This window comes from Oryza glaberrima, chromosome 3 (assembly GCF_000147395.1).
Source record: "Oryza glaberrima chromosome 3, OglaRS2, whole genome shotgun sequence".
Lineage (NCBI taxonomy): Eukaryota > Viridiplantae > Streptophyta > Magnoliopsida > Poales > Poaceae > Oryza > Oryza glaberrima.
In genome coordinates this window covers 35,036,384-35,175,709 of record NC_068328.1, presented here as the reverse complement: position 1 = coordinate 35,175,709, position 139,326 = coordinate 35,036,384, and the positions used below count along the sequence as shown (strand labels likewise).

The following is a 139,326-nucleotide window of genomic DNA, read 5'->3' as shown; positions in this document are numbered from 1 at the left end:
AGTTGAAATTAAAAGATGCCTGCAAATTTTGAAACAACATACTTTTAGAGTTTAAAAAAGGCTAAGATGGCTTACACTTGGACTCATAGGGGATCAGTATATATATATTTCAAAAGTTGTTTAATTATGACAAACCAATTGAAATTGTCTAAACAAGAAATATGGAAGCTGCTTGTTAGCTAGTTAATTAGCTTATAAAAAAGGATGGCCATGATTTTGATGCTTTTGCCCAGAGATACAGTACCTGCAGAAATATGAGCAATAAATATTAATAAACTTACATAATATAAAATGAATATAATTAATACCTAGAGGGAACATAATATAACTAAGCAGTAAGCACACAATAGGAATGAACGAAACATATATATCTGATGAGATATCTCTTGATTCCAATAAACTTCGTATAAATTGGATCGGTCATTAAGTATAAAAATATTTATGCAGAAAGTGATTAATTGTTTATCAAGAATGGGAGGAATAGGAATGATTGAAAGATATTTGATGAGATCTTGATGCAAATAAACTTCATGTATGAATCGGGTCATTAGGTACAAGATATATATGAACAGATCGATTAAGTGAGCGCGTGTCAAAAAAAAAAAAAAAGAGGGGAAGAAACAGATGAAAATATGGCCGGTTTACCGTGGATAAGGAGAGCCTTTGATGGGTTTCTGGCCGTACTTCCTCCATGCCCATAGATCAGACGGGATCACCTCTCCTCCACCTCCACGGCTACTCGTCGCTGGCGGCGCCGGGATGCACACCACTTTCTTCACCTCATTCTTCCTGTAGTATATATGCCAAAGGATGCAACCAAGTAATTAATTAATTGCTTGAAAATAAACTAACACTAAATAGTTAAGACTTTTGATTAATTGGAAATCGATTGATGTAAGTATTCCTCGCTCATTAGAGAAACGTGAAAAGCAAATTAGGAGGAACTGAAGTCAAGTATGATTTAGTTCCAAACCTGTCAAAGAGTTATGTGTACATGTACAGTTGCTAGATATGAGCATTAATACTGAAAACGGCCATATGCGAGCAGTAAAACTCTGAGAAGAGTAAGATCGAGTTAATATTAATTTGGCGATATGGGTAGGGGGTGCAAGCATCAAATGCCAATCCATGAAATCCTGCTAGCTTGCTTAAATGTGATGAAGTCAGAATTAATGACGACTCATATATATATAATCTGTCAGTATATGTAATGGATCGAAAGGAATGCTGAAAATGAGAGCCAAAGATATCTGCACACACACACATGCATGAACTAATACAAAGATCAAAGTGACAAAAAGAAGCGGTAACACAAAGCCGGGATCGATCAGAGGGATGCAAATCATCAATTGAAGGAAGGACCAAGATGTGTATACATTAAGGAAGAAGAGGAGTGATCGAAATATGAATCCAATTAATTAGAGAACTAATTAATAATGTTAAGAGCTAGCTAGCATGCCAAACCTTTTCATCATTTGATGATGAGCAGACGGCGTCAGTGGCGAGATCCTGATGGCTTCTTCTCCATCATCGGCAGCGCCTGCGCCTCCGCCGCCCATCACCACGTCGCCGCCGCCACAGAGGGCGTGCTGGGAGATCTGGAGAGCAAGCGACCGCGGCATCCCGTAGCCGGCGTCGCCGGGTGTGAGGTGGTGGTATGAGTCGACGACCGTGGATGGCGGCCCCGCCGTCTCGAACGGCACAGGTGCGTCGGTGTAAGCGATGGTGGTAGGGCGCCGAAGCTCTCCGTGGTGGTGGTGGTGGTAAGGGATGGTGATCTGGGGGGCGGGATAGTATTGGTGAGGCGCCTGAGGCATGGGAGGAGGAGGAAGAGGATGCAGAGGTGAGGGGTGGTGGTGAGGGGTGGAGACGAGGAATGCGCGTGCATTGGCACGGGCCACGACGTCGGCGAGGTCGCCAGCAGCAGCAGCTTGAGCAGTGGCGGCGTTGGCAGCCTCCTCCTCCATCATATCCATAGTGGCGTGCTCGCTCTTTCTAGTTTCTGTCTGATGCTTAATTAGCTGCTGCTGCTGTTGCTGCTGCCTATTCAGTATTCACTAGTAGCTAGTACTGGTACACACACTCCCACTCCCGTCCAGCCTTGCCTGCAGGAGCACTAGTAGTGCACGCACTCACAGTGCTACTGGCCGGCTACTACCAGCTCGATTGATCTCTGAATCTCTCTCTTTTTCTCTCTCTCACATGCATGCATGATAGCATATGAGCATGAGAGAGCAGAGAGTTCGATTGCTCGATCGATGATCGGTATGTATATGAGTGGGATGCATGCAGAGTCAGATCGATCGATACTAGATATCGAGAACGAGGTAGCAAAGGAAAGGAAGATATATAGCTGCTAGGTGGCAAACGCGTCGTGTTTTGAGTCGGTCGTCGCAGAGACCATGGATCGATCAGCTGATAGTATTTATTTGGCCACCACACAAGCTACAAGCTACAGCGCGAAGCAACTGTTCGCCCCACACACCAACTGTAGATGGATGCATCCCCCCCCCCCCCCCCCCCCCAGCCTATTGCAACACAGCAAGTCAGATATATGCGGCAACCAACAAGCTAGCTGCTCTCGCTCGATCGATGATGGCCACACCACCATATGCGCATTCTTCGTCCTCTGCTACTACCTGTAGCCTGTAGCTTCCTTTTATTTTCCCCTCCTCTTCTTCTCTCCTTGCAATATATATTTGCTCCTCCGATCCGTATCCGTATGCATGAGAGAGAGAGAGAGAGAGAGAAAGAGAGAGAGAGAAGCTAGATAGCTTGCTTAGCTAGAGGAAAACGACGAGGGGACAGAGACATGGTGGCACTTATGATAGAGAGAGAAGAGAGGGAGAGGGAGAGTGAGCCGGGCATGCAGAGATGCAGATGCAGTAGGGCATGCAACCTGCCTTTGCCTTCATTTGTTGGCTCCCCTGTTTCTTTCGCTACATGATATCTCACTTTCATCCCCCTTCTTTCAGCACCTTTTGTTTTCCATCATTTCGGTTGCGTCTCTTGCCAATTAACTTAATTAGGACACTGCTTTCCACATTGATGCGTGCATATATATTATTATTATTATTTATATTCTATTCCTATTTTTATACTTAATTATTTATTGACCTGTTACTGTCTAATAATGTGTGCATCGGTAGTGTTGTGGTTTTCTATACTTAGGGCGATTCCATTACAAAATCTATTATATTATTAAAGGAATAGAAAAAGGAGCCTCCACGTTCGTTCTTATGGTCTAGAAATTCTCATATTAATCGGAGAAAAAGAAAAGTCAGAGTCCATATAGAAATACAATTTAGAAATAGTTGAAATTCGGAATTAAAAAAATAAGGAATATTAGAAGAGGAGACTAGAGTCCATATAGAAATACAATTTAGAAATAGATGAAATTCAAAATTAAAAATAAGGAATATTAGAAGAGGAGACTAGAGTCCATATAGAAATACAATTAGGAAATAATAGAAATTCGGAATTAAAAATACTGGATGGCAGTACAGACAGTCCCTTAAAAATAAGGAATATTAGAAGTAGAGTGTATAGAGTCCATATAGGAATTTAAAACTAACTAAAATTTGAAATAAAAAAGTGCCTCCACGTTCACTCTCATGACGTAGAAATTCTCATATTAATCGGAGAAAAATAAAAAGAAGAGTCCATATAGAAATACAATTTAGAAATAGCTGAAATTCGGAATTAAAAAATAAGAAATATTAGAAGAGGAGACTAGAGTCAATATAGAAATACAATTTAGAAATAGTTAAAATTCGAAATTAAAAAATAAAGAATATTAGAAGAGGAGACTAGAGTCCATATAGAAATACAATTAGAAAATAACTGAAATTCGGAATTAAAAATAAGGAATATTAGAAGTAGAGTATAGAGTCCAAATAGAAATACAATTAAGAAAAAATAGAAATTCGGAATTAAAAAATTAGGAATATTAGAATTAGAGTATAGAGTTCATATAGGAATTTAAAACTAACTAAAATTCAGAATTAAAAAGAGCCTCCACGTTCGTTCTCATGACCTAGAAATTCTTACATTAATCGGAAAAAAATAAAAAGCAGAGTCCATATAGAAATACAATTTAGAAATAGCTGAAATTCGGAATTAAAAAATAAGGAATATTAGAAGAGAAGACTAGAGTCCATATAGAAATACAATTTAGAAATAGTTGAAATTCGGAATTAAAAAATAAGGAATATTAGAAGAGGAGACTAGAGTCCATATAGAAATACAATTAGGAAATAACTAAAATTTGGAATTAAAAAATTAGGAATATTAGAAGTAGAGTATAGAGTCCTTATAGAAATACAATTAGGAAATAATAGAAATTCGGAATGAAAAATAAGGAATATTATAAGTAGAGTATAGAAATATAATTAAGAAAAAAAATAGAAATTCGGAATTAAAAAATAAGGAATATTAGAAGTAGAGTATAGAGTCTATATAGGAATTTAAAACTAACTAAAATTCGGAATAAACATAATAAAATGAAAAGTAGTGTTTAGAGTCCATATAAAAATACAATTTACAAATAACTAAAATTAGAAATTAAGAAAAACATGAGAAGAAGAGTTTAAAGTCAATATAGGAATACAATTTAGAAGTAACTGAAATTTGAAATTAAAAATTAAAGATTATTGAAAGATGAGTTTAGAGCCCACATAAAAATATAATTAGAAATAATAAAAATTCAGAATTAAAAAAAAAATATTAAAAGACAAGTCTAGAGTCCATATAGGAATATATATATATATATAATTTAAAAATAACTAAAATTTGATATTAAAAATAATTAATAACTAACACGTATATAAAATACAATATGAATATTACACATTAGTTGTTTCGTAAAGTTATTGCAAAATTTAAAATTATGCTGTCATTGTAATATATTTTAATAATATAATGAGAAAACATATATGCTATTATATGAGAGAAAATATAATGATGCTAACCGCGCAATCTGCGCGGGCCACTATACTAGTTACAATTAATTAAGGTTCTCGACATTTATCAATAGTCGGTTTTTTAGTTTTCAAAAATAATCCATTATATATTTATATATGTGCACCATTAACATGATGGTGCAAACGTGATTGCATGAGTCCACCCACTAAGAATCATATATTGTGTTTGTGTGTTTACATACACACACACACACCTGTCTATCCTTAGTTGGTCAAGAGGCTGGACATATTAATTATAGTACTTCTTTTGAAAAAAAATTATTGCACATGTGTATACGTTTCTTTTTGGACTTCAATTTTAACACAAGAACTCTATTATATACAATATATAAAAGTAATTGATCACTACAGGAAAAATTCACTATTGCCATGAAAATGTTGCAACCACATATGAGTTCTGGCAGTATAGTTTATACTATTACCAATATTTTTTGGTTTTGCCGTAGTGAATGTATCTTATTGCAATGTTTATTTTGTGGCAATATAAATATTTGTTACCATAAAATTAAAATTGTAGCAACAACCTAATTAAAACAACGAGTTATATTACGTACCACAGCTAACAATGATTTTAGAATTGAAGCAATACATATCTATTGCCATGATTTTGGCTCTAATGCACTAATTTTTTCGTGCCAAAAGATCAATTTCCTTGTAGTTGAAAAACCTTGTTTTTTATAATAACCTTAAATAATAAAATACATTAAATACAATAGATATCATTGGGACTAATTAAGAGAATCACTACAAAAGTTTTCCTAAACTTATGTCATGAAAAGTATACTGAATATGCCAGACTATATATACAAGTCCAAATAAGCACTGAACATATATGCACAGAGAAAGGACCGTTCTCAATATATTGATTACTGTAAGTCTCTAGTGTCACTAGCCTAACCAATTAAAGATGAGTATGCACAGGTGCATTTTTGGCTTTAATTTACTAGCATTGTTGTTGTGCCACTTTCTCTTTAGTTTTAGTGAATTTAACATGTAGTACGTGCACTCAATCAGAATTTTACAACATGCTTTAGTCGCGCTAATTAACCTGTACTGACATTCCGTCACAAAAACACTGACTTGCTAGAATAACTATAGGGCATGCATGCATGTGGTTTTTTTTTTATAAAAAATGGTATGCATGATTTACTTGCATTTGTTATTATTAGTGTTGTCCTAGTATATTGTTGGTACAATATGGTCGGACCCATTAACTGGCGAGGGCGTGCGGAAGGTCTCAACCCTGCAGGTTATTAGCATGCATTATTATTGGCATCCAATGATATCTACACCTTCACATATGATCTTTACACGGTTAGAAAATTATTTTTTTTGCACAATTTTTGCTGTCGATTGATTAGATGAGATAAAAAATACACCAGAAAATTACGATCCATTGATGAGCTTACTGAAGCTAAGGATGCATTGTATGTCAAAATTACTGAAGGATATGACTACTTGATTCTACATACCATGGTTTTGATTCTAGTTTTATTTAAAATTAAAACTAATATCTCCTTTGTACTGAATTAAGTAATTTTGGAAGAAAAGCAGAGGAACTCAATCCAAAGGAAAAAAAAAATCCTATGTGCACACGTTTGGTTTGTAGGACTGCATTAAAGTAATTAATACTCTAGATTTTGGAGGAATTTTAGCATGAAGTCTAACTTTAGGTTTGCAAATTCCTTTCGGACTTCCGATGCATTCTCTCTCTTTCTCTCTGCATTATTTCTCTACCAAATCAAAATGTGAACTTAATTAAATATGATGTGTTTTTCTTGTGGTACATTCAAACATTTCGGTAGTATTGTTTTCTATAGGATTTATCATGGTGTGAGTTGTGACATTTTAATTCCGTGTTTTCCTATTCTTGTACTTTAAGAATCTAGTTTGCGTTTCAAATGAGCTCTAAAATAGTTATGTGTATGTTTAGTTGATGCAGACAACATCATGTACTAGTAGCAACGAGCAAGTTTTTTCTTTGTGATTTAGGGAATTAATTAATTACTCCATTTGTTTCATATCGTAAGATTTTCTAGCATTATCCACATTTATATAGATGTTAATGAATCTAGACAGATGGACAATTCTATAAAATCTTACATTGTAAAAACAGATGAAGGAACTAATTAATAGTGCAGTCAACGAGTGGTAAGTTACTATATCAGGCTGGCTCGATCTGGATCGCATGCATGGACACCAAGTCACTGTGACATGATCCATCGAGCTAGCTAGCTGATGTGATGGATCAAGCGACAAAGCAACTTTGGACGGTAGGAGAGGGTACGCACGTACGTTCAATTTGATTAATTTATTAGCCGATAAATATTTTTCTTTGTATTTTTTTATATTTTTCTTTATATATAGGGAGAGAGAGATATATATAGAGATCGATATCTTACCACAATGCATGCATGATACTATCTTATATTATATCTTGATCGATCAGCAGCTAGCTGGTCCATCCATTGGTCCACAACTCCACACACACATATCGATCTCAATATCTTTATCTCTCTCTTTAATTTCTAGTTATTACTGTGCGCTTGGCTGCACACATAGCAGCATGCAGCAGGCAGCTTTTCTTACACTTCCCACAAAAGCAAACAAAATCCCAGAGCATCCTACTGTGCCCATCCCAGGGAAATGTACGTACTGTGCCAGAGCCACACTTCCACATTATTTTCGATCTCTACAATGAAATGCTTCTCAATTTAAAGCCGATCGATTGATTGGAATTTTTTACCTTCTTGAAGCGCTTGTTAGTTTGATTGAATTAATCATTATTCCGAGGAACACGGGTTAGTAACGACGAGAAGCACAGTGGTCCACGTTAGGTGAGCATAATTAATGACTTTTCAAGTCCTTGGGTGTGCTGTCATAACTGCTTTATTAGTAAGGAGTGTTCTTTTTACAGAACACTTGTTCGTGTAGTTGTGCGATTAGCTCTAAGTCCCTATCCTATCTCGATGAGTCTCTAGCTAGTTCACATTATGCGTTGGCATGCTTCCTTAAAGCCTGGTCATAATTTCGATTTCTCACGTGTCTCCCTAAGGTAGAACGAAATTTCTGAACGATATATTAACCCACATAAATTAATAAATAAGGAAACATGTCCTACTAAATAACTCGTTGAAGTAATTTCAAGCATATGCATGCTAGCAAATTAACTCAGGCAAATTGTGTTGCATGGCTGTAGCTAGATTGAGTGAAGTAGCTAGCTATAGCTAGCCTACAACATATATATCGTCTTAGCTTGCTTCGTCTTGGCGGCACCAAGATTCAATTCAACGGCAGCTCAGGAAAATGGGCCAGGCACCAATAGTTCCACTGAAGGATGTGCAGTGTGGACCTAATTACCTAACCTTGCTGTAGTTAAGTTGCAAAAGCACATTCACTGATTGATGAGCTTGGCTCTTTAGCTAAGGTACCTGGAGTTGTGTGTGTTGAGAATATAGAAATATAATGATTTAATATATTCCATAAATAAATCATGACATTACAGATGTATACTAGCATTAACGCATCATTAAATCTACACATGTAAACTAAGCAGTAAAACATGAACAGATCAAATATGTGCAACATGTCGAACACGTACCGAGGTGGCGGAAAGACCGGTTGCTCGGCAGGAACTACTCGCGGTTGTGAGCGTCGACGAAGGCGCGCAGCACGCAAGCGGAGAGGAAGGCGAGCCGTCGTGGACGAACAGGGAGCAGTCGCGCGAAGCGCTTCCCAAAAAACTTATTGCCGCCTTCTCCCGGTGCAGGACGTCGAAGGCAAAGGTTCCTGAGACCTACTCTCCCGATCGCAGGTGCACGCCGGCGAGCGGGATGGAGTAGTCTACGAGCGACGGCGCAGCACAGAGGAGGAGGCAAAGCCTAGATTGATTTCGTGTGTTTTGCGTGAAGGCGGCGGCTCGGTTTATATAGAGATAGGTTGCTTGATCAGCGCGCCCGCATGATCTCCACTCCGCGTAACCAAACCGGATAAGTCGCGCGTAACTTATCCGGACTCCACGCCGTTTTCACGCAGCGGATTTTTCGGAATGTTTCCAAAACAAAACAAATCCGAATTTTCCTGCAGCAAAACAAAACTTCAAAAGGAGGCTGCATCTGTGCAAGGGTGAGGAGCCAATTTTGCGGACCATTCGACGCGTACGTCGTGCACGCGCGCCGCCTGCCCTGCCAAGCCAGGCCAGGCCAGGCGAGGCGAGCGAGCGCGTGTTCCCCCTCTTCTCTCCACCACACATGCTTCAAGTAGCTAGGAGGGCATCCTCCTTTTAAGGAGGTCCCCCTCTCCTAGAATAAGCAAGGTGGTACTAAACTCCACATGCATGCCATCCCATGAGGTGGGCTTTTTTTATTTTCCAAAGAATTAATCTTCGAATGGGCCTTAGCCCATCTATTAATTCCAACAATCCCCCACTAAATCTCAAAATCGCACTGAGATTTGTCTTTTCCAATGTACTTTTATATACTAGCGGTTCGATGGAGACCGATCAAGGTTGAACATCCACCTAGAACTCCAAGCTACACTTACTCACAACTTGAACAATGGACTACGTCTTGAATTACAAGTCTTATGCAAGCAAGTTTCACTCAGAGTCTTATCTGGTACTAGACCGTCTGTAGACTACCCCTCGGGTGCAGCGTATAAGTCATACTCCTAGGTCTTTAATAAGCTTCCTAGAAGATTCACCCAAAATCTTCAAAGACTGCGACCAACAGTCAAGCTTACAAAGGTGAGTTCTTTCAAGAATGCTCTGCAAGACAGCATCTTCGCTAATTAAAGCCAACAGAACTCATTAAGGCATAGCCAACCTGCCTTGCAGCTCATGAGAGTACATACATCTTCACTTAGAGAGGATATAGATTGGTACTCTCCTCTAGTTTACTAATGGTTTGTTCTTCCCAGGTTCTAATTCACGGGATCTCCGATCACATAGACTGGGTTACCACCATAGTATAACTCACATGGGTCTCAAACCCATCTCTTTCGATGCATTATCTATCACATTTCGTGATAGTCCCTTCGTGAAAGGATCTGCCAGGTTTCTAGCTGTTTGGATGTAATCCAACACTATAACTCTAGAGTTTCTCAATTTCCTGACAGACTTCAATCGTCTTTTCACATGTCTAGACGATTTCATATTATCCTTAGAACTATTCACTTTGACAATTACCGTTTGATTGTCACAGTTCATAAGGATAGCCGGCACTGGTTTTTCAACAATAGGCAGATCCATTGATAGATCACGCAGCCATTCTGCCTCAACAGTAGCAGTATCCAGTGCCGTCAGTTCTGCTTCCATGGTTGACCTCGTCAAAATAGTCTGTTTGCAAGACCTCCACGAAACAGCACCACCACCCAGTGTGAAGACATATCCACTAGTGGCTTTGATCTCATCCACATCAGAGATCCAGTTAGAATCACTATATCCCTCCAGTACTGCAGGATACCCAGAATAGTGAAGCCTCAATTCCATAGTACCTTTCAGATAGCGCATTACTCGCTCAAGCCCACGCCAGTGATCATCTCCCGGATTAGAGGTAAACCGGCTCAACTTGCTCACATCAAAGGATATATCAGGCCTAGTTGCACTAGCCAGGTACATCAGCGAGCCAATGATTTGGGAGTATTCCAGTTGATTCCTAATAATTCTCTTGTTCTTGTGAAGCAACAAGCTAGGATCATAAGGTGTTGGAGAAGGCTTACTATCAATGTAGCCAAAGTGATTCAAGATCTTCTCCACATAATGGGACTGCAAGAGTGTAATCCCATTCTCACCTCTAATTAGCTTAATGTCCATTTGATAAACGAGAAGACCATGTGAGGCTGCTAGGGAAAGTAGCACACGAATTGTGGTCAATCTAGCAACAGGTGAGTAAGTGTCAAAGAAATCTTCACCTTCTTTCTGAGTATAGCCCTTAGCAACAAGCCGAGCCTTGTACTTTTCAATAGTACCGTCAGGCCTGAGCTTCTTCTTAAACACCCACTTGCACCCCACAGGTTTATACCCATAGGGTCACTCTGTCACCTCCTAAGTCCCGTTAGCGATAATGGAATCCATTTCACTACGGACAGCCTCCTTCCACTAGTCTGCATCAGGAGATGCTTATGCTTCTGAAATTGACTTAGGAGTGTCATCCACGAGGTACACAGTGAAATCATCACCAAAAAGACTTAGCCGTCCTTTGTCTTTTGCTCCTTCGAGGAGCTTCACTGTCATCCTCCTCAGTAAAATGTTCATGTGTATGTTCAGTTTGTTCTGGTGGTGTAATTGAACTGGGAATTATTTCAGAGGGTTGGCTAGAACTACTATGTGTATCCTTCATTGGGAAAAAGCTCTCAAAGAAGGTAGTATCACGAGACTCCATAATTGTACCAACATGCATGTCAGGTACCTCATATTTAACTATTAAAAATCTATAGGCAATGCTGTGGTGAGCATATCCCAGAAAGACACAGTCCACAGTCTTAGGTCCAAGTTTGCGCTTCTTCGTTATTGGTACATTGACTTTCGCCAAGCACCCCCATGTGCGCAAGTAAGAAAGTGATGGTTTTCTCCCAATCCATATCTCATATGGTGCTTTGTCCTTATTTCTATTAGGAACTCTATTTAACACATGATTCGAGGTCAACAATGCCTCCCCCCACCATGCCTTAGGTAATCCCACGGTGTCCAACATGGCATTCACCAAGTCGGTCAGTGTGCGGTTCTTCCTTTCAGCAATCCCATTAGACTCGGGAGAATAGGGAGGCGTCCTCTCATGTATAATGCCATGTTCCTCACAGAATAAGTCAAACTCGTTTGAGAAAAAACTCTCCACCACGATCAGACCTAAGTCTTTTTATCTTTCTGTCAAGTTGGTTTTTAACTTCTACCTTATAAATTTTAAAATAGTCTAGAGCCTCGTCTTTCATTTTCAACAAGTACACATAGCAAAATCTAGTAGCATCATCAATCAACCTCATGAAATATCGTTTTCTACCCTTCGTCAACACCCCATTCATTTCACAGATCTGAGTGTAGGAGTTCTAGAGGTGCCAAGTTTCTCTCCTCAGCAACCTTGTGAGGCTTGCGAGGTTGCTTTGATTGCTCACAACTATGGCACTTAGAACCTTTGACAATGGAAAACTTAGGAATTAAACACATGCTGGAAAGCCGAGACATCAAGCCAAAATTAATATGACATAAACGTGAGTGCCATACATTAGCCTCATCATCCACACTGCCACAAATATGGTTCACAGACTTATTGTAGAAATCAGAAAGGGAAAAGCGGAACAGTCCTCCGCACTCATAACCTTTACCAATAAAATATCCATGTTTAGACACGACTACTTTATTAGACTCAAAAACCAACTTAAATCCGTCTCTAGTCAGACGGGAGCCACTAACAAGATTCTTGTCGATAGAAGGGACATGCTGCACGTTCTTCAGCTGCACGATCTTTCCCGAAATAAACTTTAGATCTACCGTGCCAACACCATGAACAGAAGCATGTGACCCATCCCCATTAGGACGGTGGAACCCCGTGCGACCTGATAAGAAGAAAACAATGAGATGTCAGCACAAACATGTACATTGGCCCCTATATCAACCCACCAATTAGTAGACTGATTAACTGAAAAAACAGTAGGTAAATTACCATACCCGCTTCCATCTCCAGTGTTGCCAATGGTCACATTAGCAGACTTAGTGGTCTGCCCTGCAGGTGTCTTCATCCCCTTGCGTTGTGGACACTTCCTGGCCAGATGGCCAGGTTGACCACACACAAAGCAAGTCCTCTCATCCTGATTAGGATTGTTGTTGTTCTTCTTCTTCTTAAAGTTGGTGGTCTTCTGAGCTTTGTATTTCCCCTTGCTCTTGTTCTGGGCCTTGTGCACAACTTTGGCAGTGGACTGCCCACCATCGCCCTTAGACGCGGCATCTTTTTCCTAAGCTTTCTCCTCAACATCAAGAGATGCTATCAACCCCTCAACGGAGTATTCCTGTCTCTTGTGTTTGAGTGCAGTACCGAAATCTCTCCAAGATGGAGGTAGTTTCGCAATAATGCACCCGGCCACAAATTTGTCGGGTAAGACACACTTAAGGAGTTCGAGTTCCTTAGCCATGGTTTGTATCTCATGAGCCTGATCGACTACAGAACGGTTGTCAGACATCTTGTAGTCATGAAACTGCTCCATGATATACAGATCATTGCTAGCATCAGTAGCACCGAATTTAGTATTCAGTGCATCCCACAACTCCTTAGCGTCGGTCATATGCATATACACATCGACCAGACGATCGCCAAGCACGCTAAGAATGCATCCCACAAAGAGAGTAGTGGCCTCATTGAATTCTTTCTACTGATCAGCATTAAGAACGCCCATAGGCTTGCCAGTACTCACCCAGAAGCATTTCATAGCTGTCAGCCACAGAGTGACCCTGATCTGCCATCTCTTAAAGTGCACACCGGTAAATTTATCCGGCCTGTGCATCGGCAAAACCAGCCATAGTAAAATCACAGTGCGTATAATAAGGTTTTTGGATTGTTGAGAATATAGACATATAATGATTTAATATATTCCATAAATAAATCATGACATTACAAATGTATACTAGCATTAACGCATCATTAGATCTACACATGTAAACTAAGCAGTAAAACATGAACAGATCAAATATGCACAACATGTCAAACACGTACCGAGGTGGCGGAAAGACCGATTGCTCGGCAGGAACTACTCGCGGTTGCGAGCGTCGACGAAGGCGCGTAGCACGCGAGCGGAGAGGAAGGCGAGTCGTCGCGGACGAACAGGGAGCAGTCGCGCGAAGCGCTTCCCAAAAACCTTATTGCCGCCTTCTCCCGGTGCAGGACGTCGAAGGCAGAGGTTCCGGAGACCTGCTCTCCCGATCGCAGGTGCACGCTGGCGAGCGGGATGGAGTAGTCTACGAGCGATGGCGCAGCACAGAGGAGGAGGCAAAGCCTAGATTGATTTCGTGTGTTTTGCGTGAAGGCAGCGGCTCGGTTTATATAGAGATAGGTCGCTTGATCAGGGCGCCCGCACGATCTCCACTCCGCATAAACGAACCGGATAAGTCGCGCGTAACTTATCCAGACTCCACGCCTGTAACACCCTGAAAATTCGACCGATGAAATCAAAACACTAAAAATATGGATTTTCAAAAAACTTTTTAAATAAATTGCATCATGCCGATTTTGTTCGACTATTTTGTTGGATTCGGATTTCGGAGTTCATAAATCGCAAATAAAGAACAATTGATTAGGAATAAAACCCAAAATTAAATAAGTAAAATAAATGACTAGAATATGATTTAAAATAAGGTCGAGGTGAGATTGGAAACAAATAAAATATTGTCGCGACCATATTAGCAATAATCAAATTTTGGTACGATGAAATAAGAATTAACCCTAATTAAAAATTCAAATAAATTATATAAATGAACTATGGGTGATATTAAATTAGGGTAAATTTTTAATTAGGATAACACAAATATGGAGTAAACTCCAATTATACTAAAATTGGAATTTATAGGGCTATATTTAAATAGAAAATGGGCTAAAATTAGGATAAAATAGAAAAGTCACTGTTCATTGCACTCCAGGTGCTCGACACGGTCCCCCTAGCCCCGCCCCCCTCCCCTGCCGCGCGCGCCACTCGCCGCGTGCCGCCCGCCCGCGCGCCGCTCGCCCGCCGCGCCGCCGTCGCCATCATCGCCGTCGCGTCGCTGTCGGCCTCGCGCCGCGTGCCGCCGCCTCGAGCCCCGTACCGCCGCCTCGCGCCCCGCGCCGCGCGCCCGCCTGCCGCCGCGCACCCATCCCGTCGCCGCGCCGCGCGCTCGTCCCGTCGCCGCGCCATCGTCCTTTCGCCGTCGCCGTCCCGCGCCGCACCACCCTCCCATTGCCATCGCCGCCTTGCGCCCCGCGCCCACGCGTCGCTCGGCCGTCGCGTCGTCGCCTCGCGCCCCGCACCCTGCCGCGCCGCTCGCCCGTCGCATCGCCGCCTCGCGTCCCGCGCCGCGCCGCCCGCCCGTCGCCATCGCCGCCTGCCGCGCCGCACGCCGCCCGTCGCGTCGCCATAAGCCGCCGCCCTCCCCCTCTCCTCCTCCCCTCTCTACAAATACCCCCCTCCCTCTCCATTCTCCCCCACTCCATTCCCTCCTCCTCTCCCTCTTCCCCTCCTCCACACGCCGCCGTCGCCACGCCACCGCGCCGCCGCATTAGGCCGCCGCGCCACCGCTTTGAGCCACCGCGCCGCCTGCGCCGCCGTCGTCCGCGTCGCCGCCGCCGTCGTCATCGTCGCCGCCACTGCCGGTGAGCCGCCTTTCCCCCTTCGCGTCCACCGCCGTCGCCGCTCGGGTAGGGAGAGAGGGAGCCGAGAGAGAGAGAGGTAGGGAGGAGCCGGGAGGAGGAAGAAGAAAAGAAAAGAGAGAAGAGAGAGGAAGAAGGAAGGAAAAGAGAGGAGAAGAGAAAAAGAAAAGAAAAAGAAAGGAAAGAAGAAGAAAAAAAAAGGAGAAAAAGAAAAGGAAATAAATAGGAAATTAGAGGGAGATTAGGGAAGTTTAGAAAATCTAAAATAATTAGAATTTAGTTATAGATTAGTTATAGTCGTAGGATTGTGAAATTTGATATAAAATATGGATTATTCTTGGTAATTTCTATAAGAAATCAATTCGCGGTAGTAATTTAGATGTAATTAATAACTAAGCAAATAGATGAATTTTTATAGACTGTTATAGATTATTTTTGAATAATCTCTAGAACTAATCGACTCACGGTATAAATTCGGATTTAATCACTAGGAATTTCAGTCGTATATTATATTTAATCGTTTAGTCCTAGACTAAAATTAAATCGTATAATATTATAATTTTAGGATTCCGTCCGATATTTAGCTTGCGATAGAAATTTCCAACCTATTCAATGGATATAATGCTCGGGTAGATTAAATTAAAAACTTATGATAACAAAATATTTATACCCGCGAAATAGTTTAGGATATAAAAATCGAAATTGGGTTTGCCTTAGTTCGCGAATAGTAAAGTTAATATAAAAGAATCGACTTACGCGTTCGACTTCCATTTGGATTTATTTGGATTTTTATTTGAATTCTAACCGAATTCAAATCAATTTTCGCACGTAACTATAGAGCCCGAGGGAGTTGCGGATCCAAGTGAAGGCCAAGACCCGCAAGACTTTGAGCAAGGCAAGTCATCACTATCCCTTGAACATATTGATCCCAATTGCGAAATTATTTTGTTTACAAATAAAATTGCATGCAATGATAAACATCCTACTTGTGATTATGCCATGCCTTGATTATTGTTTACCCTTAAAATCCTTGTAACCATGTTTACGTATGAGTCCCTAGTCAATTATGACAATTGCTTAGAAATGCTATTTTAGAATCATGCATACTCATATTTATCAAATGTTATGTGCTTGGGCAATTACCTTTGGGAAGGTAATTGAGATGCGGCATGTGGAGACATGAGCGTTACATTGCCATGATGTTGATGACATGATTTGTGAAAGGAGAAATAAAAACTAAACAACTGTTTTTGACTGGGGCGGCTGGAGGATTTGGGTGGTGTCCGGAAAAGGCTAGTGCTGTCCTTGGTCAGTTAAGGACCGAGCCATGAAGTTAAGCATGAAACGACCCCCGTATAACCACACTTCTTGTATGGGTATAGACCTAGCGGAGTAGATGGCTGAGCGGAGGCAGTATCCATGCGTAGTGGTCTTCTTTTAGGTGTGTGATGCGACAAGCAGTCTGCTGGCGGATGCCCGGTTCGGATGGCTAGGTGGATGGCGGATGCCTGTTCCGGATGGTCAGAGGCTGGCTTGGCAATACTACATGAGGATACCCATAAGAGAACAATCATGATGGACTGGGTTCAACGACAAAAAGCAACGTAGGAGTGTGTGTTTTTCCCTTCCCGGGAACGCCAGAACTCCTCTCACTGCTAGAAACGTATGACGCCTAGAGTGCATGAGGACTAAAGTTCATGGAGCGGGTACTGCCAATGCGAGGTTATCGAAAAGCTTTGCCGTGATGCGTCTCATGTGTTGGGACGAGGCTCATGTGTTGGGCAGTCGCGGAGTGCGGGTAAAGTGTACATCCACTGCAGTGTGAGTAAACCAAATCTATTCGAATAGCCGTGCTCGCGGTTATCGAGCACCGGGACATGTATTACACTTGGCTAGACTCTAAATTCTTAATTGTGTGGGATGGGATATTGCATGATGATTTCTATGCTGATGGAGCCACTTCCTGAGAGGCGGGAATGTGGACGTCCTCAGAAAACCATGACGACTCAATGGCGGGAAGCTATCCTTGGGATCACAATGGATGGTGGACAGAACCGTCATTGTTTAATATGAACACTTGTACTAAAATTTAATCAGTCTGTGCTAGGTCTTAGGCTTGTGAAAAGAATTACAAAACTTGCTTTGCGCAAAAGAACCATAGCCATCCTTTGAATACCCCTGTCATGTGCATTATTGCTGTGGTGGCTTGCTGAGTACGGTTGGTACTCACCCTTGCAAATATAAAATTAATCAGAAGCGGGAGATGAAGCTTCGGAGGATTCCTATGCCTACTACCAGGAGGGAAATGAAGACGATGGCGCTCAGTAGGTCTTAGTTACGGTCGTTGTCTGTGGCAATGGCGTGCCGCTGCCTTAACTCCGCCGCCTTACCTACTTCTGTTTTTGGAATGTATTCCGGACCGCTTGGTCCGATGATTTAAGACTGTGCCTGCGGGCTTATGATGTAATAATTCATATTAGACTCTCGTGTATGTGCACTTGATATTTCAGCCATGAGTTCGTGTGTACCAGACTACTTGATCCAGGGAAATGGTACTGTTTACACGATTGATTCCTGTTATAAAAACGGGGGTCTACAACGCCGTTTTCACGCACCGGATTTTTCGGAGTGTTTCCAAAACAAAACAAATCCGAATTTTCCTGCAGCAAAACAAAACTACAAAAGGAGGCTGCATCTGCGCAAGGGTGAGGAGCCAATTTTGCGGACCATTCGACGCGTACGTCGTGCACGCGCGCCACCTGCCCTGCCAGGCCAGGCGAGGCGAGCGAGCGTGTGTTCCCCCTCTTCTCTCCACCACACATGCTTCAAGTGGCTAGGAGGGCATCATCTCTTTTAAGGAGGTCCCCCTCTCCTAGAATAAGCAAGGTGGTACTAAACTCCATATGCATGCCATCCCATGAGGTGGGCTTTTGTGATTTTCCAAAGAATTAAGCTTCGAATGGGCCTTAGCCCATCTATTAATTCCAACAGTGTGTGTGTGGGTGCGCGCTAGGCCCCCTTTGATTCAAAGGAAATTCATAGAAATTTTAGAGGATTTCATTCCTATAGAAATTTTTCCTATATAGCCCTCTAAATCAAAGGAATAGATCTTATAGAATCCTATGAAATTCCTATGGAGTGACTAATGCCATGCAAGTTTTGGAGGAATTTTAACATGAGGTAGAAACTTATGGAAACTTTCCTTCGAGTCTTTATCTCTCCTCTAATTCCTGTGTTTTTCCTGCGGTCCAATCAAACAACAATTTTATATGTTTTTCCTGTGTTTTGCTATCTCTATTTTACACTTATGTTCCTATTAAAATCCAACGTTTTTCCTATTCCTACGTTTTCTTATTCATGCGATTCAACGGGGCCCTACCGAAGCCCTCCTGCCACTAAGAGAGTGTTTGTGAGTAGGGGAAAAGAAAAGATTGAGAAGATAAGCTAGCGCATAATTAATTGAGTATTAGTTCTTTTAAATTTTAAAAATTAATTGATATGAGTTTTTAAAGCAACTTCTCTAAAGTAATTTTAAAACGTGAGCAGGAAAAATGGGGTAAATCTCAATCTACTAGAACGAACACAACCTAAATATTACTCCCATAATTAATCAATCAAGATTATTTTCATTCTTAATTTACTTAAAAACCTTATACAATTAATAAGTAGGGTTAATTGATGAGTATGTACGTCTTGCTCAGTATTTTTCAAAGAAAGGATATGCTTGATAGAGCTCCAAATAAAAAATGGATATGGAGTTGTGAAGCTAGGAAAAGGTCGTGATTTACTTTTCCATGTATTTTTCCCAGTAGATTCACCTACACCGCTCTTTAAAAACTATTAAAAATTTAATGGTGTTTAGTTTGGCTTTAGCTTCACTAGACAATGATTCAGGGGATGGGTCCTGTTAAATAGCCCGAAAACATCCAAAACAGAAAATAATATTGTCTTAACTACGTAGAAGTAAGGAGTGAAATACATGGCCGGTCCTTAAACTTGTGGGGTGGTGTCACTTAGATCCGTGAACTTGAAAATTGCACGTTTAGTTCCGTGAACTTAGTTTAATGAACCACACCTGATCCAATCATCCTTTGACCACGTTTGACCGCCAACGTGGCATACCACATAGGCAACACTTTTGTGCTCAGCCCCCTCCACATATATCTTCGTACATAACTTTCCCTAACCAGTGCATTTCAACCCAAATCCCCTAAAATATCCCTAAATCGGCTAAGGTTTCGACGGTGAGGTTAGCGGAAGGAGGTCGAGAGGTAGTGGCTGTGGCGGACTCGACGTGAGATTAGCGGCAGGAGGCAGCATGGTGCAGCGGGGTTAGCGATGGCACAGTGCGGTCGGATTAGCGACCGGAGGTAATGCAATGCCGCTTGCACACTAGGCATCCCCATGGATTCTCCAAGCTCGTCCTCGTCTTGAAGTCGTCGGAAGAAGGTGTTGTTGAGCAAGTGCCCGTTGTGTAAGGATAATGTCATTTTGGAGCGCAGAGCAATGGCAATTGATAATCAGGACCACATTTTCTATACATACAAGGAGAAAATTGAGAGGGAAGAACAATTTAAGGATTTTTTTTGGGGGGGGGGATTCTGGTGTCACTGAATAGCTACAAGGAGATATATGCGACGTGTTGTGATGTGGAGGGGGTTGAGAGCAAAAGTGTTGCCTACGTGGTATGCCACGTTGGCGGTCAAACATAGTCAAAGGATGTTTCGACCGGGGTGGTACATTAAACCAAGTTCATGGACCTAAACGTGCAATTTTCAAGTTTACGGATCTAAGTGACACCACCACACAAGTTTAGGGACCGGCCATGTATTTTACTCGAGAAGTAAGTGTAAGTAGTGTTACGATCCCTTTCGGACCCACAAATACCTCATTTCACGACTCAAACGTTTGTCCTAGAATGACATGAATTTTAGGTATGAGGTCTGCATTCGCCCTCTTTGTGTTATCCTCATTTCTCTTCTCTTAGATAGAGTAGATAGAGAATACACCATCACCTACCTCAAACCGTCAGGCGTAAACATCATTAATTAGTTAGAGCTTAGGCATGTCAAAAATCTAGGCGAGCATATCAAAGCACAGGAGAACCATTAATTCTTAATGAAAGGCATATTCGCACATTCGACCCATTCTAATACGCATTAGACTAACTTAAAAAAAATGTTTTAGAACGAAGAAAGTATAGGATCGTATAGGATCGTAAAGGGTTGAGGTGAGGGGCTCCCCCACTTTTCACAACCAATATGGGACTATTCAACAATCTTTCTCTTTACATATTGGTGTCTCTCAACCCTTCACCGTTTTCCTATGGTCCCTCAGGTATACAGGTCCCGCAGGCACATGGTCCATCAGGACTTTACACGTATGTCCCTCGAGCCAGAGATGTTAAACTAGCCAGGCTCTGATACCAATTATAGGATCGTAAATGGCCTTTCTCACCCTAAAAGGTAGTGAGGGGCTCACCCACTTATATATTGTCCCTTAATTTTTCACAACCAATATGAATCTATTCAACATAGAACGAACAGTACTTTGAAAGTATGTAGACGCATATACTAGAAATTCCGATTTTAATAATCGGTCGTCTATTAGCAAGGGCCCCCTGGTTTTCCCCCTCACGAGCACTGCACAATTTCCTGTAGAAACTATAGCAATATTGTTGCAAACATATGTCCAGTAATTCTTTTATCACAATGTATACAGAGCTTTACTATCATTTCCATATATGTCCGTAGCAGCCATCATCCCTAGATTATATATATATATAAATCAAGGAAGATATATATATATAAAGCCATGTTGGTAAAAACAAAACAATGCAAGATGCATACATATATTTATGGTGGGGATCGAGTACATGGCATGGCACTGTTCTACCATCATGTGTATGAGACAACACGAAAGTCTGCAGTGCTAAGTTAATAATGCATGGCCACAATCTACACACCATGCGTACGTGGGGATCCTTTTTGCTAAAAATACACCATGGGGATCGACTACTGTTTCTACAGGATCAGAGGACGTTTTTCATCTTAATTTTTCAAAAATAAAATAAAATGCAAGGATGTACAAGGACAACTTCGTCTCTATGCACACGCAACACGTACTACTATTGAGAAAGTAATTAACACTTAGCGCTGTCGGCTCATTTCATACGCTAGCTAGCTATTTAGTGTTTTTTTAAAAAAAAAATAATGTGAAAGTCCTGCCATATCCGCTGCATCACAAATTTAAAGAATATAATCCCGACATTATTCATATAACAATATATTATTAAAGAAAATCCTGTTATTAAATTTGTATCCATGATTGGCAAAAATTGCATGACCATTATCTCTAAATAACGGCATATATATCTTACATTCTTTGCTAGTTCCCTTCACACCTTTGCAACACGGCCTAGCTAGCTAGAACCGCAAAAGACCAATATGCATGGTCACCTATAAAAAGTACTTGCATATATAATCTAACATAAGATTTATCAAAAACAAATTCATTTCGATTTAACTGCAAACCCCCAACATAATGCAGATGGCACAACTAACAATATTGACTTCAAAGCTTTAATTTACTGATCTCGATCGCACAAGCGTAGTGAGGGCAGTGATATGACGAGTAGCCCCGTACTAATTTCACATTGGATCTGATGACTAATACTCCGATCCGTATTAGTTTAGTTAAGAGAGTGGTGGCTTTTCAGTTTAAGCCTTCAGTCTTTTAAAATTAATTTATTTTTCTAAGAGAAATTTTTATTTAACTTCTCTGCCCACAATTATATAGTACAACAATCTAAAAAGTTTTGGGTGTCAGGCATGCAGCGCGGCCAGCAGCTAGCTGGCAAAGTGGCAGAGTTTGATTTGTTACCACTGATGACTGATCCGCTCATGCATCATGCATGCATGCATATGGAGTATGTTTGTTTGTATATATATCATATCGATCCTGAAGAGATCTACCATATATCTGACAGATCCAAGCAGAGGTATGCAATCATGGATCTCGATCGATCGGTAGATGCATGAACAACGACTTCCATAAGCCAAACAACTTGCGAAGCCGATCGATATATCATTTTGAAGGACTGTCCACTTGACTTCATTCACAATATATGTTGAGCTATCTTGTGTTGATTGGCAGGCAGGGACACAAGCTAGGCAAGCGGATCGACCTAGGATGGGCTGGAATTTCTTTCTTTCTATGAGATGGTCCGGCCCAACAATTAATCCTTCCATCTGCTCTGCATAAGTGGGCTGGCTTACTATAGTATAGTGGGACTGAAAAAGGAAAAAGAAAAACGAAAAAATTCGATCCTTAGCAACGAAACAACCTGGTAAAAAATATACTCGCATTAAGTTTCCTGCTTCAACTAGAAGCATAGACCACCGGTTTTTCTTCGATACGTAACACTTTCATCACATTTTAAGCTAACGGTGTTAGATTAGAGTAAAGAAATTTATCCTCGGATTATTTTACCCTTCGTTTTCCTCTTACATGACTAGGTCATCGACCAAGCTGCTCTGCCTTGCATCCCTTGCTCTGTGCACCGTCGAGCAAGCAGCAGCCGTCGTCACCCCGTTGAGTCTCTCAGCCCTTGTGTTGATAGGTTGCACACGTCAAGCCAGTCTTTTCCGCTAACGACCATTCTGCTCTACCTTTGCAGCCCTCGCTCTGTGCACCGTCGACCAAGCAGTCGCTGTTGTCACCCGCTGAGCCTCTCAGCCCTCGTGCATGTTGATAGGTTGCACACGGTCAAGCTAGTCATTGCCGCTAATGACCAAGCCGTAGCGCCTTGCAGCCCTCGCGCAGTAAGCAACCCATGAGCAGTCGTCGCTGTGCTTTGCTGTCGCGCTCGGTCAAGCTACTTGCAAGTTGGCGCTGCAGTTGTAGCCCCACCGCGCCTCATAAGCAGTAGTCATCGTTGTCAACCAAGCCGTTAGAGATTGATGCCCCGGGAGCGGTGCCAACGGTTTCGAGCACGAAAGCACCACCCAGAGGCGAGAGGGAGGAGCTGAGGTCCATGGGGCTGCAGGTGGAGACCGATGATAGGGGCGAGAGCACCGGTGTTGGTGACGAGGGTCGTAGATCCAGCCGTCTGTGTAGACATAAATGATGGAGAGCAGGTGTTAAGGCTGGCAGGCGGAGATGTAGCTGGCGAGGGCAAAGAGGACTTGATGGCTAATATGGAACTTTTGGCGACGGAGGACGAGGACGATATGTAACACCCTCGTCACATTTACCATTCATACATGTGAGTTGGGATGAAAAGCAAAAGAGACTATTTGCTCTTGCTTCTCTCTATATAGCATCGTAACGAGGGTGTTACATATCGAAGAAAAACTAGTGACACTTGCTGCCTTCTAGCGAAGAGGGGAGGAATTTTTATGCTATTATTTTTTCTTTTTTACCGACTGTTTTGAGAGTGCTAGGGGTGTGAAAAAGAAAAGGAGGCGATAAGGTTGGGAAAGGAGGAGGAAACGGACGCCACGTCACAAGATGAGAGAGAGAGAGAGAGGGGGTCGCATCACATCACATCACATGATGCTACTGGGGCTGCAACTGAAGTCCACGGCCCCCTTGTGCAAGAAAGAGGAAAGAAAATTCCAAAATTGCTTCACGCACCCCCCCCACCCACACACCACGCGTCCTCCACCGTCCGATCTCCACCGCCCACAGCCCACACCACGGTGGGAACGGGAACGCGGCCTCCCCTATTCGGCGCAGTTGCTATACGTACCCCAGCCTCGTACACAACGCCTTCCCCCTCCCCTCCTCTCCTTTCCTCTCGCCCACCGGAATCCTCCTCCTCCGCCCCTAGGCAAGGCAAGGCTAGGATTGCCGCCCGCCGGAATATCTCCCCCACCGCCGCCGCCCTCCCGCCGGCCCACGGGATTGGATTCGCCTCTTTACAAGGCCTATCCTGCCCTCTCTACTACCACCCTTATCGATCTCTATCTGGTTTCCTTTACCTTTCGATTTGATTCAACCACATCGAAATCGATTCTATCTCTACCCGCGACGCGATGACCACCTCCTACCGGTACTGCTTGCTAATCCCGATCCCACCTTCCTCTCTCTCTTGTGCGCTCCATCTCTTGTTATTTTACTACTATCATCTTCAGGGCTTGGCTTCGATTCGTTCTAGGTTTTTCTTTTCTTTTCTTTTCTTTTCTTTTCTTTATATATACTCTTGGTGTTGTTCTTGTATGGTCCGAAATGATCCATGTTGATTGGGGCTCTAGACTGCACAGGCATATGCATCCAATATCTTCTTCTAGGCACAATTAATTTAATTTCTTGTGTGACTCTAGGATCTAACCTCGATTGGTGGATGTTAACTGCTAGTTCCCTGTGTTGCTAGTATGTTCTCTTCATCCTTCACTCATTACATGTCATCTAAAAGGTACATGTTTCATGTTTCGGCGGTTTAGGGAGCGATCTTATACTAAAAATCATCATACATGCCCTAATAAAAATTATATCTCCCCCCCCCCCCCCCATATTACTGCAACTATTGTACTGCTGGTGCCATAAATAAACCAAATCCGCATTCATCACTTGCTAAACAAACCATTGCAAACTGAGTTTGATTTACTCAATGTTATGGATGGTGCTTATCTAATTGGCATAACAAGCTTTGTGCGTCAGGGTTCATCGGTCATCATCCAGCTACTATATTCACAACTCGTGTGATGGATGTGCTTACGTGCCTTCCAGTGCCATGGGATCGTATTGTGGCCTTCATCTTGGTTTCTCCACCAATGTCCGTGGGGAGGAACCATGGCCAACAATGGAATTATGTTCTTCTTGTTGCTGGAGCACCGTTATCTTCTCCTATTATTTTCTGTTGCCGCCTTCTTCTGTGCCCACCAGCCACACCAGCAGAAGTTGTGCTTCGACTGATGGTGGCGGGAAGCACAATTAATTGTGCCCTTCATTTCAGAGCATGCCGAAAAATCTCATTCCCCTCTTCAGATTTATACTTACTGCCAACAATGATGAGTACCATACATGCTAGTCGTATAGCTCCTTTAATAGCGAGTTACTAACAAAGGAGTTTAATTTTATGCCCTCCATGGGGGCTTATTTTTAAACGAATTGATTTTATAGTTAACGTTCGCATCACTCAACCAGGATGTATGCTTTAAGAAATATAACATGATTGCCATGTAAAACGCCTGATGCACTATTATCATATTTCTTGATGAGTTGGTCCTGAAGAAACATTTTTTTCAGTTAAAATAGCCATCCATCAAACTTTTTTTTTTGTTAAAGAAAATAAACTATGGCTGACAAGATTTCCATGTTCTCAATTGCTTTCAGTCTGGAGTGCTTTCTGATCTCTAAGACTAGCGTTCTCGTAGGCTAGGTGGTCACAGTAGTTTAACATGATGTCCATCTAGTATAACAGGACTCGTATTTTTTTTCTATAATTGATGCTAAGATTTATATATCTTCTCTTATCTTTTGTTTTAGTTAGTCAACATTTTAGCCTTACAAGCATAGTTTGTCGTATCCTTTTTGGAAAATAAACGGCCTATACTTTTCTGTTGATATCTGAGGAGGTGTATGGCCTGCCACCTGTGGTACAAAGGTTTTAGCTAGAATCTCGTGGGTTGGCTATGAATGATATGTGCAAGAATATATAATTGTTCCAGACATAAATTAAATATTGTCTGTCTCTTGTACTCTTTATATATACATCTTTATGCCATCTTTATTCCTTTTTTTTCCTCTTGGTCTCAGGTGTATTTCACTTACTCTTTTGGATAGCATGGCTTATATCGGAACTACCTCTATGCTAACATTGTCTAGGTCTCATTAGCTAGATTAACTTAACTGTTTTCACTTAGTGGTGTTAGTCTGTAAAGAAAATGAATACCCAGTCTTAGTTGAGTCTTTTGTAAAAAAAAAAATGGAACCAAAGAATGCAATTGCACTGGATGAACATGTGCTGGATTCTACTATCCGCAAGAGGAAGCGTGTGGGTGCTACTCAATGTGCTGAGGCCAATGACGCCCCCAACCTCTCTCAGAATGGTCCAAAACAGAATCTCGCTTTATTTCCTGATTCGACTGGACATAAGAAGTCCAAGATGATGTGCTCTGCCGATGACATTCTGGAGAGGTACAATAACTTCAAGATAAGCGGGATGCCTGTTCGTGTGATGTCTCACCAACATGGTGGATGGAGAGACTTCCCAGAGGATGTTGTCAATTCGGTACAGCAGAGCTTCCAGTTGAAGAGGCCAATTACTAGTGCAGTATTCCAGAACAGGCACATCCTGTTGGACTTCATGCAGATGGTTTGTTTAGATTCTGTGATGGCCATAAGCAAGCCAATTGCTTGGATCGATGATCATGGTAAATGCTTCTCTCCGGATTCATGTGCTGGAGTAATACCATCTGAACCTCTGCAGCATGGAAAAAATGAGTTCTTGAAAAGTTCTCATGATCTAAGCAGTAGTTATGAAGCTCATGAACATGATGGGATGTCTGCAGCTGAAAGCTCAAGTTCAGCGTCTTTTGATGCAGTGCTTTCTGATGTTCAGGAGGTCAATAATGTAGTGGAGGACAAACAGAAGGTACTCAATGAAAGTGGTGAAGTTTCTGGGGAAAATAAAAAGGGCCATTTAAGCCGTATGAATGAAACTGCTGATGGGGCCATGCAAGCTCCTCGTAATAATCAAAGTGGCCAGCGTGCTGATTCAGCTGTTCGGAATTTGTTGTTTCAAGGATCAGGCCATCTATTTACTGAAAAAGACATCATCGGTATTTATAGAACCCCAATGCTAGATCAACTTGGGAGGTCCCGTTATAGTCTTTTCCAGAAGGAGGTACAAGTCACAAAAAATCAACGGGGAAATGCAAATGAGCGTTATGCATGGCTTGCTTGCACTAAGGGTACTATGGAGGAGATGATGATGAATGGTGCTTTGGAAATAGCAAAACCTCAGCAGGGTCCAATGTATGGTGTTGGGGCTCATCTTGCTCCAGCAAACTCCTCCAATATCTGGTAAATACCTTTTGTTTCTGATTTATTTGTTCTATGTGCTCTTACGCCTCTGGTGTTACTGCTTTTGTTTTGGATGTGTAGTAGCCTATGTCTTACTTGAAGTTTGTCCACAGTGTTGGTTTATCTGATATTGACGAAAATGGAATCATAAGGATGATGTTGTGCCGTGTTATAATGGGGAATGTTGAGGTGGTTTTCCCTGGATCAAATCAATGCCAGCCAACCAGTGAAAGTTTTGACAGTGGTGTGGATGATCTCCAAAGGCCAAAGCATTACATCATATGGGATGCTAATGTGCATAAGCACATTTATGCTGAATATGCTGTTATTATCAAAGTACCTTACATGAACAATGGTACTATACCATGTTTTTTCCCCTCTCTTTTTTACCTTCTGTGTCGTTATTTTCCATTTGCCCTAGATAACTTATTTTATATTACTGTATGCTATTTGGTTACAGGAGATACTGCATCCAATATCTCTGAGATAAGAAATTCTGGTGCACTAGACAATCCAACCAAGGTATGCATATTATGGTTTAGCTGGTGTGCTGTTGTTCACTGAAGCATAATTCAGTTCTGTCATGTAGTACGTTTTGCGGGAAAATTGAATTTGTCTCACCTAGGCTTAATGATCTATTATGTAGTGTAGTGGAAAGGGTGAATGGATGCTTAGACTTGAAGGCGTGTTTTGTGCTTCTCGTTATGGGATTTGCTCACTTTATTAGCGAAATTTCCAGTTGGCGTTTAAATAGGTTCCCATTTATTACTGTTTCCGCAGTTAGTGTTCTTTAACCCGAAAAACATAAAGATGACAATTACTATATCTCTTTATATTTTGGTTATGGCCTATGGCAGATCCTTATTGAATTCCACTCTTGTATTTCTTGACTTGATGGTGATGGAATTTCATATTTTTCTTCATTTTTGTTGTTGATTAGTACCTTTTAATGTCTGATCATATATGGTAGTGGTGTAGGATGGGGGCGGGAAGATCAAAGAACTTTGCTTAGTTATGTGTTTCCTTCTTGCTGATGCTCTTTGGATGTAAATGAAATTTACTGAAATGGATTCAGGTTCTGTTGGCCCAATTCCTCTGCTTTTCATAATTTGCAGAAACTAATCCGGTTGATTTTTCTAAAAGAAAAACTGGTTCACAATTGAATGATTGATAATTGGCACTTAATGGGCGAGCTTAGTTGACCTTGATTTTGATGACAGTTTTAGGAAAAATTTCATCTTGTTAATTTGTTGCTTGCTTGTTGTGAGCAGGATGACAGTCTACAGACCATTGCGTCTTCAGGTGATGAACAACAAGCATGTATGCTTGGGCGTGCTCCAAGTCCAAGGTCTCCTAGTTCACCTTGGATGCCCTTTTCAATGCTTTTTGCTGCTATTTCCGCTAAAGTACCCCGTTCGGACATGGATCTGGTGCATAAATATTATGAAGAATTCAAGGTTATTTGTCCTTCCTTTGGAGATTTTCAGCTACATGCAATATTTGTTTGCTGGCATGCTAATTATGGTATGGTTTTTGATGTTAAAATAGAGGAGAAAGATAAGCAGGCCTGACCTAGTGAAGCAGCTGAGACAGATTGTTGGTGACAAGCTTTTGGTTTCTACAGTAGTGAGACTTCAGCAGAAGGTACTTCTTTTTTACTGTGCTAACTCTTTGTATACAGTTCACTTGGGATTTGAAGTCCTCCATCCTCACTCAATGTGAAGCCTGCTGTGTATATTTGAGGAAGCGTGGTACATGGAATTATGCAATCAGCTAATTGATTTTTTTCCCCAAAGGACCACATATCATGCTTAGTATGCAGCATGCAATCCGTAGCATTGTTTCATACCGTCTAATGTTTGAGTTTACCATTTACTAATTTCCACTATATTATTCAAACATATGTTTTTACTTACTATTGATACCTGCCGCAGTTGCCACCCATGGCAGCAACTGAACAAGCGCCAAGAGCACCTGGAAGGGGAGGAGGTGCTAGTCCGTAATTAAAAATGACAGTTTGCCGACATAACAAGCTGTGGAGGAGTCGGGTTGAGCAAAGAGAGCTCAAGGAAATGTGTGTAAAATGTTTGTGCCGTAATGCACAGACTTTAGCTCTTGACAAACAAAACTAGTCTAAACTTCCTTGTTGACAACATGTTGTTTGGTTGTATAACCATGCATGGTATTCTCGACTACCGGCTGTAGTGTTGTTCTTTTTCGCCGTCAAATGTAGCTGCGGCTTGAATTCATCAATATCTCCTGTGGATATTTCGTTCCCGTTTCTTGCAGCTTGTGTACACCATTGCCTTCATTCTGATCCTGGGGTGGCCTCGCTGGAACTTAGTAATGCTAGGTAGTAGTTGCAGCATGTTCCATGAAATGGAAGCAACAACTTGAGCCTTGATCTAGGTTTTTAAAACCGCTTGGTTATCGTGGTTATTATATGCGGTGAGCTTTTTAGTTTTTGAAACCACGATATACCTCATGGTAATCGTTACCACGCTGTTGTCATGGTAACCGTGAGGTGAGGTAATCTTGTTTGGTTAACCCTAGCCAGCCTTGATCATGTACCTACCACAGCCTTGATCATGCACCTACCAGGCAAGCAGAAATCTTTGACAAAAACTTGTATGGGCTGATCTGACGCTACCCACATCCATTGTTTGCGTTTTGGCTTATTAGCTGCAACTAGAATTTAAATTTTAAAACTTGATTTTAAGTTAATTTAAGGTTTTCTTTAACGCAGTTTATATTCTATTAGTATTAGGCTTTTTAGATTATATACTTAGACTATTGAAACAGATTATTTACTATACCATTCGAAAAATACATATTCTTATTTTTTTTTACTATTTGTTTTGAGTTATTTGTTAAGTTTATGTATTAAAATATTTAATTTATCTATACAATTTAGTAGATAATTTACAACTACAATCTGATGAATAATCTGTTTTAAACCGAGTCAAATCACTAAGGATATTATATAAGAGTTTTATGTATAAATTATTTTTAGTTGCTTCGTTTATTTTTTCTTTGACTTTGTCAGCTGTAAAACAAACGTTCCAGAAGACGGAAAATTAGTTGGAACTATGAACTTAGTTTGGGTTCATATATATATATATATATATATATATATATATATATATATATATATATATATATATATATATATATATATATATATATATATATATATATATATAATTCAAGGCCGTTTTATATACTCCCTGTGTTTCAAAATAAGTGTAGTTTTGCACTATTCATATTCAACATTACCGTTCGTTTTATTTAAAAAAATTATAATTAGTATTTTTATTGTTATTAGATGATAAAACATGAATAATATTGGTTTCAATAGGACTCCTTACGAGCGTTCTTTCTATCTACTATTATCTAAAAATAGTCAAGTTATTAATGACTGGACGAAACCAAAAAATAACCCCTTATGTACGAAATTATAGAAGATCCCCTTTAAGATCAAACAATTCCATCGAATTGAGTATGACTGTATGTGTGATAGCATCTACTATACCAGGAATATCAATGAACCCCATTCTTGCAATTGCTCAGGATACCCTCTTTTAGCTGCTAGGTCTATTTCTTAGTTCAAGATCCCTCTTACTAACTGAAATAAAAGAATTAGTAGATCTGTTCCGCCCAAAATGGGAATGGGCGCTAGGGTTATAAACTTATAATCATGGAATCGATTCGATCATCAGATTATAAGTTCATTCCATACCGGACCAGACCGTGCACATTCTTATTATAAGAAGGGGTCATTCGAGCCTATGGAAATAGGATACTCTGTTTACATAGAAATCCCCACGTCCTTACATTCTATTTAGGATTAGGAATAGGTGTAATCAGACCTGCTTTTGACATATCTATCCTATCCTTATTTGGGTACCATATGCACCTCTTTGGGCTTCTATTGAATCGAGAAATTGGATTGTATATCTTTTTGATTTTGATACATATAAGGTGTCCTACGGATAATGCAAATCGAAGCTATTTGATGTCTGACTCAGGCCTATATGACCGATCGAAATACTCCAAGACTCCACCTTTGTCATATATTCCATATATCACATTAGATAGATATCATATTCATGGAATACGATTCACTTTCAAGATATCACATTAGATAGATATCACATTAGATAGATATCATATTCATGGAATACGATTCACTTTCAAGATATCACATTAGATAGATATCATATTCTTCAAGATGCCTTGATGGTGAAATGGTAGACACGCGAGACTCAAAATCTCGTGCTAAAGAGCGTGGAGGTTCGAGTCCTCTTCAAGGCATAATACGGAGAATGCCATTCAATGAGCATTCCCCGTAGAAGTATTCCGGAAATCTGCGCCTGGCGCTCTCCTCTATCTTCTGAGGTCCTTAACCACTTCCCTGAGAAAAGGAGACAGTAAAAGCCAAAATAGACTAAATATAGCCTGAACGATCCTAAAAATCCCTCGAAGGAGATAATATAATAAAGAACCCAAAGCAGACGGTATCCTGCTGCAAGGGTGGTCTTAAGAATCCAAAAGAGGTTGCTTAGAAGAGATAGATGTATTCCAACCTCTATTGCTCTCGCGTAAAGCCTTTTTTTTACGCGACAGGAAAAAGTGACTACGAATTCCCCTTTTTGTTTGTGAATCCCTGTTTGTATCCTTTGAGCGCACGCCCATAAGTAGCGATCAAGGAAATCGATCAAACGATCCCAATACCGTGAAAGAGAAACTTCCCAAATCCAGGGAAGCTTATCATAAAGGGCTTCGACAAGGGGTTTTATTCGTTCTTTGAGCAAAAAGATAAAGATCGGATAGATTCGAACCGCAATTGCAAAGGTAATCACTACTATACCAGCCCAAATCATGATCTTCACCAACTTGGATTTGGTTCTCTCGCGAAAATCGCGAGTTGCAGAGATGAGAACCTTTATGTGTGACTATTTTTTTTTAATTTTTTCATAAATTTTTCAAATAAAACGGACGGTTAAATGTTGGACATAGATATCCACGGCTACACTTATTTTAGAACAGAGGTAGTATAATTCAAAGTTTATAAATTATCACCTGATCAAATGATATGTCTGTTAATGGATAGAACCGAACAACCAGTCCACATGCGCATCCGCAACCAACTAACAAAATGTGAATTATATATTCTCAACTTGAGCATGTCAGGGGAATGTTTTTGTGCTGGAGCACCTAGCTAGTACTGTATATAATTTCGGTGAGCTGATCAAATTTAGAGGTGGATTTGGCTGAATTATTGAACATATATATTTCCTCAAAAAACATATAAATTTATATCGATCCTTATATATATGCATATATGTAAGTATGGGACAACCTAGAGCTTACAATGCTAGTACTAGTCTGCAGGTATACCTAACCCTAACCAATCAGCTAATCAGGTCGATGGTTGCACCGTCACATCCGTTATTATACAGCCACCGTACGTACGTATGCAAACTCCTACTACATGCCTGCGCATGTGAAATGCCAGCATATATACACTGGCCTCTACTACTGTACGACCGTCAATTGTTGCCTCAGCTGCATTTTATAGGTGTATGCATGTACTGCTGTATAGGGGGTGTTTAAATCCTGAGTGTAAAATTTAGGCGTGTCACATCGGGTATTATATAGTATAGGGTGTCGTATGGGTTGTTCGGACACTAATAAAAAAACTAATTGCAGAATCTATAAGTAAATAGCGAGACGAATTTATTAAGCATAATTAATCCGTCATTAGCAAATGTTTACTGAAGCACCACATTATCAAATCATAGAGCAATTAGGCTTAAAAGATTCATCTCGTAAATTAGTCACAATTTGTGTAATTAGTTATTTTTTAGCCTATATTTAATACTTTATGTAGGTGTTCAAACATTCGATTTGATAGGGTATAAAATTTTTGTGGGGGAACTAAACAGGGCCATAGTCATATATTTATGCTGGCTTCTACTTCCTCCAATTTATATATCCTCTTTACATTGATGCCATACATATGATCTCTTCATCTGCCGAGCCATTTGAAGTGGATATACATATTGACATGGAATAAATAATTTATATGCTCGCTCGCCGAGAAGGAAACTGAAACATATATTTGTTAGTTAATCTGAGCCTTGGATGAGCATTAATTCATACATGTATACCGAAGGAAGAACTACATGAAGGAAGAGTTGTGACTAATATTTATAGACTGAACTAACCGCACATGCAGCTTAATGATAAACAAGCACTAGCTTAGCTAGCTAGCTGCATTACAATCCGTGTATGATTAGTTTGTTCCATACATACATACACATATAAATGAGGGGAAAAATAAAATCTGTTCATAATTTTGTCCTCTCATTAGAAGGCTTAATTGCTGGCTGGTTATTTGGCTAACGAACCCACATGCCATATGAATAAGTGGTTTAATTTTTATCTGATTGCGCAGGTTGCAACCAAATGCTCCTAGATTAATTATCACCAACAGATAAGGTGAGGCCAGCGGGATAAATTAACTACTTGTGAGGTTGGGTATGTTGAGTCTTCAGAAGTCGTTATATTTTGAGATAAAAGTTAAACTTCAGCGGTATTTAATTTATATTTTGGAACGGGAGAGTAATTACTTTGTGGATATATATGCTTAAGCTAAGTTAATTTGTAGGGTCGGGCGTACGTGGATGGATAAGATGATAAGAGAGGGGCCTGAGCTGATGCTGCAGATGATAGGGGCCACGAAAATGAAATGTGATACATATATAGCAGAGGGGAGAGACTATGTATCTAGCTGCAGCCTGCAGGTTTATATCAACCTAGCTCTGGAGAAGCAGACAGAGAGACAGACATACAGGCATCATCCTTGATCCCATGTTACACGGGGGTCTCTCTGTCCGAAACCTGAATGTCCTTGCATTGCGTTGCATTGCATTGGGGCCTTCTGAACTACTACTCTAATTAATCATGTCGTCCACATGCATGTGCTTGGCTGAATGAGCAGCTGCAGCTTGTTAATTAGTACTCCAGTTTGCTAACCCGGCCGTCAACGGATATGGGAGATTATTATCCCTTGCCATGTTCAGACAACAGATATGTTTCGTAGCCGTGACATAGAAACTACTAGTTCAAACTGCAGATATATATGGATAACAACTCTGAAATCGTAATCAATCGCCTTGCATGGCTGCTATGGCAGTGGGTCAATGCAAGCAAGAAAGAAAGATTAATTAACTTGTATGTGTAGTATTCGCACAGCCGTTCCAAACACCACCTAATTAGTTGTTAATAATTAATAATGTACTGAACTATCAAGCAAATTAAGCTAGTTCCATGAGTGAGTAGGAGTACGTCAGTACGTGGCCCGTGACGGTAGGTAAGGTTCCCTTTCTTTCCTTGTCAATCGATCAATCTGCTTTCCCTTCCTTTCATCCAGGGAATTCAAGGATCCAAGAATATGTACACTTTGCTAGCACTTGCCTTTAATCCATCTGTCCAACTAATTCATCACACAGTTCAGTTATTAGGGAATTATATAAGCCACCACCACAAATTAATTGGTTCACAATATGTGTCCAGCTAATTAAGATCAGGTACCGCTAATTAAGATCAGGTACCCAAGTATAGCATATGTTTAGTCCAAATTAAATTAACTAGTCCATGAGGACTACAGCAAGTAGGTAGCTTACCAACTCTATGGGTGAAATTAAACATATGATCTTTTTGTGTGTTTTGAGTGTTAGTTTTCGACTATCATGTCTGCTTGCATATATAGATTTTTATCGATCAAATTTTGTGATGAGCAGAGCAGTCACTGCCGTGCTAGCTAATAACTAACCTGTGCGTAGTGTGTATACGTATTTTCTCATAAATGATTTGAGATGAAAAGAAAAGGCAGAGGAGAGGAGCTAGCTAATTAAGCTTGAATTATATAGATAAGTGCAGTACACGTAAGTACGTGACAGGGAGCGATGGAGAGACGAAAGACGGCGACTGCACAACAGATGAATTGATGGAGTATGTATTTAAAAGCCTCGCTGGCGATCGATCGATTATATTGACTGAAGAGTAATCTCTGATGGATCGATTTTTGAATCCCAAAATTAAACGATATGATATGATAGAGACATAGCCTGTATCCAAGTTATTCAGTTATACAACTACTAACTCCTGCTGAACAAACCTCATGAAAACTTTTAAGCCAATCAACTAGTCATTCAGTTATACAGCTACTAACTCTTTATGAATAAACCTCATGAAAACTTTTAAGCCAAACAAGTAATTAATCATGCATCTCATGAGCTCACAATTATTATATGACGCAACCAAAGCTAGCGTAGCTAGCTACTCTTGAAGTGGAGGAAGGAAGAATATACATGTGCATATGTATGGATGGTATGGTATGGTATGATAAACTTGACTAATTATACCATTGGATCTTTGTTAACCAGAAATGGTATAAAGAACACGCATATTTTTCTTTCTCTTGCGACGGTGGGCATGACAGAGACGCAGCATATATAGATGGATGGCATCCGACCAACTCCAATTGGCGACGTCGTCTTCCTTCTCTTTCCGCCCGCCACTTCATACCGCCCTCTACTCTTGTTGCTTAGCTACCTAGCTAGCTAGCTTTCCTCTCCACTCCATCCACCCACGCACCTCAATCGATCGATCCTCCATGGCGGCGGCGGTGGTGGCGGTGCTGTGGGCGTGCATGATGATGATGAGCATAGCTCCGGCGAGCTTGGCGGCGTCGGGGTTCGAGGAGGTGCCGACGATCGCGTTCGACGAGGGGTTCTCGCCGCTGTTCGGGGAGGACAACATGGTGAAGTCGGCCGACGGGCGCACGGTGAGCATCACCCTCAACCGCTACACCGGCTCCGGCTTCATCTCCTCCGACTACTACCACCATGGCTTCTTCAGCGCCTCCATCAAGCTCCCCAAGGACCACACCGCCGGCGTAGTCGTCGCCTTCTACGTACGTATTACTAGCATTCATTCTAGCTCGGTGATCGATCAAACCATGCATGAATTGATCACGATATATGTATTGATTGCTGGTGATGCATGCAGCTGTCTAATGGAGATGTGTTCGAGAAGACGCACGACGAGCTGGACTTCGAGTTCTTGGGCAACAGGTACAGGCACGAGTGGAAGATGCAGACGAACGTGTACGGCAATGGCAGCACGGACCGTGGGCGGGAGGAGAGGTATCTGATGCCGTTCGACCCAACCGCCGACGCCCACCGCTTCTCCATCCTCTGGCACTCCCGCCTCATCGTCTTCTACGTCGACGGCGTCCCCATCCGCGAGGTCCCGCGCACCGCCGCCATGGGCGCCGACTACCCCTCCAAGCCCATGGCGCTCTACGTCACCATCTGGGACGGCTCCACCTGGGCCACCGACAACGGCAAGTACAAGGTCAACTACAAGCGCGGGCCCTTCACCGCCGTCTTCTCCGACCTCGTCCTCCGCGGCTGCACCGCCCGCTCCGACATCCGCCTCGCCACCACCGCCGACGACCAGGACAGGTGCGCCGCGGCGGAGGAGGACCTCATGGAGAGCGACGAGTACTCCTCGACCATGGCCATGACGGCGAGGAAGCGGATGGCGATGCGGCGGTTCAGGCAGCGGCAGATGCTCTACACCGTGTGCTACGACACCAACAGGTACCCGGAGCCGTTCCCGGAGTGCGACGTCAACATGGCGGAGCGGCAGATGTACTGGCAGTGGGGGGAGTCCAAGGTGGTTCGCCCCCGCGTCCGACCACGACCCGGCCGCCGCTCCAAGCGCCGCCCCTCGCCGGCGGCCACGGCCATCCCGCCGCCCGTGCTCGTCTCCTTGCAGCAAGCTGACTAGTCTTTGATTAGAATATTCTATTCTATGATGAGGCTCTAGCTCCATCATAATTCTTTGATTAATTTTGCTTCCTTCACATGCGTACATCGATCATACTGTAATTAGTACCCCCTGATGATAGAGATTAATTTATTGTTACTGCTGCTTCTTCACGACGAACAGTTATAACCGTGGTCTTAATTAACCATTAACTATAAATCTATCAATAGGTAATCCTTTGTTGGTTTATCCTATTTGATGTCGATCTGGCTATCTGATCATTGGTACAAGTATGTTGTTAGTTGGATTGATGCTTAATTAGTTAGTGATGGTGCGATGATGGATTGATGAGAAGAAAGCAGCTGCATATACAGAGGTACTCCAGTTGCTTATTTGGTCACAATTGAATTACGTGCTACTACTAATTAATTGCGGTGGTTAAGTGTGCATGTGGGAGTTGAGAGTGAGCCGCGCGCAGGCAGTCTGCAGTACGTTCGATCCAACTCAGATCAGATAATCGAAATGCGTACTTGTTGTGGTTGATGAATGATGATCGTATTCGTATAGATATAGCTAATATATTCCAGCCAGCTCTGCCCTGTAAAGTTAAGTAGAGGAGATAATGATGATGATGATGATGCAAATTCATCCCATCATTATTGGCAGTATTAAGCTATAATTAGGCAGCTGATGCTGCAATGCATAATGCTTGTTCCAACTTCTCCATCCATCGTCTGCATGCGCTGGTGCTTTGCTGTCTTCCATTTCCACCTCCTTTTCCCTCAACCTTTTGTTTTTGTTTTTGTTTGGCTCTGCCTCAGGCTCAGCTGGGTTGGTATTATGCGCACCGAAAGCAAGCATTGCAAGGGCATTGATTCAATTAAAGACAACTAATGATACATTAATCCCCAGGACCGTGCATATTATTCCATCGCTTCCCTTCATCCCAAATACTACATTACATATGTGTTGTACTATACTATAATGATGATTCCATAATGATAATAATGTTGATAGGTACTCTACATGGGGTTTGTAATCTCTGTCCCAGCAGGCAGGCATTCCCCTTTTGACAAAAATCTGAAACCACTTACGGTTTAAAGCCCCCTTTCTCTAGTGTCTAGTCTGGACCCTGCATATCGTCCAATCCATACACAGATTGATAATCCCCGTTAATTTTCTCCTTACACAATACTACCACATAGTATATTTCTTTTCTGTGCATTCCAAACAGCCCAAACAAACCCCTGTTTGTAGTCTATTCTACCTGCCCTCGTTGTATGTGTGGGGGCGATGTTCATTCCCCCCTTTTTTCCTCTGCACGAAAATGTTGGCTGGGTCGGCACCTAATAAACATCCTTTACGAAAAAAAAAAAGAGAGAGAAAGAGAAAAAGAAAAAGAGAGAAACGACGCGAGTTTATCTTATCACAACAGGGTAGACAATAAAACAAAGAGCATGTGACGACTGCTTACATTTTCGCGACATAAAGTACCCAGCATTTCACTAATCATTCAATCATTTTTTTAATGCAGTATCAAACAAATACTAATCCACAACTTTTACTACTTACCAAAACATTGACCCACGCAAAGCTCTTACTCCTACCAAGTCAAAAAGGAAATAAAAGCATTGTTGAAAACAAAGGCACCTCCTGATGAATTGCCCATGCTGCTTTTCCCAATATTATACCAAAATGCTGGAAAATGGACTCTAAAACTATACAGACAAGAAAAATGCAACCACCATGATTCAATAACAATGGCTTCTAATGCTACCAGGTCAGTGCACAAATGAACGGCTTGTACCACTTAAACATGACATTATCAGTTGCAAGAAATGCTTCAATCTTATCTTGTGCAAGAGGAAAAATACAGCAGAATAAATGCAAATGTGTTTTCAAATAACACTGGTGAAAAGGACTTCGATTGATTCAACCTATATTATTAAGCATATCATATAAGTTGCTGAGTTCAGTGAAGTTATGAGAAGTGCCCTCACTTTCCCGTTCGACTACACCGGCAGGAATCAATCAATGCCAGAATCTGAAACAGTCAAAGTTACTTAATTTTGGAATCAATACAGTGTGGCAGACTGCCAGTACTACCAGAAGTTAGTTGCAATCAGATAGAGCAGGCAAGAACAAAAAAAAAAAAAGCTATCAGTAGCTACAACACAAAGTAGCTATCATACAGATTTGACAAGTTACCATTGATCAATTCTTACGCCTGCCAAACCTAGATACAAGCAGGTAAACCCCTCGGGTAAACCGTGTTTCATAGGTGGAAGATTAGTATCCTCCCACATATAGGGTGACGTTTCAGTATTGTTTCAGCAAAATGATAGAACATAACATAGACATAAGGGTAGGTGATGATGTGGGAGTTTATTACCGAGATCCCAGGGTACCTTGACAAATGGTGGCTACGTATGTCCTATTGTACCTCATCATCCTGTATGGTGTGATGACAGGAGGCCCATCTGTTCTGTAAGGTTAGCCATGTTTTCAGCTTTGGTCCATCCATTCCCCTGTTGTGTTTCCTTTTGGTCTAGTACACCTGAATCGACTTCATCATTATCAACAGATAGAGGGCTAGCCACCAGGAACTGTTCCCAGAAAGAATCAATGATAGCAGGAAGTTTCTGGGTGTCATCGTTGTACAAAATCTCATCAGTCTCAATGGGAACACTATCATCACCTTCTTCAGGCAAAGAGAATACACCCTCAGGACCAGGCATTTCAAAGCCCCCTCCAGGAATATCAACATTTTCTTCAGCTACTATATCTTGCAAATCTGGGAATTCCGGAATATTGATATCAGTTGGGCCTGGAGCCACAGCCTTCGGAACAGAAGGCACCGCACTCATGTTTGGAACTTCTTTGGGTATGCCGTTGTCCAAAACAACTGGGCACTGAATCTGAGGAGTCGAAGTTGAACAAATAGCTGAAAGTCCAGAGCTTGTAGCTACATATGGCAAACCTGAGTTAGCTGGGACCTCTGCAAGGGTAACACCAGAATTCCGAGTTGATGAAGAGCTGTCAAAACCTTGACCATTTGGCATATAATTCTCAAGAAGGAAATTATCTGAATTGCCCATGGATTCAAATCTATGTGAAGAATCTAGCTTTAGGATCTTCCTTAGCATCGCTTTGGCTGCTTCATTGATCATAGGTTGATATTTTACTATTTGTCCATCCAATGAAGCACTTTCAGAGTCCAACGAACCATCTTGCTTTGGTAGCCTCCTCTTTTTGTTACTAGCAACTATTCTTCTTCTGCTGTTTTCGTTTTGCTGTACAAATTGTGCTAGGAAGCCAGGACTATGCATTGCCTTAGCCAGGAAAGACATCATTTGTTGTTGCCGTTGCTCCATTCCTTGAAGACGCTTGCCCAAAGTCTGCAGCTGATGATCTGTTGTCTGCTGTTGTTGTCTCAGCCTGACAAGTTCCTGCATTAAAACATTTTTATCCCTTTTGAGCATCTCAATCTCTTCTTCCATCCCAAACTTCCCCACTTCTACGCAAGCAGGTACAGGAGCAGCTGGCAACTGAGGCTGCTGAACTTGGTTGTTTCCATGAGTTGGTTTCCTTCTGTTGATGGTCTTCAGTAGATGCTTTTGTCCTCTAAGAAAACCTTCGTTTGCAAACTCCCACCTATCTGGATCAACTTTCCTAAATCCCTGCTCATAAGTGCACCAATGAGATCGTTAGAGGCCGGCTAACGTACATGGCACAGTGTATCTGCCCGGTACAAGTACTTCTGACTGAGTGTTATATGATTACAGAAGTAGTAATATCATTAGAAGGGCTAATGTAAATAGCACAGTTTATCTGTTCGGCTTAAGTGATTCTGAGTGTATTAGCAGGATCAAGAAAAGATGAACCAAAGAAAAAACAGACAAGACAACCAGTACAAACTGTCCATGATTCACTTAAAACTGTTTGTAGTTCACAAGGAAACAGCTGATTGGCCACATTAGGGAAGAAAACTACCACAGGATGCACAAGCAGTACTGGTGTAATAGATATATTTGCAAATGCCATAAAGGCCCCAGCCAACTGAATAGGACCAATAAATTGCTAGTTGCAAAAGCACATATCAACCGTGTGTTTGTTAATTCAGCTTGAGAAAAACTTATATCGGCAAGAAGAAAGTTATCTATCTTGCCTGGTAATAAAGTTCTAAAAGATCAGACTCAAATCTCATATAGGCTCATTAATCCATTAAGGTGTAGTTACTTCTGGTTCAACAATCATCAGAAAGGTGCAAACTACAAACGATCTCATAAAAACCGTCTACCTGAAATAGACAGTCCTTCACAGGAGGTATCACAGATGGTGATTTTGAAGCAGTGGTAGTTGCACAATTGATGACAAAACAAGAATACCTATATCTATATGTGCGTGAAACTATGAGCTTTCGGTTAGCATTTAAACCTGCTTCGCGTGAGGATGCTTTGTTCTCTGTGTAACTTGTTCATTCTTGTTTAAAGAAGACGTGAACAAGTAAGATGTACATACTCAAAAAAACCAACTTTTTCATTCTTGTTAAAAGAAGGCATGAGGAATTAAGATGTGCATACTGTAATTGTTCAAGAGAGACAGTCAAGCCTCTGCAGAAGTGCCATAGATGTTGGCTCATTAAATATATACGCTGTAGTTTGGGGACGAAACCTCAAAATTTTGGACCGAATAACTATGAATAAAGGTACGATGGCCTAACAAAACCATAAGATGTATCAAGTGCTGTAGAATTAAAGATGGTCTAAAAGTGTGCTGGATTAGAGTTATGAATCCCCCTAGGTGACATCCAGATCTACGGTGCCCCAAAAGGGGAAAGTATTAAAGCCGGTCGATATGTGTGTCACCAAAGAATGGAATCCGGAGTAACTAGTCTCCAATAAGTATTGAAGGTAGCAAATGAAAGCAGTAAGTATCGTGATGGTGGATTGTGCGAAGTAAGAAATAACTTCCCAAAGCAGCTAAAGCAATAGTGGAGGGATCCTTGTATATTTTGAGTAGAGTAGGAAGAAAGAGGAATGGAGACAAAATAGAGGTGGGTGGGGGAGGGGGGGGGGGGGACGTACGTAGGTGTTGAGCTGCCTGACGAAGGAGGAGAAGTTGCTGTGCTTGAAGTACTTGGGGAGGAGGTCGCGCGCGAACTCGGGGGTGTTCCACACAACGAAGCTGTTGTTCCCGGGGCCCCATGAGACGACGGCATCGGTGGCCGGGTCGTCCACCATCTCGTACGTCTTCATCAGGAACGGCGGCGGCGCGGTCGCCACCCCGTTGCTGACCGCCGCGCCGGGCGGAGGCGCGACCGCCGTCGTCACCGCCCCGGCGGCCGCAGCCGCAGCAGCAACGGCGGCCTCCATGAGGCGATCCGTATGGGGAGGCGTGGTGAGGGTCAGGGGCGCGACAGCGTGAGCATGGGTAGGGTTAGGGGGAGGCGTGGGATCGGGGCCCGTGGGTAGGGGGGGGATTTGAGGGTGGGGAATTTGGGATTTGGGTTGCGGGCGGCGCTAGGTTTTTTGGGGGCTCGTCGTCGGCTGCTAGTGGGAAGGAGACGAGACGAGAGAGAGAGACGGCAGGCAGCAGAGAAGAAACTAACCCATCCACAAGAACAACAGGGGATGGGCCTTTTCTTTTCTTTTCTTTTCTTTTTTCTCCGACGAGGGTGTTTCTGTAATTTTGCTCTTCTTTGCTTTGCCGCTGCCGCTGCGGCTGCGACTGCGACCTACCTAACGGCGCTGCCCCGTCGCCGTCCTCCACTCCGCCGTAAACATATCTGTATCAATCCTTCCGTTTGTTTGTTCGCACGCCCATGATAATTATCACTCCAAATAATCTGATTTTTATCTTAAGAATAACTTTTTATTGTTTTCCTTGCGGTCACCTTTTCTTAATAAAAAAACTTTTTTTATAACAAACAACTATTGTAGAAACCAACCTATAATACAAACATGTATGACACCTACACCTAGCTAGACATATGTCATACGATTGATACATTGCATATACGCATGAAAGCGAACTTCAGGCAGGCAGGGGTCATCTCGCCACTATCCTACTTACTCATAGCCTTATCCTACGTATTCTCTCCGTTCCCAAAAAAAATAAATAAATCTTAACATAAACATGTTCGTTTCGTTGTAAATTGTAATATGATATATCAAGGCATGTTTAGATCCATTTAAAATAGCAAATAGCAAAAGTTTTGGCATTGCAAAAGTACTAGTTGGTGTTTAGATGCATCCTAAACTTTTGCCATTCTAGCACTTTTTAGTGGAGAGAGAGAGAGTGGTCCCAAAGCACTTTTTGGCACAATTTGCTACTATGGCCCAGCAAATGGTAAATGGCAAATCGCCAACTTTTGCTACTAGTGTTTAGATCCAAAATAGCAAAAAGTGCTCCAAAATGGCAAAAGGCTCTGAACAGGGCCTCACATTTATGCGTAGGTTTGTTTTTGAAACGGATGGAGTACTTACTCCCTTTATCAAAATAAACTAACCTCGTACAAGACACGAAACATTCTAATATGACATTATTTTTTTTTTTGACAGAGAGAGAACAACCTTAGCTAACTATACAGAGATAGGACTAGACATGTGATGTGTCTGTCCCGAGAAGATATGTCAGTGGACTTCATCTACCAAAAGCATCCTCCTTTTGAGATTGTGAATTTGGATTCGTCTTTCTTTAATCGAAACACAATTCATCCAACCCTATCTGATCCGACTCAAAAAAATTGCTATTGTGCCATCTTCAAACATGGGTTTTGTCACATATGCCATCCTGCATTTTAGCTTCGTTAAATTGCCACTTTCAAATAGATGTTACATGCTATAGTGTCCTTGCCATATGAATGGACGAAAATGCCCCTTGTCCTCTTTTTCTCTTTCAAGGCTTGGACCGTTGTCATCGCGTGCTGCTGGAGAGGAACATGGACATGTGCATTGTATCTAGCCAGCCCGCTGTTGGCACCCCATTGTCGAGCCGCGCGTCGCCCGGCTACACAGCCATGGCTCTTCTAATCTTTCTCGCTCCTCCTGCATCAGCGCGATGGCGAAGGCCGTTGAAGAAGGACACGGACGAGGACGTAGGACGATGACGAATGTACGACAACGGTGGTTGTAGTTAGGTGGCATGACAGAGGTTTGGCGGGGGGGATGAAAGTGGCGGTAGACTGAGCTGGTGGCAGTGGAGCGTAGGCCGACGTCGGTGAGCCGGGATGGTGAGCATGATGTTTGGTGGCCGCTAGCAAGCACCTCCGACATATGCTAAAGGGAAGGGAGAAGAAGTCTAAGATCATGTTCTTTTCTCCAATAAGAGCTGGATGAAGATTAAGATTTTCATGGCAAACTTTTCAAACTGCTAAACGGTGCGTTTCGTACGAAAACTTTCTATATGAAAGTTACTCTAAAATATCATATTAATCAATCTTTTAAGTTTGTAATAATTAAAACTCAATCAATTATACGTTAATACCACATCGTTTGCGTAAAAAACTTAATCTTCATGTTTATCTTTGGGAGAAAAGAAAAACACCTAAGGGCATTATCGTCTGTGATGATATTCTAGCGCAACACCTAAGGAGTAGTAGATATCAATTGACAGTGGCAATTTAGCAATTTACTCGATCGCCAACTTCATCATCGTCTTCCTTGGCCGCCGCCACATTCTCTTCTTCACTTTACCAATTTCCTTGGGATCAATCAAGGGTCAGTGAGCAGATAGATGGGCATGGCTCACCTCCTCAGCCTCCTCGTCGTCATCCTCGTCGCAATCCCCTCCTCTCGCTCGCACGCCTTGCCGTCCTCCTCATCCCCCTTCGACGCCGCGCTCGCCACGCTCCAGAACCAGATCGCCTACCGCTTCCATGCCCCGGACCTCCTGCGCCGCGCCATGACGCACGCCTCCTACTCCCGCGAGAACGGACGCGCGCTCGCCGTCCTCGGCCTCGCCGCCTCGCAGTCCGCCGCCGCGCTCCGCGCCCTCGCGGCCGACCACGACGCCTCCGCCTCCGCCGTCTCCCGCCGCGCCCGCGACGCGTCCGGGGAGGCCGCCTGCGTCGCGGCCGCGGCCCGCGTCGGCATCCCCTCGATCGTGCGCGTCGCCGCCGGGACCAAACCGACCGCCCCACCCGTCGTTTGCGGCGCCCTCCGCGCCCTCATCGGCGCCGTCGCCGTCGACGCCAACAGCACCCACGCCGCCGAGGAGGTCTTCTGGAAGCTGCACGTGCTCACCGCCGCATCAGCCAAAGCCGCAATGTGATTCACAAATCAGACTGATCGTTAATTTAAATTAGTGCTAATGCTGCTGCCTGCTGCAATATCATCACACTAGATCGTTAAATGTACTCCTACTACTTAGTACTATCATCTAGTAGTATGAACTGTATCAGTTGCTTCTAATTTCCAGTTTGAACTGGAGTATATTAGATTATGTAAGTTGGTATTATGCATCCTAATATCCAGTCCACGAATGTGCATCTGCTTACATACTCGAGTTATTATCTGGAATATATGAGATGAATCATGGAACAAGACTTCATTTTTATCAGCACCTGTAAGCGCTTCAGCATCGGTTTTACAGTGGTTGTTCCAAGTTTGCATTTAGCAGCACTTATACACAAAATGGTACGTACCTAACATCAAATAATTTGACAATTTAACTGGAATGCTGTAGAAAGCTCATGTCCAAGCATATTGATGCTCTCACAGGGGACAACTGGACAAGGTTGGCACATATGCAGCAACCAAAGCTAAAATGCAAATATTTCAATCAAAAGCAGAATGAATGATATCAGTGCACGATGTTACAGGGAAAAAACAACATTAATGTCAGTATACATGAGCGCAAACTTTAATTTAAGTAATACAGTACTACGAATTTGTATCAGCCTTGCATTTCAAGATCACTCTTGCATGGGGGGTAACAATGTCAGGAGCTCATTTTGTCCAAAATCTGACTCAACCCCCTTGTACAAAGACAGGATGACAATCTTCAAGTTAAGGATGGTTACTTCTTTGCTTTTTTGCTCCGATGTGTATTTTCAGGAGTTTGAGCATCCAACTTGCGTTTCTTGGCTAGTTGCTTTGCCTTCCTTGCTGCAACAGCAGGGCGCTTGGCTTTTTGAGAACTAGCATCATGTCCTGTCTCACTAGTCCTGCCTTGCTGCTTCCCCTGGTAACTTGGACCCTGGCTCACCTTCGCCTTCTTCACCACACCAGATTTGCTTGCCCTAAGGCCTTGGTATGACAAAGTTGACGCCTTCCGTTTGGTCTTGTCACTGCCTTCATGGGATTTGCTGCTTGGTGTTAAAGTTGTCTTGTGTTTCGATCCACCCTTTGTTTTGCCAGCATCCGTCGTCTTCTTTGGTGTTGCATCAGCTGATTTTGCATGTGCAAGCCTCAGAAGGCGATCTCTAATCTTGAAATCCTGTTTTCTTACGACAGTGTTTGCAGCCTCCTGCATGGCAGATATTAAAATGGTCAGCATAAAAGTGTATGATTGAGTCGTCAACTGGCTATCTTGGTTCTGAATACATAATTCAGCAAGGAAGTCTTTCTGTTATCGTCTTCCTCCAGTACTAGCATTTAATTGTATGGCATGGTTAATGCTACCATCTTCAATAAATGATGTTCAAAATCACGTAGTACATAGTAAAGCCATTTATCGACAAACATATTATACATCAAATGGACTTCTGGGTTTTGACTTATTTAGTGGGTCACACTGCACCAGATGAAATAGGAAGGTAAAAGATTGTACCCTTGTCTTGAACAAAACATAGGCGATACCCTTTCCTAGACTTGTATCTGGATCTCGAACAACACGTATAGCTTCAACATCACCTTCTGAACCACTGGAACCACAGAACTTTTGGTACACCTCTTCATCCTGACATGCCAGTAAAAAAAATAAATCTGACCTTTTCTTCAAAAGAATTACACAGACCATATACAATACTGACCACATGATACTCACCTTTATATCAAACGGAAGATTACCAACAAAAACTGTCCGCTTTCTGTCATAAAGAGGTCCTTCGCCTTTAAGTTTCTTACGAGGTGGACATGCCATATCGACACGGACATGATTGCCATCAAACTAGAAAGTATCAAAATCAAGAAAAACTATCTTATCAGGCACAACATAGAAGTTTTTGAATTATATACCAGATATACAAACTAATCATGTTTTCAGTTCTAAGAAAGCCAACTCACCAGGGCCATATTATGAGATAAAGCAGCACGTGCACCCTGCTCATCTTTGAACACAATATAGGCATGTACACTGCAAAGGGTGAAAAGGTACAGACAAAATGAGTCTGAGAAACATTAGGCAAACAATACATTTGACATATGCAGCTGCTCAGCACAATCAATTACATTTTACAATCAATATATAGTCATTGTGCATTGATGGTCGTCTAATAACTGGGATATATATTGAATATCAGAGTTGATGGCATCAGATCATGAAAAATACGAAATATCAACAAAATGCTCTTAAAGGAACTATACGAAGCACACGCCTTTTTGGTCTTAGTACACCATTATATATTTGGGTAATCATGTCACTTATCTCCTCCTTTGCTTCAAACAGCACAGAAGGTAGAAACCAAAATGACAAAGTAAAGGGCTGTGGTGATTTTAGTTGATCGAGGAAAGTATTCCATGCACGCAGAAATAATTACATAGGCACATCAGTAAAAAAACAAAGCACGCGCTATTAGAAACAAACAGCAGAATATTGACTCCTAAGCTACACCAAAGTTGTTTGTTATATCACTAAATAAAAGTTGTGCCACAATCAACACTGTTGAGATTCAGAAGTTTCCTATACTACATTCAACTAGCAATCCAAATAGGACAGATAACTTGTATATATCAAGGCAGTAGTTAAAGGAAAACACTTTAAGGTGAAATGTGGTAAAAAAAGAGAGTGAAAAAACAGAGCATTTAACCATGTATAACAAATGGTAGAGAACTTAATAAATGTTCAGGGCATAGAAGCGAATTGTAAAGCTATAACTAATGGGGAGGAGATAGGATAGGAAAAGAAAGAAGTGTGAGCAAGCCCATTTCAATCGGTGTTTCAATGCTAATGTCCTAATTGCAACCAGCTGTAATCTGTTCATATGTAATCCATTTGAAATTGCAAGCATAAAGGATAGGGGAAAAATGCATTTCGTAGCTATCTCAGCCATCTATTTAAGCAATGGCATAAACAATCTTAGTTGATACTAGACAGGCAAGAATGCACTCACTTGTCGACGGAATCATTGATTTTTCCTTTTATGACGGCTCCTTTCCTTGGAATCTTGGTCTGCAGCAAAGCACAAATCAGCACAGATAAGCATGAGGAGGACGAAGATGAAGACGAAGCAAAGGGCAATGGTGCTCACGTCGGTGAGTGGCACGGAGCGTATCCTGACGGACTCGATCTCGCCGAACGCCGCAAACTCCTTGGTGAGCGCCTTCCTCTTGGTCTTGAGCGGCAGGTTCCCCACGAAGACCGTCCTCAGCAGCTTGCTCTCGTCGTCGAACGCCTCCTCCTCCTCTTGCCCTGCCCCCGCCGCCGCAGCCACCTCTTCGGGCACCTTCCTCTTCTCCCCGACGACCGGAAGAGGAGGCGCGGGTGCGCCGCCGAGCCTCCGCCGCTCGTGGCCGGCCTCGACCTCGTCCCGCTTCCTCTTGCGCCGGGGCTCATCCCTGCGCGTCTTCGCGGACGGCTCAGCGACCTCGGGTTCGGGGTGCTTGCCTCGGGGCGCCGCGGCGGTGGGCGCCGGTGGAGCGAGCTGGTCGTCGGAGGGCTTGCGGCGGAAGGGGTTGTCTGCGGAGAAGAGGGTGCGGATGGCCGCGGCGTCGTCGGACGCGGGCTCCTTGTTCTTCTTCGCCATTCTCGCCGCCGGTGCGAGGCGACGGCGAGACGGTTTGCGGCGGCGGCGGTGGGGTTGGGATTCGGAGGCGGAGGGGGAAACTTTTGTTGCGGGGTTTCGCCTAGTTGGAACTCGCCCCAGAATAGGGGACAGGCTGGGGCGATCTCGACCGTTGGATTCAGATCGAACGGCTAGGATTTGTCTGTATCCTTGGCACGAGCCGCGGTGGCATGGTAGAACAAGGGGAGGACAGGAGGAGGAGGGGGTTTTCTAGGGTTTCTGGAGTTCGACGACCGCCGCCGCCGTCACGCTGGTTCCGATCGCCGAAGGAGAGAGGATGGAGAAGAGCCGCGCGGACGGGCGGAACCCGAACCAGCTCCGCCCCTTCTCCTGCACACGCAACCCTCTCGACCGCGCCCATGGCTCCGCGCGGTGGGCTCAGGGGGACACCATCGTGCTCGCCGCCGTGTACGGGCCAAAGCCGGGAACCAGGAAGGGGGAGAATCCCGAGAAGGCATCCATTGAGGTCGTCTGGAAGCCCATGACCGGCCAGATTGGTAACTACTCTCCTCTCCAATCTTGCGATCGCTGCTCGCCCAATTGAATCGCTCAAATGGTGTGCTATTTTTATTTTTTATTTTTTATTTGCAGGGAAGCAAGAGAAGGAGTATGAGATGACGCTCAAGAGGACATTGCAGAGCATTTGCCTGCTCACTGTTCATCCAAACACCACCACCTCTGTCATTCTTCAGGTATAAGATCTACTCCCTTCCCATGCTGCTATGGCTATTGCTTTGCATTTGTTTTGTTCTACCTATACTTATTGACAAATTGTGTTAGAATCATTGCTCTTGTGTTGTGCCACGCAAGTTGACTGTCTGTACTCTCTTGTCCCTGCTTTAAGGACGCTGATTGCTACAAAATCTTCATTGAGTTTGCTTACTGATTCAAGCTTGCTATATTATTGCTGACTTATTGTCAAACTTCATTTTCTTAGCGTGCCATATCAAGCGTACTTTAGGTTTAGTGCATCATGCCACTGCCTTATATCGTTTTGCCTTTAATTTAGTTATCCTTTTTGTTTGCAGGTTGTGGGCAATGATGGTTCTGTATCCTTTTGCCGTAATGTACTACTTAGTATTGTTTCTGGGTGCCTTTTGGATTATGAACATTGTACTTGATATAGGAATGATTTCAGATTTTTGGCTACTAGCTGCAGTGGATTGGCATTTGAATTTAATTTCCTGTATCTCTGTGAATCTCATAAGCTAACTGCTAATTTCAGCTGGTTGTCTACAGTTAGGATAAGTGGTTCGTTGTTTTATTCCTGAATGCTTTGCCTCGCAAAATGTTTGTTTTGGCCAGCTAATATAACTGACTTGTGATGAGAAAATGCCAAGTATTGATGGAAGTCCCTGGTTCCATGCTTTTTCTGAGTAGTCTTCCAATCAACATACTGTATACAGCGTGCTTTATATGAATGAGCATGGCCTGCTATAGCAGATATCAACATGTAGTATGTTCTTTGTAATATTCACAGATTCTTAGTATTTCGGTCTTCAAGATTTCAATCAAGCACAATCCTTGACTAAGTCTAGCTTCTTCCATGTGCAATTAATGCTTGCTGCGCAGCCCTTGTTTTTGCTGGCATCCCCTTGAAACATCTTGCAGGTAAGTTAGTAATCTTTGTATGCTCATTGATGAAATATATCTCATAAGCTTTTGTGATGCAGTTGCAATTGGTTGTGGAGTACTGGAGGATGGTGAAGTGATTTTGGACACAAACAAAGCAGAAGAGCAGGTAGAAATTTCTCGTTTTGATTAAGTCCTCTGCACTAGGAAAGGAAAGAACGAATTTTTATCTCGTTTCTTCCCTAAAAAACATCTTAGAACTATTGGTTCATAATTCGCTCTTTAAACTTGTGGACAACAAGTACATTTTTAATCCCTCTACTCTGTGGAAAGTTATCATATTGGTTTCTAGGTGGGTCTAGTTGTCAGGTATCATCTTCTGAAATGTTATGTTGATTGTGTATAGTCTTAACTGTTGAAAATCTAAATAAGTTAATGCTGAGAACATCTTTAGGAGTGCATATGCATTAATGTTACTGTTTGCTGTCATCTGCAGCAATTGAAATCATTTGCTCATTTGGTGTTCCCCAATTCACGCAAGTCTGCTAGTTCAAAAGAACCAAACCAGAAAGAGGAGGATTCTGAGAGAGGATTGATAACTTCCATTACCCATGGAGTGATGTCCGGTATGGTTATATCTTGTGCCTCAGCTTGATTTGTTCTTCTGGACATTATAGATATAGGGATCCATATATTGTGGCTCTAAACATGTCCCCTTTCTGTTTCATGTAAAGAGGAAGATTATTTCAGCTGCATAGAGAGGGGCCTTGCTGCATCGTCACGGATCTCGGATTTTATGAGGACAACATTGCAGAAGCAGGCACCTGGAGATGTCTGAGAGGAGGCAATCATGCGATAGAAAACGCCTCAACATTGCAGAAGCACAAGGTTGTAGCAGCTCATGTTTTGAATATGAAACGCGTGGGGACTCTTGGTGCATTATTGATGTTTGAAATTGGCTCATAGATGTGCATGGATGGTGGAGCGATCCGGCAGGAAATATGTAGCGCCTTGTTCGCATTTTTTGTGAATGTTGAGCTGCTTTGGTAGTGACTAGTGAGTTCGTTTGTAGTACTAGTAGCGAGGGAACTGTCGTTTGTTTAGATGAGCAAGGAAGAAATGCCTTTTTGTAACTCAGGAAGAAGTCAAAGCAGCTGTGTAACAAACCACTTTGCAATGTTGCTGCACATTTTTGGTCGCCCTGTTTATGATGAAGGTGAGCAATACATGAGAGGAAGAATTCATCGCTTTTAGTTGATTCAAATCACAGTTTTATAATGGAATATGTTTAGGATTAGGAAAGAAACAAGTGTGTGAGTATGATTATTATTCCGCGGTATTCACAGTGCTGAATCCTAGTACTACTACATCCGTTCTAAAATGTTGCTACACACATCTTAGGATAACGAATCTGGATAGACCTCCCATCCTTTGTCCAGATTCGTTGTCTTAAGATGGGTAGATAGCAACATTTTGGGACGGAGGGAGTAGCTGGTAGTAGCAGTGATAGTAGTGATGAGTTGGAAGGTGCATGGTTGATGAGAGAGACGGGTAGAGAGGCAAAGGACGAAAGCAGAAGAGTGAAGTTTGGTAGCGGGTCTTGGAATCGCACCGACTGGGATCTATGATGAGGCGGCACGGCAGGTCATCCATCCATTCATCCAGGTTAGTTGTTGATGCCTCGTCCAAGGCAGCTAGCAGGAGTACGACATTATCATGAATGAATACCTAAAAATAGCGTGAGGCTGTGTTGCACAGTGCATATGTGCTGGCTGGCTTGTTTTTACTGTGCTTCATTTTTAGCGAGGGGCGGTGAATGGAGGCAAATAATAATTAAGGTGGTGGTGGTCAAAAAAAGTAAAGGGGGAAACGCTCGCGAGGAGGGTCAGGGAGGGAGACTAGGAGTCAGCCTGGCGTTGCTAGTGTTGAAGGCCAGCCAGCGAAGCCAGGGAAGAAGAAACCATTGATAATTTGACATTCACAAAGAAGGGAAGGAAGGAAGGTTCCTTCGGCTTGGTTGCCTTTGCCTGACGGTGAATTGGGTTGGGTTGGGTGTCGGCCGGCCATTGCGTTGCAGATCGCGGTCTCCTCTCCTGCCGTGCCGTGCGGTGCCGTTGCGTTGCGTTGCGCGCACGGTCGTCGGCTCGCGCTCCGCCTAATTGGTTGACGTTGCTCTCCTCGCTGGTGGTATTGTATATAGCGAGCCCTACCTACTCCTCCTCCACAAAAAGAGTCCTCTCCTCTCCTCTCCCTTGCCACCACCAAACTGCAATTAATTGTTTGTTTCGCAAAACAAGCATCCTCGCCTCGGCGTCCCAGATCTCTGCTGCTGGGCTGGGCTGCCTGCCTGACAAGAGAGGCAGCAGCCATGGCGTTCGACGCCTTCACCGACAAGAACGCCGTCTTCCGCCGCCTCAAGGCCAAGCCCGAGAACAAGGTAACTTCCTCCTCTCAGATCTTCTTCTTCTTCTTCTTCTTCGCCTCAAGAGTCAGATCTCATGTACTAGTATTGTCGTGTGCTTGTTAATTTCCCAGATGTGCTTCGACTGCAGCGCCAAGAACCCCACCTGGGCCTCCGTCACCTACGGTATCTTCCTCTGCCTCGACTGCTCCGCCGTCCACCGCAGCCTCGGCGTCCACATCACCTTCGTCAGGTTTCTTTCTACCCCCCCTTCCCATCCCGATCCACGCCCCCTCCCCTCACAAGATCTGCAATCCTCCCACGCCATCACATCCGATTCCTTTCCTCATCTTTCCATCACCAACCAACTCTAAGCCCATCACGACTCCTAGGAACTAGCGCAGACCAGCTCAACGATCTCAATAATACTTCCCTTTTTCTTCTTTACCCCCCAAAAAAGGGATATGGTACAGCGCATAGGTGCCTGTGGTTGCTGGGTTTGGTGGATCTGGCCGAGCCTTTCATCAAAAAGAAAAAAAAAAGGTCCTATTTTTGGTACAACCCATCTGGTGGGGAATGCAGCCGGAGATCTAGGTTCTTGGGCCATCAACGTCAATACCTGCTTTACACCTTCATCCCATCGGCATTTGCATTCACAAGTTACACATTTTGGTCTAACAGATCCATATGCGCATTCACAGTAAATCACCTACTACTTCGTTATATTTTTCTGCAATGAACATATTGAACTTCATTGCTGGCTGCTATATCTATGATCACTACTATGGCTATGCTACATTGCTACCCATCTCATGATGCTGCACGTTTGTCTTATTGTGTTGTTTCTACCACCCAAAAAAAAAAATCATAAAATGCCTTGCTTTGATACTCCGCAAAAGTACTAGTATTGTGCCTGCCAAATGTCAAAACTGTACCCATTTTATTTTCACTTTCTCTTATACAATCCGTATGTATTTTCTATAGGTCAACAAACCTAGATTCATGGACTCCAGATCAACTGAAGATGATGGCTTTTGGAGGCAACAATCGTGCCCATGCTTTCTTTAAACAGCACGGGTGGACAGATGGTGGCAAGGTCGACGCAAAGTACACGTCAAGGGCTGCTGAGCTGTACAGGCAGATACTGCAAAAGGAAGTTGCCAAGAGTTCTGCTGATAACGTCTTGCCATCGTCGCCAGTTGCAGCGTCTCAACCACAAAATCCATCCGATGACTTCCCTGAGTTCAAGCTACCAGAGGCACCAGCAGAGAATACCAATGGGAAGCAGGAACCTGATGTCACCAATTCGCAAAAAGCACCTACGCAGACACCAAAAGCCCCTACTCATCCCACTTTTGCCACTTCTGTAAAGAAGTCCATTGGTGCGAAGAAGATTGGAGGCAAGACTGGAGGGCTTGGTGTTAAAAAGCTCACCACAAAGGTAACACTGTGGATCATTAGCGCTATGTATGCATGTGTTTGGTTCCTTCCCACAGTTAATATTTAATATACCTCCTCTCTTCTATCTATATGATGTGAACATTAAGGACTGACCTTTGCCTTTATGTTGCAGCCAAGTGAAAGCCTGTATGATCAGAAACCTGAAGAGCCAAAACCTGCTGCCCCAGTAATGACTACTTCCACCACAAAAAGTGGCCCGTCCTTGCATTCACGTTTTGAATATGTGGAGAATGAGCCAGCAGTTGAGTCAAGAAATGGAGGAACTCAAATGACTGGCCACGTAGCACCACCAAAATCATCAAACTTCTTTCAAGAGTACGGAATGGATAATGGGTTCCAAAAGAAAACAAGCACAGCTGCCACAAAGACCCAGGTAAATACTGAACCAATGTTTGTGCTATGTCAATAAGTAAATAATAAATAGATTGACTTTTCTGATCAATACATAAGTTTGCAAAGTTTACTTTCTATGATAATGTAAACACTGCACTAGATTTTGCTGCATCCACTAGCTTGACTTGTTTTGATTTCATGATGTCATTTCCCCTTCCTTTATTTGCTGCATGCTTGCATTCTGCTGTTTAATCATCAGTGAACATCTACAAATTTCACAGAATAATTACCTTTTGAACTTTGGAAAAGTCAGTTCTCTCTATGCAAGCTGTTGTTATTGCTATAATGTTCTTATTATATCAAATAGTTTTCCGCTTGTAGATTTTTGTTATGTTAATAAGTACCGACACTGGACGTGAATACCTTTCAGATTCAGGAGACTGACGAAGCAAGGAAAAAATTCTCTAATGCAAAGGCAATTTCATCATCTCAGTTTTTTGGCAATCAAAGCAGAGAAGAGAAAGAGGCTCAAATGTCCCTTCAAAAGTTTGCGGTGCGTATTAGTTTAGCATCTCTTTGTCCAAGGACCATTACATTGCATCTCCTTCGAACTTGTCGAAGCATTCTTAACTTCATTCCAGACTTGAAATTTCTTGTCTATTGTTTATGTTTGTGCTAGTACTTCATTTGAATATTCTGTAGAAGTTTGCATCTTTTTTTTTCCTTACGGTTCTCCTGTTTTTTCCCCCCTTTAATTCAGGGTTCTTCGTCCATTTCAAGTGCTGATCTTTTTGGCCGCCGTGACATGGATGACTCGAATCTGGATTTAAGTGCTGCGGATCTCATCAACAGAATATCATTCCAGGTAGTTATTCTGTAAATAATTGCCAGCCTTTTGTCACCTCTTGCATATTTAGTTTTTAAGCAACCGAGCATGCAAATCATTACTACACTGAGTTACTACTGAATTATTCAGTACAAAGATTGATCCTTGAAACGCACAAATATCTTACCTGCTGGGATTGTTGTGCAGGCATCTCAAGATCTATCTTCACTCAAGAATATGGCTGGAGAAACTGGAAAGAAGCTGACATCTATAGCCTCCAATTTTATCAGCGACCTCGACAGAATCCTTTGAGTGGTTGATGGGGCGAGATCATTAGCATTTTTTGTTTTGGCAAACCTGCACAGAATACCGTATTGAGTTTAAAATGTGGTGCAGCTCAGAGAAGCATTTGTTGCACAGCTATGTAGATGAAAGTAGAGGATTGGCAATTATGCGTCTGTATTCTTTTTTCCTTTTTTACTATTGTTGGAACCCTGTCCGCATGAAGATATTTTTATTCGTTTCTTGACAAGATTGAAACATACGATGGTATTCATTCCAGTTAGTGGTATAGCTGGGAAGAAAAGGTATACTTTGATGTGCCTGTGCTAAATGGAACCAGTCATGTTATTTCTTATTTCTCACAGTGATCTGTGCCACAGCCAGTTAGAGTTCATCTTCCTATTATAAGCAGATAAGCTATTGCAAACTGGCTGGTTGTTCCTTTTACTGACGTCTCTGTCGATAGCTTAAATGTTACAGGTTTATTATAATGCAATCTTGCAGGGTGGAAAAAAACTGTTAATTTGTGAAGGCAAGATTCAGCTAACCGTGTATGGAAACTGACCAAATACTGGCAGTCGAGTATGATAGATTCAGCTTATCGTGGGAAAAATGGTACTTTGCAAACAGCCGTCTGTCGACATCATATTATATATTGCAATGGCTTGTTTTGCTGTGATTTTGAGCCACCAATGATAAACACAATGCAAGTTGCTGTCTTGCCGGGTGTATCGTTGTAGCAGAGCCGTTCAAAGTGACGTGGACTCCAAGCGGTGCCACGCAAGACTGTTATTTTGTCTCCTCTCTTTTCTCCACTTTTTCGTCGTCAAAAATGCTGGAACGTCAAGGCCCGCCCGTAGTGCAAATGGTTGACAGTGACACTGACAGTAACAGATTCTTGATGTAATCGCATTAGAAGAATCTTGCACAAAGCAAATTCTCTTTGTTCTTGTGTTGTGTTTGTGGCTTGTTATTCTAAGCGAGTGACGGGAGCATCTGTGCTGCCTTTGCCAATTTGCAATCCACGCAAGGCTCGTCTTTAGATTCATTCGTTCATTTTATTTCCGAGTCAACTAAGATATCGTGTATTGTCTGAACGATTCAAGGCAGCTGTAATTAATTAAGATGACAGAAAATTCAGAGCAGAGCAGGTTATCTTGAACACATCAATTATTGTGACCAGAAAATTATGGTTTTGAATTTGCGTCCCCTACAACCAAATTCAGGATGGTTGTGTTATCTTTGGGTTGAAGAAGAGTTTTTGTCCTCAACATTTTCCAGCTAGGAGCCGGCATACCACAGTAAAAGTTGAAGCCTTGATCGAGATAACTGATGAACAGGCGGCCGGCAAATTTCACAGCCAATGATCAGTGAGTCTAATGGAAAATCATTCTATTTTATTACAGGAAGATGGCTGATCTTACCCCCACACAAACGGATGTGATACTACAGATCACGCGATCAGCGATAGCCTGATATGGCGATCTGGTAGGTTAGGTAGCACGCGTGATCATCCATTCATCACAAGAGATTGTCACATGGCCCATGCACGCTATCGCACAAATAGGAGGAGTAATTGCAAAGAGAAGAAAAATAGATTAAGAAAAGAAAAGAGATTAATTGATGGGTTCTACGATGACTGCGATGAGACGAACACCCGAATCTGCTCCAGGAAGGTGAGCTGCTGCGGCCGATCCTTGCGGCGGATGTAGCCGTCGGCGACGGCCGGCGAGTACTCCGGGTACCCCTTCTTGCCGCTGCGCGCCCACAGGTCGTCGGCGTAGCCGCGGTGCGCGTAGTAGGCGACGGCGTCGACCTGGGCGCCCTCGGCGAGGAGGACGGAGATGGGGAGGCGCTCGTAGTGCGCGCGGGAGACGCCCTCTAGCTCGTCGAGGCGGTCGAGCCCGCGCGGCGTGACGGCGTAGAGCTCGCCGGAGACGCGGTGTCCGGCGCCGGGGAGGTTGAGGAGGAAGGGGACGCGGTAGGGCCCGCAGACGAGCGGGAGGCGCGGCGCGGTGGTGGCGGCGCCCACGAAGGAGGCGTCGCCGTCCCGTGCCAGGTCCTGGAGGAGGCCGTGGTTGGAGAAGCCCCTCTTCAGCGTGCCGTACGTGAACACCAGCGTCCGTGGAGCCGCCGCCCTCTTCGCCTCCGGCGCCGCCGGTGGCTGCTCCGCCGCGTCGCCCGCCGCCGTGCCCATGCGCGATTCAATCGCGGCGAGCTCGAGTCGAGCTTTTCTTTCTTTGGTTGGTTGGTTGGTGTTTTGAGGCTTGGGTCGGCTTATTTATCGAGAGAGGTGGGCCCGCTTCGTCGATGTCGCGTGGGCCCAGCCTCTCACATTTGTCGCATTAGCCTTCCAGCCCATTAACAATATGGGCTGCACGGAGCTCGACTCACCTTGCGGCCCAACAAACAGGGTCTTGATGCATGGGCCTCGTTCTACTTCCATTGGAGAAGTCAAGCCTCTCCTCCCTCTCCGAACCAGCCGCCGCCGCCGCCGCCGCCGACTGCTCGGCGATCATGGTCGGCGACCGAAAGCGCCCGGCTCCCTTCGCCGGATTCTCCCCGTTCGCTCGCTCCCTCCTCTTCTCCGCCTCCTCCTCTAAACCACTACCTCCCCCCGAGGATCCACCCGCCGCCGCCGCCGCCGACGAAATCCCTTCAGGTACGCGTGCTTACACTTAATTGGCAACGCCGTCGCCGGGGCCTCGCTACCTCCTTCTCACGCCTCGCCGCTCTCCAGGAATCGCCGGCTCCAGTCGCGATATGCCGCCGCCCAAGCGCGCCAAGCGGGCCGACCCTTCCAGCGACGAGGAGCGCTACAGCAGTGACGACGAGAGCTACAGCAGCGACTCCGACGACAGCGACGACGCGTCGGAGGAGGTGAGTGCCTACCTCTACCTTGGTTCTAGCCTCTCTGGAGTTCCTACTCATCGATTGATGCGAGTTGCTCTTCGGATTGGTGCTCCTAGCTCGATACGGTGCAAGCGGACTTCGCCTTCTACGACCCCAAGCCCGGCGACTTCCATGGCGTCAAGCTGCTGCTCAAGACCTACCTCGACTCCAAGCCGTGGGATCTCACTGGCTTCGTCGACCTCATCCTTGAGCAGACCACGGTGGGTACGGTTGTCAAGATTGCTGACGATGAAGAGGATGGTGAAGGAAATGGTGCTGATGGAAGCAGCACTGGTGGCAATGACGATCTGTTTGGTCTCATTAGCGTGCTTAATCTTGGAAGATACAGTGTATGTTCAACCTACTCACTGCTTCATCCACAAGATACATAGGTCTTGCTGCACTGGTGGCTTCTGATTAAACAACTTGCTGGTGTTGTCTTGTAGGAGCACCGCTGTATGAAGGATCTTAAGGATTACCTGCTTGCTGTTTGTGGTGACAAGGATACCAAGAAGAAGCTCAAGCAAATGCTGGGGGACAAAGCACCTGATGTGGGTCTGCTTGTGTGCCGCCGTTTTGTGAATTTCCCATATGAACTTGTGCCCAAGATGTATGAATCGTTATTTGACGAAGTTTCATGGGCCACAGAAGACGAGGTTTGTCAAGCACCTTCTTTTATGAACGTCGAGCTCAGATAGTGTGAAACACATTCTTTTCTCTACTTTCTTATTACGTGTTTTCAACTGTCCTCGCATATCTGAAGCCAACACAAGAACTCCGGGACTCCTTCCGGTTCAAGCAGTACCTAATGGTTGTCAGAGTACTTGAGGTGAGCAATGCAATTTGTTTCCATGTCTGTTTTGCCCATTGATATTCAAAGCGACTTGTTTTGTTGCTCAGTATTTCCGTGTAAGATGTTGTATAGATCATTTTTCAAGTGTAATTGTGCTCTGTATATGAAAGTTCCTGTCTTGTTGTAACTGCTTCAGCTGTATGAATAACACGTCTTTGCCATCTGGTGTAGAGGAAAACTCCAGCAAAGCAAAAGGCAAAGAACAGTACAGAAGAGGATGAGCCTATTATCTATCCTAAGTTAGAAGACGAAATTTTTCGCGAGGTATCAAGCAGGACATGCTACTGACAATCTGAGATTAATTTTTCTTTGTGCAGTTCTGTTTGATGTGGTAACAAAACTTTCTTCCTCAGCTTTCTTCATGGTCGTTCACTTTCCCAATAAGTTCTGAACAATCGGCTCAGCAAGAGGTTAGTTGTGTATAAGTACTTCAGGCTTTATTATGCTGTTCTTTTATTCATATTTTCATAGTTACTTTTAGCATCTGGAACTGGTTCACTTGTGGCACTGGCACTACAAATTTCCTTTGGTACCTGGATTGATATTGTTATCTTTTGGACATCTGTTTGACTATTCGTTTTAATAAATATGTAAGTATCATTTATTTTGTTTTATAATTAAAAATACTTTAAGCACAAGTTTTTACATATTTGCATAATTTTTTTGATAAAATAAATAGTCAAACATATGTCCAAAAAATCAACAAACGCTGTATATTTAGGAACAGAGGTAGTAGTAGCCAAATGACCAAATCCCAATCATGTGAAGTAGGAACATTCGTTCCTTTGTGTTATGCTTTCGTTATATCTTTCTTCTTCTGATGATCATTAGCCCACCATTTCAAGCAGAATCTGAACATGCATCATTCTAAGTTTGATGTTGTGTACACCTAAATTGAATGGACTCCCTGTCTACCCTTTCAGATGAAGAATTACAAGGAGATGGGCTTAGTGATGGCCGTCAAAGCTGAAGCAATTCCGAAGTTCCGAAAGAAGTTGGAGGATCTACTATCTGAATAGTTCTCTCCACGCATTGTAGGTCGTGTGGAATTTTGCTGCTGTCCACATGATATTGGAACCTCCATATCTTCTCTTGCTATTGCTTGTTAGTGTCCCTAGTAAGCGCGGACGCTAAGTTTGTGAGTGCAAAGCCCTAATTGAATTGCTAGTATTGCCATAGTAGAAGAGAAATTCATGTGTAAGAGGAAATCAATTATGAACTTCCCTTATACTGATATCAAGAGATTTTGAAGGACTTTTTTGGTTGCTCGAAGACATGGTCTTTCTCAGCCCATACGCACCACATTTTAGCTGGGAGTTTGTTTGATCGATATACATCACACTGTGGTCAAAGTCAATTGTCTATGATTGTTTTTGCCATGAGGTAGAAACGTGTGACGAAACTGTGCCCTGTGCATAACAACCGCATCTCTTCTGAAGGCATAGGCATCTGCGTCCTTAAGGTCAGAGGACATTAGTCATGCCTTGCAAAGTCTCTGAAAACATGGATAGCTGAACAAAAACAACCAGCGACCAATCGCTCGGTGTTCCAGATGAAATTTGAACAATGGTTGCAAATATATCATATCTCTAAGCCAAAACAAGAGCATCACGTAATTAAACTGCCAAGCACACACGGGCGTGTAGCATTGCAACATCATAAACAACAGAATGTTGGGAGGTGTCCTAAGCAAAAGTCACCGCTACTTATTATGAACAGTCAGCACGCCATCTCAGTGTCTTAACTAAAATCGTAGTATGACACCAGCATTTACTGATTTCCACATGGATTTAAAGGAACGCTAATAACATAGTATACTACTTCTTCTGGAAGTATTAGCAGGGAGGTATCACAATAAAAATGTAAACTGCCAACAAATGATCATGAACGCGAGTGCAGCCATGAGGTCATTGGGCAACCTTCAATCACAAGTTCTTGAATGCAGACTCATTAGGGTGCTTGGGAGTAAGCCTCGCCAACAAAGCCTTGTTCGGGAAGTGCTCGGAATCAACAAAATAGAAGTTCCCTTCAGCCCTAAAAGTGACAAAAGGTCTGTTGGTCTCTGGAGGCCTGACATCAGCAAACTTGATTGTCCTTGTGAGGGGTGTAGCCAGCCATGACATAATCTCTGCTTCAAAGCTATCTGAACCTGGTCGCCACCTGAGCTTGTGAATGTACGGGCTCACAAACCAGTGTAAGGCTGCCGTTGTGGTAGCACTGAGGAAAATGACAGTGGATGCAACAGCGCCCTTGAGGATTACATTCATATCTGGGGAAGTCATGAATGTTATCACAGGGCCGAGCGACACAGAGAGACAGCAGGTGGACAGAGAAAGAAGCTTCACTTTTCTTATGGTCGATGATATAGGTCCCTGGTAAACTAGCCTGTCATCTTTGTCATCTTCCTTGATCTGCTTGGATTTTGGCCCAATGCTTATCTTGCTGCCACTATTTTCAGTTTCTTTAACAGCAGCAGCTTGAGAAGCCCATCTTGCCTGACTGTACAAACAAGTGACTGAACCAAGGCCATCAAGTTTTGGAAGAGGATTAGGCTTGAATGTTGAGAAATGCTTCCATGCAATACATCCAGGAGCCTGAAGATCTGATAATGTAAAGGACAGTTAGCTGACTTTAATCGGATTTTTGACACCTATAAAAAAAATAAGAATGCAAATCTATATACTTCGGCTATCCAAGATAATGGTTCAGAAACCATTAAGTTAGCAAAGGAGCATGTTGCTTTCAGAAAGGAAGATCATTACACTATTAAGCATTTTGAGGTAACATACAGTGGTAAATTGGACTTCAACCATGCGCCCTGTTGAATTACTATAACACATCTTCCTAACAAATGCACCTCAATACAGTACAATTAGACACATGTAACTGGCAAAACTAAATCATGTGAAACCGAAAGAGGTATTGGGGGCTCACGAGAGTAATATGTAGAGAATAGCAGATAATAAATCATGAAATTCAAGGTAGAAGCTTGAATCCACAGATTATGCTGGATTGTGGGTGGAGTTAGAAAAAATCATCCCTGAAATAGATGTGGAGGACTGTCATTTAAACTACCTTTTCACTGACACATGCACTCTCACCGAAGTCTAACCACCAACTACAATCTAACTTGGAAATTCCGAGATTACTCACAACATAGAAGAACATATAGCTAGTCAGTCAGATAACATTAGCACTACATAGAGGGCACAGCACCTCCAGGAGCCCAGGACCTAATCAAACTAGAACCGAACTTGTGCACCATGGAATCGTATGCCCGTTCTCACAACAATTTCGCAGCTCATAGCTGGGCACTACCACGCGGATCAGATTTAACTATGGAGAGAACCACGGGGAGAGAGATTCGAAGCATGAGGCGAACCTGAGACGCGGGAGAAAACTTGCGGCGGCGAGGTGGTTCCCACGGAGCAGTGGCGGAGGAGGACCCCGCGGAGGGAGGAGGCGGATCGGAGCCTCGCCGTCGCCATGGTCTCCTTCCGATCGAGGCGGGGATTTGCTAGGGTTTTTCCGAAGGGATGGAGGAGAGGCCAAGAGGAGACGAAGCGGAGCGGGCCTAAACTTACACCACATGGGCCGATATGGGCCAGGCCTTAGCTGGGAGGCGGTTTCTTATTGGATCCGGATCCAGAAACCTCTTCGCCTTCCTCCCATCTTTCTCTCTCTTTGCACGCGGATCTCCACACTCCACACCGCCGGAACCCTAGCCGCCGCCCGTCGCCGCCGGTGAGATTCCCTTCTTCTCTTACCTGATTATTACCTCACTACTCGAACCCAAGGTTTTTTCTAGGCACAAACCCTAATAGAGTTCCCCAAACTAGGCAGATTTTTTTTACCCCTGGTCGCCGCTCCGTCGTGGCGAGCGGGCGGGATGAGCAGCCACCGGAAGAACTTCCGCCGCCGCACGGACGATGCCGAGGACGCCTACGGGGACGACTCCAGCAACTCCAAGCCCACAGCCACCAAGACCCAAACCCCTCCCGTTCCCAAGCCCAGGTCGCCGAGACGTCAGGGCGCGAGCCGCCTCAGCTTCGTCGAGGACGAGGACGACGATGACGCCGAGGAGGGACCTTTGTCGCAGCGCCGCCGCCCGGCTGCTACGGTCCGGCAGGCCCGCACGGCATCGCCAGCTGCGGCGACTCTCCACCGCCTCACGCCCGCCAGGGACCGCCTCAAGAGCTCTCCGGCCGTGGCAGCGGCGGTTCCCGCGCCGAAGCCGTCCAACTTCCAGTCGCATGCTGGAGAGTACACGCCGGAGCGCCTCCGTGAGCTCCAGAAGAACGCCCGCCCACTCCCTGGGAGCCTCATGCGTGCACCGCCGCCCCCTCCCCCTCCAACCGCTGAAGCCCCACGACAGCGTTTGCCTGGAGCTGCCGCCAGTCCTGCTCCTGCTACAAACACCACTGCCGCTGCTGTAGAGCCCGTGGTGATTCTCAAAGGTCTGGTAAAACCTATGTCACAAGCTAGCATTGGACCAAGGAATCCATCGCAGAACGAGGACAAAGACGAAGATGAGTCAGAGGAAGAGGAGGAGGAAGAAGGACCAGTCATACCTGACCGCGCAACAATTGAAGCTATCCGAGCAAAGCGGCAGCAGCTTCAACAGCCGAGGCATGCAGCACCGGATTACATCTCCCTTGATGGAGGTGGTGTGCTTAGCAGCCGTGAAGCTGCTGGTGGATCCAGCGACGAGGATGATGATGAGACACGCGGCCGTATTGCAATTTACGCTGAGAAGTCAGATAGCCAGAGGAGCACGAAAGGTGTATTTGGCGTGATCAATAATAGAGGTCCTGCTGCCAGTTTGGGGGTTATCAATGATGGTTTCAGGGAGGTTGAGGATGAAAAGGATGACGATGAGGATGAGGAAGAGAGGAAATGGGAGGAGGAGCAGTTCAGGAAGGGGCTTGGTAGGAGGGTGGATGATGCTTCTGCTCAGAGAGCAGCGAATGGTGGACCAGCTCCTGTGCAGGTCCAGCCGCAACCATCCGGATACTCAATCGATCCCCGTTACCAGCCTTCCTTTAGCGGGGTTTTGCCTGGGACTTCTACTTTTGCATCTGGGAGTGCAGAGTTCCTGTCAATCGCTCAACAAGCTGATGTAGCAAGCAAAGCCCTGCAGGAGAACATCAGGAAGCTTAAGGAGACCCACAAGACAACAGTGGATGCTTTAGTCAAGACTGACACACATCTTACTGAAGCTCTTTCAGAGATATCTAGCCTTGAGAGTGGTTTACAAGATGCAGAAAGGAAGTTTGTGTACATGCAGGAGCTCCGAAATTACATTTCTGTCATGTGTGATTTCTTGAATGATAAGGCATTCTATATAGAGGAATTGGAGGAGCACATGCAGAAGCTGCATGAGAATCGAGTGACTGCCGTCTCAGAGAGGAGGGCAGCTGATCTAGCTGATGAATCAAGTGTTATCGAAGCTGCCGTCAATGCAGCAGTATCTGTCCTTAGCAAAGGATCAAGCTCAGCTTATCTATCTGCTGCATCTAATGCTGCACAAGCGGCGGCAGCTGCTGCTAGGGAAAGTTCAAACCTACCACCTGAGCTGGATGAATTCGGCAGAGATATCAATATGCAGAAGCGAATGGATCTTAAGCGTAGGGAAGAAGACAGGAGGCGAAGAAAAATTCGATCAGAATCTAAAAGGTTGTCATCTGAAGGGAGGAGTGCAAATAATGAACATATCGAAGGGGAACTAAGCACTGATGAGAGTGATAGTGAGAGCAGTGCGTATCTGTCCAGCCGTGATGAGTTGCTCAAGACTGCTGATCTTGTATTCAGTGATGCTGCCGAGGAATACTCAAGCCTTAGAATTGTTAAGGACAAGTTTGAAGGATGGAAAACTCAGTATCCTCTGGCTTACCGAGATGCTCATGTAGCTCTGAGTGCGCCATCTGTGTTCACCCCTTATGTCAGACTGGAGCTTTTGAAGTGGGATCCTCTCCATGAAACAACTGATTTCTTTGGCATGGAGTGGCACAAGATTCTTTTTGATTATGGTGAGCAAAACAGTGAAAGTGGCACTGACCCTAACAATGTGGACAAGGACCTCATTCCAGTATTAGTAGAGAAGGTGGCTCTTCCTATTTTGCACCACCGTATTATGCACTGTTGGGATATTTTAAGCACCCAAAGAACCAAAAACGCTGTGGATGCAATTAATATGGTCATTAGCTATTTACCAACCTCAAGCAAGGCATTGCATCAACTATTGGCCGCTGTCAATAGTCGTCTGACTGAGGCCATTGCTGCCATTTCAGTGCCAGCTTGGGGATCAATGGTGACAAGGACTGTTCCAGGTGCTTCGCAGTATGCTGCTCATAGATTTGGAGTTGCGATACGTCTTCTTAAAAATGTGTGTTTGTGGAAGGATATTTTTGCAAAACCTGTTTTAGAGAAGCTTGCTCTGGAAGAATTGTTGAAGGGGAAAATTCTTCCTCATATGAAGAGTATCATTTTGGATGCCCATGATGCAATTGCTAGGGCTGAGCGGATATCTGCATTACTTAAAGGAGTGTGGTCTTCACCAAGCCAAAAGTTGCAGCCTTTCATAGATCTCGTGGTAGAACTAGGAAACAAGTTGGAGAGGCGACACATGTCAGGCATAAGTGAGGAAGAGACACGTGGGCTGGCTCGTCGTTTGAAAGACATATTGGTAGAACTGAATGAATATGATAAAGCTAGAGCTATTTTGAAGACTTTTCAGATCAGAGAAGCCCTTTAGCTCTTATTCGGCATACCACAAGAATTCCAGTTTTGACTGTGATACAGGTTCTTAATCCTTCTGCTTTAGGAAATGTTGTAACTTCATCAGGTTTTCTGTACATTAAATGATCATGAGTTCCTCGTTCAATCCTGCATGATGTTATCCATACAAATTTTATGTGGGCTTCTCAATTCAGAAATTATGGTCATTTTTAATTACCATTTACCAATGCTAATTAACTGTCTGCAAATATATATCTTTCTAGCACTTTTCTGTGTTATAGACATATTGTATGACAGTTTGAGTGTGTCTGTATGGTTAATTTTACTATATTTTGAGGCCTTGAGCAGAATGTCTTTGCTGTTTGCATCAGCAAACCATTTTTTACATTTAGCTAACTGACAATGTATTTTTTGAAAGATGCAAGGTGTCTAAATATTGCATGAACGCTTCTATTTAAGATTATGTTTGATATCTATAACTTACACTACCAGTTAAGCTTCTCAGCTTTGTTTGTATTCGTGTCTACTCTGTTTTCTTCATGTGCGCTTTCCCTATTCTTCCTTCCATTATTCTTCACGAAGGGTGACAACATAATTGAATAACTGGGATTATTGTATTTTTTTAAGTGATACCAGTACATCCAGGTCTTTGGAGTTATACAAAATATAATATTGTCTTTCTGTCATTCTGTCCTGGATTTATGTCCAATGGAAATTGTAAACATCTTAGGCCTTTCTTACGTATGTCTTGTGGACCATTCTGCCAATGCAAAATGTTTCTGTTTGACCGACCTGAAACTTTTTATGCCAGTTTCCATCAATCAATCCCATAATCCAGCACTTTTTTGCTAGTTGTTTCTATTATACATGATGTTAGGCTTTTATAGCTGATGCACACATTGACTGTCCTAGCGTACTGTATATTACCTGGAGCAGGGAAGAAAGTGAATAGCTTAGTTCTAAATAGTGATGAAAAAGTAAATTACCAAGAAAACAATGCAAATCTGCAGCCTCTGTGTATAAAAAGAAAAACTCTGAATCTGAGCATCTGTTCTGTGTTGCACCAAGATTCTACAGCTACATTATGTCCTCTTCTCTGTTTAGATTAGTGTTCATTGTTAATTATCTTTTTTGTTCCTAAGAAACACTTTGTCACAAACAGTATTGATAGGAAGCAAGTTTTTTTTTGTCAACCATTAATATGCTAAACGAATGCCCTTAGAATATACATATTGTCTCAGAGATTATCTGTCGCCTGCTGAGGATTTCGAAACATGTTGAATATCAATATATAATGTTTCAGTTTTAGCCGAGAGTTTGTGCTCCAAATATATGACTGCCAATATTTTGTGCCACATAAGCGAACTCCAAAACCATTGAGATTCCTGAAGGCAATGAATAAGGATATGTGTTTTGTGGTTTGGAAGGTACTGTTGGCATTTCAAATAAATAGGGAGTTTTTTTTTTAGTACAACCTGCAAGCATGTCTGATGTTTGTTTTGCACGGATGACTGCCTTACCTCAACTATTATACTGTAAATAATGTTTGCAGTTGGATCAGGTAACATGTAGTAGGAGCCAGTCACATTTGGTGCAGATTCCATTCTTTGTGTATTCAGATGCTGCTGTTTATATCACATAATATATGACTTGCCACAACCCTACGCTGGGAATTATGTAGAATCCTTGTTGGTGTTGGTTCAGTCTCAGATTCTTCACCAAGCACTGATGCAGAAACATGATTCCTGCAAACCCTTGCTGCGTATGAAGTCCAGGTGCTCTTGAATTGTGTGATTCTGAGAGGAACTTCCAGTAATGTGGGTTCTTGTTTTTTCTTTCTGAAGGCTTCAACATTATTCCACTAGATCTTCATGTTGGTTCCCGATCTGTATCTGCAAAATACTTACATACTACTAGTTGGCTTGGATGGTGCTCATGTAGTGATAAATGAGGTACTGTGATCTTGCTACATTGAACATGGCACTGTAGGTGATAAATGACCCTTGCTGACTTCACTGACATATGAGACCAGCAGGATCTTCCAATCAAAGGTACAATGCCTCGTGCATGAATGATAGCAACTATGAAAACTTGTGAATGCAAAGTGATTTTGATACAGCTGCCATTGTGCATGTTATTAGCATATGTCTGGATTTTCTGCATCTTATAATGTTGAATAGGGTCATTCATGTCCCTGATCAATTCAGATTTTGCACATTATAGCTCTTCCTTTTCGTTTGTGCATCATGTAAGGCTGGTGTGTGTGTGCTAGCTGTGGGCTGGTCATGGTGGCGATGCAGGGGGGCCAGCCGCAGCCAGTGGAGGGTACAGAGTACAGACTACAGAGCGGGCAGGCAGCGTAATATGCAAAGGACAAAGCGTCATCAAGAGCCGTTGGCTGTGTTTGTCTATCTGTAGTAGCACAGGCAGCAACAGTAATTTGGTTTCAGCTTAGCACGACTGCACGAGTCTACTCATCTGCTCTTTCTTTGTTTGGTGATCTGATCTGTTGTTTAGCTTAGCTTCGCAGATGGTGGAGACAATGACAGCAAAGAAGGAGGGGGCAGCCTTACCTTACTTAATTCAGCGAGATTTGACAGCGATGGTCACGGGAAGTAACGCCCGGGGCCCACATGTCATTGTCCGCATCGCACGGTAACCACCTTTTCATTTGGCTGATTGATTGGCATTTCGCTTTGTTGTGTCAGATGAGATGAGATAAGCAGGGAAAAGTAGTTGCCTCATCGGACCACACAGCCCAGCCCCGCGTAATGCATGTACGCATGCATCGTCGCTCGCCGGCCACACTCTACTACTCTACCACAGCTCAAACTACTACCCTTATTAATCACCCTCTATTATAGTAACTGTTTTGACACTTTGTTGTGAGTTTTTTCTTAACCAGTGATAACAATATTTTTACCCCCAAGATCGAAACGCCAGTGGGCTCCTTCGAGAGACCATATTGGCAAAAGTTGAGGTTGACGAATTAGAAGCTTGGACGGGGCGTGTATTGAGATTAACGTAACCACTATATATAGCCTATAGGCAAATCATCTTGTTATCGACGGCTATCAAATACATGTACCTTTAAAAGAATTACTCCCTCCGTTTTAAAATGTTTGACACCGTTAATTTTTTATACGTGTTTGACCATTCGTCTTATTAAAAAAATTAAGTAATTGTTTATTCTTTTCATATCATTTGATTCACTGTTAAATATACTTTCATATACACATATAGTTCACTTTTTTAATAAGACGAACGGTCAAACATATGTTAAAAAGTCAACGGTGTCAAACATTTTGAAACGGAGGGAATATTAAATTTTAAAAGAATTATTAAATGTAAATACGAGTAATCTTCACTTTTAACTCTAATGTGGTGGGTAGATTTCAATACAAGAACCTTACCGGTTGAATTAGACTTCACCAATATATTACAATCTCGGTAGATGTCACCACTTACATTGCTCCTTAATAACGAATGTAGCTACCCCTTTGAATCGTAGTAACCAAAAAAACAGAAGAATAAAAAAACATATAATTCTAACAGGAATGTAAGTATAAAACATGCGAATTGCTAAGCACAGGAAAAACACAACAATGATCGTTTGATTGGATCACAGAAAAAATACAATAATCGGATGAGAGAGATAGACTCAAAGGATTTTTTTTTCCCAATAGGTGAGCCTCTTGCTAAGTTTCCTCCAAAACCTATCCTATGCAATAAGCCATCCCATAAGAATTTTGTAGGATTTGAAAAAACTTCAATCCTTTAAACCAAGGGCTAAATAGAAAAATTTTCGATAAGATTTTAATCCTATGAAATTCCTTCATAGTTCCTTTAATTCAAAGAGATCCTATACTTTCTTCATTCTAGAATATGAGAATCTTCTATGAAATCTAGAAGTAATCACTTTATCTCAAAATACACCATATAAGGTCTGGTTTAGTTGGGGAAAATTTTTGGGTTTGATTGTCACATCAGATATATGAACACATATTTGAAGTATTAAACGTAGACTAATAATAAAACAAATTACAGATTTCGCCAGGAAATTGTGAGACGAGTTTATTAAGCCTAATTAATCTATCATTAGCAAGTGTTTATTGTAGCACCGTATTGTTAAATCATGATGTAATTAGACTTAAAAAGATTCATCTCGCAATTTACCCGCTAACTGTGTAATTGTAAAGAAGGCCTAAGATCTTAGTGGGAGAAAAGTGATTATTACTACTACTCCTTATAATCACGACAGATAACCTTGTTCCCAAGCCGACCCATTTAAAGCCGTGCACATGGCCCGAGGTTCTCCACTCTTCTCAGCCCGCACGCACCCACCACTCTCTCTCTTTCTCTAGCTAGCTCCTCCTCCTCCTCCTAGTAGTCGAGCACACACTACTACACTACACTAGTAGGAGTAGAACCTAGAGAAAATGGCGGCGGCTGCTCCGCCACCGCCAGCGTCCAGCCCCGCGCCACCGCAGGACCCCGCTACCGGCGGCGACGCCCTCGCCTCCTATCTCGGCCTCAGTTTCGCCTTCTTCCTCGCCTCCCTGCCGGGCGGCACCCCCGCCGCGCGCCACCTCGCCTCGCTCCAGTCCCGCGGCCGCGTCCTCGCCACGCGCCTCCTCGCCGCCGAGGACCAGCTCCGCCAGCTGCGCGCGCGCCGCCGCGACGACGCCCGCGCCAATGCCCGCGCCGCCGAGATCTTCGCCGGCCACCGCGCCTCCTGGATGGACAACGAGCGCCGCCTCCTCGCCCGCGCCACCGCCGCCACCGACGAGGCCGCCTCCCTCCGCGCGCGCCTCGCCGAGGCCGAGGCCGACGCCGCCGCGCTGCGCGCCCGCGTCGACCGCCTCGAGCGCGAGGCCGCCGAGCGCGACGATCTCATCAACGCGCTCCTCGCGGCCACGCGCGCCGCCGATGCCGACCTACGCGCCACCGACGACGACCCGGAGCCGCGGGACGCGGAGCAGCACCACCACCACCAGCCGGCGGCTGCGGCGTTGGATTTGGATCCGGCCGAACCGCGCGGCGCCGACGCCGACGCGGAAGCCCTGGCTGCAGCCGCGGCTCTCTACGCTCAGCAGCGCCAGCAGCAGGAGGGTTTCGGCAGCGACGACTTCTACACGGCGGCGGCGGCGGCGGCGGCCTCGGGAATGCAGCAGCCATGGATGGAGCGATCAAAAGGGTGGCAGGTGAGACGACAAAAAGCTGGAATCCATCCCCTTTCTCTCCCATTGACCCCTTCCTTGTTTCTTCTCTTCTCTACTAACACGTTGCCTTCCCTTACTACTACTCCTACACTACCACTTACTTCCAATGATCTTACTCCATCGAGCACTTATATTCTACTATCTTCCCAGGAAGTAGTAAATCTATTGGTGGATTGCTTAATGCTTATCCTTTTAATGGCTGCTACTGCTAATGGATGATTAGCTAGGGCGCATACTACATTTGGGAAATTTTAATGTTACTGTTAGACTTAAAATTTTTGTATGACTTAAAATTTTCACGGCACAAGTTTTTGGTGTGTCTGTTTTTGCCAGAAAACAGATAACAGTGCCTATCAAATTGATTGCAAGAAAAGTTCGCATTCAACTGCATACTTAATCACACATAACTTTGTACTTGTCTCAGAAATGTCCAAACCGCCTCGATTTACTACATTTTCTTGTTCCCCTTGTCCAAACCGCCTCTGTTAGTTTGGGTTTAGTAGCAGTAGGCTTATGCCCTTTATCCATTATCTGTGAACTGTAATAAACAATCAAATTTTGATGTAGTTAATGCTAAGTCTTAGGTGTAACATCCTGTAATTGCTCTCCGTGCACGATTTCCCAGTTGTGATAGTGATACCACCATGAACCTTCATACACCATGTCATATTGCAGAACATAGAACAGACAAACGACCACTTTGATAGCTTTCTGCATCCACTGGAATCCTGATACAAAACCTGTGGGGTAAACCATGCAAGAAAGCTACCTGTACCGTATCTGGCTCATTTGGAACCTGTGATGCGATCACAGGATTCCTGTTGTTGCTCATGCTAACAGTGCCATAGAAGACTAGTACTGCACTGCACCGAAATAATCAGATAGCCTTAAGTTACTCTGTAAAAAACCATCATCATTTTATTATTCTAAACATCTCGCCTTGTTATAATGTCATGTAGTCTCGTAGCCCTGATGGATTGTGCTTATTTTTCATGATGCATCATTTGATATTTATTATAGAGCACACATTTTTCTCGAACTCACAGGAGAGATGCACATAATTATACTAAGAAGATTTTATAGATCACACTTGATAATCAGCAAAGCTTTTGTGCTTTATAACTGAACAAATATGTACCTCTCGTTAGCATAATTGAGTGGGTCACATAAATCCATCTCACACTAGTAAAACTAATCCCTAACCTAACATACCGCACATGCCCACTCAGTTTCTTTTGTTCATATTCGTTACCACATTGAGTACACATTTTTCTTTTTTGATTCATATGATTGCAAGCTGTATTTTCTCTCCTTTCTTTGATTTTCTGTCTTCAGATCTGTGCTGCAGGATAATCAAAGTTAAAGATGATAGTTTATTGTTAACCTTTATGGCCTGAAAAAGCACAAGAATTTAAAGAAAAAAAATCAAGTTTTGCATTAAGTAGGAATCAGTTTGAAGGTTAGGAAGGTTGATTTCATGGGTTCTATATGTACTTCATTCTGTGTATTCTAAAATGGAAACAGTTTTAATTAAACCATTAGAAACTGTTCGGTTTCAACTAACAACATTGTTTAGTTGCTCTTTTCTAAAATGTATAAATAGCAAATTCTTGGAAGGGTAGGGCCCTGTTGGGAGCATCGCTTATTACTTACAGTGAAGGGAAGCTTAGCTGGGTGGGTTAGTGGAAGCTACAGCCTTGTTCATTAGCCCATGGCCATATGCTCATCTTCTAGTGAGTAGCAATATAGGATTGATATGTGGGAGTCCATAATAGGTGATGTTGGTGCTGATTACTGCTCCTGGGTGTCTGGTTACTGGCATCTGGCAGCATTGTTATACGCAGTAATTTAAGATCTATTAGGGTTGCTGGAGCCTGCACGTCCAACAAGACTGCTGCATACAAACACTCAGACATGACGCTCATGTGTTAATTGTAATGATACTATGAAGTGCAGTTTTCATGCCTTGGTCGACTTGAAACAGCTGTCTTTTTGGCTCAGTACAGTGATACTTAAAAGACACATTTTGATTTAAGCAAGAATCTATGCTTTTGTTATTGGCACTTAAGCGACCACTAATTTGCATATATGTATTTTTTTTCTAGATACACAGTGTTACATAAATTGAAATGTTGTAATGGTGTTGCCACTTAATGCAATGATTGATTTGCATTAATATGTATTTTTTTTCAATACCAGTGGTACGTAAATGGTATATATAATCTTATTATCATTGTTCTACGTAATTATGTTCATGTTATATATGGACACAAATCCTAGGTATCAATGTTTGATTGTTGGTGTCAGTCTGAGCATTGTTAGACTAGTACCCTTTTTAAATTTTTATGTTTGTGGTTCAATTTTTAATGTTCATCTTGTAGGACCTGAAGTATGAAACGGCTGAGCCGATGTATAACACAAAACATGCTGTACCACGGTACGTTGGCACTTTTCAATTGAGGCACATGGTTTCCTGAACTTGCAAATGAATAAACGCTAGTTAATGTTTACTCTCTAAACATCTTCCATTAACAGGAGAGAATCACCTTGGAAGGTGGATGTGGAATCGTCAGGAGTTCCTGCAAAGCTTCAACTGCTTGAGCAGGAATTAATTAACCTGGAAAAGATTGGAAATGGAGACTTATCCAAGATACCATTGGTGATGAGAAAGCAAGTGAAAAGATACCAAACTCTTGCTGGGAAGATCGATGATCTTTGCAAAAGAATGGTAAGCATCATCTTTTGACACTGTATCCAGTCTTTTACTTGGATTTGCTGATACTACTGCATAACTTATTCATAGTGTATAACTGAAGATGTGATGAATACATTAATGTAGCATATGGCTGTTATGCTAATAAATACATGCTTGGGAAGATCTGGGAATTTGGGTGTTCCAAAGATAGCGGTGACTTCTGTCTGTTAAACTAGTCATTCTCAGTTAATTGTAGGGAGGAATTAGGAGCAAGGGTTTCCTATGTTGGTTAAAATTGTGCTTCACTCAATGACATTATGCTGGCTCACTTAGGTGATTCATAAATTCTGAAAACGAATGTACACTACTTCACTCACTATGCCGATATATTGTTTCCTGTTATGCATGATATCTTTTTTACTGGTCCTGTCCTTATCTGTATTAGACAGCTGCAGCAGGAGTGGGAAACTACTAACTTCTATTTATTTGGAATTTTGCTCAGCAAACAAGTGACCCCTGTGATTCAACACTGAGCTCAGAGTTTAGAACACAGAGGCAAACAGAATACTTGCTGGAAGCATTCCACCTTCAGCACCGAGCAACTGAAACTAGGCAGAAGCTCAGTGCACTGCAAGCAGAGACTGCAAAAGGAAGTTTTGGTGATGAACTGACAGCAGAAGCCAAAATGAGCACAAGAAGAGCACTGAGTTCAATTCGGAACAACTTCAAGGAAATTCAGCGTAGCCTAGAGATTTGGTTGGCAAGAATTCTGGGAGACCTTGAGGGCATGTTAGCAAGGGACGGGGCATCACGCATAAGGGAGTACTTTTTGTCTCCCTACGCATCAGCTGTTCGATGATAATCTTAGAGCACTCTGGTCGGCACATTAATTCATCTTCATCAGGTAAAGTATGGATGAAGTTCAGCATGTGAAATTGCAGATACCCTTGGGTCTTAATAGGTATTCTTGCAAACATTGGAAGGTATGAAGAGAAGTGATCTAAGACCATACTGATATTTTCACTGATTTCTTTTGAACCAAAGGAGAAACAAAAGATTGGTTTAGGATGTCTATTTTAACTTCCTATCCAGAGTTTTTCTCCTCTCCTTGCCGGTTACATGTTTTGACACAAATTGGTCGTGTCCTAGATCACTTTTCTTCACATTTATCCAAATTGCTGTTGAGGATTCCACTGGACAAGGGTGTGCGCGAACTTGCATGAAGTGGAGCATTCACAGTGTGTACTACAGATGCCCTACATTAGTTTGCACATAGACATCGATCAGTTGGCGGTGTCAATGTGCATTACCGCAGTTCATTTGGTTAGTAATTGTACAGGTTTATGCTTATGCCTCTGATAAATGCTCTAGTCTGTATTAATCTTGCTAGCTTACATTACCGATTTATGTACATTGTAATTTTTTTGATCGTTGGGCCAACATGCGGTGTAAATGCTGGATCACTTTGGCTGTTGTATGAAACTATCATGTGTGATTCGTAGCTTCACTATATCTATGTTGCATTTACAGGTGGTAAATTAAGAAAGGAAAATGCACACATTTTTTTCTGCTGTGAAATAAGTTGCTAGGCATACTCAAGAGAAATTGGATTGAACAAAGCTGAAGGATGTTGATGTGTGGAACTTATGGTACACCAGTCACAGATTACCTGGGCAGGTACTAATGCCCTAAACTTTTCCCTTTCTTTTCCCCTCACCTCCCACCTCCTATCTTAATCTTTCCCAGCTCCAACTTGGAACACAAACTCTATTTACTTGTAAAATAAGCTTTATGTAGTTTAATTCCTCCTTGCAAAATGGAAGCACCCAACTTGTAGCTTAGCTAGTAGTAATTCCCAGATTTACCAATAATGCAAAGTGATCATCTAGAGGTACTGCGCCTGTATCCTCTCCTTGTTCTCCTCCCACCATAGCTTAGCATTCAGCTCTGCAAACCTCTCCCGGCTGCAAGAACAAAATCATCAGCAATACTCAAAAACGCATTTAATCAATCATCTATAGTAATTAGCAGATCATCTGATCATTCAGGAAGTAATTAATAGATACTACATCAGGGATAGGTAGCTAGAGTAGTAGAAAAATGAAGGTTGTGACCTGAAACGGACGCGGCGGAGCTCCCTGGTGCCGTCGGCGAGCTCCCTGACGGTGATGTAGACGCCGGGCTCGTCCTGTATGACCCACTCCGTCACCTCCAGCTCGCTGGCGTTGCTGATGGACACCTCGTCCCTCGACGAGCAGCTGGTCGTCCTCGCCGCGTCCATGGCGTCCGACGCCGCCGCGGGGCTCTTGCCAGCGCGCTGCGGCTGCTGCTGCTGCTGCCAGGCCCGCTCCGACGGGTTGGACGACGACGGCGGCGGCGGCGACAGCGGCCGGAAGCTGTGCTGCTGCTGCTGGCGCGAGGCCGACGGCGGCCGGACGAAGGCGCTCCAGCTGGTGACGCGGTCCGGGGTGAGCGGCGCCGGCGACGGCGTGGCGGCGGGGCTCCCCCTCGTCGACCCCACTTGAGAGTAGAACGATTCCCTCTGCTCAAATAATTAATTTTAATTCATGCAAATGCAGAGAGAGAGAGAGAAATGGCCATATATGAATATGATATCCATAGATCACCAGCTTTAATCGTTGCATGCATGCTCTGCACTCTGCAGCACTAGCAGCAGCTAGCAAATCGTCGTTGCATCTTTTGATGCAAGCTAGCTAGCAACGACGAAAGCAATATTCTGTAAAAGCATCGCCATATGCAGAGTTGCAGATGCAGGCAAGAACGTATCAGCATCTATCACTGCATGATGCCAAGCCAAGAACGGGACAGGCTAGGCTAGGCAACGTCGCCGTCGTGGCCGTGTGCTGTTGCCTTGTCGCCGCCTCGCCGGCCACATCATGCATGGGGACCATGACATTTGTACTAGTAGTAGTCAGGAAAGAACAAGTGAAGTGACCTCGCCGTCGTCGGAGCGCGGCGGCGTGGGGAGGACCTGGCGGCTGAAGCGGCGGACGTTGTAGAGCTCCATGATCCGCTCGTTGTTCTCGCCCCACCACTTCTGCGCCTGCCACTTGTCGTACATCTCCCGGCTGAACCTGATGCGTTTCAGGTCGTTGCCGCCGCCGCCGGCGAGGGACACGAACGTGATCTGCACCCCGGGCTCCACCTGCGCCACCCACTCCCGAGCCTCGCCCTCCGCCGGCCGCGCGAAGTCCCACGCCGGCGTCGAGCTCGCCGAGCTCATCGACGTCCCGCCGCCGCCCAGGTACGTCGCCGGCGGCACCGCCATGTCGTCCTGGACCATGCCCGGCCGGTAGTACCCGCTCCGGTACACCGACGTCGTCCGGCCCCTCGGCGGCGGCGACCCGCCACGCCTCTGCTGACCGTGATGACGGCTCGTGCCGGACAGCTTCATCACCATGTCCTTGAGCTGCATACACCAACAATTAATAACACATTTAATTTTTGATGATCCATCATCCATCATCTCCTAATTGGATTCATGGGATCATCGATGATCAACACTAGGATGATACTTAAATATCAATGTGATCAGATGCAAGATTTTGTCCTATGATGACGAAAATGACATTGCGTCAACTTCATCAGGGTTCATTAGGTGCATTGAAATGAGATATTTAGCCCTTGATGGTTGCCTCTGCATTCAGCAGATAGCTACACTGCAGGTAAAACAAGTAGTAAAAGAAATTGTAAACGCTTTCTCCAAGCAATGCAAATCGAACTTGTGCTATTCGATCACATTATAGTCCTGAGAAGAACTATAATGAATCATACATTTGTGCTGATTCTGGATGTTATTTCCTTCCATTAAGATTATACCTGGATCATGGTTTGCTGAATATATTGAATCATAATTCAGGACGCATTTGTGCTCATTCTGAGTATGTGTCAGTCATTAAGCTTCCATCTGGATGCATTACTCTTGGTTACAACTTAAAAGGCATCATGATTTGCTGAATAAGTTGTATACTCTTCCAACTGGCTGATTTCCAGGGAAGTTCAGCTCTTGATTTGGACTCATTCATACGACTGCAGCTTTGGGCCAGGTACTAGTCCTACTACCTAGTATATCATCCATGTTCCTATCTGCATTATTGTCAAGGTATTTGGTTCTACAACCAGAATTTCTGGAAACTAGAGGTCTAGAGCTAATAGCTACTAGTAAGTTATTGCTTAACCCATCATCTTGCAACTATCTGCACTAATAGCCACTAGTTGTCGACAAATCTGTCTGCAGCATTCAAATGGGCGATTTTATATTGGGGTACTATTGGCAGTGCAGCTAGTGAATCCATTGAAGGCTCCGGTCAAATATGAATGCTAGATAATGAAGCTGCTTCCCCTTTAGGGGTCAGGGAATGACATTTTCAAAGACTATCTTACACTCTAGGATCCACTATTTGACCTATAGCCAATCAATTTGTAATCTTTATTCAGCTCAGACTGCACAATGCCATCTTGCATTGCTACCTCATCAAGACTGAAGAAGAAAGTAAATACGACCTCTTCCACACTTCACACAGTAAGTGGTAGTAAATTCTTATTCTACCATGAGGTAAATATATAAAGCAGCACAACCTGAAACAAGGATATGTATGTTTTTATCTCATACAAGTATATACTATATTTACATTTTCTTCCTAGCTATTTAACTCCATTACTAGCCACTACTGTCCATGCGCCTGTATGTTTCATCTACAGTTTGTTTTCCCCTTTCATGATATCAAGCATCTTTTTAGGACTGGTCTCTTTTATGTATTGTTATTGTTAAAAACATGTACTAGTACAATGAACATCCCCGCACATAGATTCTTGCCGTGCTACTGATAACAACTGAAGCATGCAAGCAGCAATGCAGATGCAGTGCAACATCCCCATCCATCCATCCAACCAGGGGATCTCTTTATTTGCATTGCAGTGCACTAGTGCCACTCTCTCAATCTCTCCTTTTGAGAAAGAAAGCATGCTGGAGCCCCATCCTTATATCAATATCTCATCTGAAGCTCTGAGCATACCTTATACTACATATACTTTGGTGTTGAAAAAGGAGAGAAAATGAGAAGCAAAAGACATGGACACATAGCTATGGGAAGTTGGGGCACAAAGCTTCTTTGTCACAAAAGAACAAGGGAATAGTCCATGGCCACTCTTTGTGGGGGAGGAATGAAAGAAAGAAACAATAGACATATGTAGATGACGCATACTATGTGCTTTGCTTTAATTTGTTCCAGGATCTCTCCCCAAGGAAACGACACAAAGTGAAAGGTGATCATCCACCAACCAGGGCAGCCACAGCCTACACTACGCTACCTGTCCCCTCATTTTGACCATCTCGTTGCCCGCTTCAGTTTCAGTTTGAACATATATACAGTATCTAACTAACTGTATCCACATCACTCAAATATTAGTAACTGTGTTCAGTTAGCTTAAATAATATGAAGTGCAGTGTCCATCTGGCTGCTACATCTATGGGAATAGCTAATTAAAAACAATATATCTAGTCCTATCTGATCTAATTTCAGATTTTCATATGGTAGACCGGTAGCGGTATTATCCTTACAGAAAGTATGGATGTGAAAACATTGGATTCAAAGCAAGTCCAAATGTGAAAACAAATGTTGATCAGGACTAAATGGGGCACATCTTTTCTGGTTCCACATTGATGCCAAAGCATGGATTAGTTTGATCAGATGGGTGAAACGGGTGATTGGTTAAATTGAATCAGGCATCTACTGCAAGCTAACTTGTGATATGCTACTCTGAAAAGTTTCAGATTGGGAGAGCTGGGAAAGCATTGGTGAAATGGCGATGGATCATGCAACAACGGTCGTGAAGAGGCCGGGGCAAAAAAGGCGCGAAACTTGCTTTGAAGTTAAAGGCAGGTACTGGCCGGATGATTGATCAGGTGAGCTTCCAGTATTCTGTTTCTAGTAGACAAGCATAATAATAACAAAAAGAGAAAAGAGAAAGAAGAATTGATCGACTTTGGCACAAAGATAGCTAGCTAGCGTCAGTGTCATGCTCAGCTAAAGCTTCAATTCGCCGAAAGAGATGGAGAGAAGTGAGATGCGTTTCTTTTTGGCAGATGACCGGCCACCAGGTGTGAGTATACTATAGTATTCACCCGATCGATCGATCGATTAAAGAAGAAAAGAGAAAAGTGATAGAGATACATGGACGACGTTGGACTGATTAGGTAGCTACTACTATTTAATTAAGGTTGGCGCTAATAGTTAATTAGCAGCTTCATCTGTTGAAGCTTGCAGACATCTGATCGATCGATGTCTGCATGCTGTTGGTCGATCGATGAGCTGAGGTAGCAGAAGGAGGCAGCTGCTGGGAGCAATGGAGCCCACGGCCGGCCATGGATCACAGTTGTTACTCGATCGATCCTACAGTAAATTAGTAGCTAGCTGCAATGCAATACTAGTAAGGTAGGTCGATTGATCGATGGATCGATGGAGATCGGATGATGGATCGGGATTGGCGCCTGGCTTTTGTGTTTTGCTAGTACTGCATCATCTGTATCATGTACAGTCTCATGCATGCAGCAACCAAAGCAATGAAGCTGCGAAAAGCAGCAGCGTATGCTGTTATTATCAGCAGCAGCATCAGCTTGAGCTGCCATGATTCCGACACGTGGGCCACGCATCCACCGTACACGCCCGCTCGCATCCATCATCCATGCCCTGGGTAGGGTTGGTGGGCCCCTACGTACGCCTCGGAAGACGTGCCAAGCGAGACAATGGTCAGTCGTCTCTCTTGTAGTCTTGCTGTACTGTCAGTCTTCTCTCTTGTTTGGTACTACCTCTGGTTGCTTCTTACACTGGCATTATTATTAACCTAATATGCACTACTTCATCTATTCGAAAATATAAGTATGTTTTGGAACAGAGGTGGTATATATTCAGGTTGTATAAAAACATTATTAAGCTAGTAATTAATTAGGGCATATAGTAAACTTAAGAGAGAGGATGGCAACGCATGCATATATATATATATATGTATATATATATACATACATATATATATATGTATATGTATATATATACATATATATATATATATGTATATGTATATGTATATATATATATATATATATATATATTTTGCTCAATCGAAAGCGACTGCACGGGCACGCCCTCTGATCTCCGGCCGGCCGACCAGCCACTCATCCTCTCTCGATCATTACTGCTCTGCTCGCAGCATCACACTTTGCTTAACTGTATTATTATTATCGTTTCCGTCCTCATCATCATGTCCATTAATTTATGTAGCTGCAGCTTCATCTCTCTCACTCACTTTTTGTCAGTTAATTACTACCGTAATGCGATTAATTGGGGACTCTATCTACCTAGTTCTTCTATATATATATATATATACTCCCTCCGTACTTAAAAAAAAAAAGTCGTTTTGAACAGCTTCACGGTCTTCAAAAGACAACTTTGACTTTTTATTTCTATAAAAATATTTATTGGAAAGTGATATATGTATTCTTTTATGGAAGTATTTTTTAAGACAAATCTATTCATATAATTTTTACATTTTCAAATTCAACAACTTGAGAGTTATTAATGATTTATATTTTGAAGGTTTGACTTAAACATTGTCCTAAACGACTTTCTTTACAAGTACGGAGAGAGTATAAGACTCTGATATTAATTGCCTTGCGTGTATCATATAAAAAAGCAAGAGGAAAAGCTAGGTGTATATATATAGCAAACTCTACCGTCCAAACAGTGAAACAAACAATGTAAAGTTTTGAAATTAATCAGTCTCGAGTATGTAAGTAGTGCTAGAGAACCTTCAAACACGTAGGAGTACATATATAAGGCCAAATCAATCGATCTAGCTAGTGACGTAGTAGTAGTAAATTAATAAGTTCTAAACACTACTCATTACGTAGGAGTACATCTGCAGGTACTATTATATTGTACGTTGTGTTGGATTGGTGAAATCATCGAATACTTTATATGTATATATATACAGTACGTACTAAGTTTTTTTTCGCGAACGCCATATACGTACATGTATATACTGCACATATATGTGCGTAGTACGCATCTCTGACCCTGAGTACGTACGTACTCAGTTAGCATTTACTAGTAATTTTATTTTATTTATTTAATTATGAATTAAGACAGTACTACCCGATTATAATTGAAGGAATCGATGGTACAGGATCGGAGTTAAGTGCCGGGTGTCATAACAACCCTCTATGTGCCGTGATCAAATCCTCGATCGGCAGATCGATCGATGTGCTACTAGTAATACACTGAGCATATAGTGTGGCTAATTAATAGTGTATATTTATATAGAAAAAAAATTTGCAGCTAGCATATATATATATATATATATATATATATATATATATATATATATATATATATATATATATATATATATATATATATATATATATATGTGATTATTTATATATTGCGCAGCTAATAATTAATAAATTAATTAAAGCTCGATCGGTAGCCTCAAGAAAGTAATGGATGGTACGGTGGTGCAGATGGTTAAGGAACAGATGATAGTATCGATCGAAAATAAGCTGGAGTGCAGATCGATGGCAAACAAGATGCAATGCAAGCAAGGTAGCCCGGCCGGTTGCAACAAGAAAAACAAGAAGAAGAAGAAGCAGCAGCAGCAAACAAAAAGGAGGGAGAAAAATGAAGGTATAGTAGTAATAAATTAAGTAAGAAATTAACCTGGGAGGTGAGCGTCTTGACGGGGTCCCTGCAGGTGGGCGTGTCGTCCCCGGCGCCGGCGCCGGCGCGCGGCGTGTCCTGGCGGCGGCCGCCATCTTCCTGCTTGACGCAGGCGATGCAGGCCAGCATCGTCTCGAGCGCGCTAGCTAGCTAGCTGTATGTGTGTGCAGGCCTATAGCCTAGCTAGCTAGGTAGCTCTCGCTCGATCGATCTCTCTCGACTCGACCTCTCTCGCTCGCCGGCCGGCCGGCTACTAGTGTAGTAGTGAGTGGATATATACAAGGGAGGCGAGGTGAGGTGCAAGTGCAAGGCCGGCGTGCTATATACTCCCTCTAGGAGCTAGCTTAGCTTGCTTTAGGTTAGGTTGTCTTGTGAGAGAGTTGAAGCACAGCGCATGCGCGCGCGCAGCTGGAGAAAGGAGTGCGCGTCGTCCCCTCCCCTGGAACTGGACCTGGATATTCATTTATCGCTACTTAATCTAGTAATTAAGTTTGTACTCTTAGCTACTCACTGTTGTACTGCTTCCTCCGTCCTATAATATAGCAACTTATATAATTAAATAAAAAATTTTATCGTACAGTAAATCTAGGTAAAAAAATGTTAAGATTCGTTGTACTGTAAAATGTTTCGTTTAATATTAAATTGTTATACTATGGGACGGAAGGAGGAGCCGGCGCGGGAGTAGCTAGCAGAGTGATAGCTAAGGTTACTCGAGCTGCAAGCGTGGCCGGCCATCGCCATTCGCCAGCGATGCAACGCAAGCCCATTCGTCCTATTCAAAATTATCATAAGCTTAATTAATTTACCGCGTGTCCCGCTCTTAACTCTGTCCCGCTCTTAATTAATTTACCGCGTGATAACTATTAACTCTGTCCTGCTCTTCTCTCTGCTCCACGGACTCTGCTTTTCTACTTTCTTCTTTTTCTTTTCTTATCTCTTCTCTTCTTCTGTAGACTGTATGTATGTACTACTATATTTCTTTATCCATCAAATTTCTATATAAGTTATCGCTAGGGATTGCCCCTGTCTCGCTGCACAAGAATCCTCTGCTCTGAATTATATCCAGCTCCATCAATAATTTGCATTTTGTTTGTCTATATTAACGTTGTTGTTTCTAGTGTTGGCCTTTGTATAAACATCTTTGATTTAAAAAAAAGAGAGCATCGATTGATTCTCTAGTTTTGTAAGTGCTCCAAAGTAATCTCAGTTCAGACTTGAAAAACCTCTACAGATTAGCTATGAATTGAACAAGTATTAGTGGCAGTGCCATAGATGTTATTATTACACACACTCAAAACACAGGTGCATGGCTATTATGATGATGGATCATATACTCTAGTACCTAGTCAATTTCACTTCATTTCAATGCAGAAATTAAGGGGCGTTTTATCTGTAATGAAGGGCCCACCATTGCTTAATGATCAGGTGCTATGTGTCAGCCATACATCATGTTAACGCTCTCACTGCAGCATAAGAAACCAATTAGGCCACTCTGTCAAGTGTCAACACGATCTCCATAATAAGAGCAAGTTCAATAGTATAGCTAACTATTAACTCCAATTCATCTACAGTCAATCTAATAGCTCATTCATACAATAGTTACATACTACACTATTAATACATGGTCCCACGTGTCATACACACATATAGTCTTGGAGTCCGTGCTACAGCTGGCTACAAATCTGTAGCCCGCTGCTCTTTTCTCTTCTCATTTATCTTATTAAAATATGTTTATAGCTGGCTTATAGCTGCTATTGTACCTGCTCTAAACTTTAACCACAATATCGAAATTAAGGGCTAGTGCCGGAATGTTCGCCTGTCCGGGCCACACACGAATCACGAATGCTCGTGCTTTTCTTTTTCCGCCACATCATTAATTTCCTCGATCTTCTGGTAAGTTAATGCACCGAAAGTACGATTTTATAGATTCAATTCATCCATAGCTAATCTAATAGCTTATTTATACAATAGTTACATATTACACTATTAATATCTAGTCCCACCTATCATACAAACACTGCGTCTTAGAGTCCGTACTACAGCTGGCTACAAATCTATAGCCCGCTGCTCTTCTCTCTCCTTATTTATCTCCTTAAAATATGTTTGTAGCTGGCTTATAGCTTGCTATTGTACCTGCTCTAATACTGATTGGATTTAAATACTTTTATATAGAATGATTCTATATTAAAAAGCTTATAGTATAAAATTATTATGTAAAAACGTTTCAGGGCAAAGGGTCAGAAACATGTAGGCCAAGCCGAATGTGTTTGCATACATCTAGACCGTGCGTGGACGTTCTCCCATTAGGCCTATATATCCAACAGATAAAGAAGAATATTCAAATTAACGTTATCTTGGTGCGTGTATACTTTTATGAGATACTCCCATCCGTCTCATGAAAAACGAATATAGTACCGGATATGACACATCATAGGACTACAAATCTGAATAGATATATGACTAGATTCGTGGTCTATATCCGATACTAGGTTGGTTTTTTATAGGACGGAGGGAGTAATAGACAAGTTGTCTATAATATAAAATACAATAACCTAATATGAAATGGTAGTAGTATATATTAAAACAAAAAAAGAGATTTTCTAATGAGGAGATGGAGCGGCTATTGAGGAACAGCATGCATGGTCGGAGAGAGAGACAGTAATCCGAGCACTTATAATTACTCGTGTGCGCACAGTAGATAGGCCTCTGCATCACGCTATGATTTGTTTTGAGTGGAGCGTGTGCAGCGGCAGCAGCAGCAGCTAGCTTTGCACTTGCACTTGCCATTGATGAATATGCCTAGGTTGCATGGCAGGCATCCATCGAGTGTTTGATGTTCTTTTAGTACGATTGATCGGACATTAGCTGCATCATTACTGATGCACGTAGGCCATTTCACACCGAGTGCATATGCAATATATTGCATGCGCATGCACCTCCTTTTTTAATCGTGGATCTGTTTGTAATAGTTGGTATAAACTCCCTCCGTCTCTAAATATTTAACACCGTTGATATTTTTAAACATGTTTGATCGTTCGTCTTATTAAAAACTCTTGTGAAATATGTAAAAATATATGTATACATAAAAGTATATTTAACAATGAATCAAATGATAGAAATATAATTACTAATTACTTAAATTTTTTAAAAAAGACGAACGGTCCAACATGTTTAAAAAAGTCAATAACGTCAAATATTTAGGGACAGAGAGTTTATGTACCCAACACCCGAGGCCTGTGTAACGTCCCGCCTCTCGCAGGCCGGCCTGTTCTTTCGAGTTCGACTTCCGGAAAAGAAGTTATAACTTGTTGATATGAGTATCCTATCAATTCTATTAAGCCCTGGGCTGGGATGTTACAACCTAGTACATTTGGTACTAGATCCGTTATCTACTTGGTATATATTACATCTAATACCCACCTTATATTATGCCATTATTATGTAACGACACGACGAACTATAATGCCCTTTTATATAACCTGAAAATATAATTCTCGACACAAATACTTGTCGGCCTAGTTATAAAATCTTGAAGCTCTGCTAGTGGTTAGCACTTACAGTATAAATCGATTCACGGTTTTATCGGGCGTTGACAATTGAGGTCAGGTTAGAAAGGAACGCTCGTGTCCACAAGGGCGGCGAACACGGGGGTTGATCGAATCATGTAAGAAAGGGGAAGCTTTGGGTTGGTGCGGTTTAAAAATAACACAGCTGAGGTGAGCGACGCAGTTTGGTGGCGCGGCGGAGATTTCGCCTACCATTCGACGGAGCGGAAGAGAAAAAGCAGGCATGAAGATGGGAACACACAGGGGATCAGACGGTTTGGTTGTGGGGTCCGCAAAGCGTATTTTTTATTCGGAAGCGCGCAGGCACATGCAGCTAGCGCTGGCGCCAAAATGGTCGCTCGCTTCCTTCTCTCTCTCCAATTCTCTTTCTTCCATGTAGGATTTAGATAATATAAAATGTACCTGCTCTTAGGCTGTGTTTGGCATCCTTTTTCCCAACCTCACTCCCTCGATTTTCACGCGCACGCTTTTCAATCTGCTAAACGATGTATTTTTTGTAAAAAAATATATTTTTTATACGAAAGTTACTTTTAAAAAATCAAATTAATCTTTTTTTTTAAAAAAAATAGCTAATACTTAATTTATCAAGCGCTAATAGACCACTCTATTTTTCATGATTACTGTTCCAGATGGGTACGTATAAGGATGCCCCAACACAGCCTTAGTCTCCTAGGAGTTTTTCTTGATGCTTAGACATAAGCTCTTTCTCCTTTTCTTTACTTGTTGTTTCCAGGAGTGCAATATGATTGTCTTTCAATCTAGCGTATTCTTCCTTTCCTCTGTAATCCCCATAATCTGCGTCAGCAGTTGTAAGATATAGATATATAATAAATATCGATCCCCAAGGCTTTTGTGAAAAAAAAAGAGGGTGAGGCCTGATACGGATGGTCGGATATGGAGGAGGAGGACGAGACAGTTCGTTTGTGGTTGGGTCGACGACGGTACGGCCAAGCCACACCGATGGATCGATCGCGGAGTAGGAGTAGGAGTGTAGCAGTAGCAGAGACAGATAGATGGTCGATGTGCGACATGCAGCAAGCAAAGCAGGGTAGTACTACTGGTCTGTACTCCTATGTAGTACGATGAACATGCAATATTGCAGCTTGGGTTGGGGAGGGACCTTGTGGGTTGCATGCATGCTTGTTCCTTCCTTCCAGGACACAATCATGCTGAGGAATCTCTCTCACTTTCTCTCTTCGTCTTCGCTCGATCGCTCGCTAGCTCCGGCCGGCCGGCACAGGTGTGATCGATGATGCCATGCCAGTTCATCCACCATCGATCCCCTCCCCGGCGATGCACGCACCAAAACACCCAATGCATTGCATTGCAACACGCACGCCCGCGGCCTCTGCCTCATCCTGCTACTACTCTAACTCTACTAGGAGGATCAGTAGCTACTCCAGCTTCCACTATGGAGCAACTAGCTACTACCAGTAGGCTGCAGGATGGCTGGCTTGGCCGGCCAGTAGGAGGCAGCCATGGCTTGCTCACTGCTGCATGCCCACCCATCGTACTAGCTAGACTGTAGCCGCTCCAACGCTATCGGGCTCATTGTTTGGCTTATTTGTGAAATAAACCAAACGGTATATTTATAAACGACAAGTAATTTGTGAAAAAACTTTTATATACGTGTTATTAGCGACCTAAAAGTAAAGGCTGAAAAATAAACTTCGATAAAAAAAACCCTCAAAATCAGCTTCAAATTTAAGGTTGAAAATTCAAATTTTGACCGATAAACATAAGCATAAGCGAAAAGATGGAGCCGTATATATTGGCAGCGGTCTCAAACCCTTCACTTTGGAGGTGACGGAACGCCCGTGACAGGGGGACCGTGGCGTGACTTATCATGCTCACAGAGGTCACGGTTACCTCAACGCGCTTTGGCTCGGGAGGTGCCAAAATATAGTGGTATTTTCAAAACACAAAATATATTTAATATTAGATTTAATAAAAACTGATTTGATATTTTAAAATATTCCTAATTTTTTTTATAAATTTAATTAAACTTAATAAAGTTTGAAAAAAAATCAAACGAATTTTAATATGACACGGAGGGAGTATTACACGATGCAGCCAGTAGTACGAACTTGCTTTGCTTGCAGTTGCAGCCTACTGCCACTGATTGGCCGGGCTGCAGTATGCATTGCGTGCCCGGCTATGGCTGCCTGGCTTTCTAGGACCACCCGGCCGGCCGGATACGCCTCTACCTCTACAGTACATATATATTCACGCCGTCCCATGCATGCCTTTAATTTGCCTTTGATCGATTCGATTTGATAGAATCTAGTTCGTCCTACCAGAAACCAGAACACGGCAGACGCATGCAACAGGACACGATCGATCGATGACATACTACTACTGGCCGATTAAGTGCAGTATACGTACTGTCCAATCTTGTAATATCCTCGCTCCGTTTTAGGTTATAGTATATTTTTACTTTATCAAAATCAAACTACTTCAAGTTTAACGATATTTATAGAAAAAAATATTTTTAACTCAAGACAAATTTATTAAAAAACTAGAAAAAATACCCGTACGTTACAATGGGTGAAGTCTATTTTAATCTGTTGTATGGTTTAGTTAAGATAAAATTTATCGTGGGAGTTTGCTTGGATATATATATTTTAGAAAATCATGAGTTGAAGTTAGAATTCTAATTGTCTCGAGTTAGCATGCGAGTTTTTTTAAACAGATTTCTTATATGATTCCTTTAGTATTACCAAAAGTGAACGATATTAAAAACCGACTCAAATATAGATATGTATTTCCAAAAACAAGCGAACTTAAAAATCGACTCATACACGGATGACGTACTATAATACCGGTAAAAACATCTTCAATTCTTATAATAGTAGAGAAGAGATATATTTATAATTAAACTAATTTGGTAATATAAATATTATTTTAAACTTAGCTAAATTTAAAGTGGTTTGACTTTAACTAAAGTCAAGACATATTATAAGCTGAAAGGAAGAGAGTAATATGGAGTATATCGTTTTGCATGTTCTCCCGCGCCCTACCTAGCTTAATAGAAGTACAGTAGCTTCCAACGAAACAACCTTTTTTTTTGTCTCTTATCTATTGTGCCTATCGCCATCTGGTCAATGATCTCATGCCAGCACTGTAGGGCGTGTTTTAATTGCTATATGCATCGAGTTTCTCCACAGGACGTACGTCGTGTCATGGTCCCGCTTGAGCAAAACGGCCTCCGGTCGCCTCACCGGCACCGCCCGTCGATCGTTGGCCGGCCTTCTCCTCACTCACTGCTCGTTGCCTAGTGAGATGGGAACAAGGGAGGAAGAAAGAGAGAGAGAGAGGTGAATAGGCCTTGACATGTGGGACCCATGCTGACGGTCGGCTGGCTGCCTCTGGCTCCAACCCCTCGGCACGCCGCCGCCAACGCCACCCCGCCGGAGAGAACGAGGAGGACGACGCAGGCGATGACGGCAGCCGGGAACAGTAGTCGGCCATGGCAGCAACACTACAAACTTACCACTTCTCTTGCTACTGTCACAAATGGACGAACACCTACGAGAGCTCTGAAGTTGGCTGCAGTGATCGGATGATCCGTCTATGTCGTGACCTCCCCGGCCGGGGGAGGAGGATGTGCGGTAGGTTCCCTCCTCCGTGATCGCCACTGCACGAGAATACCAGCGCCGCCGCCGCGTGGTGGTGGCGATCCCAACCCTCCCCGCGTTGACTCTCCGTCGTGCTTGGAGAGAGGAGGAGGAAGACGAAGAGAAGTGGGAATGACATGTGAGGCCCACATGTGCCCCACCATTTCTTATTAATTTGGGTGTGAAACTGACATGTGGGTCTCACTGAGTTTATTATTTTTCGGATCGAATTGTCACGTAAGCGTTATGTCAATGCCATGTTAGATGAAGACCGTCACGTTAGCCAAAACGGCCAAGGGACTTCGTCTAAACTAGTTTCGACGGTTGACAGATCCGTTGTAACTAGTTTTCTGGTTGAAGGACGAAAATTGAATTCGTTGACAAGTTAAAGGACCTTAGATGAACATATCATGCGAGTGACATTCCCGCTCCAGCATAATAGGCCGCACGTACATCACAATTACGGTCGACCGGCCCATATATATACAGTATAAGCCGCACGTACAGTTCGAATACATCTGATACACTAGTGCGCTTTAGGCACTATTTACGTCATTCATTTTGTCGTTGCTCGTGTACGTTCCTGAACTTAGAGCTTGTAATCAGTGTTGATTGAGCACAATTATTGTAACCTTTTTATTATCACAGGCTATAAAACCTGGGTTAACCGATGAATAAAGTATCGAAGAAAAAATATGCCTAGTCTTCTTCGCTTTTACTTACTTTACAACCTTAATTAGTTTTCCCCACAATTTTCTTTCGGAAAAGCTAGATACCGGTATCTCGTTCTCAGCACCTGTGACGGTATCGTCTTCTTCTTTGTCTCATAGCACTAAGCGGGGCAGCAGAGCAGCGCAACGGCAGCATGCGGCAGCGAAGGAAGAAGGGGGCTTACTAGCGAAAGAAGGAGAGAGAGAGAGAGGAGCTCGTCGGAGAAGGCCCCCGCTGCCTCGCCTCGCCTCACCTCGCCGCTCCATCAGGGAGCAAATCGCCGGAGAAGAGGAAGGGGCTCTCTCCGGCGTGTGACGTGGATGACGAAGGGCGTGGCCGCCGGCGACGAGCTCCGACATGGCGTGGACGATGGAGGATGCGGCCACCAGCGACAAGCTCCGGTGTGGAGCGTGGATGACGGATGACGCGGGCGCTGGCGATGAGCTCTGACGTGGCGTGGACGGTGGAGGATGTGGCCGCCGGTGACGAGCTTCGGCGTGGGGCTTAGATGACGGAGGACGCGACCACTGGCGACGAGCTCCGACGTGGCGTGGATGGTGGAGGATGTGGCTGCTGGCGACGAGCTCCGGCGTGGACGGTGGGATCACCGGCGACGATGCTTTGGTGCCCGGCTCCTGATACCTCGCAAGTATCTCCTAATACGTGGTAGGAATCGAAATATCACCTAATACGTTGTAGGAATCGCACAGGTATCACCTGATACGTAATAGGAATCGTCTGGTACCTTATAGGTATCACTTGATACCTCACAAGTATCACATGATACCGGTTAGATATCAAGACATGATACCTCAGAGGTATCAGGATCTCATACCTAACCGGTATCATCTCGTCACAACAGGATTCCATTGTATAGCAGCCCTCTTTTTTTTGGGTGAGTGATGAATGGGACCCACATATATGTTTTTAATTCTAATGCCACCTAAGTGCCATATCAATAACATAGACCAATGTAACACTGCCATGTAGATGCCACATCAGCAAAACCAGGAATACCTCTAAAATTATTAAAGGAGTTAAATTGCATCTGTTTTTATAGTTGGGATCGAGATATCGGGTTGAAGGATACAAATTAGATTGGTCGATAGTTAAGCGAACCTATTCTCCAGCTAGAGGGCTGCTTGGATTGGCCGGGCCTCACGTACACTGCAAGCCCTTCCGGGCCCAACTTAATTCAGCCTTCTTCGAGTCCGCCGTGTCCAAAGCCCTAAAACACCCCCTCCCCCCCCCCCCTCTTCCTTCTCCGCTCGACCTGCAAGTGAAGGGGAAAATGGCGTCGTCCGTCACCGCCGCACCGACCGCCGGGGAAGCGGCTGGCCTCCGGCGGGCGGGAGGGAGACCAGCTCGTCATCACTCCGCTGGGAGCCGGAGTCTGGCTTTTATAGTTTAGATAATGAATGTAGTATTAAATCTGGCTTTTGCTTCAAGAGAAGCTACAGTCTCCTATTATAAAGTTTTTGGCTGGAAGCCCAAACATGACAGAAATAAACAAAGGAACAATTATTTATTATAAAGTTGTTGGCTCAAAGCCTAAACATGTTAAAAGTAAACAAAGGAAGATAGCAACTTATTGATGGATAACCCCTGATCCATATCGTAAACCTGACCAGCATGAAAGAATGGCCGAGATCAAGCAGTAAATGGGAAAGAAGGCAGCCGAGCTCCAGGCCTTCCTGGTGTGGTCGAGGAAGCCTGCCTTGCATGAATCGCACTGGAAGCAGAGCTTTTGTTGGTCGTTGCTCCACCTGCTGCAGTCGACGTTGTTTGTTGCTGCTGCTGGTGTTGGTGTCCACGTCGTCCCGTTGACATATGTGAATCCACACGATGATGGTGGCTTGCAGCATCCAGACTATATATTCAGTTAATTATAATAAGCTACCAGGGAGAGGTTCCAATTGATAGTAGTATGTAATTGTAAACTACTCCTTCCGTTTCAAAATGTTTGACGCCGTTGATTTTTTAGCACATGTTTAATTGTTCGTCTTATTCAAAAAATTTAAGTAATTATTAATTATTTTCCTATCATTTGATTCATTGTTAATAATATTTTTATGTAGGCATATAATTTTACATATTTCACGAAAGTTTTTAATAAGACGAACGTTCAAACATGTGCTAAAAAGTCAACGGTGTCAAACATTTTAAAACGGAGTGAGTATCTACTAGTACTAAACTCCATCCATGATCCATCCCAAAAATACATACCTGGATAGGTGACATGTCGGCGTGCCAGCGCCCGCCGTCGGGGACGAACAAGCCGGAGTCTGGGTCACGGACCAGTTTCGTCATGGCGTTGCACCCGGCGCCCCTGTCGCCGCGGAGGCAGGCGCTGGTTGTTGCCCAGCACGCGGCGTCGTCCACACGAGCCCTGAGCCACCCACTCTTGTAGTCGTCCAGATTGTACTCGCGTGCCTTCACATCGCTGAGGTCGATGCCTGGTCCGATGGCCACGTAACCGAAGATGATGAAGCCGATGAGGGCGAGGATGGCGATGAACACGCCGAGGAGGTGGCAGGCGAAGAGATCCTCGTTGTTGTTCTTCGCGGCGCACAGGCCCAAGATGAAGACGACCATGAAGAAGAGGCCGATCGCGATACAGGGCCACAAGAAGACGCCACGGGTGCAATGCGTCGGGGCACGGGTGGCGGTACACAGTATTAGGATCGACGTGATCAACGTCAGCACAACACCCATGCCCACCAAGTGCCTCGCTTGTTCTTCTCGACTCATGCTCATAAATCGCCTATATTCTATCGCCCCCATCCTCATCCCAATATTACTACTCATCTCTATGACTATGATATCTCTCTCTCTCCCACAAAACAGATGATCGATGAGCCTGCAGGTGGGAATTTCAGTGTATGTACGTTGCTCCCAACGATACATAGAGTATATATGCATGCTCGGCTGCTTATATATACTTCTTTCCTTTTAAAATGTTTAACACTTTTTACTACGTGTTTAACCATTCGTCTTATTTAAAAAATTTAAGTAATTATTTATTCTTTTTATTTCATTTGATTCATTGTTAAATATACTTTCATGTACACATATAGTTTAACATATTTTATAATTTTTTTTAATAAAACGAATGGTCAAACATGTGCTAAAAAGTCAACGGTGTTAAATATTTTAAAACGGAGAAAGTATATTGCAACGGTACGTTTGTCCATTCGGGAAGAATAGCTAGCTAGCTAGTCCTGTGACTCAAGTGGACTGCATAGCATGATGAATCGAATCACCTTTAGACTCAGCTTCGTCACCTCGTCTTTTTTTTTTTTGAGAAAAGGTCAAAAGACTCTGCTTATATTGAAAGCAACAAGGTTTTTGCTAGGATTCGTCACCTCGTCTGAGCTGAGGTCAATGCCGATAATGGGAAAGTTAAAAATTAATTTTAACAAAGGTATTCTAAGAAAATCCGATGATTTTCTTTTTTTCAAAAGTCATGTCGTTTAGCAGAAATCGAGGGTCCCCAACTCCCAAACTTTTCCACCGCATGCATAGTGTCTAGGGTGCATAAAGTAACAAAAAGAAAAGAAAAATATTTGTATAGGGACTAGTATGATACTCCCTCCGTTTCAAAATGTTTGACACCGTTGACTTTTTAAGTACATGTTTGATCGTTCGTCTTATTTAAAAAAATTTAAGTAATTATTTATTCTTTTCATATCATTTGATTCATTATTAAATATACTTTTATGTACACATAGTTTTACATATTTTACAAATCTTTTTAAATAAGACGAACGATCAAATATGTGAAAAAAAATCAACAGTATCAAACATTTTGAAACGGAGGGAGTATTTCCACATGAGTATGTGACAGAAAAAACTATACTCCCTCTGTTCACTGAAATGGAGAAAGTATTTCAGTATTATAAAACGAGCTCACGCGTCTGCCTTAATTTCCACTAGTGCGCGACGAGGCATTTGACGGTCCAAGTCGTCGGTCACCGGTAACACAATAAAGCAGCCACAAGTTGAGACTCTCATATCAGGGCATGGCTAGCTGACGCACGCGCGACGGCGCGAGGACGCTAACTCGCGTACACGCGGGCCTCCGCCTCCTCAATAGCGACAACGACGTGTGTGACGATGTCACTAATCTTGATATTAATTTTAATCATGGTGATTAGTGAAAATGCTACAGTAATTTCTCAATAAAAATAAAAACAATTGATTTTGAAAATTTTCAAAATGCGATTTGAAAGTTTTCAAATCCGAGTTAGAAGTTTTTGTATTTTGAGTTAAAAGTTTTTAAAATTTGAATTGAAAGTTTTTAAATCTCAATTGAAAGTTTCAAATTTCAGTTGAAAGTTTTTAAAAATTAAGATGAAAAGTTGAAAGTTTTCAAAAATTTGACTTCAAAATTTTAAATTTTAAGTTGAAAGTTTTTAAATTTTGAGTTGTAATTTTTCAAATCTAAGTTGAACGTTTCAAATCTAAGTTGAAAGTTTTTAAAAGTTGAGATGAAAAAAGAAAAAAAAAAAGAAACGTGAACGCGAAAAAAAAAGAGAAAAAAAACAGGAAAGAAACACGTCGCACAGAGACTTTGGAAGCGTACGCGCCGGCCGCCGGCCAGTACATGCCATGGGCCCATGGCTACTCACCTCCAGCAACGTCAGTGCTGACCTCCAGGCTCCTTGGCAGGATGACGCCACTAAACTACTGTCCCCATCGGTTGCCCACTTACCCATATTTTCTAATACGTAATTGAGCCAAATTAATTTATATATAAAACTGTTATATATTTATTTTTAACGACTTAAAAACGAATGTTAAAAATATTATGAAATCACATTCAATGGGGCTCTACTATACCACCTCTGTCTAAAAATACAAGGATCGGATGAGATATATCATATACCATAAATCTGAACGGGACATGTCTACGTTCATATTACTAGAACGTGTCTCATTCGATTTTAGGTTGCTATATTTTAAGACGAAAAAACTATTATTAAGACATTATAGTGACATTCTGACATGGTAAAAAAATATCCAACTTCTAACTGCTCCAGCTTCTCCCAGAATAAGAAGCTCCCCAAACAGTCTAGCTTTTTGTCCAGATTCTCAGAAACTGTAGTTGTAGAATTCATAAAATAAACTAGATGCTAGAAGCTGCGAAACTCAGCCTTTCTAAATTTTTAAAATCTAACTACCAACCAGCTGTTTCTCATAATTTTAGGCAACAACGACTAGAGAAGGAAGAGGTACATCTGTAGCAGTACAACTTACCAGGGGACGGGCCGAGGCTGGCCGTTGTCTTCTTCGTCCAGGTGTTTGCAATTCGGCGACGAGGCCAACTCCAAACCTCAATGCCTGTAAGAACATCATGAGCTTGAAAGATTTGATCCGTCTTGTCTTGTAAGCTGGAGTTCCCAGCAGTTACCTTGTAGACACTTTATGCTTTCTCTATAAAGCTCGGCGTATACCTTTTCTTCTTTACTACTGCTTTACACCATGGAAACTGTTAGGAAATTGGCCTGCCTGCGAAGGTTCTATCCAGGTCATACATTAATAAACCATCACTAAGAGCAAGTTTAATAGTATAGCCAATTACTAGCTCTAATTCATCTATAGCCAATCTAATAGCTCATTCATACAATAGTTATATATAAATTATTAATATATGGTCCCACCTCTCATACACATACAACGTATTGGAGTCCGTGCTGCAGCTTGCTACAAATCTGTAGCCCCCTTTCCTTCTCTCTCTTCTCTTCTCTTCTCTTCTCTCCTCCACGTGTGCTTACAGCTGACTTGTAGCCTGCTATTGTACTCGCTCTAAATATGAAAGTAGATAGCGTTATGCCTGTAAATTGAGTGGAGCAGGTGACCGATTTGTATATTCTGGAGAAGAGTTACGCTCTGGTGCTCTCTACTTGAAGTATTCTACCACAAGTAGAATTAATCTCGACCATTAATTTTATAGGATAGATTAGTAATCTCCTAATATAGTTTAGGGGTAATTTTGGTATGGGATGTTTTCTTCGCTTCTTCGCATCAGGTCCGACGCATCGCATCTCGCCCCGACGTAGGAACCGCATCTCTCCCTGATGCAGGTTTTCGCTTCCTCCCGGCAGGCAGCGGCGCGGCAAAAATCGTTGGCGGCGCGGCCGGCGGCTCGGCGCAGCGAAATCCTCAGTTTGCAGACGTGTTTGATTTGGTAATTGAGGAATATAGTCTTAGGAAAGCATACTAATGGGCTGCCTGATTTCTCTGTTCAGACAGATGCTTATGTTTCTAATCTGATTTCACTGTACATGCTACGATTGATCTCAACAAGAACGATCTTTTGGATGAATGCTACAAAAGGATGCTGGAAGACCATCTGAACGATATTTTGAGAGATGATATAGCTTTAGTTAGTCACCTTAGTGACGGACGGGTGAGATAGTGTAATGTCAGGAACAAGTTTGATTGTCAGGAACAACCTAGCTTTATACTCTCTCTTTGGATCAGACCGTAATACTATGCAAAGTGAGACTGGTTACGTCGCAGACAACTGCTTAATCACGGTGCGGTTAGGGCTAATCTTTTGCATCTTTTTGGTGATCCATAGCTTCGTGGTTTTGCGATTCAATAGTGTCTACCAGATCTTTCCCGTTTCCAGATCGTCTTGATGGCTTGCGGATGTGTGCAATGATCAAATAATTGCTGTCAAAATATCACGTGACTGAAAATGCAGCCAAGTCTGATCGCTAACAGTACAGCATCTTTGATTAGCAACAAAGTGTGCAGTTTGTGACATCAGTGTCCATGAAAGCTTCCAGGCTTTCCCCTAGTTATTGCCAAAAATATAGTCCTATATTTTTTTTAGAATTAAAATATAGTCCTATTTCTCCTTAGGGTGTGTTTAGTTCACGCTAAAATTGGAAGTTTAGTTAAAATTGGAACGATGTGACAGAAAAGTTGGAAGTTTGTGTGTGTGGGAAAGTTTTGGGCCTTGTAAGCCCAGGGGGTGTGCGCGCTAGGGCAACCCTATGACGTCCCTAATCATATTTATTCAGTAGCCGTCATCTTTTAGAGTCAAGTTTTGCTTATATTATTCTGTCAAGAACAGTTTCGCCGCTAGATCGGTTTGTAGAACCCCAAATTCGAGTGTTTAATCATTCATATGCAATTTGGTTGCAATATATCTTGTTCTTGTTTGTGTTCTTCGATTTGCATACAGGGATTAGCCTTCTAGGCGAGGTCAACCGGGTTTCGGCACGGTTGATAATCAGAGGAGACGTGGTTTTGTGATTGCGAGCCTCAGTAGCGTGTTCGTTCAAAAGCCGGATCGAGTTGTGTCACGACTCCGCACAAATCGACTGTTTATCAGTACCTATTAGAAGATCGGGACCTAACATCCCTTATCAAGGACAGAGGACACCACAATGTAACCATGATGACGACAAAGCACAAGTGTGCTGGGAGAGTATAGTGGCAAGGCACCATGAACTTGTTAAGTTTGATCAAGTTTCTAGAAGAGTATAGTAGTATTTCAACGTAAAAAATACATATTATCAAAATATATTTAATTTTAGATTTAACGAAACTAATTTGATAATTTAGATTATCTAAATTTTTCTATAAATTTGGTCAAACTTAACAAAGTTTGACTAGTAAGAAAGTCAAACGACTTATAATATAAAACGGAGAGAGTAGCTAGTTTCAGTAAAATCTTTAACAAATTAATTAAGGACCAGGCCTTTATATATAGCACCATTACACACCACGCACTTGCAGGCAAAAAGTAAATGAATTAAGCTTCAGATTTTCACGCGCGCACACACACAGAGATACTAGTCATCGTGATCTTCCAACATTATTATTCCCAGTTAGTTGATCTCCCCAGGGTGGCAGAGAGCAAGCTGATATAGATATAATGAGCCCGATGAAGGCGATAATGATATAGATGGCAGCCACATTCCAGGCATGAGTGGTGTGGCGGAGGAAGCCAGCCTTGCACGAGTCGCACTGGAAGCAAAGCGTTTGATGGTCGTTGCTCCACCGGCTGCAGTCGTCGTCCTTGTTGTTGTTGGTTACTTGGGCAACGGCAGCTGGGGCACCTGCTGATGCTGGTGTCGATATCCACGTCGTTCCATTCACATATGTTAATCCACACGATGATGGTGGCTTGCAGCATCCAGACTGTAGATGCAAGTCATTTTTTTAGTTTTAATAATCATATTCCATCTTATTTGTACATATTACACAACTTAATTTTCCACATCAATGTGATAGGATAGTTATCTAGGTAAAATAACAAGAGATGTGAGTTGGGAACTCAGGGTAAAGCTAAACACAACCTGTAATAAGGGGGAGTTTGGATAGGGCTAAAATATTTTAGTCCCTGTTACATCGGATATTTGGATACTAATTATAAGTATTAAACATAAAACCCTAGACTAATTTGCGAGACGAATCTATTGAACCTAATTAATCCATGATTAGCTTATATGATGCTACAGTAAATATGTGCTAATTACTGATTAATTAGTCTTAAAAAAATTATCTCGCGGATTAGCTCTCATTTATGCAATTAGTGTTCGCCGCCCTTCTCTTCACGTGCGACACGTGTCCAGTCACGCGGGGGAGGTCGCGCGAGCTTCTCGCTAGTTTATAGGTGTGCATGCGAATGATACTCCCTCCGTTCCAAAATATATCAACCTTATACTAGATGGGACATATCCTAATACAATATGTCTAGATTCGTTGTATTAAAGTGTGTCCTATCCGGTTGTTATATTTTGAGACGGAGGGATGGAGTAGAGAATAAGGCGGTACGTACCTCGACAGGGGACATTACACGCGGGTCGGCGTCCAGCCCGTGCCTCTTGGCCCACCTTTCGTAGGGGGATGGGCGGGGAACAAAAATGCCGGTGTTTGGGTCGCGTACCAGGTCAGTCATGCCCTTGCAGACATGGCTGCGGCGGAGGCACGCGCTAATTGTTGCCCAGAAATGCTGCGAGTGGGTGACGTGACCCCTAAGCCACCCCCGCTTGCACTCCTTGAGATTGTACTCTCGGCCATTCGATGCATCCCTGAAGACGATGCCTCCCACGGCAACGTATCCAAAGATGATGAAGACGAGGAGGAGGAGGATTGCGAAGAACAGACAGAGGAGGTAGCATGCGTAGATTCCATCATCGTTCTTCTTCAGGCCAAACGAACCCACCACGAAGATGACAATGAGGAAGAAGCCGATAGCGATTATAGGCCCCAAAAACATGCCGCCGGTGCAAGTCTTGGGGGCATTGATGCTACCGCCCACCAGTAGGATGAACGACGCTACGCACGTCAGCACCACGGACTTCCCCTTTATCAACCTCACTCGGTCTTCTAGTGGCATTCTCGCAAATGCTCTCTGTTCTCTAAGCCCGAAGTTCATCTCTCTCTCTCTCTCACTCGTTGCTCCGATTTTCCTATGGGTGAGCGAGGGATTTTATTAGGATTTGCTCATGATCATAAGCTTAGCTAGACGATGGTCTGCTTATATATTGCTTTTAGGAGCAGTCAATTGGCTCAAGTGGATTGGATGCATGATGAAGCTACCGCATCTCCCAATCAAGCATCTTTTTAGAACTGGCCACTTTTATGTAGTATTGTTATTGTTAAAAACATGTACTAGTAGTACAATGAACATCCTCTTCCCCGCAGTACATATATAGATTCTTGCCGTGCTACTGATAACAACTGAAGCATATGCAAGCAGCAATGCAGATGCAGTGCAACATCCCCATCCATCCATCCAACCAGGGGATCTCTTTATTTGCATTGCAGTGCACTAGTGCCACTCTCCCATTCTCTCCTTTTGAGCCCCATCCTTATATCAATATCTCATCTGAAGCTCCGAGCATACCTTATACTGCATATACTTAGGAGTGAAAAAAAAAGAGAAAATGAGTAGCAAAAGACATGGACACATAGCTATGGGAAGTTGGGGCACAAAGCTTCTTTGTCACAAAAGAACAAGCAGGGAATAGTCCATGGCCACTCTTTGTGGGGAAGGAATGAAAGAAAGAAACATTAGACATATATAGATGACGCATATTATATATGTGCTTTGCTTTAATTTGTTCCAGGATTTCTCCCCAAGGAAACTACACAAAGTGAAAGGTGATCATCCACCAACCTATTAATGTTTGATGCCAAGCATGGATTAGGGTTTGTTTAGATCCCCTAGCAAAATTTTACACCATGTCACATAGAATGTTTGGACACATGCATGAAATATTTGATATAAACAAAAAAAAATAACTAATTACACAAATGGTGTGTAAATTGTGAGACGAATCTTTTAAGCCTAATTACGCCATGATTTGACAATGTGGTGTTACAGTAAACATTTGTTAATGACGGATTAATTAGGCTTAAATAAATTCATCTCACGGTTTACAGGCGGATTCTGTAATTTGTTTTATTATTAGACTACATTTAATACTTATAATGTGTGGCCGCATATCTGATGTGATACACTAAAACTTTACACGCCTAATATCTAAACACAGCCTTAGTTTGAATCAAGCATCTACTCTAAATTAGTGTCCAAACATTCGATGGGACATGGACTAAAATTTAGTTCCTGGATCCAAATACCCTCTAACTTGTGATATGCTACTCTGAAAAGTTTTAGATTGGGAGAGCTGGGAAAGCATCGGTGAAATGGCGGTGGATCATGCAACAACGGTCGCGTCGGTGGTGAAGAGGCCGGGGCAAAAGGCGCGAAACTTGCTTTGAAGTTAAAGTCAGGTACTGGCCGGATGATTGATCAGATGATTGATCAGGTGAGCTTACAGAGTATAGTGGCGAGGCGCCATAAAATAAACTCGTTAAGTTTGACCAAGCTAGTTTCTAGAAAAGTATAGTAGTATTTTTAACGAAAAAAATATATTATCAAAATATATTCAATTTTTGATTTAATAAAACTAATTTTATATTTTATATGTTGCTAAATTTTTTATAAATTTGGTCAATTTAACAAAGTTTAACTAATAAAAAAACAAACGACTTATAATATAAAATATAAAACGGAGGGAGTAGCTAGTTTCAATAAAAATGTTAACAAATTAAATGACGCCCAGGCCTTCATATATAGCACCATTACACACCACGCACTTGCAGGCAAAAAGTAAATGAATTAAGCTTCAGATTTTCACGCGCGCGCACACACAGATACTAGTCATCGTGATCTTCCAACATTATTATTCCCAGTTAGTTGATCTCCCCAGGGTGGCAGAGAGCAAGCTGATATAGATATAATGAGCCCGATGAAGGCGATAATGATATAGATGGCAGCCACATTCCAGGCATGAGTGGTGTGGCGGAGGAAGCCAGCCTTGCACGAGTCGCAGTGGAAGCAAAGCGTTTGATGGTCGTGTAAGATCGAATCATAAGAACTAAGCCAACTAGAGGGAAGGTGAATGGTTGGTATACCCAAAACCGAAAAACTTTTAGCGGAAATAAAAGTTACCCTTGAAATCGATGGATCGCGGTCTGACCGAAGTAGTAGCGCCGGTCTGACCGCCTAGATATCGTCGGTCTGACCGTGATTGTAACACCGGTCAAACCGCCGAGATCAATCGCCAACTCCTGTCACTGCCGCCGCCGCCAGTCTGACCGCCGGTAGGTCGTCGGTTTGACTGCCGATGAGATGCCGATTAGACCGCCGAAACCTGGTAAAACACAAATCAAAGAACTCTCAAAGTAGATGACAACTTTATTGCTTCTCTCTGTGTTTACAAAGTGCACCAACAGCATCCTTACAAAAATCTCGACTAAACTCGAAACCCTAACTAAACTAGCAACTCAATTGCTCTCAAAAGCGATACAAAAGCGATACCAGGAAGCCTCACGCTCCCCTCTATTTATACATGAGGTAGGCAGCCTAAAGCCACGAATCAAACTCATACTAAGAGTCCTAAACACCTTAGGAAACCCTCTAGTACAAGAAAGAAACTTTATATAACCAATTGTACCAAATTTGGACTCCTTCCAAATTCGACTCCGCATCCCATACGCACACAATATCTCCATCGTATGCCATATGGAATCTCCATCAACCACGTGCATCAACTCTAGCCTTAGTATCCCGCATGATATCTAACCACCACGGACATCGTCTTACCACCAAGCCGACTCCTGGACCATCAGCGCAAATACTCTCCCGAGGCATCGAGTCACCTACACATGAAACAAACAAAGAAACCATATTCCGAGACCAAGCTATCTCCAACTTGACTCATTGTTAGCAAACAACAGTATTGCATACGTATAGTATCCATCTAGAAGCCATAACCATGAAACAATCACGGATATCCAAAGAAACAACCCGAAACCGAAACCGACACAGCGTCGGCCGGTCGGTCTAACCGCTACACATGAGCCGGTCTGACCGGCAACCACCGCCCGGTCTGACCGGTCCCGACAAAACAGCAAACCCTCTTCATCTCCTGAAAATTGATTATATCCAAAACCACTTAGACGATAATCTCCAAATATCAAAACCGATAATCACAGATGCCAATTGTTCATCACAGAATAAGAATCAAAATACACGTTGATCTTATAATCTCCCCCTTGATGAACACATTGGCAAACCCATTAAAAATGTTTTGGAGTTTGGAAAATTAAAAACAAAAGCGGTAAAAAGCACACTTCGTACAAACGTACACATCGTGCTCAAAAATCCAAAAGAAAACTTCTCCCCCTTTTTAAAATAAAGAAATTCCCAATTGAACAAAAAACAACATGCTCTTCTCAACTCATTTCTTCTCCAAAACTTATCTCTTCTCCCCCTTTTGACAATGATTTCATCAAGCATAGGAATTATGTTTATTAAAGTATAAGAGCTTGACATACATATAACATATCATGTCATGTGTTGCAATAAAAAGAAGATGAATCCATCTATAAAATAACAAGCATGCATTAAAGTATAACCATGAACCAAAGATTTTACAATAAAGCTTGAATCAATAATCAAAATGCATGATTTCATACGATTTATAATGCAACATCTTAACAAGCACATAGGTTGAAGAATAAACACTAAACACATATACCTATTGCATTTATCATTCTTTCTCAAATAACCTTTGGCACAAAATAACCAAGAGAATTTTTTAACTTCTCTTTTTCTTGAGCCTTTTTGCTCTTATTTTTCTCTTTTATTCCAGGTACGTCCCTGTCGTCAAGACTGTTTCCAGGGATTCGGCACCTATTATTTTGCTCACATCGAATACGTCCTTGTCGTCAAGACTGTTTCCAAGGATTCGGTATTCATTTTTTTCATATTTTTATTCTCTTTTTCACAATGAGCAATTAAAGCTATTTGAGGAATAACAAGTCAATAAAGCATATATATAGAGCATTTATAAATCAAACCATATGCTAGCTTCAACATTGCATATTTTCTTAATTCAAGTATAGAATTTAAGTGTCATGCGTCATCTCCCTTAAAAGCAAAATCTAAATCTCATGAAAATATTAGAATACATACAAGCTATGTTAGAGACAAATAAACCTTCAAAGTATTGCTAGCATGCAAAAGAAAATACCATATGTATAAACAAAACTTTCTTTTATCAATTTTTTTTATTGTCATATTTTTGCTTGACAAAACCACGAGGTACAAACTCCCCCTCAAATCATGCCAAAATAAAGTCATAAAAAGCACTAACTCCCCCTCAAAATAACCTCCAATTCTCCCCGAACAAAAATCAAGAAGAAATCAAAGATTTTGAAAAAGACATCCAATTGCCAACGATATCACCAAAATTATCAAGAATTGACATATATCCAATAGTATAAACCAAAACTACAACCTCAAATACTAGCATATAAAAAAGCTAATAAACAAGAGAGTAGACCAAAATTATGTCAATCCAAAAGTAAATGATGTTACCTTGCTATACAATCGTCATCTCAACGTTAAACACATATGGGGAGTATGCCACCAAAATACCTACGAACGAGAAGATGTCGATGCCTCCGTGTTGGGGTTAGAAATAAGAAATTTTGGAATCCAACACTGAGTCACACAACCAGTAGAACCAGTAGGTACATATGCACTAATAAAATTAGATTCAGACTTACCAGAAAACTTTCCTTTTTGCTTCACAAAAGTCCGATTTGAATTTCGCACAAAATTGCCCCGAGGCCGGTCTGACCGCCGCTGTGCCTGTGGTCTGACCGGGCCTGGCAACCGGTCTGACCGCCGGTTCAACTGCAGTCTGACCGCTGGCCGGTCTGACCCACTGGTCAGTGTCGGTCTAACCGTAGTCCTCGAATTAAAACCCGATTTTTGCCAACGTCATTTTGCAAAAGCAATTTCTCTTTCCTTTTTCTGTTTATGGGCAAGTCTAAAACAAAAACCAACCAAATGTCCATCTTTTCCAAAAAAGAACAAGTGTACTTTTCATGACAAGTTTGTGAAGTAGATGGTTTTGAAATTGATGGTTTTGCAACAACAGAAGGTTTTGCATTCACAACATTTGATTTTGAAGAAGATGCACTTAAAGAAGACATGATGCCAGCAGATTTAAACACAATGTTCTTAGGCTCATATTCAATTAAAATTTCACCTTCCTAGCAACACCCAAAATAGTAGGAGGATGTCTAGAATTATGAGCATAAGGATTAAAACCTAAACCACGATTATGTGTGCTAACCTTAGATTGATCAAGAATCATGTTGAGGTTCTTTTTACCATCAGAAAATCTTTGCAAAGAACTTTTCAAATAAGAAACCTCCTGAGTAAGAATAGCACAGTTTTTGCAAGCATCCAAAAGACATTTTTGCTTTCTACAAGTTGAGCAAGAAAACACCTCATCTTGTTTAACAATTTCTTCCATGTGTTTAACACGCCCTAAAGCATCTTTCAACTTCATCTCATTCAAAACACACTTTGAACAATCTTGAGAAATCAAAACACCATTGTTTTGTTTTGTCTTATTTGCACATGAAGCATTGACCAAAGAACTTGCACAAAAAGCGACTTTGTATTTTTTTCAAAACATTCTTTGTCAACATCAACTCATCAACAACACGAGCATGTAAAGAAAATCCAAGAGCAAAAGAAGATTCCAACTTTTTAGATTTTTCAATCTCAAATTCCAATTTCTTGCAATTAACAGAATTGACATCTCGCAAAGCATTAATTTCAGAAAATAAAACTTCACAAGATTGACAATTATCATCATCAGGAATCGAAGATTTTAATCTATCAATTTCAGCATTTAAAATCTCAATAGTGTGATCCTTCTCATCAAGCTTAATAGAACATGTTTGAAGTTTCTTAGCAAATTTGTAAGCAGCATATTCTAATTGATCATAACTAAGCTTTTCTTCATTATCATCATCAGATTCATCAACATCAGAACTAGCATTACGAGCAATAAAAGCTAGATCAACAACTTGCTTACCTTTGCCCTCATCTTCATCTTCAGATCCATCAAAAACTTTTATGAGTTCTTAGATTAACCACTGCATACAATATTTCTTCTTCTCTTTCTCTTTCATGTTCTTCTTCTTGTTCACGTCATCATCTTTGACTCCACCATCATCTTCCTTCTTTCCTCTCCCAAGCTTAGGACAATGCGAACGAAGATGATCAAGTGCTCCACACTCAAAACAATGATTCGGTTCTCCTCTTTTCCTGTTCCTAACATTTTTCATAACTCGAGAAAATTTGTTAGATAGCAAAACCAAGTTCTCCTCCTCGAACTGTTCGAGTTGATCATCGGACATGGCATTAAATAACGCAAGAACAGAAGACTTCGATGAAGAAGCACCAACATCCAAAGAAGTTGAAGACGAAACCAAAGCACTAGACTTAGAATCACCTTTACGAGAAAGAATATTCATCTCATGAGTTTTTAGTTTTGTGTAAAGCAAATCCAAAGTCAAAGTAGACATGTTCACAGACTCCTGAATAGATGTAACTTTCATCTCCCAAATAGACATGTCAAGACCATTCAAAAAGTGACGAGAAATCTCAGATTGTGGATAATTAGCATCATAAGAAGAATCAACAGATCTAAGATCACTCAAAATCTTATTAAACCTAGAAAGATAGTCATCCAAAGCTTCTCCAGGTTTCATCTCAAATTTAATGTATTCCTTTTTGAAAAGATCACGACGAAGTTCTTTAATGTTATTTGTACCTTGATGAAAATTACTCAAAGCAACCCAAATCTCATGAGCAGTTTGAAGATGAGCAACACGATCATAATCTGAACGAGAAATCCCACTCAAAAGAATATTGCGAGCTTTGCAATTTAGTTCAAATTCAGTTTTCAACGCAGCAGTATTAATAGCTTCAGGAATCACATAAGGATGAGAAACTTTTCTCCAAAGATCATAATTCTCAGCCATAATGTAAGATTGCATCCTACAACACCAATAAGAAAAATCCGTTCCATAAAAAATATGAGGCTTAGTTGTAAACTTATTAGAAGAAGCCATGGCAAAAAAAACTCTAGATCGATAAAAATCCAAAGAAGCAAACAAGGCTCTGATACCACTTGTAGGATCGAATCACAAGAACTAAGCCAACCAGAGGGGGGTGAATGGTTGGTATACCCAAAAACTAAAAACTTTTAGCGGAAATAAAAGTTACCCTCGAAATCGATGGATCGCGGTCTGACCGAAGTAGTAGCGCCGGTCTAACCGCCTGGATATCGTCAGTCTGACCGTGGTTGTAACACCGGTCGAACCGCTGAGATCAATCGCCAGCTCCTATCACTGCCGCCGCCGCCGCCGCCGGTCTGACCGCCTCGCCTTAGCCGGTCTGACCGCCGGTAGGTCGTTGGTCTGACCGCCGATGAGATGCCGGTTAGACCGCCGAAACCCGGTGAAACACAAATCGAAGAACTCTCAAAGTAGATGACAACTTTATTGCTTCTCTCTGTGTTTACAAAGTGCACCAACAGCAATCCTTACAAAAATCTCGACTAAACTCGAAACCCTAACTAAACTAGCAACTCAATTGCTCTCAAAAGCGATACAAAAGCGATACCGGAAGCCTCACGCTCCCCCTCTATTTATACATGAGGTAGACAGTCTAAAGCCACGAACCAAACTCATACTAAGAGTCCTAAACACCTTAGGAAACCCTCTAGTACAAGAAAGAAACTTTACATAACCAATCGTACCAAATTTGGACTCCTTCCAAATTCGACTCCGCATCACCTCCATCGTATGCCATATGGAATCTCCATCAACCACGTGCATCAACTTTAGCCTTAGTATTCCGCATGATATTTGACTACCACGGACATCATCTTACCACCAAGCCGACTCCCGGTCTATCACCGTAAATAATCTCCCAAGGCATCGAGTCGTTGATCTTACAGGTCGTTGCTCCACCTGCTGCAGTCGTTAACGTTGTTGTTGGTTACCTGCTGGGCAATGGCAGGGGCGACAGCTGATGCTGGTGTCGATATCCACGTCGTCCCATTCACATATGTTAATCCACACGATGATGGTGGCTTGCAGCATCCAGACTGTACATGCATGCATGCAGTATTAATTTTTATTTATATATTCAGCTCTATATAATTGATATAATCAAAGTGATCGAGATTTGTGTAAGTGGACTACCTAGAGGCGGTGAACGGTGTGGCTACTAGTGATGCTCATGATCGAGTAATCTTGACCCGGCCCAGCTTGAAACTCGAATTAATGATTCCCTATAGCAGTAGAAAGCTCTGCTCTTATATATATAACTTGATACTCTTGCATACATATATAGCCAGTTTACTTAAGAATTTATCCTGCAGTTTAATTATATACTTAATTAATTTCGTGTGGTGTGTGTGTGTGTGTGTATATATATATATATATATATATATATATATATATATATATATATATATATATATATATATATATATATATTAGCTTCCATATATTATCATTTTTTTTGCCAAACTAACTATAATTTGGTGTGTGTGTGTATATATATACATATATATATATATATATATATATAAAGTAGAGTAAATGTCATAAAACTACATATACTCTGGTCAAATTATCACAAAACTACCGGTTTAAGGTGATGTATCACAAAACTATAGATTTAAGATTAAATTTCTCGGAGAACTACAAATTTAAGATGGAGTATCATAAAACTACGGTTAGTAACAAAATTATCACAAAACTATAGGTTTAGTGTCAATTCAATCACAAAACTTAGACGTTTATAACTTAAATATAACGCTAGGCCTAAGGATTTAAACTCCAAAATCTATAGTTTTGTAATAACTTTGTTACTAAATCTGTAGTTTTGTAATACTCCACCTTAAATCTACAGTTTTGTCATAAATTTATTGTTAAATATGTAGTTTATGATATGTCTGGTTAAATCTGTAGTTTTGTGATAGTTTAGCTATAATATTTGTAGTTTTGTGAAATTTACTTTATAAAGCAACGTCTTTAGTATTTATATTGGTATCCAGATGGATAAAAGGTAACTTAAAAAAGAAAGAAAGGTAGTAGTAGTTTATAGGTGGAGGCAGTACGTACCTCGATAGGGGACATTGCACGCGGGTCGGCGTCCAGCCCGTGCCTCTTGGCCCACCTTTCGTAGGGGGATGGGCGGGGAACAAAAATGCCGGTGTTTGGGTCGCGTACCAAGTCAGTCATGCCCTTGCAGACATGGCTGCGGCGGAGGCACGCGCTAGTTGTTGCCTAGAAATGCTGCGAGTGGGTGACGCGACCCCTAAGCCACCCCCGCTTGCACTCCTTGGGATTGTACTCTCGGCCATTCGATGCATCCCTCAAGACGATGCCTCCCACGGCAACATATCCGAAGATGATGAAGACGAGGAGGAGGAGGATTGTGAAGATCATCGTTCTTCTTCAGGCCACACGAACCCACCACGAAGATGACAATGAGGAAGAAGCCGATAGCGATTATAGGCCCCAAAAACATGCCGCCGGTGCAAGTCTTGGGAGCATTGATGCTACCGCCCACCAGTAGAATGAACGACGCTAGGCACGTCAGCACCACGGACTTCCCCTTTATCAACCCCACCCAGTTTTCTAGCGGCATTCTCGCAAATGCTCTCTGTTCTCTAACCCCGAAGTTCATCTCTCTCTCTCACTCGTTGCTCCGATTTTCCTATGGGTGAGCGAGGGATTTTATTAGGATTTGCTCATGATCATAAGCTTAGCTAGACGATGGTCTGCTTATATATTGCTTTTAGGAGCAGTCAATTGGCTCAAGTGGATTGGATGCATGATGAAGCGCACCTCCCAAAGAACCTGTGTTTCAAAATGATGATTGATCATGATTCACTAGCTAGTCTAGCTAATACAATATCTTTTAAAAAATAAAGTTAGCGCTACATGGCGCTACATACAGTTGTTGCGCGCTAGGAACGATCGTGGCGCGACACACAGCGAAGCGTCTCCTCCATATTTTCCGTTTTTCTTTTCATGAGCCCACCGCCGGCTGGTTTACTGTTTCCAAAGGTAATCTCCCGTTCCCACCATTGCAAGTAAAAAATTCACTTGGATCCAATTTGATTATTTGTTGATTAAAAAGAATTACTCTATGCTTGAGTAAAAATATGACTAGACGTAATCTCCCGTTTCCACCCTTGAAAGTTAAAAAAAATCACTCAAATCCTATGTGATTATTTGTTGAGTAAAAAAATTACTCCGTGCTTGAGTAAAAAAGTTACGTGCTTTGTCCATTTTATTAGTAAAAACCCATCAACTTCTTGAGTTAAAAAACTTAATATGTATAATTTCCATTTTATCGCTTCCCGGGTAGCCATACATCCGAAAGTAAAACTTTTATTAAGGTATTGTTGAGTACGTTCTTGTTGTTGGAGTGAGTAATATATTTACTTTCACTGCCTTGTTTGAGTAAAAAATATTTTCACTCCTCGTATTTCACTGCTGATTCCGTTGGGAGTAAAAAAATCACTGCCTTTTTTACATTGGGTCAACAATATATATATACATTGGGTCAACAACTATTTGATCTGGGACAACTCCTAACTCCCAAATAGACAAATCAATAATAGCAACATTTACTAACTAATTCACTGCCTTTTTTAACTCCTTCTAATTCCATATATATATATATATATATATATATATATATATATATATATATGTATGTATATATATATATATGTATATGTATATATATATATGTATGTATGTATGTATGTATGTATGTATGTATGTATGTATGGTGCTCCATGGTGTCCGGGCTCCATGATTCAAATTGAGTATATACCCAATTCAAATAAGTATGAAATTTCCTTAAATGTTTAGATATTAATATTAACTACTTTACTAACTAATTCAAAACAACTTTGAACTGAATTTGAACATGTTTTTGGTATATTTTGATCCTAGGTATATAACATCCAAACATATAATTAGTTAGGTACATAATAATGGATTGTAAAATGAAGTTGAATTTGAGTTGTTTTGTTGCTAGGTATAGGTATGAATCAAATTCTTGTACCTAGGTATATACTCACAGTTTGAAAATTTTGAGTAAATTTGCGTATTTCACATCATGATGTATATATCCAATGTGTATGTCACGTAATCAAACTCATCCAACTTATAACAAATTAGATAAAAAAATACTATGCAAAACCACCTTATATAGGGGTTATGTAAATGGTATTGTAATGCTGAACCGATTTCAAAGTTCAGAGTGCTAGACAGACTTCCAACAAAAGTTTAGGGATATTTGTACTTTTTCCTAATATAATAGATCTAAGCATTTGAGTTTTAAGGCATACACATGGTGGTGACGCTCAACCTCCTCTCCTCGTTCCCCATCCCTTTTACGCTTTGCTGTCGCTCGAGCCTACTGCCAGGCGTCCATGTAGCGCCAAAAATAGCGAAAGTTAGCGGGGCTTTGGGTCTCCCGGCGAAAGGCATACCTTCTTGGCACATTGGGTCAACAACTATTTGATCTGGGGCAACTCCTTCTAACTCCCAAATAGACAAATCAATAATAGCAACATTTACTGACCTGTCGGCTTGCACGATTTCTACCTGATTCCCTTACCATTGAATCAAACTGTAATGCATTGTTGAAGGGATGCAACAATCAGTATGTATCCAATATTTCCCCAACAATAAGATGTATAAACTTTTTTCATCAATGACAAAAAATGTGGTTGGAATTGTTTTGCTGCTCATTATCAATTCAGCATTCAGAACTCCTTCTGTCTCAGACAAATTACCTCCAAAATCTTTTAAAACCATATTGGTCTTGATCAAATCATCTGGAGTCTTTCCAATCTTCCTGAATGTAGTATAAGGCATCAAATTCATAGTTGCTCCCTATTGACTAGCATCTTGGACATCAGCTTCCCATTGACAAATCTCTTGACGTATAAAGGTCTAAGATGCTAATGCTCCATGTCTTCAGATTTCTCAAAACAACTTGCTCTGGTGATAATGTCAATTTTGCCAATGATTTCTCAACTTCCTCATCGGCTGAATGTATGTTGTATACTGCTGGCAACATAAAAACCATGTTTATCGAAGTGAAACTACGACTTTCCCCTTAGCAGATGCTGGAATGATGGCTTTATCGGCTTTAACTTCATCGGCTGACACAAGTTTAGACTTGGCATGCCACTCTTTCCTTGTATGTTTCAGCCGATGGTTGATTTCCTCTTCAATCTCTTACATCTGCTCTCGATTTCTCAACCATTGAACTCCTCTCTTCTGGTTCTTTGTAAAAAATATTGGTTGGGCACCACTGAGGGTTTTGAAGTTGTTCTTCTTGCTCTTCCTCATCTACATCTTCATAGTATTCTTGATGAATCATCCCCAAACGTTGATGAACTGAAAACTTCCTCATGCAAGGGACAACCTCTACACAAACCCCAAGAAACAAGAGAAAAAGAGAAAGGCTGACTGGTGATAAGTTTATTAGGGCTAGTATATTAGATGCAATACATTATATTAGTTAGTTTTTTAGGTCAGTCGCAAGAGGATGATGAGGATAGTCTACATAAAATTAATTATACTGCCATGTAGGCAATTTGCTGATGTGTCAACAGAGTTAAAGAGGAGAGACAAGACATAGTTTATCATGCAGGTGTTAACGACCAAATTTGGTAAATCATGCATTGGATTCAAAATTAAAGCCGAAGCAGATTTGGAGGAAGTAGGTGATTACAGAAACAGAGTGTGAATCGGCTACATACCGCATCGGCTACGGTGTGCATCGACTGAAACCGAATCGGATAAAGAGAGCCGATGTAGCCGATTCTGACAAAGGGATGTTAGGATCACTATCAGATTTGGTTGGCGTGCTTCATGAGGATTGCCACGTGCGGATTGAGTCCTTAGAAGGCAATTGTATCTATTAATTAGGCAGTATTTGTTAGTTTCCTTTTATCTTTAAGAAAGTGTGTTTAGTGTCCTATAAGGACTTTATGTTTTCCTTTTATCTTTTAGGAAAGTTTCTTTCTTGTCCTACAAGGACTAGTATCTCCCCATGGGTATAAATATGTACACCCGGGGTCATTGTAATCTATCTCCACGATCAATACAATTCGGTGCATCGCCACCTTTTACCTTTCTACTTTCTATTTATCACGGCGGAACTTGGCACCCGACGCAGGGCTGTATCGGCTTTCGATCTCGGGCGAAGGGGTAAGTCCAATGTTCCGTCGGCTCAGGCAATTGTATCGTCTACGTCGGCGTCGTTCAAGGCTGCGTCAGTACATTCGACCTCTTGGATTGCTCTGGTTTGGTTGATATATTTGCCTGCCTATTTATCATATGTCTTAGTTAATCTAATCTTAGTATCTCAATTTAGCTCTATCAGTTGTCTCTTGTTTTAGGGTTTCTGCCGATATCGGCTAAATTGTTTTACTAAATTAGATTAGCTAAGGTATCTACCACCCTGAAAATCAGTCAAGGGCTTGATTGTCTAGACATTGTGTTTCTTTACATACTTAGTGCTGCATCAGTTAAGTTTGATCTACTAAGCCATGTTTAGAACTATAATCTCTAGCCTGCTTGTTGACTACCAATAAGGGTTTCATTGGGGTTTCAACCTGGACGTTGCATCGGCTTACAAGGATTTCATATAAGTTGGATTTAGCCGGTGATAACAAAGATTTCATTGTTTAATCTAATCTTGTGGATTTTATGGTATCGGATCTCTAGCCGATGTATACTTTAACCTTCGGATCAGTGCTTATTATACCTTATTGTTAGCCGATTGGTTTCTACTGGATTATATTGTTGTTCTGTTACATCGAACATATAGCCGATTGCTCAAAACCCTATCGCTATCGGCTCGCATCGACATCGACTATGCTATGAATATTTATAATCTCTGTCCTGAAGTGCTTTTAAACATAAGTGATTTATACTATTTCGGCACGCTGTCCGATCTATCCCAATCACTTGGTTTAAATATACTTTTAGACATAGATTATATATCGCGGACTTCGGGGGCATCTGTTAACGACCAAATTTGGTAAATCGTGCATTGGATTTGGAGTTCGAACCGAGGCGAATTTGGAGGAATCTAGCGATTATCAAAAAAGGCCATGAATCGGCTGACAACCGAATCAGCTATGGTGTGCATCGGTTGAAACAGAATCGGACTGGGGTGGCCGATGTAGCTGATTCCGATGAAGAGGAGACAGGGTCATTGTCGGATTCGGTTGTTGTGCTTCATGGGGATTGCCACGTGCGGACTGAGACCGAAGAAGGCAATTATATCTATTAATCAGGATATTTTATTAATTTCCTTATAGATATCGTCGGTTAGAGTTTGTATTAGGGAGTTATCCTTATTTTGAGTTGTAATAGAGATAGGAGTCATGTCCGACAAGGATATATTGTGTAATTCTGGGTAGTAATAGAGCCTAGGGTCGTGTAATCAAACAACAATCAGTTCAATCACAAATTCGGCGCATCGCCACCCTTTCTACTTTTCTACTTTCGACGAGTTCTTGCTTTCGAGTTGGGCTACATCGGCTTCAATCTCCAGCAGAGGGTAAAACTTGTTATGGCGGTTTGTGTTCTCGGATTAGTGGTTCCATCTTTATGACACTCTAATCTTGTTTATGTAAATCGTCGAGTTATCATATATGCTATATAATTTAGATCGACATTGCAATATAACCATATCGGCTAGTATCTTTCATCAGAAAACAGTCGATAGGGTTATATATCAATGTTAATTTAGATTATGTAGTATATTTACCATCTCAAAAAGGCTTTCATCGACTTGATCTTCTAGATATCATATTTCTTTACATACTTAGTGCTGCATCAGTTAGGTTTAATCTACTAAGTCGTGTTTAGAATCATAATCTCCAGCATGTTTATGATAGCTAATAGAGTTAGCATCGGGGTTTTAGCTGATCTTATCTGGTTTAGTTATCTTGTTTACTTGATATGCTAAATTTGCCCTTTATATTGAGATCCTATTGTTATAAAATATATTAAGCCTACCATTAATATGATTAGGACATCCTAATATTAGATTAATATTTGTTTAGTGTATTTTGTTCATGATAATATCTCTGTATAGAGTGGTATCGGAGTATTAGCCGATACATGTTAGGTTTATTTAATCTGCTATGCTATGAATACATACAATTTCTGTCTTAAGGTATATTTAGACATAAGTGATTTATACTGTCTCGGCGCCCTGTCCGATCTATCCCAATCACTTGGTTTAAGCATATTTTGAGATATAGATTGTATTCTATTGATATCTACAGCCGATTGAGCAGATTTAATCTTCTTTTGCTTTATTCATCATGGCCGATCTGATACAATCTACATCGACTTAATGTTCAATAATATGTCATCGGCAATCAGCCGATCGGCTATCATTGATGGACTTACTTTTTTTTCTTTCTATGTTTCTTATTGGTTGCAGGATCAAACCAATTGGCACGCCTAGAACCCGATAGTAATATTTGGACCTGCACTAGAGTTAAGCAAATCTCTTAGGCCAGTGTGTGTTATTTTCATCAACAATTATGTGTCGGTGATTTATTACCTACATAAAATGTGTCGGCAAAACTTTCACATCCATGCAAATAGTCGGCGAAGGGAGTACCTCAAGCGGTAGCGCAGAAAAGAGGTGGGCCACCCAAAAATTTTGCGCACCTACTAAATCGCGGGTCAATTTCTCCACAAAAATCCCCAATCCACCCAACTCGCGTGACCTAGCCGCCGCAACCAGGTTGCCACTGCCACATCCACGACACGGCCGCGGCGGGCGCTCCGTCACCTCTGCTCCCTCACCACACGCTGTTGCCACTGCTCCGCCCCCTCACGGCTGAGCGCGCCGCAGCCGCCCGTCATTCTCTCCATCCGGATCAAGCTGGAGTGCCGCCGCCGCCCATCGCCCATCGTCCTCCCCGTCCGGATCAAGGTGGAGGAGTGCCGCCATCGCGCGTCACCCGTCATCCTCCCTGTTTGGATCGAGGAGGAGGTGTGCCGCCGTCACCCCGCTGCCCATCTTCCAGTTCACTTGCTATCTTTTATGCAAAATGAAGGAAAAAATTCCTGTTGCTTACTGCAAGAAAGATTGAGCCTTCTCTTTGGTACAAAAATTTTCTTAAAAACCTAAGTGTGTTCATAATTATATTTAAGACTTATACTCTTTCTTTCAACACTTGTTTAGTTGGTCACTGATTTTAATTCTTATGGTTTTCATGGCAGGTACTTAACTACGGTGCGTTTGATGGTTTTGGAGCTGCAACCTTTAGATGCTCACATATAGATGAGCTTTCTGAATACGTTAGTTCTTTAGCCTTGACTGGGGCAGAACTTCAGCGAGCCTGTGATCCTTGTATCGAACGTCTTCTTTTGGTTATTTTAAGGTGGTACCATGTTTTGGATGTGCTTGCATACTGTGAGATGAGGATATTTGAACTTGTATTCTTGAAATGTAACCTGAGGATATTTGAATTGTATTCTTGAAATATATACTGTGCTTGCTGATGTATGGTCGTGATGATGCTATAATGGGCTATGACAAATATTAAATTGTAACTCGATAAAATTAATTTCTTTGACATACTTTTGGTTCTATATTACAAAGTGCAAAACCAAAAATATGTTGGCAAAAGTACTGTGCCCCTACACATGAAATGTTGGCAAAAGGTTTATCTGTGGGTGAAGGTAGCAACCATATCTTTCATGTGTTGGCAAAGGTTAGAACTGTCGGCAAAACTTTTGCTGACTGCTTCAACACCGACTATGGTGAAAACTGTTGGCAAAGCCTTTGTCGACAGTTGTGTAGTTGCTGAATATGCCTTTTGTCAACAGAATCGTGTGTTGGCGAACGTGGACCATGGTGTAGTGAAAGCGGCGGCTGGGGAGGGCGAGGAGGGAGACGGCGGCAGCGGCTGCTGCGAAGAGGAGAAGAAGCGAAGAAAAAGAGGAGAAGGGGAGAAGTCGAGAGAGTTTGGTGGGCTAGGGTAGAAAAGGAAATGCATATCCGTGACTATGTGGGTTTGGGCACCCGTTGTAGGCTAAAGTATCTCCATCGGTTGCTTGTGATTTTGAAAGGCCTAGCTGCGAGTGTTCTCGACATTGGGAGATGAGTGTCTTATGGAGTGGTTCCGGTTAGTGAGAGCACTTATAGAGTGACTTTGGTGTAGATGATCTAAGGTATGCTCAGAATTTCATATGAGATATTGATAGAAGGATGGGGCTCGGCCATGCTTCCTTTCTCGAAAGGAGAGATTGGGAGAGTGGCACTAGTGCACTGCAATGCAAATAAGAGATCCCCTGGTTGGTTGGATGGATGGGGATGTTGCGCTGGCCTGCATCTGCATTGCTGCTTGCATGCTTCAGTTGTTATCAGTAGCACGGCAAGAATCTATGTGCGGGGTCCTAAAAATCGATCTGATTGGCTCTACAAGCATTAAAATTATTGGAGTAATGTGAATCATTACACAAATGTTTATATTATGGTATAAAATTAGTGACACCATGATGTGAAGATGGATGGATTCCATTTGGACGCGCCTGCGGGAATGCGCTTTATTGGCAGCCCTGGAGCCATCTATTTCTTCTTCTTCTTCTTCTTCTTTTGTTTTTTTTTCAGAAAAACAAAGACATTGATACGAAGACCTTGAATTCGGTGGTACCATATATAATACTATATGCGTAGTTTAGTAACGTCATGATGCGTACTACTCTATCTAAAAAAAAGTAAACTCTAGCTACAAATCTGGACACGCATGTGTCCAAATTCGTAGTTAGGATTGAACTTTTTTTTGGACAAATAGGTAGCTTAAAGCTGTGTTTGGTATTTGTTACAAAGAAATTTAAACATTTAAAAATTAACAACTGAATGACTAATATGGAATCTTTTAGCCTAACCTTAGAATTTACTAAACAACCTACTACCTTCGTCCGAAAATATATAGATTTATAGGGTTGGACACGGTTATGAAAAAGTAGGTAGAATTAAATGAAAGAATATTGTGATTGAATGACAAGTGGAGATAGGTGGGAAAATTAAATGGTAGAGGGTTTTGATTAGTTAAGAAAAGAATATTGGTGGAGAAGTTGTAATATTTTGCGACGAATTCCAGAGGTTAAAAATTGTTATATTTTAGATCAGACGAAGTACAAATCCTTAAATCCTTATATTTTAAAACGTAGGTATAGAGGGGTACACAAATATTGACCAGATGTGTGAATCCCCCCCCCCCCCCCCCCAGGGAGCGCATGGACTCTTCTACAGGGACGATAAAACCAAAGGACCACCTTCATTCACATCATAGCTCATAGATAGAAATACCGCGAATAAAGCCATTGTTTATTAAGTTTTAGACTATATTATACCCACATGTTAATTTAAGGTACCGTGAATATAATTTATTTATTTTTAAATGACTTAAAAACACATATATATATGCAAATTTTACCCCTAAACAAATTTAGTTGCTTTAGTTCATTTTAAGTCGTAGAGCAAACGATAAAATTGGTAATAATCACCATGGTCGCCGAGGAGGCATGTCAATGTGTTCCGACACACTACTCACAAAAAGAAATGGCGGGGGAGGGGATTACGTGAAGACAGAACTGTGTTCTTCATATATAATTTATATCTTCTACCTTTATATATATATATATATATATATATATATATATATATATATATATATATATATATATATATATATATATATATATATATATATATATATATATATATATATATATATATATATATATATATATATATGGCGCTACACACAGCTGTTGCGCGCTAGGAACGATCGTGGCGCGACATACAGTGAAGCGTCTCCTCCGTATATATATTCGACAGGTGATACCCGTAGACCGGATAAATTGGGTACTAAGATACGCTGGTGTAAGGATCTAGTGGAAACGACATCAAACACAAAAGATAAGGATTTTATACTGGTTCAGGCAGTATGCCCTACGTCCAATTTATATGGGATTAGCTGAAAACATAATGTTGGGATTACAATATGAGAACAGCTGATTATACTAAAATCGACGAACTCCCGTCGAGATCTAGTCCGCGAGAATGATTGGCGAGTCCGCTCGTAGTTCTCCATTTATGGGTTTTTTGTCCAACGTTTGACCATCTGTTTTATTTTAAATTTTTTTTATGATTAGTATTTTGTTATTTTAGATGATAAAACATGAATAACACTTTATGCTTGATGTAATCAGATAACACACATTCAAATACAATCTCGGCACATGGCCACCCTTTTACTTTCGTTTTGTTTCGACGAGTTCTTGCTTTCGGGTTGAGCTGTATTGGTTTCGATCTTCAACTAGAGGTAAAACTTGTTATGGCGGCTTGTGTTCTCGGGATTAGAGCTTCCATCTTTATGATACTCTAATCTTGTTTATGTAAGTTGTTGAGTTATGATATATTCTATATAATCTCTGCAATATTGCTATCTAACCATCAGTCGGCTAGTATCTGTCACTAGAAGGTAGCCGATTAGGTTAAATACCAATGTTGGCTTAGATTATATAGGATATCTACCACTCTATGAAGCTTCCAAATGCTTGATTGTCTAGATATTGTCTTTCTTTTCATACTTATGACTACATCAGTTAGGTTTGGCCTCATAAGTCGTGCTTAGAACTATAATCTCTAGCCTGCTTCTTGGTTGTCGATTAGGGTAGTATCGGGGTTTCAGCTGATCTTACCTGATTTAGCCTTATGATTTATATGCTTAATTGTTATGCTAGATCCGTCCTTTATGTTAAGATCTTACTGCATTTAGATGTATTAAGCTTCATGTTTGATATATTTTACTTGCTTTAATATCTTGAAATAGAGTAGTATCGGAGTATTAGCCGATACATGCTAGATCTATCTGATCGGCTATGCTGTAAATATCTATAGTCTTTTCGTTAATATATATTTCGATTTAAGTGATTTATACTGTCTCGTCATGGCGACCGATCTATCCCAATCACTTGATTTAAGTATATATCGACACAAAGATTATGTATTGTTAACATCTACAGCCGATCGAGTAGATTTAGTTTTAAGTTACCTATTCACAACGGCCGATCGATTCACATATGACATCGGCTCCAAGATAAATGATATCTCATCGGCAACTAGCCGATCGGCTATCATTTATGGATTTAACCGCGGTTTCCTTGTCTTTATTTCTTGTTAATTGCAGGATCAAATTAACTGGCACACTCATAAACCTAGAAGGCAAGCTTTTTGGACCTGCACTAGAGTTAAGCAGATCTCCTAGGCCTCGTGTTTTCGCATCAACAGAAACTGATAGCTACTCCTTCCATTTTAGATTATAAGACATTTTGATTTTGGTCCAAATCAAATTGCTTTAAGTTTAACTAAATTTATAGACAAATATAATAATATTTACAATATCAAATTAGTTTCATCAAATTAATAATTGAATATATTTTCATAAAAAATTTGTCTTGAATTGAAAATATTACTACTTTTTTCTATAAACTTAGTCAAACTTAAAATAAAATTTTTATTTTGATCAAAGTTAAAACATCTGATAACCTGAAACAGAGTGAGTAGTTTAGCAACGTGAAGTGCTTACTTTTCCAGTCTTCTTAGGTGAGATTTTAATATATTTCGAGACCGAGGAATTATGATGACGCCAGTAAACTACGGTGGAGTCTTTGGTGCCTGGTTCAAGGTCAATTCTTCTTCTTTTTTCCAAAAAGAGAAGAGAGAGAAGATAGATGATGGGTGTGAAATCTTTGTCTTTTTCTCTTTTTTTAAAAAGAAAAGAAGAAGAAAAGATATAGATGATGAACCAGCATGTTTCTCACACGAGCATCGAAAAATAGGTTTGTTACAATGACAACTTTCTTATAATACGCCTGCTTTAATTTCAGTCGCCTTTACACGATGGCATCACAAAACTATCCAAATGTTTGCTTTTTTTCCCCAAAACAATGAAAAATAGATGGCTTAGTGCCTCCATGGCTCCATGCCGGCCGACGAAGTCCCACAGGACACAGGCAATTGCTCCCTCCGTCTTAAAATAAATCAATCTCGTATAATAAATCTGAACTTACTCTATATCCAGATTTATTATTTTATATTTTGAGATGGAAAAAGTATACATTAAATATATAGTACTCTTTCTATTTTATATTGTAAGACATTATATCATTATTCATATTTATATAGACTAGATTTATTAATTATATATATAAGTAATATTAAAAAATCTTACATTATGAAAGAGCGTGTCTGCCTCGATTTCATTTCCACTAGGGCGCGACGAGCCGACGAGGCATTTGACGGTCCAAGTCGTCGGTCACCGGTAGCACAATAAAGCAGCCACAAGTTGAGCCTCTCATCTCAATTCACCTGCACCGGCCGCCGGCCGGTACATGCCATGGCCCATGGCTACTCACCTCCAGCAACGTCAGTACTCACCTCCAGGCGCCTTGGCAGGATGACGCCACTAAACTACGGTCCCCATCGGTTGCCCACTTACCCATATTTTCTGTACGTGAATGAGCCAAATTAATTTTTATATAAAACTGTTATACATTTATTTTTAACGACTTAAAAACTAATGTTGAAAAAAAACTATGTTGAAAATATTATGAAATCACCTTCAAAATTAAATTTGAAAATTTAAAGTTTGGCTTTGGATTATGAGGACAACCAATGGGGCTCTACTATACTACCTCTGTTCGAAAATATAAGGATCAAATGAGATATATCCTATAACATAAATCTAAACAGAACATGTCTAGGTTCATATTACTATAACGTGTCTCATTCGACCTTAGGTTGCTAAATTTTAAGACGAAAAAAGTTATTATTAAGACATTATAGTGACACTCCGACATGGTAAAAAAACTATCCAGCTTCTAACTATTGCAGCTTCTTCTAGAATCAGAAGCTCTCCAAACAATCCAGCTTTTTATCTAGATTCTTATAAATTGTAGTTGTAAAATCCAGAAAATGAATGCTAGAAGTTGCGAAACTCAGCTTTTCTAACTTCTTAAAAGCTGACTACCAACAAGTTATTTCTCATAATTTTTAGGCTTGCTACATCGACGCGCCTCTCCTAAGCCACTCGTGTCTTGCGGAGGACATGGGTGCCTTCGACAAACGCAAGGTCACTTGGTGGTGATGGCATGTTGTGGGAGGGTTGTCCCCACGCGACGCTGTGGTCCCTTCCCCTTCATGCTGTTCGTTGGCGAGACGGCTAGAGAGGAGAGGCAACGGCGACTAGAGAAGGAAGAGGTACATCTGGTAGCAGTTCAACTTATCAGGGGACGGGCCGTTGTCTTCTTCGTCCAGGCGTTTGCAATTCGGCGACGAGGCCAACTCCAAACCTCAATGCCTGTAAGAACATCATGAGCTTGAAAGATTTGATCCGTCTTGTCTTGTAAGCTGGAGTTCCCAGCAGTTACCACGTAGACACTTTATGCTTTCTCTAAAAAGCTCGGCGTATGCCTTTTCTTCTTTACTACTGCTTTACACCATGGAAACTGTTAGGAAATTGACCTGCCTGCGAAGGTTCTATCCAGGTCATCCATTAATAAACCCTCACTAAATATCAAAGTAGATAGCGTTATGCCTGTAAATTGAGTGGAGCAGGTGGCCGATTTGTATATTCTGGACAAGGAATGAATGATCACCGTTGTATCTTTTGTCTCCTCCTTTACTTTATCAGATTACGCATGTAGCAGATGGATTGCACAACATAAACATGAACCATAAAAAGAGACCTGAAGTCTAGTTTTCAATAAGTCTATTTCACCTTCCTCATCTGTTTCTCCCGATTAAATCGTCTTTCTCAACTGCAAAACCACCGAGTATAACGCCTCCCTCATCTTCAAAAACCGGTGCAAATCATCTCCTTATGTGATTTGGGAAGCGGTTTTTGCTGAGGTGATAGGTTGACTCCTTTAGTCCATAGGTGCAACCCAAGTGTCAGCGACTTCCACCTCATCTCTCTCCCACTCTCTCTCTCTTTTGATGTGACCATCAAGTATATGCATACAACCAAGCATAAAAAATATAAAATATTGCCAAAGAATACATCGGATGAATGGAGGATCTACAGGATATTAAAGTCCAATGAGTTTTGGAATCCAGTTCGGCCTCCGGAGACAACACTGATTTCAAACGGACCTAGCGCCTTCATGCCAACTCCGATTTGGGTGATCTTGGACTTCGTGGAAAGCTTATCTCGCTACCTTTCAAACGCATCCGGTCTCATGTCCAAATTCATCTCGAGTAAACGGGAATCACCAAAACAAGACAGTGCTGTTGGTATGACATCGTTTGTGGTGTAGCGATTGCACGGTGTCCTGGACTTGTTCTGGTTGGTAGTCACGTCGCAAACATCACACTCGATCAAAGCGAGAGTTATCTCCTCACCAGAAGATCGGGCCACGAGAGAGAGCGTCATCAGTTGGTATCATAGCTTCGGTTGTCTGGTGAGGATTTCAGTTGTATATATTTTTCCTACCCATCATCTACAAATTTGCCGCAACACTTTTCCCTTCACCGAACATTAGTTTTGAGCCTTGCAATTTTTATTCAATTTTGCTTTATTGAGTTTTGGTCCGCTGTCGGGTCGGAGTGCTGGTTCTAGCTATAGATTAATCTTGGTTTTGAGTATCGCATCTGGTTGTCTAGTCTGTGATCAATTTTGGATGTCAATCTGTGTGTTGCCGAAAGGAATTTTTTTTTATCTGACTTGTTTATGTTAGCAGATCGAGTCCACTCCGAAAAAACGCGTGGTCATAATTCGAGTAGTAGGTCAGAAGGCAAGTCTTGTTCGCTTCCTAATTTCTTGCGCCAACAGAACAGGAAAGACCGAGATTTCCTCCTGTGATTTTGGTTTATTCTAAAAAAAAGAAAAAAAAAGAGCTGCTGCGTGCACATCCATGCAAGGAAATTTCTTTCCAGTGCTAGCTTGACTCTTCTTGTAATTTAATTAGCCGGTTGTTCCATTTGATAGCCGCCGCTTGATCAAAGAAAAAAAAAGGCAGAAGGTGCAAAAAAAAAAAAAGAGCCGCACCAAAAAAAATCAAAAAAAAAGAGAAAAAAATCAGAAAAAGAAATTGTGGAAATTTTTTGGTCGTTGGTTTCTTGGAGAGAGTTGTGGGATAAAATCGAGTTGTTTCTAGTCCGAGTGCTAATCATTTGCTTGCTTGAGTTAGGATTGAGTCTAGGCTAGGCCAACAATTTTGACTATTATTTTGGACTATTATTCAATTTCGCAAATATGTTTGATTTTTGCTATTCCTTGTGATATACTTAAGCCTACCAAGATTCACATACTACTAACCTTTACAGGTCCGGCTTTCCAATCGCTCCACTCATCAAGCGTGTCATTGTGCCACGAACCAACCACGATGATTGACCTGTTTTTGCATTCTCTGTGAACATTATAAGAACTTGGTATATGCTTGAGTGTTGAGTGACTTGCAACCCCACAAGCAAAATTTGTTGTTAATAAGAAGTTACATGAATTTGTTTATTTTTCTTGTTTGCTACTAACAATGATAGGAGTGTACAAAGAGAACGGGATTGAACAAATAAAACATTGGCTTTTACATCAAGAAGAGGCACATGATGAGGTTTGTGAAAATAAGATATCGTTGCCTTCATTTGTTGGTAAGTTTAATCCTAAAGATTATATTGATTGGGAGTTAGTAGTGGAAGATGAACTTGAATATTATGAATGGTCTGAGGAACAAAAGATTAAGGCAGCCACAAGTTCTTTACTTCTTTTGCATCTCTTTGGTGGAGTGATATTTATCTTGTCGGTAATAAACCTGGTTGTTGGAATGACTTAAAAATAATGATGAGAGCTAGATTTGTACCCGATTATTATATTCGTGATTTACAAAAGAAAATGCAAAATTTGAAACAAGAGAATAAAACCGTGAGAGAGTACCACCAAGAGTTTAAAATTTGTATGTTGTACAGTGGTATAAGGGAGTCTAGAGAAGATACAGTTACAAGGTTTTTACATGGGCTTGATTTAAAAATTCAGCATAGGCTTGAAAATAAAACACATAGCCATCTTTTTCAGTTACTTTTGCTTGCTTGCGATATTGAAAGTCAGATTGAGTAAGAAACAAAAAATGCCTATGATACATGAGAATATTCTTGTGACTTCTATTGTATCTAACATCATGCAGGAAGGTAAAAACAATTTTGAAGAAAAGAAGAATGAAGCACCTAAATTAGCTCTAGGGAGCATTTCAGGTAACGTAATTGATGCTCAACTAGACCAAGGTAAGAAAGAGTGTGATATACTACAATTGTCCACTAATTATGCTATGTTAGAGCAACCTCTAGTGGAACGGATTTCTAATTTGCCTTTATCACAAGCTAAAAATTCAGATTGTGTTGATATTGATAATGCTTATAATGAGGAAGAGTTGTGCAATGCTTCACTTATCTACATGCCACAACTAGTGAAAGAACACGTTACTTCTATTTCTGAATATTTGGTTTCCACTCAAAACAAACGTGTCTTTGTTATTGCTGATGACCAAGAAGAGATGAAATTATTGTCTTCTTTATGTACTTTGGGTTATATCGAATTTGATGTTCTTTGTTATCTAAATACATTAAAGAAGAAATTTTATGATTTTCCATGTTATTCTTGAAACAATTATCATGCCATTGGTAAATATAATAATAAAGGAGATTATATGGTGCATCGTGTTTATATATGTTCAGAAATGAATACTCCTTTAAATATGGAAAAATATGAGAAACTAAATGGATCGTACAACGTTGATGCTATTGGGATAAATTCACCTAACATTGTTTTGAAGATCGATGACAATATTCAAGAAGGGGAGTGTTGTGCACTGTTAGATTCAAAGGTCAAGTCTCGCCATCATTTTAAGACATATTCATTCAGTAAGGTGAGATGGTTTCCTCGTGATGTACATTGGATTTATAAGGAACGAATAAGGCTACACAATGATTGCTTGTTTGCTAATTTTTCAGTTGATCTCTCCTACGACGACAATTGCAACAAGAAATCGAGGACGTTTTCCAGACAAGAAGGGGAGGATGATGTGACCATCAAGTATATGCATACAACCAAGCATGAGAAATATAAAATATTGCCAAATACATCGGATGAATGGAGGATCTACAGGATATTAAAGTCCAATGAGTTTTGGAATCCAGTTCGGTCTCCGGAGACAGCACTAATTTCAAACAGACCTAGCGCCTTCATGCCAACTCTGATTTGGGTGATCTTGGACTTCGTGGAAAGCTTATCTCGCTACCTTTCAAACGTATCCGGTCTCATGTCCAAATTCATCTCGAGTCAACGGGAATCACCAAAACAAGACAGTGCTATTGCTGAAACCGAACTTGAGCCTTGGACCTTGTAATAGACTAGGCTCATCTCGGAAGTGTCTCCCTCCACCTCTACGAATTAGCACTTAACCCTAGCTTTATTTTCCTCTATAAATAGCTTTGTACATCCTCAAAAACAATTGGGTTTTGTTTAGTTGAATTTTGCCAAGTGCCATTCACCTTGTCTCTAGTCCTCGCTCGATTAGTCGGCGACTATAGATTCAGAGCCCCCAATAGTTGGTGTGTTGATTTGCCAGGTCGATTAGATCTACCACTTCAATCGCAACAATTACATTGTGCTTAATCACCTATTCGCAATATTTAGATTGCATCTTATCTTGTTCTTGCAGTGTTCTCTCGTTTGCATTGCAGGGATTATCAACCGCATGTCACGGTTGGTATGACATCGTTTGTGGTGTAGCGATTGCACAGCGTCCTGGACTTGTTCTGGTTGGTAGCCACGTCGTAAACGTCACACTCGATCAAAGCGAGAGTTATCTCCTCACCAGAAGATCGGGCCACGAGAGAGAGCGTCATCATCTTTCCTCTCTTCCTCCTCTTTTATCTTTCAGTAGCTCGTCGGCCGACGGGTTCCTCCTCCTTCGCGCCCCGGCCGGAGAGCTCCTCCCCTGCGCGCGTCGTGGTCGGCCATGTCCTTCCAGCGTGCGTAGTAGGCTGATGAGCTACTCCTCACGTGTGCAGCCGCTGACAAGTTCCTCCCTCACTTGCCACGGTGTGCGGACTGCGGATCCGGCGGCGGCAGGTCAGCGAAAGCGGCGCAGCGGCGACGGAGCTTGGGCTGCAGTGGTGCGTCAGTGGCGGATCCAGCGTTGACTGGGCATGCGGGCTATGGATCCGACGGCGCCGAGGCATGAGAGCGGCGGGTCGGCGACAGTGGCGAAACTCAGCGGCCGTGGGTCGGCGGCGACGCACGATGCGAAGAGGGGGATGGTGGCTGCGTCATCACAACCTTCTTCGGGCGCAGGGCAACCAAGGATTTGTGTTTTGTCGAGGTTTTTAGCCGATGAGTTATCCAAATATTGTTTAAGCGTTGCATCGACTTATAAGGACTATATACAAGGGTGTTTTAGCCGACTGCCGTAAAGGTTTCATTCATTATTTAATCATTTGGATTGACCTTGCCTCTCGCCATCCCTCTCTGTTTCCTCTCTTCCTCCTTCCTCACCTTTCAGCAACTCATCGGACGGCGAGTCCCTTCCCTTCATGCCCCGCCTAGAGAGCTCCTCCCTCGAACGCGCCACGACCACCGATCTCCTCCCTGCGCCCGCCGTTGCAAGCCATGTCCTCCCCACGTGTGCAACCGGGCAGCCGAGCAACGAGCTCCTCTTCCTGCGCACAGTCAGCCAACAATTTTCTCCATGCGCGTCGTGGCTGGCCAGGTGCTTCCCACATGCACAGCCAGCAGACGAGCTCCTATGCCTACGGATAGCTGGTTGATAAGTTCCCCCCGCGAGTCGTGGTTGGGCAGGTGTTCCCGACGTGCGCTGCCAGCCGACAAGCTATTGCCCTGTGTGCCACAGCTGACAAGGACCTTCCTGCGTGCGCGACCAGCTAGGTTGAGCGCAAGGAGCGATGGTTGAAGAGGATGTTGACAACAGGTGCTCATCCCCCTCGGTCTTCGGCGGTGGCGCTTGCAATCTACCTTGAGGAGCACGAAGTCCTCCTTCTTCTTAGCCCTACAGGCCTGACCCCCCTCGATGCTGGTGTTGATGGAAAACACGGCAGTCCGGGAGTTCTTGTTAGCTCCAGTGCAGGTCCAAATCTTGCTTTTGGGTTCAGGCTGTGTCAGTTGGTTTGATCCTGCAACCAATAAGATAAAACAATAAAATCAAGTAGAACAGTGATAGCCGATCGGCCGATAGGCCGACATATCGTTAGGACCTAGCCGATGCAATTAGATCGAATCGGCCGATAAGCCGACGTATCATTAGGACCTAGCCGATGCAATTAGATCGAATCAACTATGAGGTGTATGATATACAAACAAAAACAAAACCCTAAATATACTTCATCGGTTGTTAAATCAGTTACTTAGTTTAATCTTACGCAGATCTGATTAAGCAGTGTTCTTATAGCCGATGACTCAATATTTAGGTTAAGTAAAGATAACGTATTGGCTAATACTTCAGTACAACCTTATATAAGAATATCAATCCGGTTAAATATACCAAATAAGACTCAATCCCCTGGTTAAGATTGATTCCAAGCTTGATATATTTAAATAAGGTGATACGCATATATAAAGGTCAGATATATCATATAAAGCAAGATTAAGAATATTAAACATGCAAAACATGTATATCAAGTAAGATCGACTGAAACCCCGATGCTACCCTTATTCCCAATCAATAGCAGGTTAGTTTTTATAGTTCTAAGCACGACTAGAGTCGATGCAGCTCAAGGTATGCACAGAAATATAAAATCTAAACAATCAAGCTATTGGTTGGTTTTCAAGGTGGTAGACATCTTAGCTAATCCAATATGGCTGAACGATTTAGCCGATACCGGCAGAAACCCTAATATGATCTCAGTTGATACAAGCAAATCGAGCTAGCAGACTAGAGTAACCAAGATATATGATAACAAGCAGCTGCAAAAGAAAGATTAACACATCTAAAGCGACATAATAACCCGACAATGCAAGCCGCTGTGACAAGTTTACCTCTTGTCGAAAGATCGAAGTCGATGCCCCAACCCAAAGCAAGAACTCGTCGAAACAATGAAAAAGGAAAGTATGGTGATGCACCGAAAGTGTTTATTGATCTGTTGATAGTTATTTACAAGACCTTGGGCGCCTATTTATACCCAAATATACAAAATTGTCTATGTTGGACACGTTTCAAACTTCCAAGTTACATAAACAAACGAACAAGTCCGTATGACGGACTCTTACCAAAATCTCTAGTGAACACGACTTGTTTATATTTCTAATTAAAAGATACAATTGCATGTAACAGACTCCATCCTTGTTTGGCAATAATATGTAATCTTTAGTCCGAACCTAACTTGAACCCGAAAACAACTGTATCGGCTGCCCTGCCTGTATCGACCGGCTGAGTCTGACTCTGTGTCGGCCAATACAACTTTCAGCCGATGCACAGTTAACTTGGAAACAACTCTATCTCACCAAATCTGCCTCGATTTGTTCTTCGACTCCGAGTATCTTGCCAAATTTTGTTGTTAATAGCTGGGCCTATCGCTCCTGCTCGTGTGCCGACGCCTCCCTCCGCAACAGGTCCCCGAGTGCCACGCTCCTACTCCACCTCCTCCTCCCTGCCCCCATCCCCACCCGCACCGCATCCACCGCCACCACCATCCCCCTCCTTAGTCCCGACCACCGTAGGTCGCGGACCCAATCCACGGGCCCTAGGAGCGATGGTGATCTGGCGAAGGAGGCCTAATTCGGGCGGTGGTTCCAACGGGCCGACTGCGCTGTCGTTCACCTGTTCCATGCGATCGCCGATCCCTTGCGACGCTATGGCGAGGAGTTTGCCGTTGAGTGCTGCTGCCGTCATGGCACATGGCTGCACCACGCAATGATGATGTCGCTGTTGGGGGAGGCTCATCGGGGTCGGCGGTGGATGGGCGAGTGGTCTTCACTACCCGTCACAACGACATCTTCATTCCCGCCCACCACGGATCTCCTCGGTGGCTCCTTCCTGATCGCGTTGTCAGCACCGCATTCATTGTTGCTTGCGAGGAGAGAGGGGAAGAGAAGAGAGAGGGGGGAGAGATGGGGATGGACAAAAGAGATGCAACTGACATGTGGGTCTCACCACGTATATTTGCCACATTTCACTAACATTTGGGGGCCATGCACTGACTCATCGGGCAGTAAAACCATCTCCCAAACCATTGAAGGATTTAGTTTACTCCGGTTTTCGAAGCTAGGGAAGGCGTTATAAACGATTTCGCGAAGGATTTGATTCTGATTGGGGAAAAGAGGAGGGCGGAGGGATAGACTTATTCCTTCACAGTTCCGACCTAATTTTGATGGGCCGCGCGTGAACCGTATACTGCATCCCGATTGGTTTCCAAAGCACTACCCCTAAAAGTCTCGTCTCCCAGAGTGTCAGGCGAGCACAGGACCGCAAAGTGAAGTGAGGGGAGAAATCGAAATCGAAATCGAATGGCGTCCGTCGCCGCCGCGCCGAGCGCCGGGCCGGTGGGGAAGCGGCAGGCCTCCGGCGGGCGGGAGGGAGACCAGCTCGTCATCACTCCGCTGGGCGCCGGAAACGAGGTCGGCCGCTCCTGCGTCTACATGTCATTCAAGGGCCGCACCGTCCTCGTGAGCATCCTCCAATCCCTCACTTTTCCCCTTCCAAACCCTAACCTATGTCTTCCTAGATTACTTGATGTAAATTTCTGCTTTTGTTTGGCCGGATAGTTCGATTGCGGCATCCACCCGGCTTACTCCGGCATGGCAGCCCTGCCCTACTTCGATGAGATCGATCCCTCCACCATTGATGTCCTCCTAATCACCCAGTACTTATTCCTCCACTCTCTTTTCACTCTTTTTCTTTCTTTACCCCTTCTGTCAAATCTGTCCGTCTCTTGCTTAACTTCGCCCTTCAAATTTGCAGCTTTCACTTGGACCATGCTGCCTCTCTTCCCTACTTCTTGGAGAAGGTAATGTTTCACCTTTTCTTTTTCTTTTTTTGCTTCGACAGTAAGTGCTCAGTTATTGTTCTGATGCCATTCAGTATCCTCAAGTTTTGCTCTGGTTTTATTTGCAGACGACATTCAAGGGGCGCGTGTTCATGACACATGCCACAAAGGCCATCTACAGGCTGCTCCTTTCCGATTATGTCAAAGTCAGCAAAGTTTCTGTGGAGGATATGCTGTTTGACGAGCAAGACATTCTTCGTTCCATGGATAAAATTGAGGTATCTTTTTATCTCCCTGGATGGATTTATATTTCCTATATAACATTTTCAAATGCCTATTTTACAACAAAATTTGAATGGCCAGAAATCCTCTATATGGTTGATAATTAATTGAGCAACCTGTAACATCTGATGTTGCTTCGTAAACATCGGCCATTTCCTTCCATATAGCAAATTGTTGATTCTTCTTCTGATGATCGAAAGCTTGTATGTATCGCATGGAATGAATTATTACTTTTGTTAACATAAAATTGTCTTGTAGGTCATAGACTTCCACCAGACATTGGAAGTTAATGGTATACGCTTCTGGTGCTATACTGCTGGCCATGTACTTGGCGCTGCAATGTTCATGGTGGACATTGCTGGGGTTCGCGTTCTTTACACTGGTGACTACTCCCGTGAAGAAGATCGCCACCTGAAAGCTGCTGAACTTCCCCAGTTCTCCCCTGATATTTGCATTATCGAGTCAACTTATGGTGTACAGCAGCACCAACCCCGCCATGTACGAGAGAAGCGCTTCACTGATGTAATACACACGACCGTCTCGCAGGGTGGTCGCGTTCTTATCCCAGCCTTTGCTCTTGGAAGAGCTCAAGAGCTGCTACTTATCCTGGATGAGTATTGGGCCAACCACCCAGAGCTCCATAAGATTCCAATCTATTATGCCTCCCCTCTTGCCAAGAAATGCATGGCTGTTTACCAGACATACATCAACTCCATGAATGAAAGGATTAGGAACCAGTTTGCACAATCTAATCCCTTCCATTTCAAGCACATTGAGTCTTTGAATAGCATAGATAACTTTCATGATGTTGGTCCGTCAGTGGTTATGGCAAGCCCAGGTGGTCTCCAGAGTGGCCTCTCCAGGCAGCTCTTTGACAAGTGGTGCACAGATAAGAAGAATTCATGTGTTATTCCAGGTTATGTTGTGGAAGGCACCCTTGCAAAGACCATTATTAACGAGCCAAGAGAAGTGACACTGGCAAATGGGCTCACTGCTCCTCTTCATATGCAGGTCCACTATATCTCCTTTTCTGCTCATGCTGATTTCCCTCAGACAAGCACGTTCTTGGATGAGCTCCAGCCACCCAACATTGTTCTTGTACACGGAGAAGCAAATGAGATGTCAAGACTTAAGCAGAAGCTTATTTCTCAGTTTGATGGGACAAACATAAAGGTTGTTAACCCCAAGAATTGCCAATCAGTGGAGATGTATTTCAGTTCTGAGAAAATGGCCAAGACAATTGGCAGGTTGGCTGAAAAGGTACCAGAAGCTGGAGAATCAGTTAGTGGCTTGCTTGTAAAGAAGGGATTCACATATCAAATTATGGCTCCTGAGGATCTCCGTGTGTACACGCAGCTATCTACAGCTAACATTACCCAAAGGATTGCTGTCCCATATTCTGGTTCTTTTGAAGTCATAAAGTACAGACTGAAGCAAATATATGAGAGCGTGGAGTCATCAACGGAGGAGTCTGATGTTCCAACATTGATTGTGCATGAGAGAGTGACCATTTGCCTGGAATCAGAAAACTATGTTACATTGCAGTGGTCGTCTGATCCTATCAGTGATATGGTGTCTGATTCTGTGGTCGCCATGGTCTTGAACATAGGCCGTGAAGGTCCCAAAGTTGTCCCAGTTGAAGAAGCAGTGAAGACGCAGGAAGAGACAGAAAGGGTGGCCCAGAAGGTAGTTTATGCTCTTATGGTGTCACTTTTTGGTGATGTCAAAGTTGCAGAGGAAGGAAAATTTGTTATATCTGTGGATGGACAGGTTGCACACTTGGATGGGAGGAGTGGTGATGTTGAATGTGAAAATGCTACACTGAAAGAAAGGATCAAGACCGCATTCCGTCGTATACAGGGTGCTGTGAGACCAATCCCGCTTATATCATCTTGAGCTGAAGGCGTTAAAGTTGCGGTTAAACGTGTCCAATGTTTCCTAGATGAACTAGTAAGTAGCATTACCTGTCTGCACATGATGAGCAGGCATTTTTATCTTGCTTCAAATGTCTAATGCAGCATGTAGTGTTTCAGATGATCACTGTCCTGGGCTATCTTAGTGCCGTTGAAACACCAGCTGTAACATTTTGTAACCATTACTAGCTGTATCTGCAATTTTACTTGTTTCCTGTTAATTTGATCTTAGCTTCCCTGTTCTTTTCTCAGATATCTTGTTTGCCTGTTTTTCATTAGTCTAGTGATTCTGTTTTTGGTGATGTGCTGCTATCCAATCCTAATGACATGCATGTAACTTTTGGGGAAGTCAATTTACATATCAATGGTAAATCTGATTGAGCTGAACTTCCAGAATTCTTATCTGATCAGATCAGCGGGATCAATAAACCAACATTCAGAATACAATCATAACATCAATAATCTACACAGCAGTGATAATCACTCTGTAAAATGCACATGCACAAGCCTCAGTACGGTACTCTTCCCTGCACAACCAAATTAATAATCTGTACAGTAATTAACAAGCGAAATGAATAAGCAATTAATTAGCCATCTTCACTGACTAATTCTTGTTAGGACGACCACACGCAAAGCAAGACAGCAACTTGGAAGCAAAGGAGCTAGAGCCTGAGGACGACGTCGACGGCGGCGGCGGCTTCACCACCGTGGGGATGTGGGACCCGTCCTCGCCGCACTTCCTGCAGCGGTCGCACTCGTCCATCCAGGCCTTGAAGGCGGCGTTGCAGTAGCTGGCCGCCTCCGCCACCGTCATCCCCTCCACCAGCTTGCGCGGGTACACCTCCTCGTCGGCGTGGTCGCCGTTGAGCACCGCCCCCAGCTGCACCAGCTCCTCCTGGAACTCCGTCAGCGCCGCCTGCTCCGCCGCCTCCGTCGGCCTCATCTTCACCGGCTCCGGCAGGGTGGCGGGGCAGTCGGTGCGCGGCGCGTCGCGCGTGAGGACGACGTCGAAGGTGCCCGCCCAGGCGTCGCGGCTGGTCAGGAAGCTCTTGAGGTTGAAGAGCTTCTTCACGGTGGCCGGGATGGAGGAGTGCTCGAACTCCGACGTCGGGTACGGCCCCGACGGCCGGTGCACCACCGTGCCCGGCTCGATCCACGGCGAGATGAAGAGCGCCGGGACGCGGACGCCGAGGCGGTTGAACTCGAAGAAGAATGGCGCGGCGCTGACGATGCCGTCGGGGCTGGGCACGCCCACCGGCGTCGGGACGTGGTCGTAGAAACCGCCGTGCTCGTCGTAGGTGACGACGAGGAGCGCCTCCTCCCACTGCGGCCCGCCACGCAGCGCCTCGTACACCTCCTTGACGAATCGCTGGCCCTCGGAGACGTCGTGCGAGGGGTGGTCGTCGTTGCCGGGGAGCATCTTGAGGTCGAAGTAGCGCTGCTCGACGACGACGTAGTTGGGGAGCTTGCCCTCGGCGCAGTGTCGCCGGAACGCGAGGTCGAAGGGGTGGAAGTTGCCGGCGTACTTGAGCTGGCGCAAGCTCCGGTAGAAGAGCGTGGACGGCGGGTACTGGTAGTAGATGCCGAAGGAGAAGCCGGCGTCGTGGAGGGAGTCGAAGATGGTGCGCTGCGGGAGGCCGGCGACGAGCAGCTTGGTGTCGTTGCTCACGAGCCCGTGCGACGTCGCCGAGTGGACGAACAGCCGGTTGGGCTGCGTCGACGCCGGGTTGGACGCGAACCAGCGGTCGCACACGGCGAACTGCCGCACCAGCTCGCGGTACACCGGCACGGCCTCCGGGCGGAAGCCGTTCATGACGGTGTCCGCCATGCCGGGCTTCTCCTTCTCCGCCTGCTGCGCGAAGCCGGCCATCGGCGGCGAGGGGACGCCGGGAGGGGTGATGGGCGTGGCGCGCGCGTCGACGAACGGCGTTCCGTACACCTGCTCGTAGATGGCCTGCATGGAGTGGCCCGGGTCAGGGTCGACGTACTCGGCGCCGTCGCCGAAGCGGATGACCCTGGAGGTCGGGTCGACGGCGTCCAGGTGGTTGATCTCGTCGCCGGTGACGCCGTCGATGTCCGGGTTGAGAGACTTCATCCAGCCCAGCATGTGGTCGAAGGAGCGGTTCTCCATCACCAGCACCACCACCGTCTTGATCTTGCGGCCGGCCGCCGCCGCCATTGCTACACTACTATACCCTTGTGTTGATTATATTCTTCTTAGTACTTTTTTTTTCACTTTTGGTTTTGGTTTGGATCAATTTCTGCATGAATACACACACTGTGACACTATATAGAGAGAGGCAGAGCCAGAGAGATCAGGAGAGTTGAGTTGAGAAGGAAACCTGAATTATGCTCTTTGAGTGGGATATTCTTTGATAAACCGATGGACAAGAAAGAGAGAAATTTAATTTAGGACTGAAAATGACAGGGCTAGCATGAGCAAGAGAAGAGACTTAACTGAAAGTTTTATGTGTTGCTGCTTCTCGTAAGCAAGACACGTGTGCTTTCTACTGGACCTTAATATTACTTTCACACCAACGCTTGAAAGCTATACTAGTACGGAGTACCGAGTACATGCTGCAAGTAGTAGTATATTCGAGGGAACAATTAATATTATTGTTTCTTCATCCGATGGACCGGCTTAAGATATCTCTGAATCCAAGTCAAAACGAACTTAGTGATGATTACGCAAATGATCAATTTCTGATAATTCAGGTACTGGTAATGCTACTTTGTGGGGCATGAACTAATGCATTTTTTATGCATATTATGATGCGCATGCATGGATGCATTTAATTAAGAGACGCAAGCAAAAACGATGATTTCTTGGATAGCTTGTGGAATCTGGAAGCTAACGTATCATCCGGTCGGTTGGATATGCTTGCTTGAATTCAGAGCTATCCAAAGCACCACCTACCTCAAGATGCGATGCGATGCAATCCATGGATGGATGCCTCAACTGACTGAACCGAACCGCTAACTGAAATGATTTTTTGAAAAGAGATCAACTGAAATGATCAATCGGCAGGCAACTTTCTTTTCGATTTCGTGCAGCAACCTGCATCCCCTCATATCCATGTATCCGAATTCTTTGCTTATGCGTCCGGGAAAACCAAGCCTCTAAAATTACCCTTCATTCAGACTGATGACCATCGTTATCAACTAGCGTCAATCATTCTTCAGACACTTCATGAAGTATATGATCCACATATATAGCACATGAAAAGTTCATCTCAAATTTCTCTATTAATATGCCAATTCTGAACAATACTTTTGGCTTAACAAGCTGTAGAAAATACTACTGGTACGATTTTTTTTACTGAATAGTATTTTGGAGAAAAGGCATAAAGCCCAGCTTTTATAAGAAAGCATAAGAGTCTGATACAGTAGTGCTGGGGATGCCAGCTTCACAATTAACAGCGAAAGAGTCTAAGTAGACAGTGCTGCTGGCACAACAGACAAGCCAGAAAGCTAATGCACAGCTAGCATAACAGAAAACAGCCTAAAAGATCAAGGACACGAAGACATCAGCTGCTTGAATCTCCTGTCTCGCGCGGATATTGGCAAGCAGTGATCGCTTTACCTTCTCCAACTCCTCCTCCAGCTGCACCGGCGCCAGGTTTTTCCACTGTATCATAAACGACATAGCTTTGTGAGGTAAAAACATCACGTTGGTCAGAAGCTTGTCGTTAAAAACCCAGTCATTCCTCACTAGCCATATCGACCAAGCACCTGCAGCAAACAAATAAAACAAGTTTTTGTTCCTAACTCCCCCATGATCTTGAATGAAGTCTAAGAGTTCATTCCTAGAGGTGGGGATCCTATCCAATGGAAAGCATCTCTAATAGGCCCCCTTTGATTCAAAGGAAATCCATAGGAATTCTAAAGGATTTCATTTCTACAGGAATTTTTCCTATATAGCCCTTTGAATCAAAAGAATGAATCTTATAGGATCCTACTAAATTCCTATGGAATGCCTAATGCTATGCAAGTTTTGAGGAAATCTAGCATGAGGTTCTACCTTATGGAAACTTTCCTATGAGTCTTCATCTCTCCTCTAATTCCTGCGTTTTTCCTGCGGTCCAATCAAACGGCTATTTCTATGTTTTTCCTGTATTTTGCAATACTCTGTTTTACACTTGCATTCCTGTCAGAATCCTACATTTTTCCTATTCCTCCGTTTTTCCATTCCTACAATTCAAAGGGGAACTAAAACAACACCATAAGAATTGTGCTGGTAGGTATCTAAACATTAGGTGATCTACATCTTCCTCCATCCCACAAAGCTTACAAAACGGGCTGCCTGACCAATTCATCTTCTTAAGTTGCTTTGCCACTTGAATCCTCCCCTTCAGCATTAACCACATAAACACTTTTATCTTCAAAGGAACCGGGGTTTTCCAAAGCTCCTGGAGCTTGGTGTCCTTAATCCCTCCAAAGATAATAGCCCTGTATAGAGATTTTGTAGTGAACGTCCCTGACTGATTTAGTTTCCAAAACATAGTGTCATTTGCTGCAGTCAGCTGTGTCGAAGTAAAGCATCTCTTGAAGCTCCGACCACTCTTCCAGATCATTTGGGCCTAGAGATCTTCTAAGATTAACCCTCCATTCCCCATCCACTTGCATTTGTTTCGCACTATCACTAGGATCAGAACAAACACTATATATGTATGGGAACTGAATTTTTAGAGGGACCTCCCCCAGCCAAATGTCCTCCCAAAATCTAATATTTTCACCATTACCCACAACATATGCACTGCCAAGCTTCATCCATTTTTTGACCTCATCAGCAGAAGTTTGGAAAAAACCTCCACCGTTTGACATATACTTTCTCCTAAGCAGATCACAGCAAAGGCTGTTGCACCCAGATTCCAACTTGTAAATCCATTTACATAAGAGGGCCTCATTCATTATTTTTGTGTTGACAAAACCAAGCCCCCAATCCTCTTTGGGCCTACAAAGGGGGTGTCTAGCTCGCGCGTGCGCGCGAGAACTTTAAGCCGCGCGCACACGGGCCTCCGTCTCAAGCGCTTAGCGCTTTTCTGGAAGAAAAACAGCACAACATTGCTAATCCAAATAATTAGCACTAATCACGAAATGCTACAGTAATTTCTCAATAAAAATAGAAACAGATGATTTTGAATTTTTGAGTAAAAAGTTTTCAAATACTGACTTAAAAATTTTCAAAATATGATTTGAAAGTTTTCTAAATATTGACTTGAAATTTGAATTTTTTAAGTCAAATTTTGAAAACTTTTAACTTTTTATCTCAAATTTGAAAACTTTCAACTTGGATTTGAAAACTTTCAACTCGAGATTTGAAAACTTTCAACCCGATATTCAAAAACTTTCAAATCCAGATTTGAAAACTTTCAACTCGAGATTTGAAAACTTTCAAATCGAGATTTAAAAACTTTCAAGTTTAGATTTGAAAATTTTCAACTCAAAATTTAAAAAATTTCAAACTCAAACATGCTAAAGATAAAAAAAAATTAGAAAAAAGTGGGAAAAAAAGGAAAACAAACGGTAAAAAAAGGGAAAAAAAAGCGTGGAAGAGGTGTGAAACACGCGCCGCTACGCGCTAACTAGTTTTCCCGCCTGCAAAGAG

General features: G+C 42.5%; 18 protein-coding genes, 1 non-coding gene and 1 pseudogene across 25 annotated transcripts in view; 10 read left to right on the top strand and 10 right to left on the bottom strand.

Moving 5' to 3' along the window:
* LOC127765885 (probable WRKY transcription factor 15) overlaps nt 1-2,464 on the bottom strand; it is a 5,123-nt gene extending 2,659 nt beyond the window's left edge. The window contains exons 1-2 of the mRNA XM_052290851.1: nt 1,465-2,464; nt 646-789 (exon numbers count right to left, since the gene is read on the bottom strand). Of these exons, the coding sequence (XP_052146811.1) occupies nt 646-789; nt 1,465-1,976 (656 nt within the window). The 5' untranslated portion in view covers nt 1,977-2,464. The remainder of the gene's footprint in view (nt 1-645; nt 790-1,464) is intronic.
* A 21,599-nt stretch (nt 2,465-24,063) lies between these two features.
* LOC127766492 (inactive poly [ADP-ribose] polymerase RCD1-like) lies at nt 24,064-29,614 on the top strand. Of its 4 annotated transcripts, none has more exons than XM_052291542.1 (8): nt 24,064-24,362; nt 24,634-24,682; nt 26,069-27,337; nt 27,451-27,692; nt 27,798-27,859; nt 28,609-28,794; nt 28,886-28,981; nt 29,272-29,614. In XM_052291542.1, exons 3-8 carry the CDS (start codon nt 26,238-26,240, stop codon nt 29,338-29,340), a joined length of 1,755 nt encoding a protein of 584 aa, XP_052147502.1. In that variant the 5' UTR covers nt 24,064-24,362; nt 24,634-24,682; nt 26,069-26,237; the 3' UTR covers nt 29,341-29,614. The 4 variants fall into 4 exon arrangements, with proteins under 4 accessions (XP_052147502.1, XP_052147500.1, XP_052147499.1 ...); XM_052291540.1 differs by having other exon boundaries at nt 24,634-24,725; nt 24,971-27,337; XM_052291539.1 differs by lacking the exon at nt 24,634-24,682.
* A 1,956-nt stretch (nt 29,615-31,570) lies between these two features.
* TRNAL-CAA (transfer RNA leucine (anticodon CAA)) lies at nt 31,571-31,651 on the top strand. The gene has a single exon. It is a non-coding gene; the product is annotated as a tRNA-Leu (tRNA).
* A 4,214-nt stretch (nt 31,652-35,865) lies between these two features.
* LOC127767466 (probable xyloglucan endotransglucosylase/hydrolase protein 30) lies at nt 35,866-37,339 on the top strand. The gene is made up of 2 exons (XM_052292818.1): nt 35,866-36,320; nt 36,416-37,339. Exons 1-2 carry the CDS (start codon nt 36,021-36,023, stop codon nt 37,199-37,201), a joined length of 1,086 nt encoding a protein of 361 aa, XP_052148778.1. The 5' UTR covers nt 35,866-36,020; the 3' UTR covers nt 37,202-37,339.
* Nucleotides 37,340-39,225: 1,886 nt separating this feature from the next.
* On the bottom strand, nt 39,226-42,797 carry LOC127767464 (heat stress transcription factor A-1). Its single transcript, XM_052292816.1, has 2 exons — nt 42,268-42,797; nt 39,226-40,860 (listed from the first exon to the last, which is right to left on the bottom strand). Exons 1-2 carry the CDS (start codon nt 42,553-42,555, stop codon nt 39,628-39,630), a joined length of 1,521 nt encoding a protein of 506 aa, XP_052148776.1. The 5' UTR covers nt 42,556-42,797; the 3' UTR covers nt 39,226-39,627.
* A 2,008-nt stretch (nt 42,798-44,805) lies between these two features.
* On the top strand, nt 44,806-45,733 carry LOC127767468 (protein NUCLEAR FUSION DEFECTIVE 2). The gene has a single exon (XM_052292820.1). The coding sequence runs from the start codon at nt 44,918-44,920 to the stop codon at nt 45,452-45,454; it is 537 nt and encodes a 178-aa protein (XP_052148780.1). The 5' UTR covers nt 44,806-44,917; the 3' UTR covers nt 45,455-45,733.
* Nucleotides 45,734-45,820: 87 nt separating this feature from the next.
* On the bottom strand, nt 45,821-49,188 carry LOC127767465 (uncharacterized). The gene is made up of 6 exons (XM_052292817.1): nt 48,594-49,188; nt 48,456-48,514; nt 47,410-47,479; nt 47,171-47,293; nt 46,955-47,083; nt 45,821-46,651 (listed from the first exon to the last, which is right to left on the bottom strand). The coding sequence occupies exons 1-6, from the start codon at nt 49,086-49,088 to the stop codon at nt 46,202-46,204; spliced, it is 1,326 nt and encodes a 441-aa protein (XP_052148777.1). The 5' UTR covers nt 49,089-49,188; the 3' UTR covers nt 45,821-46,201.
* A 131-nt stretch (nt 49,189-49,319) lies between these two features.
* LOC127767467 (exosome complex exonuclease RRP46 homolog) lies at nt 49,320-51,948 on the top strand. The gene is made up of 7 exons (XM_052292819.1): nt 49,320-49,624; nt 49,719-49,819; nt 50,156-50,176; nt 50,666-50,738; nt 50,801-50,868; nt 51,196-51,325; nt 51,434-51,948. The coding sequence occupies exons 1-7, from the start codon at nt 49,405-49,407 to the stop codon at nt 51,535-51,537; spliced, it is 717 nt and encodes a 238-aa protein (XP_052148779.1). The 5' UTR covers nt 49,320-49,404; the 3' UTR covers nt 51,538-51,948.
* Nucleotides 51,949-52,678: 730 nt separating this feature from the next.
* Nucleotides 52,679-56,357, top strand: LOC127767262 (probable ADP-ribosylation factor GTPase-activating protein AGD9). Its single transcript, XM_052292540.1, has 7 exons — nt 52,679-53,136; nt 53,235-53,353; nt 54,085-54,541; nt 54,674-54,934; nt 55,325-55,447; nt 55,655-55,759; nt 55,928-56,357. The coding sequence occupies exons 1-7, from the start codon at nt 53,068-53,070 to the stop codon at nt 56,030-56,032; spliced, it is 1,239 nt and encodes a 412-aa protein (XP_052148500.1). The 5' UTR covers nt 52,679-53,067; the 3' UTR covers nt 56,033-56,357.
* A 1,022-nt stretch (nt 56,358-57,379) lies between these two features.
* On the bottom strand, nt 57,380-58,250 carry LOC127767263 (putative gamma-glutamylcyclotransferase At3g02910). The gene has a single exon (XM_052292541.1). It carries the CDS (start codon nt 58,197-58,199, stop codon nt 57,633-57,635), a length of 567 nt encoding a protein of 188 aa, XP_052148501.1. The 5' UTR covers nt 58,200-58,250; the 3' UTR covers nt 57,380-57,632.
* Nucleotides 58,251-58,414: 164 nt separating this feature from the next.
* On the top strand, nt 58,415-61,019 carry LOC127766054 (protein BCCIP homolog). 2 transcript variants are annotated; one of them, XM_052291073.1, is made up of 8 exons: nt 58,415-58,664; nt 58,743-58,882; nt 58,972-59,244; nt 59,341-59,550; nt 59,658-59,723; nt 59,919-60,011; nt 60,101-60,157; nt 60,671-61,019. In XM_052291073.1, exons 1-8 carry the CDS (start codon nt 58,427-58,429, stop codon nt 60,764-60,766), a joined length of 1,173 nt encoding a protein of 390 aa, XP_052147033.1. In that variant the 5' UTR covers nt 58,415-58,426; the 3' UTR covers nt 60,767-61,019. The 2 variants fall into 2 exon arrangements, with proteins under 2 accessions (XP_052147033.1, XP_052147034.1); XM_052291074.1 differs by lacking the exons at nt 59,919-60,011; nt 60,671-61,019 and having other exon boundaries at nt 60,065-60,157.
* A 240-nt stretch (nt 61,020-61,259) lies between these two features.
* LOC127766055 (uncharacterized) lies at nt 61,260-63,304 on the bottom strand. The gene is made up of 2 exons (XM_052291075.1): nt 63,130-63,304; nt 61,260-62,349 (listed from the first exon to the last, which is right to left on the bottom strand). The coding sequence occupies exons 1-2, from the start codon at nt 63,233-63,235 to the stop codon at nt 61,673-61,675; spliced, it is 783 nt and encodes a 260-aa protein (XP_052147035.1). The 5' UTR covers nt 63,236-63,304; the 3' UTR covers nt 61,260-61,672.
* A 101-nt stretch (nt 63,305-63,405) lies between these two features.
* Nucleotides 63,406-68,918, top strand: LOC127766053 (transcriptional repressor ILP1). 2 transcript variants are annotated; one of them, XM_052291070.1, is made up of 2 exons: nt 63,406-63,491; nt 63,591-68,918. In XM_052291070.1, the coding sequence occupies exon 2, from the start codon at nt 63,637-63,639 to the stop codon at nt 66,499-66,501; it is 2,865 nt and encodes a 954-aa protein (XP_052147030.1). In that variant the 5' UTR covers nt 63,406-63,491; nt 63,591-63,636; the 3' UTR covers nt 66,502-68,918. The 2 variants fall into 2 exon arrangements, with proteins under 2 accessions (XP_052147030.1, XP_052147031.1); XM_052291071.1 differs by having other exon boundaries at nt 63,413-63,491; nt 63,587-68,918.
* Nucleotides 68,919-70,794: 1,876 nt separating this feature from the next.
* LOC127766960 (uncharacterized) lies at nt 70,795-75,753 on the top strand. Its single transcript, XM_052292145.1, has 4 exons — nt 70,795-71,689; nt 74,089-74,144; nt 74,243-74,435; nt 74,905-75,753. The coding sequence occupies exons 1-4, from the start codon at nt 70,925-70,927 to the stop codon at nt 75,259-75,261; spliced, it is 1,371 nt and encodes a 456-aa protein (XP_052148105.1). The 5' UTR covers nt 70,795-70,924; the 3' UTR covers nt 75,262-75,753.
* A 199-nt stretch (nt 75,754-75,952) lies between these two features.
* On the bottom strand, nt 75,953-83,582 carry LOC127766961 (protein Brevis radix-like 4). 2 transcript variants are annotated; one of them, XM_052292146.1, is made up of 4 exons: nt 83,138-83,582; nt 77,359-77,832; nt 76,517-76,944; nt 75,953-76,366 (listed from the first exon to the last, which is right to left on the bottom strand). In XM_052292146.1, exons 1-4 carry the CDS (start codon nt 83,264-83,266, stop codon nt 76,288-76,290), a joined length of 1,110 nt encoding a protein of 369 aa, XP_052148106.1. In that variant the 5' UTR covers nt 83,267-83,582; the 3' UTR covers nt 75,953-76,287. The 2 variants fall into 2 exon arrangements, with proteins under 2 accessions (XP_052148106.1, XP_052148107.1); XM_052292147.1 differs by having other exon boundaries at nt 77,395-77,832.
* Nucleotides 83,583-92,538: 8,956 nt separating this feature from the next.
* Nucleotides 92,539-94,422, bottom strand: LOC127768422 (tetraspanin-3-like). Its single transcript, XM_052294003.1, has 2 exons — nt 93,258-94,422; nt 92,539-92,901 (listed from the first exon to the last, which is right to left on the bottom strand). Exons 1-2 carry the CDS (start codon nt 93,951-93,953, stop codon nt 92,620-92,622), a joined length of 978 nt encoding a protein of 325 aa, XP_052149963.1. The 5' UTR covers nt 93,954-94,422; the 3' UTR covers nt 92,539-92,619.
* A 4,305-nt stretch (nt 94,423-98,727) lies between these two features.
* On the bottom strand, nt 98,728-100,509 carry LOC127768521 (protein TORNADO 2-like). Its single transcript, XM_052294117.1, is given in 2 exon segments — nt 98,728-99,191; nt 99,832-100,509. Coding segments are annotated over 2 exon segments (1,023 nt in total). The 3' UTR covers nt 98,728-98,846.
* Nucleotides 100,510-102,222: 1,713 nt separating this feature from the next.
* Nucleotides 102,223-113,250, bottom strand: LOC127766465 (protein TORNADO 2-like; annotated as a pseudogene).
* Nucleotides 113,251-130,982: 17,732 nt separating this feature from the next.
* Nucleotides 130,983-133,973, top strand: LOC127765755 (cleavage and polyadenylation specificity factor subunit 3-I). The gene is made up of 5 exons (XM_052290702.1): nt 130,983-131,203; nt 131,303-131,400; nt 131,499-131,544; nt 131,652-131,801; nt 132,064-133,973. The coding sequence occupies exons 1-5, from the start codon at nt 131,045-131,047 to the stop codon at nt 133,699-133,701; spliced, it is 2,091 nt and encodes a 696-aa protein (XP_052146662.1). The 5' UTR covers nt 130,983-131,044; the 3' UTR covers nt 133,702-133,973.
* Nucleotides 133,974-134,014: 41 nt separating this feature from the next.
* LOC127765757 (non-specific phospholipase C4-like) lies at nt 134,015-136,132 on the bottom strand. The gene is made up of 2 exons (XM_052290705.1): nt 136,061-136,132; nt 134,015-135,979 (listed from the first exon to the last, which is right to left on the bottom strand). The coding sequence occupies exon 2, from the start codon at nt 135,895-135,897 to the stop codon at nt 134,323-134,325; it is 1,575 nt and encodes a 524-aa protein (XP_052146665.1). The 5' UTR covers nt 135,898-135,979; nt 136,061-136,132; the 3' UTR covers nt 134,015-134,322.
* Between the last annotated feature and the right edge of the window lie 3,194 nt (nt 136,133-139,326).

Bases quoted from the DNA above. Each gene is read 5' to 3' on its own strand.
- LOC127766492 (XM_052291539.1), top strand. From the start codon at position 26,238: ATGGAACCAAAGAATGCAATTGCACTGGATGAACATGTGCTGGATTCT. The intron at 27,338-27,450 runs GTAAATACCTTT...GTTTGTCCACAG, and splicing joins GCAAACTCCTCCAATATCTG to TGTTGGTTTATCTGATATTG. The intron at 28,982-29,271 runs GTACTTCTTTTT...TACCTGCCGCAG, and splicing joins TAGTGAGACTTCAGCAGAAG to TTGCCACCCATGGCAGCAAC.
- LOC127767466 (XM_052292818.1), top strand. From the start codon at position 36,021: ATGGCGGCGGCGGTGGTGGCGGTGCTGTGGGCGTGCATGATGATGATG. The intron at 36,321-36,415 runs GTACGTATTACT...TGATGCATGCAG, and splicing joins GCGTAGTCGTCGCCTTCTAC to CTGTCTAATGGAGATGTGTT.
- LOC127767464 (XM_052292816.1), bottom strand. From the start codon at position 42,555: ATGGAGGCCGCCGTTGCTGCTGCGGCTGCGGCCGCCGGGGCGGTGACG. The intron at 40,861-42,267 runs GTACGTCCCCCC...ACTTATGAGCAG, and splicing joins TCAGGCAGCTCAACACCTAC to GGATTTAGGAAAGTTGATCC.
- LOC127767468 (XM_052292820.1), top strand. From the start codon at position 44,918: ATGGGCATGGCTCACCTCCTCAGCCTCCTCGTCGTCATCCTCGTCGCA.
- LOC127767465 (XM_052292817.1), bottom strand. From the start codon at position 49,088: ATGGCGAAGAAGAACAAGGAGCCCGCGTCCGACGACGCCGCGGCCATC. The intron at 47,480-48,455 runs GTGAGTGCATTC...CACCCTTTGCAG, and splicing joins ATCAATGATTCCGTCGACAA to TGTACATGCCTATATTGTGT. The intron at 47,294-47,409 runs GTGAGTTGGCTT...GATACTTTCTAG, and splicing joins TATCTCATAATATGGCCCTG to TTTGATGGCAATCATGTCCG.
- LOC127767467 (XM_052292819.1), top strand. From the start codon at position 49,405: ATGGAGAAGAGCCGCGCGGACGGGCGGAACCCGAACCAGCTCCGCCCC. The intron at 50,177-50,665 runs GTATCCTTTTGC...GACTAAGTCTAG, and splicing joins TTGTGGGCAATGATGGTTCT to CTTCTTCCATGTGCAATTAA. The intron at 50,869-51,195 runs GTAGAAATTTCT...TGTCATCTGCAG, and splicing joins CAAACAAAGCAGAAGAGCAG to CAATTGAAATCATTTGCTCA.
- LOC127767262 (XM_052292540.1), top strand. From the start codon at position 53,068: ATGGCGTTCGACGCCTTCACCGACAAGAACGCCGTCTTCCGCCGCCTC. The intron at 53,354-54,084 runs GTTTCTTTCTAC...TATTTTCTATAG, and splicing joins GTCCACATCACCTTCGTCAG to GTCAACAAACCTAGATTCAT. The intron at 55,448-55,654 runs GTGCGTATTAGT...CCTTTAATTCAG, and splicing joins TGTCCCTTCAAAAGTTTGCG to GGTTCTTCGTCCATTTCAAG.
- LOC127767263 (XM_052292541.1), bottom strand. From the start codon at position 58,199: ATGGGCACGGCGGCGGGCGACGCGGCGGAGCAGCCACCGGCGGCGCCG.
- LOC127766054 (XM_052291073.1), top strand. From the start codon at position 58,427: ATGGGCCTCGTTCTACTTCCATTGGAGAAGTCAAGCCTCTCCTCCCTC. The intron at 58,665-58,742 runs GTACGCGTGCTT...GCCGCTCTCCAG, and splicing joins CGCCGACGAAATCCCTTCAG to GAATCGCCGGCTCCAGTCGC. The intron at 59,551-59,657 runs GTTTGTCAAGCA...GCATATCTGAAG, and splicing joins CATGGGCCACAGAAGACGAG to CCAACACAAGAACTCCGGGA.
- LOC127766055 (XM_052291075.1), bottom strand. From the start codon at position 63,235: ATGGCGACGGCGAGGCTCCGATCCGCCTCCTCCCTCCGCGGGGTCCTC. The intron at 62,350-63,129 runs GTTCGCCTCATG...TTACATTATCAG, and splicing joins AGTTTTCTCCCGCGTCTCAG to ATCTTCAGGCTCCTGGATGT.
- LOC127766053 (XM_052291070.1), top strand. From the start codon at position 63,637: ATGAGCAGCCACCGGAAGAACTTCCGCCGCCGCACGGACGATGCCGAG.
- LOC127766960 (XM_052292145.1), top strand. From the start codon at position 70,925: ATGGCGGCGGCTGCTCCGCCACCGCCAGCGTCCAGCCCCGCGCCACCG. The intron at 74,145-74,242 runs GTACGTTGGCAC...TTCCATTAACAG, and splicing joins ACAAAACATGCTGTACCACG to GAGAGAATCACCTTGGAAGG. The intron at 74,436-74,904 runs GTAAGCATCATC...AATTTTGCTCAG, and splicing joins ATGATCTTTGCAAAAGAATG to CAAACAAGTGACCCCTGTGA.
- LOC127766961 (XM_052292146.1), bottom strand. From the start codon at position 83,266: ATGCTGGCCTGCATCGCCTGCGTCAAGCAGGAAGATGGCGGCCGCCGC. The intron at 76,945-77,358 runs GTCACTTCACTT...TTATTTGAGCAG, and splicing joins CGCGCTCCGACGACGGCGAG to AGGGAATCGTTCTACTCTCA. The intron at 76,367-76,516 runs GTCACAACCTTC...TTGTTCTTGCAG, and splicing joins CTCCGCCGCGTCCGTTTCAG to CCGGGAGAGGTTTGCAGAGC.
- LOC127768422 (XM_052294003.1), bottom strand. From the start codon at position 93,953: ATGCATATATACTCTATGTATCGTTGGGAGCAACGTACATACACTGAA. The intron at 92,902-93,257 runs GTATGTATTTTT...CTGAATATATAG, and splicing joins CCGACATGTCACCTATCCAG to TCTGGATGCTGCAAGCCACC.
- LOC127765755 (XM_052290702.1), top strand. From the start codon at position 131,045: ATGGCGTCCGTCGCCGCCGCGCCGAGCGCCGGGCCGGTGGGGAAGCGG. The intron at 131,204-131,302 runs GTGAGCATCCTC...TTGGCCGGATAG, and splicing joins TCAAGGGCCGCACCGTCCTC to TTCGATTGCGGCATCCACCC. The intron at 131,802-132,063 runs GTATCTTTTTAT...ATTGTCTTGTAG, and splicing joins GTTCCATGGATAAAATTGAG to GTCATAGACTTCCACCAGAC.
- LOC127765757 (XM_052290705.1), bottom strand. From the start codon at position 135,897: ATGGCGGCGGCGGCCGGCCGCAAGATCAAGACGGTGGTGGTGCTGGTG.